Source organism: Cryptomeria japonica, chromosome 11 (assembly GCF_030272615.1).
Source record: "Cryptomeria japonica chromosome 11, Sugi_1.0, whole genome shotgun sequence".
Taxonomy (NCBI): Eukaryota; Viridiplantae; Streptophyta; class Pinopsida; order Cupressales; family Cupressaceae; genus Cryptomeria; species Cryptomeria japonica.
This window is the reverse complement of record NC_081415.1, coordinates 408,400,114-408,544,292: the sequence shown is the minus strand read 5'-3', so window position 1 is coordinate 408,544,292 and position 144,179 is coordinate 408,400,114.

The following is a 144,179-nucleotide window of genomic DNA, read 5'->3' as shown; positions in this document are numbered from 1 at the left end:
ACTCGTGGAACTTCATGTGCGACTGATCTATTGCGCTATTTGGGAAATGCATTCCAAATAGATATAGTTGCATACCATTTATCTGTCTTGATTAAAGCCTTTTATTTTGATGTCATTAAATTAAAGTACTTTCTCTTCTATTTGGTATTGGTGGAGAAGAGGTTGCATTGCATCGACCTAAAATACATATTTCCACAGATACAACACAAGTTAATTGTATCCCAGGTCGATGCAAAGCAGCCTATGCTCCAGAGATCACCAAAAAATAGAGAAAGAAGTTTAATTTAATTCCATCAAGATAAAAGGCTTTAATCAAGATAGATAAATCATATGCAACTGTATCTATTTGGAATGCATTACTCAAATAGTGCAATCAATCAGTCCCACACGAAGTTCCAGGAGTGTGATCTTTTTCAAATCCTAATATGATTTCTATCTCGTCAACCTTTAGAGGATCCACCTGACCTAGCCCCACCCAAACCAAGATCCATTCTTTCCACTTTTCAAGATTGTATTTCTATTCACTATTTGGTAGTTTCCCTCATGAATTTTCAATTATAGTGCAGAGTTCTTCACAAAGGACACCACCACATAGTCTAGAGTCTATGCTTCAATTTTTTTCTTTGATCCCATGGAGGCCAATAGTCCTTTGTCTAAGGAAGTTCTTCCTGAATAGTCATGGGGGGAAGAGGTAATTCTTGAAATCGCCCTTCTATTGGGAGATTGTGTACATAACCTCTTGGTCTTCTGAAAGCTGAAAATTACTTCGAGTCCGCCAAGTCTAGTTCCACACTATAGAAATTTTTGGATATTGCCTTCCAAATATCCTTCGATGCAAAAGCATCATTCTCATAATAGAAAAATGGTTCTCCTTGCATGAACACATTGATTTCCTCCAAGCGTAGCCCAATAGGTTTCGCAGGAACTCCAAAACCAGTTAGTCCCTCCGGACATAAATTAGAGACGTCACATCACACACTCCAGACATTGTTTGTTTGTATTGCATACTCTCTATGTATTTATCACCCTTTAACACTTTCCTCTGCTTCTCTCCAATTTCTCTCTTCTAGGCAGCTGATGAGCTTGTTTCCATGTCATTCAAGATAATGCCTGCTTGCTTTCTTTTACAAAATTTACTTGCACATGAGTCTTTAGCTTGTATGTTCTGCTTCCATACAAATATAAATTTTAATTCACTCTTAGATGATAATTAAATAAAATAAGCATTTGTAAAGAAAATATTTAGTCATTAGATGTTACATTTTATTTGACAGAAAGATCCTAGATAATTCTTGGAGAAAGGAAACATCATTGATAATCCATTTTTGCAAATAACACTAAATCAAATAAATAATAAATGTTCTATGCAATTTTTAAAAGTAGAACTCATTCAATGCTTTCATGAACTGACGGCAAAGCCATTTGACCCACATCATCTGACACTGTCAAAATTCTGATGACAACTAAAGAAACATCCGACAAGGATGATGTATATCTGATGTCACTTCCTTGTCAGAAAGTCATCGAGGAGAAAACATAGCATCCGTTGGAATTACAATGGTAATCCATCAAAATTTTTGGTCAGGGGAGAAAATATAGCCTCTGTCAAAAGAGTTCATAATGTCGTCAGATGTCTGACGCAAATGGAATCGTCGGGAAGACCGATGATGAGTTTTCGATGGTTAAATTTGTCAGAAGTCCGACGTGGTGTCGTCGGACTTTCGACAAATAGCCGTCGGAAATTAGGCCCAAATGTACTAGTGATATGTGATCATCTAATGATCTTTCAACTTCACAATATTCACCACAGCCTATGACATGATCTAGGATGGACACAATGCCATACAATGTCATCATCACACCATAAATTAAACTGGTTAGCCCTAAACATGCATGCCTGCATGATCAGTCAATCTGTCCATCATATGTCTTTCAGGTCTTTATCAACACCACCTAAAACATAACTTCCCATTCCATGTTATTGGGGCTAATGCAATGATCTCCAACCTCATTGTCCTACATAACCTACATGTACATGTTAGCATTCATGCCAGTAACATCATGCACATACGAGTTTCTTGTATCAGTCCATCATCACTACTAGAGAAACTTCCTGTGACTCCTAACAATATGTGTCACTTTGCATCTGATTCTAATTGTTAATCTCCATCCATTAACACATGCAATAGTGATCCAACATTGATCTTTAGGTGTGTAGCCAAGGCAACCACTACACACACTTATCACCTTATTTTCTTCCTTCATACCGATAACCTCTTGTTCTTCCATGTGTTCTCTTCCACTGAGAGGGTGAATGATAAATTTAGTGTACTACTCCCCCTAAGGTCCTGCATCTCCTTTAATATAGAAGATATCACCTGTGCATTGAATGCATAGTGCCAGTCCATGGTCTTCTTCCTCCATACCTACTTGGTCACATTCTTCTTCCCATTTTCAGTCTTGAGAGAAGGTGTTTCCTTCTTCTACTAATAAGCCCTTGTATTTTTGGATTCTGCATCATGACCAAAAGTAGCGCTAAAGTATCACACGACATCCATCACAACTTCATGATTGGGGAATCTCTTAACATACTGATTTGACCACATTCTTTTGGTCATGTTGCTATAACTGGCAACCGAAATCAGTGGACCTCTAGATCTTTCAAGGACATTTCTCCTTTGATTCAATGTAGGTCTCTAACTTTCATATGGTCTACATCCATTACTATGTTGATCATAGCTTCTATACCAACCTCCATGTGTCTGCAAGTTCCTCTTCCTACATTCAGACACTCTATGGCCAATTCCATTGCAGTTATAACAAACATTATTTTTACATAACCGGGAGAGGGGATATGCATGTATCTACTCTTGGATACATTTTTCTCATATGCATGAAATCTATGAGATCCTACACAATTCCTTCTAGATCCCTTTCTACATTCTTCTTCCCTATGGCCATGATCATTACATGCAAAGAAATAACCAGAGAAGGAAGATTTATAACTTTCAAATCTATTCTACCATGCATGGGGAGATCTTACCGGTTTAGCATCTGCATTTCTACTTCTTTGAGGATGGATTCTAGGTTGTCCATTCTATGCAACCCTTCCATCTAGTCTCTTCTTTTCCCGCACTTGTTTTGTCCTATGGGCGGTAGCATTCCTTTGTCCTCTACCGGTAGGAGGTCTTATTTGCTATCTTCTCATGGTCTTGCTTTTGATAAAGCTATTTTTGTTGGTATTTGCATGATGATTGCATTAATGAAATGTTATGTTGTTATTGATGTCAATTATAACCGGTAATAATGTTGTAATAATGTTTTTTTTTAAGTGAGCTTGTGAAGGAAACCAATATTACTAGAGAAGAAGTAAGATCAACCGGTAAACCCTACTTGTTGATATGATAAACCCTAACTGATGGAGTTTGGTGAATTGGTTGTACTGGTTTATGATCAAATGATGAGTGGTAATTATTATGACATGTATGTTTGTTGTATGAGAAGAGTTTCAAATGGTTTTTGGCATGTAGAGATAACAGTTTTTGTCTTGAGAATGAGCAAGTTGATTGCATGTAACTGAAACTACGTGATGAGTTATAGAGTTCGATGAAGTGGTGATCAAGTTGCAGTCAAGGATATCTTGAATTTTGTGCAATGATTATTATGTAATCCAATGATCATACTTGAACCGATTTGTTTGTAATGTCTATGAGATGTTTAGGTTTGTGATGTGTTACTAGCCTATTGTTTTATTTATAAGGTCGATGAGTTGTTTTATTGTAGAGTTGGCAATTTTTAATTGAGAGTAAGAGAGTGTGGTTGCTAAACTAGATAATGTATCTACAGTATGTGTAAAGGTATATAGGAGCATGAAAAGGATTTGAACAAGCAAGTGTAGTTCTATTCAAATAGATCAGCAAACCCCTGTTGTTTTCTAACAATTGCAACAGTTAAATCCCCTAACTGGGTAAGCTCTAACAAGACTAGTGTTATCTAAATCCTCTAACCAGGTGATCCATTATCTTGGATTTAAAATCCTCTACCGAGGTTACTTCTAATAGGGTATTGCTTCCAAAAGGGCATTATAGTCAATCCCTTAACCGAGTGGTCCCTAATAAGACCTAATCTTAACAAGACTTTTTATAAAGCTTTAACAGGCTAGGCTCCTAATAGGGAAAACTTCAGAAGAGTTCAAAATAGTTGTGAGTATTCATCCCCATCATGGTTTTTCCCATTTGGGTTTCCACGTCAAAAATATTGTGTCAAGTGGTGAATATTTTTGTGGTTATGTTTAGTATGGTTGAATTGCTTAACTGCTAAATCCACTTTGATATGTTATGTTAACTAGAAGCAATCTGAAATATGTTTTAACTACTGTCAATAAAGTATTTGAATGATTCAGTTAAAAAGTTTTGAGAGTTTCAAAGTTGTTTTACTATTATTCTGTTATAACAGCCAACCGGTTTAACTTGTCAGTAATATTGCATTTGAAGTTCAGTGTTTAAACCAGCCAGTTTAGAGTTTGCTTTGAGAGGTTGATTTTGAGATTTGTGAAAGTCTATTAAGTTTTAAATCTACTGATTCACCCCCCCTCTTAGTAGTTCACTGGATCCTTATTCTTTCATCATACCATCAATTGGTATCAGAGCATTTCAGGTCCTCTAAAGTCTAAGCTTAACAACTTGAGGTAAAGATCTTGTAGAATATAATGAAGAGAGAAGGACTGAAGTTTAATAGAGAAAACTACATAATATGGAGTGATAGAATGAAAATCTATATCAAGAGTCTAGGAAGTCAATATTGGGAACATGTTGGTACTCAATATGTTGCACCTAGTGGGATTATGACTGATGATCAGAAGAAAGAGAAACAAGAAAACAATCAAGCATTGGAGGCTATTATCAATTCTTTGTTTGATGTAGAGTATGTTAATGTCCATGGTTTGGAGAATTCTTATGAGGTATGGAAGAAACTTGAGGATATCTACAATGGTGATGAGCATGTGAATATTTCCAAAGAAGAGAGTCTAAGAAGAAAATTTAATGACATGTGGATGGTTGAAGGTGAAAATATCCAACAGTATGGTTAGAGGATAAAGGAGATAGTCGGTGAGATCAAGAGTGCTAGTGGTAAAGTGGAGGATGCCACAATAATTTGTAAGGTGTTGAGAACCCTTCTACCGATCTACACTATCCGAGTTGCAGCCATTTAGGAGCTAAGGTCAATTGATAAAACTAAGGCAAATCTTGATTCCATCATTGGTAAGCTTACTGCTTTTGAATTAAATGGTTATGATGGTAGTGTTTAGAAATCCGAATCTGCATTTAGAGCTTCAGTTTCTAACCCATCTATGAGGAAAAGTAGAGATGTCAGTCACAGCTATGAATCTAGATCTAGCAAAGAAGTTGATGACGAAGATAGTTTGGTTGAGCTTGAAGCATTGTTGGCCAAGCGGTTTCCTAGAGGTACTGGTAAGTATAGAGGTAAATTACCTTTGAAATTCTTTGCATGTAACAAGATTGGACACATTACAGCTAACTGCCCTAATGGTGACAATGAGCACAAGCATGAGAAGTTCAAGAAGTACAAAGGAAAAGGAAAAATAGATTCTCTCATTACAGTTGATGGTGGTATCACTGATGAGGAATCTGAGGGTGATGCTAATGAAGACAATGTCTTTGTAGCCATTAAAGAGGAGACATCTGATCCAAAAGAATTAGTTTCTCACATGGATAATTATGATGATTGAATAATTGATAGTGGTAATTCACACCAGATGACTAGTGACTGGAGTAAATTTCTTACTTTGAAGGAATTTGATGGAGGTGTTGTGAGATTTGGTAATGACTCACCCTGCATGGTAAAAGGTAAGGGAACCATTTCTCTTAATGGAAAGAGCAGTGCAAATGATGTCTACTGGGTTGAAGGATTAAAGAACAATCTTTTGAGTGTTGCACAAATCAATGACAAAGGTTATCCATTGGAATTTAAGAATGCAATGTGAAAAATCTATGGGAGCAAAGGTGAACTGATTGTAACTGGGAAGAAGACTAAAGGTAACCTGTTTCACTTGAATACTAAATTCAGCAACTGCTTAATTGCTAAAGTAGATGATAGTTGGCTTTAGCATAGGATATTTTGTCATTTAAATTTTGATAACATTGTTAAGGTCAATAAGTCCAAGATAGTGAGAGGTTTGTCTCAGTTGGACAAACCAGTTAATGCTTTGTGTAAGGAATGTCAGTTGGGAAAAATGACATCCTCAACTTTTAAGAGAAAATCTTTTTCAGCAGAACATTTGTTAGATTTGGTTCATAGATATCTCTATGGACCCATAAGGACTAAAAGTATTCAAGGTGATAGATATTTTATGATCTTCACTAATGATTTCTCAAGAATGATGTGGGTCACATTCTTGAAGGACAAAACAAAAGTTTTTGGTAAGATAAAGGCATTCAGGACCTTAGTTGAAAAGGAAAGTGGCAAGAAGATAAAGTGTCTGAGGACTGATCAAGGTGGTGAATTTACTTCAGTGGAATTCACTAGATATTGTGAATAAAATGGTATCAAAAGGTAGCTTTCTCCACCAAGGACACCACATCAAAATGGTATTGCAGAGAGGAACAACCGGTCAATTGTTGAAGCTGCTAGAACAATGTTGATACAAGGAGGTGTAGTAAAAAATTTCTGGAGAGAAGCTATCAGCACAATTGTCAACACTATGAATCAAATATTGGTAAAGAGAGGTAAGGATAAAACTCCTTATGAATATTGGTATGGTAGATCACCTAATGTCAGTTATTTTAAGATATTTGGCAATAAATTTTTTATTAAGAGAGGTGACTATGTTAGCAAGTTTGAGGCTAAAAGTGATGAAGGCATATTTCTTGGTTACTCCACCAAGAGTAAGGCCTACAAATGTTACAAAAACCAGACATAGAGAATCATTGAGAGTGGTGATGTTCAAGTGGATGAGTATCCTGAAGTTTTAGGGGAAACTAGTGTGGAGAAAAAGGAAGAAGATCCTTGCATTCTATTTTTGGAACCAGAATCAGTAAAACTTGAAACTAGTAAAGAGAATGCTATTGTACCAGTTCAACTAAAATAGGAAGATTCAGAAAAAGATGATAATGAAGAAGAAGAACCTAAAGATAATATTCATGTTATTCCAAGTTATGTGAGACTCAATCATAATCCTAACCAAATTATTGGAGATAAAGATGCTGGAGTGTTAACCAAAAGAATAATTAGAGTGAATTCTTGCATGATCTCCACTATTGAGCCTAGAAATGCTAAGGAAGCATTTGGAGATGATCACTAGATGAAAGCTATGGAGGAGGAGCTTGATCAAATTGAGAAGAACAACACATGGACCCTGGTACCCAGACTGATGAATAAAAATGTGATAGGTACTAAGTGGGTATTCAGGAACAAACTGAATGAAGATGGAGTGGTAGTCCACAACAAAGCTAGATTGGTATGCAAAGGTTATGCATAGGAAGAAGGAGAAGACTATGGTGAGACTTTTGCACCAGTTGCTAGATAGGAAAGTGTCAGGACTTTACTTGCATTTGCAGCACATAAGGGATTCAAAGTATATCAGATGGATGTAAAGTCAACATATCTGAATGAAATACTAGAAGAAGTATACATTGAGCAACCAGATGGTTATGCTTGGACTGATGCAAAGGATATGGTGTGTAAATTTCATAAGTAACTATATGGTTTGAAGCAAGCACCGAGAGAATGGTATGAGAGGATACATTCACATCTGATGAAGATAGGTTTTCAGAGAACCAGTGAAGACAACAACATATATCTCAAATCTAAAGGAGATAATATATTGGTTAGTGAAGTGTTTGTGGATGATATCATATATGGAGGCAATGATGAAATGAGAAATGACTTTGCAAATGAAATGAAAAGTGAGTTTGAAATGTCTCTAGTGGGAGAGATACAATTTTTCATAGGTTTGCAAATTCAACAAATGAAGAGTGGTATTTTTATCACACGGTCTAAATATGTGAAGGAGGTGTTAAAGAAATTTGGAATGAGTGACTGTAAACCAGTTGGGACACCAATGGTTACAAGTTGTAAATTGTCTAAGGAGGATGAAGCCACATCTGTTTTGAAAAGGAGTATAAGTTAATGATAGGGAAATTGCACTATGTTGTTCACAACAGACCGAATATAGCTCGTGCAGTTGGTCTAGTTGCCAGATTTTAAAAGAATCCAAAGGAGACACATTTGATAGCAACCAAGAGGATATTCATATATTTGAAAGGTACTATTGACTATGGTTTATGGTATCCATATGCAAGTAACCTTGATTTGAAGGTTTATACAGATGCAAACTAGGTAGGTAATGTTGATGATAGGAAGAGCACAACCGGTGTAAAGGAAGACTTATTTCTTGGAGTAGAAAAAAGGAGAGTTGTTTATCTCAGTCTACTATTGAAGCTGAGTATGTTGCAGCATATATGAATTGTAACTAGGATATTTGGATGAAACACATTCTGGAAGGATTCAAGATGAAGTTTTCAAAATCAGTAAAGATCTTATGTGACAACACCAGTGCCATTAATATTTTTAAGAACCCTATTATTCATGCTAGAACCAAGCATATTGAATTGAAATATCATTTCTTGAGAGAAAAAGTGCAGAGTAAAGATGTGATATTGGAGCATGTTTCTACCAAGGAGCAGCTTGCATATATCTTTACTAAACCTCTACCTAAGACTACTTTTGAGTATCTTAGAAGTCAGCTATGGGTTGTACCCCTACATGAGGTCAATTGAGCATGATGTATATTACATCAATCCTAGAGCTACTTGCGGAATTTTACAATAGGATTGGTGTAGAGTGGATCTATTCCATAGGGGGAGCATCAAGTTGCAGGTTGATGTTTCTCAACTGTAAAGTTTGACATTACATGTTTTACTTTCACTTTGACATTGTTGTCAAAGGGGGAGAAGAACTATATGATTGGGGAGATGATTTATATGATTGACAGAGAGAAGATCTATAGCCAGTTACCAGATGAAGACATAGAGACTCAGTTGAAGGAGAGAACATAGTAAAATGTAAACTAGGATTCCTATTCACAATCATAGAGATCAAGGGTATTGATACTTGTATTGCCATCAATGCCAAAGGGGGAGATTTTTGGCATTTGCATGATACTTGCATTAATGAAATGTTATGTTGTCATTGATGTCAATTATAACTGGTAATAATGTTGTAATAATGTTGTTTTGTAAGTAAGTGAGCTTGTGAAGTATTGTTCTCAATTTCTGATTGCTTTGTTTTCTCTACTAGAATTTCAAACCTCTGTCGCTTATGGAGAGAACAACAAGAAATAGAAACAAAAGACAACAATTAAGAAGGTTTATATAGAAGCCTTCTACACTATAAGCTTCCACTTAGCTTAGGCGGGTATACCTTTGGGATCACTCTTTCACAGATGCAATGGAAGACTTACAGAAGACCAGTGCTAACTTCTGCAAACCCTATCACTCTAAACATAATTGAACATAAAACAAATACTTGTATTCATGTTCATTGATCATTAAGAAGGTCATGAACTTCAACAAGCTATACCAGTGCCTTATTCAGGCCTTAAAGTCATTTAGAATTGGATAAGAACTGGCAGAACAAATTTACATACATGTCATTACATTCGTTTAACTAAATCTATATATGTCTGACATATATAAACTCTGTAATACCCTAAAATTGGTCATTTAAACCATGGGTCCCTTATCTTGACAACATCACCAAGGTCCTAACCAAAGGAAATCAAATCCACTTTGAGCATATTATTAATTCTTCAATCATCAAATGTCACATGGTAAAACAATTACTCAATATTAATTAAATATTCATTTAATTAATTGAATCATTCCAAGAAAATCATTTTAATCAATTATCCTATTTAATTTATTAAATATCCTAGTATATTTAATTAATTAATAAATTTGTCATTAATCATGCAAAAAGAATTAATTTATTACAAAAGAGGAATTAATTACAAATCAAGAGTTGAATTGAAAATAAAATAAAAGAATTGAATTGAGAGAAAAATCAAACTTGAGATATTATTTCTTTTTCTAAATTTAGAACTTGAAATCAAAAAAGCACTTAATTGAATTATTGAATTATTCTCTAAAATTGGAACTCAAAGCTTTTTAGAAAAAGAAGTTCAGTTGCATTAAAAAGACTCTTTTCTTGAATAAATCAAAGAATTATCTATTTTTATCACAAGTGCATGGAATTAATTAATTTTTATTTCTAATGCAACTTGAACTTATAATTTGAATGCATTTCAATTAAACTATAATTGGAATCTATCTCAAGGTTAACTGAACATGATTTTTCAATTATTTTCAATTAATCCTAAATTGAGCTTTTCATCATCTCTCTTGTAGTTCTCTATAAATTTAGCCTTCAGCTCTCATCCAATTTACCCTAGAGATTTTTGAGAACATGCGTGGAGATTATTATTACGCTGATTTTGCTCTAGAGTCATTGAATACATTGTGCTTTTTTTAGATTATTTGCATCCATATTTAGTTTACTCATATTGCTTGAATTCGTTATTGCTTGAATCTTTCATCCATCTTGCATCCATTTTAGCTTAATATCATTCTCATATAGATTAAATCCTTCATCTTGGTGTAGTCTAGTCACTGGTATTGCTTATAAAAATCTGAGAGCAATCTTATACTCGCATCTTTTAGAAGGAAATTAGTGACTTTGTTATGGTTTATTATTTATTGATTATTGATTTACTAACCATACATGTAATGACTTAATTGAAGTGTTGTGCCTATAGCTACAAATCCTTATTCCACTTTTCACACACACCATTTCTGGCGCCCACCATGGGGCCGAAGACTACATTTTTCGGCCTCCAAGACTGACTTTTTTATTTTTGTTATTTTTTCAGATTTTGTACTTTTTGGATTTTCATCCGTACAGTCTCTACGTCATCTCGTACGACATTTCCCATAGACTGAAATGAAAAACTGTAGGTATTGTACAAAATGGAATTATGTATCATATGAGAAGGAATCTTGTATTGTATGATCTGGTAAACTCTGTCATACGGTTCTGTATTTTTTTGGTTATAAAGACAAAAAAAGAAAATTTCATGATTTTGGTTTTCTGTTCAAATTGATTATTCTGACAACTGACCCTGGTTGTTTATCTATCTCTCTTAGAATTTTTCATAGCCTAATTATTTTTTTGCAAAACGTTTGTCGAAGAATATTCTTGTCACACAAAGACAATATGACTACTGATTCATTGTCTTTGCAAGTTGCCTGAGGAGAATCAACCAAACATCGTGTATTCTTTCAATTCATTTTTAGGCACCTAAATTGCTATCTGGTTAAAGAATAAATCTATCTTTCATGTTTTTTAGAATTCTAGGAGGTAGGAGAGTATGCTCTTGTCTTTTTCTAGACAATTAGAAATCTAGACCCTTGAGGCTTTTTCTTTGTTTGAGATTTGTACATCTTTAGCAGACATGCCCTCCCGAGAAGCTTAACAACTCTTAAATCCTTTGCAACCAGTGTGAGGGGAATGACCTAAGTGGGAATGACTAAACGACAAGTACTCCAACCCACTATAAAATAAACGTGATTTGATAAAAATCAAGTCAACGATAGTGCTCGGGAATAGCTCTCCTTTGTACCTTCAGGTATATTAAACCTTGGTTTTCAAGACTGGGAGACCTCTTAATTGAGTTTATACCTCGACATGCTGAATGGACCCCTTACAAGATCCAATTAAAATTAGAAGCTACCTGGTTCACCTCCAAAAGGGGGATAATCTTTATGCAAGAGAGATAGTAACTCTCCCAAGATACTTGTCATTTCATGCCCCCATTAGCATTTGGAGTCAGATACTATGGCATTGAGAATCCATTGTGTGAGACTCAATGACTATATTCTGATTAGCTATTGGGTGTGTACCTGAGTCTACAAGCAAAGGTTTTCTTCTCTCACCAAATTCCCTAGGGCTTGCATGCTGTGATTGGAGTTACTATTCATAATACGTTTTTTTTGTGTTTTCATCCCTGAAACAAAAACTGAAATACCAAAAAACTGGAGAAAACAGGAAACAACTCAGTGATAAAAAAAAATCTATCTGTGTCAGAACTAGTCCATCCTAAGTCGCAATTCTATCCAAAACTAGTCTATCCTGGTCAAAAATCACTCCATCTCAAAATTGGTCATACTCAGCTATCGAAAAACTCAGAATTTCAGTCTATGCCCTGTTAACAGCCATATGAATCTGATAATTTATTGTCCTGCACCATATCTAGTGTCGTATGAAATTGATAATTTGTCGTTTGAGCTCAATCCTCTATCGTACAAAACCCAACAGTCTATCATATGAAGCTAAATCCTATTTCATACAAAACAGAACTGCATTGAATCTTTTGTCATTGTGGACATACCCATTTGTCGTACGGTACTAAGCAGCAACTCGTACGAAATAGAACTATTGTCATCCTGAAGCTATTAAATTATCGTCCAGCTCAATAAATCCTGTCATACGAATCTCTGGTTTTGTTAGTATAGAGCAGTTAAACTTGCCTCAAAAAGTCTACAATAAACATAATATTGGCTATCATAATCCTAAGCATAAACAGATCAAGACAGTGTACCTCTACCATTTGTATTGCACGATTTGGTTGATCATCTTTTAGCTAGTTCAATCAACTACTTATCAAACCAAAGTCACTTAGGTAACGTCTTATACATGATAGATCATTCTTGAAACCAGACCGAATCTTAGTCACTACTCTCAAATCAACTTAGATAAACATCTTCTACAAGATAGATCTTTCCTGAAACCAGACTAAATCTTAGTTGCTTCTCTCAAACAATACATTAACCGAACAACTAGCTTTGAAATTGATCTTGACCTCTGCATCACAAACAACTTTAGGTCACACCAGTCAATAAAAATGCCTACTCAAACCAGAAGATCTTCTAAAAATTCTGACAAAAGTAAGAAACCCATGACTACCTTGGCTCAACAAATTCAAGTTCTCAAGAGAGAAATATATGATATTCAAGCTCAATGAAAAGATTCAATGACTCCTCTTGAGATAAAATTTCATGATATCAAGAACACTAGACTTCAAGAAATGCTAAAACAATTACATAAGATAGAACGGAAAGTAATTGGAAATCAAAATCCAAATCTCATACAAGATCACAAGGCATCTTCACCAAGACAAAAATACATCTATTCCCTAGATAGATAGTTTACACCTTTGGGGCAATCTATTGAGTCAGTTTTGGAAGAGCTACTTGAGCATAATCCTATCATATTGCCTAAAAAGACTACATGGGGATGTGAAGTTTTGAGTAAATACTATGCATACCATAGGCATAACAAACATAAGACTTCAATCTGTATGAAATTAAAACATAAGATTCAAGATCTCATTGATAATGATGTCATTAAAATTCAAGATCCCAATGACTCACCTAAAGAAAAAGAAGGAACTATTTCCAAGCATGATCAAAATTATGAATCTGTGTCTAGCAATGGCTTACATGTAGCCTCCATCTTCTAAGGCTTCTCAACAATAGTCCATATCATATCCCTCAAACAATGAACCTAATGATGAAACTTTTCATGTTGACCTTCAGGGTTTATCTCCTATGGAAATTCAAGCTAATGTCAATCTTGATATAAGTTCCTCACATTATTTAAAAATCCCAAATCCTATTCCTTCCTTAGAAGTGGTTCCATGCCAGGAGGATAATTTGAAGAATGAAGAAACAAGTCCTATCATAAATCAAGATCAAGACACCAAAACTCCTCAATCCCATCCAATGGCTGAAAAATATCTTACCTCCCTAGAATTCCATGAGGATCCCATTATACCTTTCCATTTCTTTCAAGATGATCTCCTTCCATCTCAAGAGCCAAGAATACTTCTTAAGAAAGATCATGATGCATCTTCCACATTTTCAAACGATCCTATTCAAAATCAAGAGTCAAATACTCTATCCAATGGTCCTCTTCCATGACAAGATCAAAGTATACCTTCATCTCCTTGTCATCAGCCTCCACATTCACCTCAAGGATCCATCATGCCTACAAATCCCTCTTATTATCCTACAAGTCAACATGTTTATAAACGTAAAGGGGTAGACATTCACAAGCAAGAACCAATCCATGTTAAAGAAACTATTAAGGGTCATGGTCTTAATGACATTCCTCAAAATGTTGGTATCCTTCCTCAACCAAAATCTAGGTACATGCCTTCCCCTTCATCTCTTCCATCTATTTTAGGACCCTATATTCCTCCATCCTTTGTACAGGATCAACAAAGGCGTACATCTTCACATACCTTCTATCCATCTAGAAGGACACAAAGGCCCATTGAGAAAAAGAAATAAAAATCAAAAGCTATATGGGTTCGTAAGGCACTTGTAGAAGCAATGCATTCTAAGAAACTGCAAAAGCATGAAAAGTCAAAAACCATGTGGATCCCTAAGCATCTTCTTGAAGCACAACTATATAAAGAAAAATCCAAATCAACAGGCAAGATTATTGTTCCTCCATCAAAACCTTCCAAATTTATTTCTCCAGCACCTCCTTCCTCTATTTTGGATCATTATGCCCCAAAATATTTGGTTGTTCCTCCATCCAAATCTCAAAATCCGAGATCCACTTTTCCTCCATCAATCCACCAACCCTCAAGATGTGTGCCAATGGTGATACCACAAACGTTTCCATTTGCTTATGCACCAAACTTTCAACATTTGGTCCATTATCCAATACCTCCTTTTCATCCTTCCATACCCCTTATCCAATCCTTTGCATAAGAATTTACCCTAGTTTCATCACAAAATCCAAAAACTAAGGAAATCAACTTTGGAGATGCTGAAGATGTACACTTAGTTGAGTCCTTCTTGGAAAGACCTCTTTATGCTGGACCAATGAACTGCTTACACAAAACTCCCTGACCCTATGAACAACATGCACCTTCAACGATATCATATCTAAGGGCTGGGTTAGTTTAGGTTTTGCTTTTTGCATTCCATATCATTTTATTCAAAGCACTGCATCACATATAGTTTCTTTTTCAAATGCATCTTATTCATACAATTTATGCATTAGCATACAGCAACATCAATAAAACAAGGCAACTATCCAAGTTTATCATTTGTTTGCATTCAAGACAAACAAGGGTCATCTCCTTTCTTAGATATTTAGACATAAAGTCTTTGAGGTCATGAGGTCATTCATTTTTAACATTACCCTGTGACGACGCTTTACTTATGGTTGGGTAGTGATTTCACTATTTGGGACTTGTTAACCCAAAATATATCAATTGCTATATCCCAAACACATTAAAAAATCTCTAATTCATTCTAGACACCTAGTTGATCATATGACTAGTGAAAAATCTAAAATTCTACTTTAGCGTCGCTGTAATTGTCACACCCAAGTAGGTTTCATTACTTACAAGTCAAGGCAAAAAAAAAAAAAAAAAGAAAAGAAAAAAGAAAAGTGCTATGCCAGATATTCATCTCAAGGCAGAAGAGCAATGATATATAACTGAAATATCATGCATGCAAGTGCAACAAAAATCTTGACTATGGGAACATGCAGGTAACTCCATCAGGGCTATGGATGCCTACTGGCAATGGAGCAATATTTGATAAATTATAGTCTATAACCTCATCGGAGCTCTCAAGGCTTGCTAGCAGCGAGGCTCTATTTGGGATGCTTTTGAAGTTAGAATAATCCACGTAGCTAGTCATATAGGATGCTAAGGATCTTTAGTAAACACAAGAGTGGGAATTAACTCATTTGCACTCACATGGGCAAAAGAAGATCAAAGTTTCAAGAATCTATGGGGAAGTTTTCTGCATCTCCATTTGTAAATCCTAGTCACTAAGTGTGTTAATTTGGATGTTCCAAGGGACTTTAAGAATCGATTGACCGCTTATCTATGAAATGTTTTGTACCTCCAATTCAATTGGTGTATTACAAAGTGCTAAACAAACACAATCATCCTTGTTTGAATAGGAAATGCATCTTCATCATGCATATTGCATTAACATAGGTCATATCAAAAAATCATTATCTCCATATGCATTCCACAGATCATCATGTCATATAGGTTTGCATACTGGGGGCATAGCTGAGAAAATCCAAAAAAAAAAAGATAATAAAAGGTCCTGAACAAACTCCTAAAAATCATAAAATGTCTTGGACAAAATCCTAAAAATAAAAAACTCACAAAATCAAAAAAATTGAAAAAAACGAAGCAAGAAAGCAAAGAATATCCTTCAAATCAAATCAACATGAAATGAACTCTCAAGGTCAGCAATCAAACTTATCGCATGTCTTGTTAATCAATCTATCAAACTCTATCAAACATCAACATGTCTTATACAAGGAAGGGTACACTTGAAACCAGACAAATCGGTCTTATACGAGCTACTTACTCTTTGAAACTAGACATTCCTATCAATTATCAAATCAAAACAATGACATTGATTAGTATGGTTGCTGGATTTTATCCAGGTTCATCTTATCTCCTGTACTGAAGTGTTGCATCTACGCTTTTACTTTACATTTATTTCAGTCACTTTTGTGATAGCCTGGTTCGTTGGAACCCTCATGGCTTGAAATTGATCAATGTCCTAGTCTTAGGTTAATCGAAAAAGCACATTACATATCCTAAGAAGTTAGTGAAACCTGGTTGTCCACTCCGAGTCAGTCACCTGTCTCCCAACTACTAAAGGGTTTTGTCATTAAGTAAACAAGCAAAATAACATAATGGAAAACAATCACTAAACAGTTTGAGCTATGCATGAAAATTTTCTTTTTGTGATGTCTTTTATATTGGTTTTCAATTATTATCCCTCTGAGTAACTAGAGGAAGTCTATCGTGACTAAGAGGAGAAAGGATTGGGGGCATAATATTTTCTTTGTTTTCTGCTTGTAGGAATGATCCCAATGATCTGGAAACATAAAATTAGTTGGGTGTCTGTGATAAGAGCCTTCACATTAAGGTGAAATCGCCTCACATACCTTAACTCCGCTTATTTGTATACTACAGGGAGGTCTACATCATTTATTTGTCTATTTTGAGGGAATTTCTTTATGATGCAATTTGGGTCCCTGTGAAATTTGTCCAAGGATATGAACAGAAAAAGGGTCATTGCGGACAAGATAATAATTATTGCACATTGAAAAAGAAAGGAACTCTAATCTGCCTGTTATGTTCGTTACCCTCAGTGATGAATCTTAAGCATTTTAAATCCAGTGACTAGGTTTAGGTTGCATTTTGCATATCATTTTGCATTTCATTATGTATTTTTGAATCTAGAGTGATTTTGGTGTGATAATAATGATCTCTTAATTTTATGAGAGTTGGAAGCATCATCATTTCTTCACTAAGTGGTCTATTTTTCATCATTTCTTCGATCGAGTACTTGTGTTTTTGAGATGTTAGCTGCATACATAAACATTTTATATAGATTCATACATTCATTATTACTCATTTGCATTCATCTTATTGCATAGAAAAATAAAAAATTGCATTACTTATTATTCATTTACATTCATCATTTATTTGCGTATGAAAAGAAACAAAAATAGACATCCATAATCATTTGCATTACATACATCCATATTGAAAGAAATGCATACATATAGAATAAAGCATAAAAAAAGCATCTCGTAAATGAATCAATACAGGTATGATGAAGTCAAATCAATCTCATATATATATCATATAAAGTCTCAGAGTACAAAATGATGTCAAATGACATATACAAACTCCCCTCGGAGCAAGAATCGTATAGGCTACAAAAAATGAGTATGTCTACAAAAAATTATCAGAGCTACAAAAAGAATATCTAGCTCTTAGCTTCTCCCTCATTGCCTGGTCAAGGAGGTGGAGCCTGCTGACCAAGATCCTGATGACGTTCTCGAACTCCCTCCAACTGTGCCATGTACTGCGAGTAGGGGACAACTTGCTGCACAACTGGAACTGCTACGCTGTACGCTGCAACATAGTATGTCGCCCTACTCGTCTGGTGAAGGACCTCCTACTGCAAAACGTCTGTCTCTACTCTCCTCTTTGTTGGGACTGATTAAAATTGAGTCAAGTTTATAGGCCCATTTCAAAATTTTGCTCTGCATGTCAGAAAAGTACCCGAATGAGTTAGTTTGAATGGCCTAGTTGGAGAGAGGTCAAAATGGAGCCGGTTGATTTTCATAGGGTAAGGCTCAGGATTCATGTCTCACACCTTTCATTTGGCCTATTCAGTGATGTGAAACTTTTAGAATTCAATTTGGATAAGTTTTTGAGGTACCCAGTTTGAGGGGTGAGCTGGAAGTGCATTTTAGGCACAAATGCAGATTTTATGGAGTAGCCTTCTTTGAGCGATTACATCTTTTGCCCTGTTGATCATCATGAAAAAATTCAAAGTAGATTCAATTCTATGCATAAATGTGAGTCAGTCTGCAAAATTTCAAGTCTTGACGAATCCATTTGCTCAGTCTTCAAAGCCGAATCCGTTTGCAGTTTGTGTGTTTTGGCAAGTCCCTGTTTCGACAACTAGTCGGAGCCCTGTTTCGCATAAGTGTAAAAGTTGCCTCAGTAAGCATCATGTCAGAATGTTTATTTCGGGCTAATGTTGGGATAAATGATGATGCATTTTCTTTGCTTCAACTTCCATTGCTTTTGTCAAGGTATCCACTTTTTTTGCCAGCATCTGAAATGCACTTAGAGCTTAAATCAGAAGTGCAACATGCAACATCCACCATGTCAATCAAGATGCAAATAAGTTAAAATGATGTGTTTCAAATTTCAAGCCTCCACTAATCCATTTGATCGGTTTTCAAAAGAGCTCATTTTGCCATCAAATTCAGTTATCCGTACTTTCAGTGATATACCAGTTAATGTAGCTATTTTTGTGAGTGTACCGTTTGCATCATGTCGGTCTGGTGATCAAACTGAGAATTCAAAGATTTAATATGTAATTTAATGTACCTATGTTCCAAATTTGAGGACCCACGGAGGTTGTTTGATATTTTTGAGAAAGGCGTCATGTGTTGCCAGGACATTGACTTCATCAGGTGCGCAGTGTCGACAAAGCCAGTTGGGCATTTTCAGAAATTAATATCTCTTCACTCGGGACTCATCTTGAGAAACCGTTTGGTAGAAATCATCCTTGTATATCAGAGTACACGCCTGTCAGATGGCGAGCTCCAGAAAGGTGTTTTGACAGGTTTGAAAATTATGTCTTCGCGATTAAATGTGAAAATTGTGGCGTAATTGCCTGAAAGTTGTAAATTTCAGTCTGATGATCCAAAAACAATGCCGATCATTTCTAGAGGTGTGTTTAAAGTTCCTGAATCATTCCAGAGGTCAGTTGTGTGAAATCAAATTTTTTTTTAGTCGGACCCACTTTGGGGCCCGACCTGGCTCATGCCCTTGCACTGATTTTATTGGCATTTTTTTTGTTTCAATGGGGATTTTCAGAATTTTTCAAGCATAATGTTTTGGTAGGTGTAACAACAGTCCTCCCTCATTGAAATGTGGAACAAGGGGCATGTTCAAGTGAGGGACAAGTTTACTCAAATGAACCAAACATATGTGTAACATTTATTCCAAAATGTGGACCCTCAGAATGATACAACTATGAATGTCAAGGGTGTCACCTGTGGTTTGCCGGCTTGGTCTATCAACATTCTTCCAGATTGCAAGAATTTCTTTTTTTAATGCAACAGAGGATAAATATTGTGATTGAGGATGGAATGTCAATGTTCTCTTTTATTGAGAATGGAGTTTTCATTTTTATTGTGATATGTCAGTGTTCTCTTTATATGAGAATGAAGTTTTCCAACTGTAGTTTTAGTGGTAATAATTACATCTCCTCCCAAGTACCATTTTCTAAAATGGAAATAGCATACCAAGATTCATATCAAACACCAAAGACTTTTTTCTGCATGGTGTTTTGGGGCTGCAGTCAAGAGCCAAGCCTGCTCATGTGGTGAAGAAAGAGACCATGAAGCACTTAGCAAAATGCAATCAGGGATTTGCAAGTCTCCTACATGATGTATGAACTTCCAAGCAAATGCAAAAATTTCAACATATGACAACCCTCCCACATAGCAATTGAAAGAAGCAAATAAAAAACAATCAAACAATGGCGATTGCTGCAGTCTCTCCTCCCCTACGTGAGACACCAACTGTGCACAACAATCTGTTCCTTCTTCTGCGTGGTGAGTGAGGGGTTGCGTGGCATAAAGGAGCCATGGAAAATGGTTCAAAGAAAAATGAACTGCAACATCTTCTTCCTCCCACACGAAGCCTCCAGCAGGTGATTGAAATCATTGCATTTCTGTAAAGTGAGTCTTCCGTCTCGTACATGACTTTAACCAGTGGAAAATGCCCCCTGCATGGATTGTGTGGAAAGGAGAGGGAAATCTGGAAGTCTGCAGAATCCTCCAACAAATACCAACCAGCTCCCCCCTCTGTCTACGTGGAATTGGAAGAAGGTGCGTGGTAATGGAGTTGAATGTGATGGCAATGTTAAGTAAATGGTTTTAATCCTTTAGGTAGCAGTGGAGATTGGGCAACGTGGTGTAGAAGGACCATAGAAAGCTTCCAAGCAATGCAAACAATCTGGAAGTTGCCATTAAAACTCAAGGAAAAGCTCCAAAATTGTAGTCCCAGGCATAATGCATTATCCCACATTGGCTGGGAAGTGGACTATTTTGATGTTTATAAGCAAGAACGCACAGTAATAATATGTCTAAGCCATAAAGGCTTTTGACAGATGGTGCTTGATGGCACCCAATTTGGGCCCACGCGTGAGCACGGATCACGAGGCGATAGAGGAGACGACTAAGCACCGACCAAGTGGCACCACGCACGCACACTTCCCGAGGTAGATAGGCAAAATTTTGCAGAGGAAGGTCGGCTTAATGAGTGAGCAAGTTCGAGATGGATCAATGGTGCGCACTATTTCGCGAAAGGAAGATGCACGCGAGTTACACCCTGCGAAGTTGCAAAATACAGGTGGCGGGTACAGTCAGAAGTCCAGCAGGTGGGTCTCGATGAGGTGGCAGTGACGTGGCACACAGTTGGTGCATAGGTGGTAGTCCAGTGGCGATGACATGGCACTGAGGTGGTGCACACGTGGCAGCCAAGTGGCAGTGATAAAGCAGATGACATGGCAGTGATGAGGTGTCATCCCAAGTGGCGTTCGGTCAACCCCATTGACCAATCGGAGGCCACCACGTGGCAAAGCGTCAGAGCACATATGGAGGCAAAAATCAAAATTAAAATGAGTAAATGATATAGTCTAAACTATATTAAATTTCGAAAAATTTAAATGATTGAGCACATTGGGGAATTAATTCGCCCAGGGTCTAAATTTTGGCCAAAATATAAAGTGTTATATGTTTTTGGAAAGCTCTCGGAGTGAGGAATTCGATTATGGTGTTAAGTTTGACAAATGTGGGATATTTTGGAAGTAGTTTGGCTGAGAGTAAAATTCAGTTAGAGGGAAGATATTTGATTTTTTCAGTTGCAGATTTTATTTTCTTCCCTCCTCTTTTTATTCCCAATTCTTCTTAGTTGTAATGGTTCCAAAAATTTGGAAAATGCTCCAGATTTGTTGGCTTCCACTTTCTGAATGTCATGACCCAAATTTGTAAATGCTGTTGGTTTGTTTCAGGGTATAGAGATTGCAGTGCAGTGTTGTAAATATGGTTTCAATTGCAGGTCTTACTTGTGTCAGGCATGAGTAATTTCCCACAAGATTTTCTCTGTGATATGTTTTTTTCATTATTATGAATTCAATCCTCAAGGAGGATGAAATTTGTCATCTCAAGGAGATTGTATGATTGTTTGTAGGCATTCTTTAATGAAGAGTTTAAATTCTATAGTCAGTCATAAATAATGAAATATGTATCCAGATCTTATGAATTTGTGAATGAATCAAATAGTGCATTAATATAAGGTATTGATGCATAAATATCTTGTTTAAGGAAAATAAGCTTGCATCTATGATTCATATTTGTAGTTTTGTGTGTGACTCTGTTGCCCAATGAACAAGGCACTAGTCTTTGACAAGTTTGGGGATGTCTTACAGATCAAACATTTTAAAAGATAAATCTAATTTCCCTTCATGTTTAGGGGTGTTTGTGTTCCATTCTTTCCAAGGTCTGTTTCATCCTATTGTTTATACAGATCTAGTCAATCTGTAATGTTTCCTAACATGTTGAGCTTGTGAAATGATCTATCTGCTTAGTGTTGATGCAATTATGTGTCTGTAAATGTTGTATTTAGTGCATCAAAAAGGGTGTCCCCCCTAGGTCTAGCAGAACCTGAAGTGCAGGAGGATCAATTAGGGCCCTATGTTATGTTGTCCAAGCTCTGATGTGTTTCATAGACTGAAATTGGCCATTTCATAGAAGGATGCAGGTATGCTTGGGTTATCACTTTTGGTGAACAACAAAAATGGTGACTCTGCTGGGGAATAAATGGATATAAATGCTTGATTGATATGGTTAAAGATTGAATGTATTCGTAGTCCTATCAATTTCATATCCAGACAGTCTATCCATTGTGTATGCACAGAGTATAAATTGATTTTGCGGAGTTAGAAAATGCTCCTTATTCTGGATCTGCAAAATGATATGTGTTTCATATCATATTTTATGAAGGAGTAACAGTGAATGCATGGTTGAAAGTTGTGAGAAGTTCTTTCAGCTGTATTTGAATTTTTCCCAATTCCTTATTTGGGTGGCGACTCTGTGGTTCATACCAGTGTTAAATAGCCTGGAATAGTGTTGATTGCAGTGAGATCAAAGGAGTAACAAAGAATTTAATAAGTGTTGAGTGACGTTCTGCTGTTCAAAATATCCTCTATGCAAGAGGTGGCGACTTTGATGTAAAAGACAGTGCTAAAGTGTGAAGTAAATCTCCAGATCTACAAGTCTTACAGCTGCAAATCTCTAGGTATTTTCAGAGGTTTCAAATGCAAAGATGTTTGTTCTGAAATTTTGAATGTGTAATACAGTTTTCCCATTAAGTGAACAACACTAGTCTAGAGGGAAAGAGAGAATCTCAAAATTGATTTGCATATCTATGCTGCTTAAAATATTCAGTAAATGTTATCCTCTGTAGTATGCAAATGTGGAAGAACTTTATGTCAAGCAATGTTATGAATAGATCAGTATGAGGATATGTGCTTGAAGTTTTTGTCCAAGGTTATATAAATCATTTGTGGGAGTAAAAAAATGAGCAGTGAAGTTTTTCAGTGTTGTGTATTTCCACATAGAGCCATGCATAGTAAATCAGAACAACCATGTAATAGGAAAAGTTTTAGTATGAAGCATTATGCTCCTCTAAAATTTGAAGGTATTCCGGGTTACCCAAATCCCATACCCACAGAAATCAGAAAGTATTTGCCTATATTCTGTGGGAAGAAATCAGAATTAGCATGTCAGCATGTGAAAAGAGTTTCAGATTTGATAGGAGAATTTGAAATTTGTCAGGAAGATATATGCATGAAATTTTTTGTTCAGTCATTGAAAGAAGATGCAAGAGATTGGTTTTCTTTTTTGCCAGTGAATTCTATTACCTCATGGGAAGAATTGATTTCAGATTTCATGGATCAATTCGACGAGAAGGTGAGTGATTATGACTTGTTGAAAGAATTCACTTATATACAAATTAGGGAAGATGAATTGGTACCCACATTTAACATCAGATTTTCACAAGCATTGACTAAAATTTCCAGAAAGTATAAGTTTGATGATATGGTATGTCTGGATATTTATATGAGTGCTTTTGGTAAGAAGATGGGTTTCCTATTGAGGAACAAAGAACCTAAGACTTTGTATGAAGCCTTTAACATAGCTAGGGACATCGAAAATAATTTGAAATTTGGGATAGCCAAGAAATTTGTGTCTGCTATAGTTCCTTATCAAAATGCCTTCGATGGTGAAATACCATGTGAAACTCAACCAATCATTCCTTGTCTAGGTGCATCAAGCTTTGCAGTTCCGAAAAGTTTTGTTGATGCATGTGTTTCAGATTTAAATGAGAGTCAATAACCTCTGTTGTTAATGCCGGTCTCCTCTCACAGTGATGATGGAATGATTAGTGTGCAATGTTGTGATAATGCTGATACAGAGATTGATATATACAAAGGATGTGTACCATTTGATTTGTATGTCGATTATGCTGACTATGTGACTGCGAATTATCAAGTTAATCATGCATCTCCTAAGGTTAACAATGATGAAAATCATGGTAATAATGATCATCTATCTTTAAATGTTGCTGATGTATTTGATGTTCAAATACCAAATACTGAAGGATCACCAAATGTTGTTGATTATGTAAGTGAAGTTGTGCAATATGATGAAAATCAGATTTTGGTTAAGTCTAATAAATCTGAAAATGAAATTGTGAATGATGTTGATAATGTGTTCAGTGAAAGTATACCCAGTGATGAATGTGTTTCAGAATGGAGTGGTGTTGCTGATTATGAGGACAATGAGTTCTATTCCTAGCACCTTGAAGGTATGAAAATGAACAATAAAGATCAATTTCAGAATGAGAACAATCTTGGCACAAGTGTTTCACTTTCTTTTGATCAGCAAATGAATGTCAGTTATGCAGCTGAAAGTGGTTATGAGAATTCTTATTATTCATATTGTGAAGATGATATAATAGAAGATCAAGTTATGTACCTTAGTTATGAATCTGAAAACGAAAGTGTTTTTGAAGATAAGAATGTATGTGATAGTGCTGGTAATATTCTATTTTTAGATTTAAATGAACCCACACTTGAATGCTTTCAAAATTTCAAGTACCATGATGAGGATGTGAATGTTGATAGTATGCTTGAACCGGATTTGGAGTTCTTTGCTTTTGATACAAATATCCATGGTGCTGATTTCATTGATGAGAATGATGAATTTTCCCCTTGTGTGGAACAAATTTGTAATGTTGATGTAGTTCCAAACAGCACTAGCATGGGTTGTAAGAATTTACTTCATGATGAAGACAAGAGGCATGGATTATGTTATGACTTTTTCAGACCACAAATGGAAGTGTTTCAGGTAGACATAAGTCTGGATGAAGAAGATTTAGCTGACGATTTGCTTCAGCCAGAGGTATGCATTCTTTTTCATGAATGGGATGTTGAGAATGTGGAGGTTTTTAGTTTGATAAGCGAGGATAGTATGAGGTGTGATCAGCAAAGTGAAATGTCACATCCAGATTGTAACATGTATATTCCTTGTTTTCATCAGTTGGTTAGTAGTGTCCCTCATTCTATTGATTTAAATGATAATAAGACATGTGCTGATAGGAATTGCAATATTGAAAATGAATGTTTTACTTTTAAAGTTCAGCATGACGATGTCCTTGCAAATGGTAGAATTGATTGGGATAGTGAAGTGTATTGCAGCTTGTGGGAAAACCTCTATGGTGAATTGTCTCATGTTTTTACTTGTGTTGAAGTAGTGTGTGATTATAAAGTTCAGAATCAGACAAGAGGTAAGCACACTAGTTGTTTCAGTAATGAGACAAAAGAGGTGGATTTTAAAAGCTATGTTCAGTTGTTACTAGAAGGTGCCTTTGTTTGGATCATGGTATTAAGTGACGAGAATCAGATTTTTGACAGAGGTAAATGCTAGAATTGTTTGAGAAACTTATGATTCAGTTGTGAGTTGTTTGTTTATATTGTATAGTTGCTTTGCTTCTATTGTGTGGTTTTCAACAAAGTGCCTTGCTGTTTGGGTAGAATAAGGAAGCCCTGTTTTTTGAAATGAGAAGAGAAAGGGAGAGAAGAGAATGATCCATTTTTTGAGTGGTCTGCTTAACCAAAGATATATGGATTCTTGTGTTGATCTTGCAATCAACCATCCCTAGTCAGAGCCACTATTGGGACTGATTAAAATTGAGTCAAGTTTATAGGCCCATTTCAAAATTTTGCTCTGCATGTCAGAAAAGTACCCGAATGAGTTAGTTTGAATGGCCTAGTTGGAGAGAGGTCAAAATGGAGCCAGTTGATTTTCATAGGGTAAGGCTCAGGATTCATGTCTCATAGCTTTCATTTGGCCTATTCAGTGATGTGCAACTTTCAGAATTCAATTTGGATAAGTTTTTGAGGTACCCAGTTTGAGGGGTGAGCTGGAAGTGCATTTTAGGCACAAATGCAGATTTTATGGAGTAGCCTTCTTTGAGCGATTACATCTTTTTCCCTATTGATCATCATGAAAAAATTCAAAGTAGATTCAATTATATGCATAAATGTGAGTCAGTCTGCAAAATTTCAAGTCTTGACGAATCCATTTGCTCAGTCTTCAAAGCCGAATCCGTTTGCAGTTTGTGTGTTTTGGCAAGTCCCTGTTTCGACAGCTAGTCGGAGCCCTGTTTCGCATAAGTGTAAAAGTTGCCTCAGTAAGCATCATGTTAGAATTTTTATTCCGGGCTAATGTTGGTATAAATGATGACGCATTTTCTTTGCTTCACCTTCCATTGCTTTTGTCATGGTATCCACTTTTTTTGCCAGCATCTGAAATGCACTTAGAGCTTAAATCGGAAGTGCAACATGCAACATCCGACATGTCAATCAAGATGCAAATAAGTTAAAATGATGTGTTTCAAATTTCAAGCCTCCACTAATCCGTTTGGTCGGTTTTCAAAAGAGCTCATTTTGCCATCAAATTCAGTTATCCGTACTTTCAGTGATATATCAGTTAATGTAGCTATTTTTGTGAGTGTACCGTTTGCATCATGTCGGTTTGGTGATCGAACTGAGAATTAAAAGATTTAATATGTACTTTAAGGTACCTATGTTCCAAATTTGAGGACCCACGGAGGTTGTTTGATATTTTTGAGAAAGGCGTCATGTGTTGCTAGGACATTGACTTCATCAGGTGCGCAGTGTCAACAAAGCCAGTTGGGCATTTTCGGAAATTAATATCTCTTCACTCGGGACTCGTCTTGAGAAACCGTTTGGTAGAAATCATCCTTGTATATTAGAGTACACGCCTGTCAGATGGCGAGCTCCAGAAAGGTGTTTTGACAGGTTTGAAAATTACGTCTTCGCGATTATATGCAAAAATTTTGGTGTAATTGCCTTAAAGTTGTAAATTTCAGTCTGATGATCCAAAAATGATGTTGATCATTTCCAGAGGTGTGTTTAAAGTTCCTGAATCATTCCAGAGGTCAGTTTTGTGAAATCAAATTTTTTTTTAGTCGGACCCACTTTGGGGCCCGACCTGGCTCATGCCCTTACACTGATTTTATTGGTATTTTTTTTGTTTCAATGGGGGATTTTCAGATTTTTTCAAGCATAATGTTTTGGTAGGTGTAACAACAGTCCTTCCTCATTGAAATGTGGAACAAGGGGCATGTTCAAAGTGAGGCACGAGTTTACTCAAATGAACCAAACATATGTGTAACATTTATTCCAAAATGTGGACCCTCAGAATGATACAACTGTGAATGTCAAGGGTGTCTCTTGTGGTTTGCCGGCTTGGTCTGTCAACATTCTTCCAGATTGCAAGAATTTCTTTTTTTAATGCAACAAAGGATAAATATTGTGATTGAGGATGGAATGTCAATGTTCTCTTTTATTGAGAATGGAGTTTTCATTTTTATTGTGATATGTCAGTGTTCTCTTTATATGAGAATGAAGTTTTCCAACTGCAGTTTTAGTGGTAATAATTACATCTCCTCCCAAGTACCATTTTCTAAAATGGAAATAGCAGACCAAGATTCATATCAAACACCAAAGACTTTCTTCTGCGTGGTGTTTTGGGGCTGCAGTCAAGAGCCAAGCCTGCTCATGTGGTGAAGAAAGAGACCATCAAGCACTCAACAAAATGCATTTAGCGATTTCCAAGTCTCCTACATGGTGTATGAACTTCCAAGCAAATGCAGAAATTTCAACATATGACAACCCTCCCACATAGCAATTGAAAGCAACAAATTAAAAATAATCAAACAATGGCGATTGCTGCAGTCTCTCCTCCCCTACGTGAGACACCAACTGTGCACAACAATCTCTTCCTTCTCCTGCATTGTGAGTGAGGGGTTGCATGGCATAAAGGAGCCATGGAAAATGGTTCAAAGAAAAATGAACTACAACATCTTCTTCCTCCCATGCGAAGCCTCCAATAGGTATTGAAATCATTGCATGTCGGTAAAGTGAGTCTTCCCTCTCTTGCATGACTTTAACCAGTGGAAAATGCCCCCTGCATGGATTGTGTGGAAAGAAGAGGGAAATCTGGAAGTCTGTAGAATCCTCCAACAAATACCAACCAGCTCCCCCCTCTGTCTGTGTGGAACTGGAAGAAGGTGCGTGGTAATGGAGCTGAATGTGATGGCAATGTTAAGTAAATGGTTTTAATCCTCTAGGTAGCAGTGGAGATTGGGCAACGTGGTGTAGAAGGACCATAGAAAACTTCCAAGCAATGCAAACAATCTGGAAGTTGCCATTAAAACTCAGAGAAAAGCTCCAAAATTGTAGTCCCAGGCATAATGCATTATCCCACATTGGCTGGGAAGTGGACTATTTTGATGTTTATAAGCAAGAATGTACAGTAATAATATGTCTAAGCCATAAAGGCATTTGACGGATGGTGCTTGATGGCACCCAAGGTGGGCCCACGTGCGAGCATGGATCCCGAGGCGACGTGCGAGCATGGATCCCGAGGCGACAGAGGAGATGATTGAGCGCCGACTAGGTGGACCCCATGCAGGCATGCTTCCCAAGGCAGATAGGCAAAATTTTGTAGAGGAAGGCCAGCTTAACGAGTGAGCAAGTTCGAGATGGATCAACGGTGCACTCTATTTCGCGAAAGGAAGATGCACGCGAGTTACACCCTACGAAGTTGCAAAATCCAGGTGGCGGGTATAGTCAGATGTCCAACAGGCGGGTCCTGGTGAGGTGGCAGTGATGTGGCACATAGTTGTCGCATAGGTGGTAGTCCAGTGGCGATGACATCGCGCTGAGGTGGTGTACATGTGGCGGTCAATTGGCAGTAACAAAGCAGATGACGTGGTAGTGATGAGGTGTCATCCCAAGTGGCGTTTGGTCAACCCCATCGACCAATTGGAGGCCGCCACGTGGCAAAGCATCAGAGCACATATGGAGGCAAAAATCAAAATTAAAATGAGTAAATGATATAGTCTAAACTATATTAAATTTCGAAAAATTTAAATGATTAAGCACATTGGGGAATTAATTCGCCCAGGGTCTAAAGTTTGGCCAAAATATAAAGTGTTATATGTTTTCGGAAAGCTCTTGGAGTGAGGAATTCGATTATGGGGTTCATTTTGACAGATGTGGGATGTTTTGGAAGCAGGTTGGCCGGGAGTAAAATTCAGTTAGAGGGAAGATATTTGATTTTTTCAGTTGCAGATTTTATTTTCTTCCTTCCTCTTTTTATTCCCAATTCTTCTTAGTTGTAATGGTTCCAGAAATTTGGAAAATGCTCCAGATTTGTTGGCTTCCACTTTCTGAATGTCATGACCCAAATTTGTAAATGTTGTTGGTTTGTTTCAGGGTATAGAGATTACAGTGTAGTGTTGTAAATATGGTTTCAATTGCAGGTCTTACTTGTGTCAGGCATGAGTAATTTCCCACAAGATTGTCTCTGTGATATGTTTTTTTCATTATTATGAATTCAATCCTCAAGGAGGATGAAATTTGTCATCTCAAGGAGATTGTATGATTGTTTGTCGGCATTCTTTAATGAAGAGTTTAAATTCTATAGTCAGTCATAAATAATGAAATATGTATCCAGATCTGATGAATTTGTGAATGAATCAAATAGTGCTTTAATATAAAGTATTGATGCATGAATATCTTGTTTAAGGAAAATAAGCTTGTATCTATGATTCATATTTGTAGTTTTGTGTGTGACTCTGTTGCCCAATGAACAAGGCACTGGTCTTTGACAAGTTTGGGGATGTCTTATAGATCAAACATTTTAAAAGATAAATCTAATTTGCCTTCATGTTTAGGGGTGTTTGTGTTCCATTCTTTCCAAGCTCTGTTTCATCCTATTGTTTATACAGATCTAGCCAATCTGTAATGTTTCCTAACATGTTGAGCTTGTGAAATGATCTATCTGCTTAGTGTTGATGCAATTATGTGTCTGTAAATGTTGTATTTAGTGCATCAAAAAGGGTGTCCCCCCTAGGTCTAGCAGAACCTAAAGTGCAGGAGGATCAATTAGGGCCCTATGTTATGTTGTCCAAGCCCTGATGTGTTTCAAAGACTGAAATTGGCCATTTCATAGAGGGATTGCAGGTATACTTGGGTTATCACTTTTGGTGAACAACACTCTCTACTCTCATCTCTATGATCTGACAATCACACTCAGCCCTAAGCTCTGCTAGATTTCAGTCTCGCTCCACCAGCTGAGTCTGAGCCACTATCAGCTGTGACTGCAGCTCCGCAAGACATGCTCTCATCGACTGTCCCGCATCAGTCCCCTACTCTCTCATAGGTTCTCCACCTCCAACTCCACCTCCACCTCCACCCTGATCAACCTCTGTTAACTTCCACACTAATGTCATGGTAGCAGGATAAACACATCTAAAGAGCACATGAGGCAATCAAACCTACAAAAATAAAACAATGAAGCATCAAAAAATATTCCAAATAAGCCTAGAAGAGAAGTAAAACATCACACAAATCGAACTACGTCCATTGCAAAATCAAAATTTCTAGTTTAGACCTTAAAAAATGCTCACTGTTTCCCAAATGACAAAACATAGAAGGGCAGCAACTCGTACGAGTAGAGATTGGGCCCTGTACGACAAAAGAACCCCATACGATAAAAGATTAGACCCCAGATGACAAAATCGTCTTTTATGCATGTTGTCGTACGATAGAAGGGTGGGGTTAGAACGACAAATATAATGGCCTAAAACAAAAAAACAAACTTCAGCAGTTTGTCATATGAGACAAGATCCTGTCTTGCATGAAAAAATGAGAAGGGTCAACTTCAAACGTGCCAAAACTTGAAAAATGAACAAAAACATTGAAAATTGAGAACATAAAGAGGCTTAAGATTGACCACTTACCGCTGGCTCATAGTGTCAAGGTTGATTATGTCATCTCTGGCACTTGAATCGATGCTCATGAGTAGGGACCACCATTTTCTTCGCATAAGGCTTTTTGAATTTTCAAACTTGGAGGGTTAAAATGAATTGAAAATGACACTTTTATCCCATATATAGCCAAAAACCTAATTTTTCAACTTGCTCTGATGGACATGAAAATTGTACCCTTAGCTAATTCACCCGTTCTGATTCCATTTTCGGGATCAAAATCAAAATTCGAGATCATTTTTCTAGTCAATTTCACAAAATTTGGACCACTTAGCGCTTTTCATCAAATGCTCATTCTTTTTTCAAATTGCACTCAATTTCTCATAAATCAACACTAAATCTCAATTTAATTCTACACAACAACTTTGCACTCAATTTCTTATCAATCAATGCAAAATTTTTAAAAATTCCTCATAATCATTTATGCTCAAACAACTTATCATGACCAAAAATTGCCTATAATCATTATGTACCCTCACTATCTTTCGATTTCGCTCTTGAGGGGGCATACTCGTGACCTCATGACCTCACATTTTCAAAGTCTAGAAAATTTTCAAATCTTCATCAAAAGTCGAGCAAAAAAAAATTCTTTTTAACTAAAGAAAATCAATCAAATTCTTATTGCTAAAGGGGCATCTCATCTTTATCGCTTCATATCAAGTTGAGATCCCTCGATCATCTGAATTAAATCAATCACTAGGGGTATATCAATTCCATCACTTCATATCAAGTTGATATTTATCTTCATCTGAATCAATCTTTAATAATCAGTTTCATCGCTTTTCGAGTTGATTATTCATTTAAACTCAATCAAAAGTTTAAAGAGTATCTTCGATCACACACTCAATCTAAGCAAGTGTTCAGTTTCATCACATCGAATCAAGCTGGACAGTTTATTTTCCGCTCATCGTATCTTGATCAATCAAGTTCAAGATCGATTTTTATCTTCGCTAGCTGTGTCTAGTTCAATCAAGCTCTAGATCAGTAAGATCCGCTTCTTGATCAATCAAGTTCAAGTTCGGTATCTTTGTTCTCTATCATTCCTAAGTTCAATAAAGTTCAGGATCAACATCGCTTTAATCAGACTTCATTCAGCTTCATCGCTTCAAATCAAGCTAAACACCTTGCTCTTTCTCTGGTTCGTGATCAATCAAGTTCAGAATTGATATCTCCTAGACATCAACATATTCTTTGAACCAACGCGCTGCTCATACATTAATTCAAAGAGGGGCAAATGTAATACCCTAAAATTGGTCATCTAAACCATGGGGCCCTAATCTCGACAACATCACCAAGGTCCTAACCAAAGGCAATTAAATCAACTTTGAGCATATTATTAATTCTTCAATCATCAAATGTCACATGGCAAATGAATTACTCAATATTAATTAAATATTCATTTAATTAATTGAATCATTCCAAGAAAATCATTTTAATCAATTATCCTATTTAATTTATTAAATATCCTAGCATATTTAATTAATTAATAAATTTGCCATTAATCATGCAAAAAAAATTAATTTATTACAAAAGAGGAATTAATTACAAAGCAAGAGTTGAATTGAAAATAAAATAAAAGAATTGAATTGAGAGAGAAATCAAACTTGATATATTATTTCTTTTTCTAAATTTAGAACTTGAAATTAGAAAAGCAATTAATTGACTTATTGAATTATTCTCTAAAATTGGAACTCAAAGCTTTTCAAATAAAGAAGTTCAGTTGCATTAAAAAGACTCTTTTCTTGAATAAACCAAAGAATTATCTATTTTTATCACAAGTGCATGGAATTAATTAATTCTTATTTGTAATGCAACTTGAACTTATAATTTGAATGCATTTCAATTAAACTATAATTGGAATCTATCTCAAGGTTAACTGAACATGATTTCTCAATTATTTTTAATTAATCCTAAATTGAGCTTTTTCATCATCTCTCTTGTAGTTCTCTATAAATTCAGCCTTCAGCTCTCATCCAATTTACCCCAGAGATTTTCGAGAACACGCTTGGAGATTATTACTACGCTGATTTTGCTCTCTAGTCATTGAACACATTGTGCTTTTTTTAGATTATTTGCATCCATATTTAGTTTACTCATATTGCTTGAATCCATTATTGCTTGAATTTGTTATTGCTTGAATCTTTCATCCATCTTGCATCCATTTTAGCTTAATATCATTCTCATATAGATTAAATCCTTCATCTTGGTGTAGTCTAGTCACTGGTATTGCTTATAAAAATCTGAGAGGAATATTGTACTCGCATCTTTTAGAAGGCAATTAGTCACTTTGTTATGGTTTATTATTTATTAATTATTGATTTACTAACCATACATGTAATGACTTAATTGAAGTGTTGTGCCTGCAACTACATATCCTTATTCCACTTTTCACATGCACAAACTCTCACCATATGCTAAACCCAACCATCCAATTCAAGTAGAATCACTGATTACCAACAAAAAGGATTTATGTATATTTAATTTCCCTCCTTGAGGGAACAACCTAAAAACATTCTCATAAATTGCTTTGCAAATCATTCAATTAAACAATCCTAGATCATCTAATCAAAATGGTAACCAATCACGCAGACATGAAGACAACAGGAATCAAGACTTAAAATGTTCTGGTCTCTATATTAATATTCTCCATCAAATTCTACATAACTCAGAATGATTTTCCAAAAAGCCAGAAAAACCTAAATACATTTTGCTAGAGCTTTCTTATAGAATTCTTGTGACGATTTTCTAAGTAGTCTTGATATCCATTTATAGAGATATGGATGCAACAAGCTTCAGACTTCCCTAGAAATATTTTGTCCTACCCATAATTTTCCCTCAAAAGGGGTTACATTTTTTAGTAAAGAAAACATGAGCAAAACAAATTAGTTAACTAGTTGGAGAAAGGCCAAATGACTTCTCAATATTCACAGGTCGAGCGTCAGGTGTCCTTAATTCTTCAAAAATCCGATTAGCCCAAAATAATCTGTTATAAGAACTAACCACTTCCAATTTCCTGAGCATTGTCACATGTTGCAGTGTCGATTGACTCTTCCTAAGCCTCTGCTTCTTGCATCACATATTTATCTTCCCATTCTTTGAATATGCCATCACTAGGCTAGGAAAAGTTAACAATTTTCTTCTTCAACTTATTTAATCATTTCCATGTATTCCTTAACTGCTTAACTTCCCCTTCCAAAAACCCAAAATGGGACTTTATTTTTTCAATCTCCTCAATAGTTTGAATGAACAAAGGGGTATTATCTGAATTTATGATGTCATTTCTTCATTGTGAAAATTTATGGCCTAACTCACCAAGCCATTCCTCTTTGTCTTTCAATTTGTCATTATTAACAAAATCTCCAGGGAACAATTCAAGCTTTTGACCTGCATATTCTTTTCTATATAAACTTGCCTTTCTTTCTATATGAACCTTGCCTTCTACTAACCTAGACATATTTTTTACTAGCTCATAAGTGGCTTTAATAGTGGCATCAACATTTGCCTCCTCTTGGGATAAGTATATGAACTCTAAATCAACTTCCCTAGCAATCCATTTATCCAAAATTGGCTCCAAAATAGCCTCATCTTCTTTCAATGAATTCAAAAGGTTCACAATTCTGTTCATATTTATGTACATAATTGAAGCCCCAACTGTACCAACAAATTTCAAAATTGTTCCCTTGATCTTCTCCTCATATTTACTTGCAAAAATGGCCTAAGCTTCCTGCAATCTTTCCATCTCATCTTGGATACTTTCTGTAGATTGAAAACCAAGAATTTGAGGAGAAGGAGGAAATTCAATAATTGGTCTAGTAGGAGGAGGTCTGGTTGGAGAAGAGGCAATCATCATATTAGAGGATTCAACTTTTTGTTGTTGTCCTACCATCTGGCTCTTTAGCTTGGCAATTGTGTTGTCCTTATGAGCTATCTCAAGTTTAGCTTCATTGTAGGCTTTCAGGACTACTTCTAACTTCACCTGGAGATCAACTTTCTCCTTGGCTTCTTTCTCAGCCACTACTATACTGAATTTTGCAGATTCTAAAGTTGTACTAGTAGCCTCTATCACACCCATCTCCTTCACTCTCTTGATAATCATGCCTCCTGAATAAATGGATTCTGAGGAGTCATTCCTCTTTTTTCTTTCTAACTCCATCTTCTGTAATCATTTTCCTCCCTGGCTTAGGGGTAATTATCTAAAATTCTGCTAGCATCTCCTGCTTTACTTTTTCCTGAACAAGAGATGTATCCTTTTGGGGATGTTCAACCTTCCCCTTCTCACATCTCTCCTTGAATTGCTTTATATTCTTTCTCAAAATAAAGTGTAAAAAAGCTCCTACTTTAACAAAATTGTTGTTTGCCAAAATTTCCTCACTGGCCTGCTTAATGACAGGGTCCAATTCCTTACCTTTAAACTCTTCAACATTCAAGTCCATTTTGGCACTTGCTGGCTCTTCTGGCATTCCTTCTTGTAGCTCTCCATATGTTCAGGCAATTTCTTCAAGACTCCTTAATTGCAACAACTGCTCAGCTACTGCATGCTCATCTCCTATGTGTATTGGGGATTGGGAAGGAGAATATAAGCGCTCATTTGTCTACACTTCTTTCCCTACCCTTTTCCTTTTTGGAGAGTCTTGGATTTAAGTGACATCTTCTAGTGGCCTTTTGGCTTTCGAAGTGGAGGTCTCATCCCTTTTGAGCATTACTATATTATACCCTAATTTTTTGTACATCACATATTCACCAGGGGGAACCACCTTGGCATAAGAAGGCTTAGCTAAAACAAGTTTAGCTTTCTCAGGATCAGATCCTATTACAACCTCCCTTTTCTCTTTTAAATTCTGCATTATATCCTCAAAGTAGACCACCAAAAACTTAATTTTTTCTACAAAAAGATTAAAACTAGCCAAAGGATCATAGTTTCTATCAAAATGTTGAATGAAATCTAGATTTTTCTTGAATACTATCCATTTCTCCTTCCTTACTTCTTGTTCATCTAGATTAAATTCATTCCTTATTAGGTCTTCAGGGAAATGAAACTGATGAGCTTTACCCCCACATCTAACTTTCTTCCTAAACATACCATTGAAGAAATCCTCTGGATCAACAAACCTAGCAACTGTAGTAGGTAACCTATATGACTGAAGAAATTTGTGAAAATGTACCCAACCACCCTTGGTGATTACAAATTGATGTGCCACTGTGACTATTGGGAAAATGGTCCCCCTTCCTTTATTTGTCAACTCTACTTCTTGTAGGTCTCCAATTTGCCTCAAGATCTCAGCTATGCCTACCTTCAAAGGGACCTAGTAGGGGAGCAAATATGGAGTTCCCCTAAAACCTTACTTTCTAAAAATAGTAGAAACAGGGTACAAAATTATTTCCCCCTAGTTATGCATAATTTTAATACCTTCAGCAAACTCTTTGGGTCTAATGAATTCCAAGAGAGCCTTAGGAATCCTAGGATTTTCTTGACATAAAAGGATTCTGAGCCTGGATGCGAAGTATCTATCAAATTTCAAATAACTGGCATCCTCTCTATCCCAAGAAAAAATGGTACTTCTTAACTGAATAGGCATTTCCTCTCCATCTTTTCCCTTTAGCAAGTCCATCTCAGTTGCAAAATATTCAGCACCTTTAAATAAGAACATGTGCATAAGCATGGAATACCATCCAAAAGGTCTATCTACTTTAGTATTTTTTTATTCCAATTAAGCCTTCATGAATGGCATCACTAAGGTAGGGTACAAAATCAAAGGTCACTGCTAGAGATGGATTCAAAATTTGTGCCATCATAAGCATGTAGTGGGTTGGCATGGTGCTTTCCGTATCTTCCCCAAGAATCTGACATAAAGCCTAGTATATTCCCTTAGCCCTCAAAGTAAAGAAATTCAAAGGGAAAGTCTCCATTGTGCTTGGGTGTAATAATGTCAATCCTCCTATTTTTGCAAAGAATTCTTTCAATGGCCCACTCCTAAGATGATCCTTTTGTGCATCATAGACCTTCTTAAGCATGTCAAAATCAATAGGATCCAAATAGTTTGAGGCCTCACTTAGCCAAAAAACTTTCCTGAATTCATCATCATTGATTTCAATTAAAACTCCTCCATTTATATTTCTCAGAGTTTTAGTGATGGGGTCATAGTTTTTGGTAATTTGAGTCAACAGGTCAACATCCATGAATACTCCGGGCACCAAAAGTTTTCCAACATCCAACTCCCATGTACTATTAATGTGGGTAGGTGAGTTTCGCTGACTAAATCCTACTCTGAATAGTCCTAAACCTGTCATGCCTATCTGAGCATCCCTCAACCAACAACCTTTATCATATAGCCCATCACCAATTTTTAGATGGGGAGCTTTAGGCACAAGTTCTTTTATTTTGGCTACACTTTTTGTGGATTGAGCCAATTTCTCCAAGAAATCATCATAGATAGCTCATTTTTGGTAATCAACCTTTCCTCTGGGTTCCTTTCGCGGTGCCATCTTACAAACTATCCCTACCACAATAGCTATTTCTGATAATTCCTTACAAATTTTGAGATACAGAGAAGATTCATAGAAAAACTTACTTGTAGCTTGAGAGAGTTCAGATAGTGCACCTATTTTTGCAAAATTTCTTCGAATGCCCTTTTGCTATGTTGAATTTTGAACACTGTCTTATCAATGAATCTTAACAATAACTAGGCATTGATTATCAATTCATAAAGCTGCACACTTCTGCAGTTAAACCTTTTGATATTTGAAAAATGTTGGCTACAACGGCCCAGAAGGTCACCCTCTGCACATGTCTCCTTTGGTTGCCAACCTGCAATAGTGAAAGTTTGGATGTATTTCCACTGTGGTATAGCGACCACCATCAAATCCTACCAAACTAACACACTCATTAATAGTAATAGCTTCCTCAGTGGGCCCATCGGTTGGTCACTTATCCACCCTTTGTCGCTATGTCGCAACGGTTATCAGTCGAGCAACTTTTCTTTGCGGTATAGCGACCATCATCGATCCTTTCTTATCTTACCGGATCTTTAACATGCCTTGGTCACTCTTTTTTCATGGGCCCCACTATTTGTCACTATGTTGCAAAGAATATCCATTGTGCAGCTTTTTGTTGTAGTAGAACGTGAGATGCTCTCAAAACTGCTCGACCTTTATGATTCGTTAGGACTTAACCGCCATCATTTTGCTATTCACCATAATCGCTTGCCTTGACCATTGGTCTTAACAGCTACTGCTAGTGGTTTGTCACCATGTCATAATGGTTATCCATCATGCAACTTTATGTTATGGTATAGCGACAATTGTTCTATCTTCCCTAACCTGCTCACCCGTTAACTTGCCTGAGCTGCTCTCTTGCCGGGCCACACCACTTGGTCGCCAAGTTGTGATGGTTAAATTTCAAGCATTTTTCGCGTTGTGGTATAGCGACAGCCATGAGATCAAACAGGAACTTACCCGATCTTTAAGGACCTGACACATACGTAATCAAAGACATAGGACTTAGGAAAATATGCAAAATATTTCAAGATTAATAGAACCCACCTAAACCTAAAACACCAAGTGGCCCCTTTTTGACGATAGGATGACCCTTCCACTTAAGTGGAAAAAACAATGGGCTGAAATAAAAGATTTGGAGATAAAGCAACACAAAGGTCTATGTTTTGAAAGATTTTGAAATTTAATATAAAACCCTTAAACCTTTTGGTCGTGGACTCGCAAACAAGGACCAAAATATGAATTTTGATAGATTTTTAAAATAAAAGGCAAGACTTCCAACAAATTTAAAATAATGATAACAACGACTCTGACTAGGGATGGTTGGATGCAAGACCAACAGAAGAATTCAGAAACTCTGGAAAGCAGACCAAAACAAAAACCCAAAAGAACAGAAAGCAAACCTAATATATACAACACCTAAAACTACTGTGCATGGACAAGTCAAGAGAAGTAATACTTCAGGAATTGTCCATGCACTAGAAATTCCTATACTTCACCATTCATTCTCTTCAAGAAATATGAATCCTTTCCATTAACATCAATAACAATAAAAGGGCCTATCCACAGTGATTCAAATTTTGTGTTCTTAACCTTATATTGTCCTTTGGCATTCCATTGAAGGACCATGTCATCAACCTGGAACTTCCTATTTGTAGTTCTTTTATCAAACATATACTTTGATTGCAGTTGGATTTTTAAATTCCTCTTATGAGATATAGCTCTCATGTCTTCCAACTTTGCCATCTGAACCATTCTATCCTCCATAGGTTTTGATAACTCTAACTCTTCAGCTTGCAAAAAATTATACATAGGGAGGAAATTGTTTAAAGGTACCCTAGTCTGTGTCCCATAGACCAATTCAAATGGAGATACACCAATATCTTTCTTCATAGTAATCCTATCTACCCACAAAGCCAACTTAAGATTTTGATCCCAAGATCTTTTGTTTTTCTCAAGAATCCTTTTAATAATATTTAGGAGACTCTTGATTCTGCTTGGCCATTGCCTTGTGGGTGATATGGTGAGGAATATGAAATAGTGATTCCATAACTTGCACAAAATTTTGTGAATTCCTCTGACCTAAAACACATGGTATTACCCATTATTATTTTTATAGGCACTCCAAATTTTGTTATTACATTATCCATTAAAAACTCAATAACAATCTTACTAGTTGCCCTTTTAGTAGGTATAGCCTCAATCCACTTTGTGAAGTAATTTGTAGCCACCATGATCCATCTGTGACCTCTTCCTGATTTTTCAGCTATCTTTCCAATAAAGTCAATGCCCCATTGGACAAAAGGGGCTTCCACTGTAACAGGGTTAAGAGGTAAAACTCCTTCATATTTCAATTTAGAGGAAAACTTCTGGCAAGGATCATATCTCTGAACATATTTATGGGCATCCTTGAACAAAGTGGGCCAATAGTATCCTACCCTGATTATTTTGCCAGTTGTAGTCTTGGTTGAATAGTGACCACCACACACTCCATTGTGCATATCTGTCAACATTCTTTTAGCCTGGGAATCATCTAGGCACATCAATAATGCTCCATCTCTATTTCGCCAATATAAGTCTCCTTGAATAAGCACATATTTTTGAGACTTCAATTTCAATGTCCTTTTCTGATTTTGAGTCATTTCTTCTGGAAAAGTTGCATCCCTTAGAAAGTGCAATATTTCTGAATACCAAGGCTGCAGCTCAATACTAGTGATGAGGACTTCCTCAATTTCAACATTATTAACATCAACAATAACCAGATTTGACTCAACCATCAATTTAGCAAGGCCTAGTCCTCTTACCAGTTTGGTGATCTTGATATCTAAGTCAAACTCTTGTATTCTAGTTATCCACCTGCACCTTTTAGCAGTGACTTCAGACTGAGATAGAATATCCTTGACAGCTGCATGTGGAACATAAGCAATTATTCTTGCATTCATAAGATAAGGCCTAAATGCTTTAACAACTTTAACTAAACCATATGCCTGCTTCTCCATAATTTCATATTTCAACTCAACAACCTGTAAAGATTTTCTATAAAAGGTAATTGGATGTTCATACCCCTCATCATCTTGCTGGAGTAAAAATGTTGCTACTATGTGATAGGAAGAAAAATAGAAGAGTGAGAAGGGCTTACTATAATAAGGAGATTTCAACACTGGTGCTTCTTGGATAGCCCTTTTAATCCTATTAAAATCTTGTGCAGCTTCCTCATCCCAAGAGAACTTTGCATCTTTTTTAAGTAACTTGACAATGGACTTAACAACCTCAGCAAAGTTAGGTATAAACCTCCTAACAAAATTTACCTTACCCAAAAAAGACTGAATCCCTTTAACATTTTTTGGCCGAGGCACATTATTAATAGCTTCAATTCTTTCTGGGTCTATTCTAACCCCTTCTTTGGAAACAATATACCCTAACAATTTTCCTTTAGTCACAGCAAAGTGACACATTTTTGGATTCAAAGATATACCAAATTCCAAAGCCTTGCGAAAAAGTTTTTCCAAATGATCACAATGATCATCTTCCTTCTTGGAGAAACATGTTAAATCATCCTAATAAACAACCATTATGATATTGATAAATTCCTTGAAAGCTACATCCATAGCCCTCTGAAAAGTTGCACCAGCATTCTTCAAACCAAATGGCATTCTCACATACACATAAGTTCCCCAAGGGGTAGTAAAAGCAGTTTTAAATTGCTCACTCTTTCACTAATACCTGATTATAACTGGAGAACCCATCCATCATTGACAATAAATCACATCCAGTTACCCTTTGTAACATAGCCTCCATGTTTGGGGAGGAGTAATTGTCTTTAAGAGATGCAACATTCAAGTTCCTTAAATCCACACAAAGTCTTATGTCTCCATTCTTTTTGACAGGAACTAAATTGGATACCCATGAAGAATGCCTTATAGGCTTTATAATCCCCCCTTCTCTCAACTTAGTCAATTCTTACTGCATTTTGGTTTCTAAGAGGGGATAAATAGGTCTTTTCTTTTGTCTGAAAGGCTTAGCATCAAGATGCAGAGGTACTTCATGCTGAAATAAGTCTTGTCTATACACCTTCAAATCCTCATAGGACCAAGCAAAAACATGTTTATACTTTCTTAACAAATGAATGAGGTTAGTCTTGATATGGGGAGACAAATTCTTCCCGATATACACCAACTTAGGGGTTGACTCTATCCCTAAATTTATCTCTTCCAACTCTTCCAATTTAGTGGATGACTTTTGGTGCAAATGACCATCATTATAACTAAAGATACCCTCTAATTCTACCAATACTTTAGGTATCTCATTAGTTTCTAACTGAACCATGTCATTTCCAAAAACTGTTTCTCTACTATCTACTACCTCCACCAATGCATTACAATCAATTTTTTGTCCTTCATACTTATCAATGCATTGTACAAACCTAAGTATATCATCATCATCTTCAAATACCTTCCAATTATACACGTTATCTGGGATAGCAGGTCTAGCTTTTACTTCAACTATTGATACACCAATTAATGTCACCTCCTCATTTTTTAATGCAACATTGGCCAAAAAATCTGCCATGATGTTCTTTGATCTTTCAATCCAATCAATAGAAAACACATTAAAATGCTCAATTACATCCCAAACAACATGTTTATATCTTTTCAACTGATCATTTTTGGATGCACACCTGGACCTTATCTGAGATACTACTAACTCTGAATCCCCAAAGACTCTCAATAACTAAATTCCATGCTTCTTAGAAATTTGTAGCCCCAATAATAAGGCCTCATATTCAGTTGGGTTATTTGTACATTGAAAATCTAGTAGAAAAGAGTATTTGAAAGTAATACCTGATGGGGAAACAAACAATACTCCTGCTCCAGACCCTTCTTTAGAGCAAGCTCCATCAAAGTACATGCACCACAAGCCTTCCTATTGACATTTCAATTCATTAACAATGTGATCAGTATTTTTTAATTGAGGCTAAATGGGTTCCACTCTTAAAATATTAAGGTCTACATCAATCATGCAATTGAGCATGTTAGGATCTACTTTCTCAATAACCCTTGGCGCACGTGGTTCCCTGTACAACTTAACCCAATTTCCATTCACTAGGATGGTTGCATATGAAAGATCTAATTGAACATTTCCCCTAACTGCTGCAGCCCATTGTCTAGATAATAGCATACCATAATGAGGTTTAGTGTCAGTCACTATAACATCCATCTTGTAGGTGGCTGCAGGGAATACTGCTATTTTAACCTCTACATCCTTCATGGTACCCACAACAGGTACTTCCCTATTATCCATAGCATAGCATTTCCCATACAAAGTACTCACTGGCAGTCCCAATTCTTTCATGACACCATATGGCATCACATTTGCAGCAGCTTTTGAATCAATCATGCAATTTTTTATTAACCTACTATTTACTAACAAAGTTACATAAAAAGCATCAACTCGGGAAGGTTCTTGAGTAATTGTAGTTCCCACATAAATTTCTAGAATTTGTTGCTCTTGATCCCTCTTATCCTCCTTAGTACCTTTAATTAAAGATGACGTGCTGTCTAATATATTAGAAAGCAAAGAAAAATCAACTTCTCTATGCTCTTTTATTTTTAGCAATTCGACTAGTGGCACTGTAACTTTCATTTGGGTCAAAGCCTAGGTCATATCAAATATAGAACCTATACTTGACTCAGCATGGGCTTTAACCTTTTCTATTTTTGGCTGACTTGCCTTTTTATCTACAACAGTCCCTAGTAATTCCTTAACTGCTTAACTTCCACTTCCAAAAACCCAAAATGTGACTTTATTTTTTCAATCTCCTCAGTAGTTTGAATGAACAAAGGGGTATTATCTGAATTTATGATGTCATTTCTTCATTGTGACAATTTATGGCCTAACTCACCAAGCCATTCCTCTTTGTCTTTCAATTTGTCATTATTAAAAAACCCTCCAGGGAACAATTCATGCTTTTGACTTGTATATTCTTTTCTATATAAGTTTGCCTTTCTTTCTATACGAACCCTTCCTTCTACTAACCTGGACACATTTTTTACCAGCTCATAAGTGGCTTTAATAGTGGCATCAACATTTTCCTCCTCTTGGGATAATTATATGAGCTCTAAATTAGCTTCCCTAGCAATCCATTTATCCAAAATTGGCTCCAAAATAGCCTCATCTTCTTTTAATGAATCCAAAAGATTCACAATTATGTTCATATTTATGTACACAATTGAAGCCCCAATTGTATCAGCAAATTTCAAAATTGATCCCCTGATCTTCTCCTCATATTTACTTGCAAAAATGGCCTGAGCTTGCTTCAATCTTTCCATCTCATCTAGGATACTTTGAGTAGATTGAAAACCAGGGATCTCCGGAGAAGGAGGAAATTCAATAATTGGGCTAGTACAAGGAGGTCTGGCAGGAGAAGAGGCAATCATCAGATTAGAGGATTCACCTTTGTGTTGTTGTCCTGTGCTTGGAAATTGTGTTTTCCTTATGAGCTGTCTCAAGTTTAGCTTTATTTTAGGCTTTCAGGACTACTTATAACTTCACCTTGAGATTAGCTTTCTCCTTGGCTTCTTTCTTAGCCACTGCCATACTGAATTTTGCAGATTCTAAAGTTGTACTGGCAGCCTCTATCACCCCTATGTCCTTCACACTCTTGACAATCATACCTCTTGAATAACTAGATTCTAAGGAGTCGTTCCTCTTTTTGTTTTCTTCTCTTCTTAATTACCACATAACTAAGGCCGCATGGGCAATGTTGTAAGTTACTCCTTCTAGAGGTTTAGTTTCTTTTCTAACTGCATGAAGAATCAATCCATCAACTATATCCCACTTAGGGAGAATCAAAACTCCAGCTTCTGCAATCATTTTCATCCCCTGGTCAGGGGTAATTGCCCCAAATTCTGCTAGCATCTCCTGCTTTTCTTTTGCCTCAACAAGAGATGTATCCTTTTGGGGATGTTCAACCTTCCCATTCTCACATCTCTCCTTGAATTTCTTTATATTATTTCTCCAAACAAACTATAAAAATGCTCCCGCTTTAACAAAATTGTTGTCTGCCAAAACTTCCTCACTAGCTTGCTTAATGACAGGGTCCAGTTCCTTACCTTTAAACTCTTCAATAGTCAAGTCCATTTTGGCACTTGCTGGCTCTTTTGGCATTCTTATTGTAGCTTTCCATATGTGCAGGCAATTTCTCCAAGACTCCTTAATTGCAACAACTACTCAGCTACTAAATGCTCATCTCCTATGTGTATTGGGGATTGGGGAGGAGAATATAAGGGCTCATCTATTTGCACTTCTTTCCCTACCATTTTCCTTTTTGGAGAGTCTTGGATTTCATTGACATCTTCTACTGGCCTTTTTCCTTTTGAAGTGGAGGGCTCATCCCTTTTGGGCATTATTATATTATACTCTGATTTTTTGTACATCACATATTCACCAGGGGGAACCACCTTGGCATAAGAAGGCTTAGCTAAAACAAGTTTAGCTTTCATAGGATCAGCTCCTATTACAACCTCCCTTTTCACTTTTAAAGTTTGCATTAGATCCTCAAAGTGGACCACCAAAAACTTAATCTTTTCTTCAAAAGCATTAAAACTAGCCAAAGGATCATAGTTTCTATCAAAATGTTCAATGAAATCAAGAGTTTTCTTGAATACTATCCATTTCTCCTTCCTTACTTCTTGCTCATCTAGATTAAATTCATTCCTTATTAGGTCTTTAGGGAAATGAAACTGATGAGCTTTACCCCCACATCTAACTTTCTTCCTAAATATACTATTGAAGAAATCCTCTGGATTAACAAACCTAGCAACTACAGTGGGTAACCTATATGGCTGAAGAAATTTGTCAAAATGTACCCAGCCACTCTTGGTGATTAGAAACTGATCTGCGATTGTGACTATTGGGAAAATGGCCCCCCTTCATTTGTTTGTCAACTCTGCTTCCTGTAGGTCTCCAATTTTCCTCAAGATCTCAGCTATGCCTATCTTCAAAGGCACCTGGTAGAGGAGCAAATATGGAGTTCCCCTAAAACCATACGCTCTGAAAATAGAAGAAATAGGGTACAAAATTATATCCCCCTAGTTATGCACAATTTTAATACCTTCAACAAACTCTTTGGGTCTAATGAATTCCAAGAGATCCTTAGGAATCCTAGGGTTTTCTTGACATAAAAGGATTCTAAGCTTGGATGCAAAGTATCTATCAAATTTCAAATAACTTGCATCCTCTCTGTCCCAAGACAAAATGGTGCTCCATAACTGAACATGCATTTCCTCTCCCTCTTTTTCCTTTAGCAAGTCCATCTCAGTTGCAAAATATTCAACACCTTTAAATAAGAACATGTGCATAAGAATGGAATACCATCCAAAAGGTCTATCTACTTTAGCATTTTTTATTCCAATTAGGCCTTCATGAATGACATTAGTAAGGTAGGATGCAAAATCAAAGGTCACTGCCAAAGATGGATTCAAAATTTGTGCCATCATAAGTATGTAGTGGGTTGGCATGGTGCTTTCTGCATCTTCCCTAAGAATCTGATATAAAGACTAGTATATTCCCTTAGCCCTCAAAGTAAATAAATTCAAAGGGAAAGGATCCATTGTGCTTGGGCCAACTAATATCAATCCTCTTATTTTTGCAAAGAGTTCTTTCAATGGCCCACTCCTAAGATGATCCTTCTATGCATCATAGACCTTCTTAAGCATGTCAAAATCAATAGGCTCCAAATAGTTTGAGGTGTCACTTAGCTGAAAAACTTTCTTGAATTCATCATCATTGATTTCAATTAAAACTCCTCCATTTATATTTCTCACAGTTTTAGTGATGGGGTCATAGTTTTTGGCAATCTGAGTCAGCAGGTCAACATCCATGAATACTCTGGGCACCACAAGTTTTCCAACATCCAACTCCCATATACCGTTAATTGGGGCAGGTGAGTTTCATTGACTAAATCCTACTTTGAATAGTCCTAAACCTACCATGCCTATCTGAGCATCCCTCAACCAACAACCTTTATCATATAGCCCATCACCGATTTTTCAGACGAGGAGCTTTAAGAACAAGTTCTTTTATTTTGGCTATACTATTGGTGGATTGAGCCAATTGCTCCAAGAAATCATCACAAATAGATCATTTCTGGTAATCCACCTTTCCTCTGGGTTCCTTTCGTGGTGCCATCTTAGAAACTATCCCTACCACAATCACTATTTCTGATAATTCCTTGCAAATTTCGAGCACCACAAGAGAAAGATATACAAAGAAGATTCACAGAAAAACTTACTTGTAGCTTCAGAGAACTCAGACAACGCACCTATTTTCCGCAAAATTTGTTCGAGTGCCCTTTTGCTATGTTGAATTTTGAACATTGTCTTATTAATGAGTCTTAACAATAACTAAGCATTGATTACCAATTCATAAAGTCACACACTTCTGCAGTTAAACCTTTTGATATTTCAAAAAATTGGCTCCAACAGCCCAAAAGGGCACCCTCTGCACATTTCTCCTTTGGTTGCCAACCCACAATAGTTAAAGTTTAGATGTATTTCCACTATGGTACAGTGACCACCATTGGAGCCTACCAAACTAACACACTCATTAACAATAGCAGCTTCCTCTGTGGGCCCATCGGTTGGTCACTTGTCTACCCTTTGTCACTATGTTGCAATAGTTATCAGTCGAGCAACTTTTCTTTGCGGTATAGTGACCATCATCGATCCTTTCTTATCTTATCAGATCTTTAACATGCCTTGGCTGCTCTTTTTTCATGAGCCCTACCGTTTGTCGCTATGTCACAAAAAATATCAACCGTGTAACTTTTTGTTGCGGTATAGCGACGAATGTGAGATGCTCTCAAAACTGCTCGACCTTTATGATTCATTATCCCTTAACCGCTATCATTTTGTTGTTCACCATAACCGCTTGCCTTGACCATTGGCCTTAACCGCTGCCGCTAGTGGTTTGTCACCATGTCGCAACGGTTATCCATCGTGCAACTTTATGTTGTGATATAGCGATAATCATTCGATCTTCCTTGACCTACTCACCCATTAACTTGCCTAAGTTGCTCTCTTGTCAGGCCCCACCACTTGGTCACCAAGTCACGATGGTTAACTATCGAGCATTTTCGCGTTGTGGTATAGCGACAACCGTGAGATAAAATAGGAACTTACCCGATATTTAAGGACCCAACACATACATAATCAAAGACATATGACTTAGAAATATATGCAAGATATTTCAAGATTAATAGAACCCGCCTGTTATCACTGTTTTAAAATTGGGTGTTCTTGTCCCTTAGTTGGCTAGAAGTCTGCAAAAAATGTGCTTAGTATGGCCTTGTTACCCCTGAGTTTCTTGTGTCAGATGAGGGTTTAGGGTTTTTGAAATTCCAACCCTTCCTATGTTTGAAAAACCCTTATGTTCTATTTTTGCGTTACTTTTGCCACTTAAAGAAGGGTCGGTTTATCGTTAAAAGTGTCCCCCCATAGGTTTTTCCCTAGGTGGACTTTCTAATATTTTCAAATTTACGCCTTTGCCTATGTCTCGTTCTAATGTTTGTTGGGCTCCTTAAATTGTATGCAACTCATTGTTAATCTTACGGTTGTCATTGTTTTGCTAGGCAAAGATGCTAACCAGTTAATGTTTGCAAAATAGCGAAAAGGCTAAGTGGGCTCAACCAGATGGATTGACTATTAGATTAAAGGACAACATCTTGTTTTAAATCCAATGGCTCATGTTGATTTGCTAGCCCAAAGTGCACGTGATTTAGTCTTTGTGAAATAACAAAAGACTTGGCAGGTCCCAGAGGCAGGTAAGGTAATTGGTTAAAGGATGATCAACTCAGGAAAGATCAATGGCTCACGTTGATTCGCGACCTAAAGATACCCATTGTTTACCTTTCGCGAAGTTGCAAAAAGGTGGAGGGCCCCACAGAGGTGGTCACGGAAAAGGTAACCGACGAGCAAGTTGTTGAGATCCAACAGTTGTCACTGCTTCGCGAAGATAAGTGGTCTGAGGTTTAAGCTTTGCGAAATAGTGAAAGGGTTGGTGGGCCCAAAGGACATGCAGGTCATAAAGTTGTAAAGGCTGATTAAGTAGGATTTAATCAGACGGTTGTTGTGGATTCACAGCCTAAAGTCAAGCAGAGATTAATGTTCACAAAATAGTGAAATGATGTGGTGATCACACGATGGCTGACATGGCAGGATAGATTAGTTTGTTCTATGCAAAGGATTAGTGACTTGTCAGATACACGTGCCTCTGAAGAGAAGTTGAGGGCCCACCTTGTTTCAACTGACCGTTATGTTGAGAATGGTGAAGTAAAACATGTGGCTGTTTCAGAATGGAACCTAGTGGAATTTCCTAAGCAAATAGTCGACTGCCACGTGGCATTTTTTTAACCAGTGATGAGATAAAGCAAGTGGTCTCCGAGTTAAAGGGCCCACTTGGAAGGTCTAAAGTGTGTTAAATGGTGTTCATCTTATGGTTGATCCAATGGTTGTCATTGTTTCGTAGCCCGAAGATGCTTGCAACTTAGTCTTTACGAAATAGTGAAAAGAAGGTAGGGCTCGTCACTAACATAGAAAGACCAGACAGAATAAAAGCAGTGCAAGTTCCCATGATCTAGCGGTTTTCATTGTTTCGCAAAAGAAATGTGTGGAGGTTTTAAGCTTTGCAAATAGAAAAACAATGAAACAGAGGAAATACTCAGAGAATTTATGATCTGTTGGAGCCCGTTTTTTAATTCGATTTGTGAATTCAATTCTGAGGTGATGGCCGAAGCATGCGGGATTAATTTCTAAAATTCAATGCCAACTTGCTGTACTAGAGTCCGCATCAACTTGAATGTTGGCATCATTTCAACGAGTCTATTGTAGAGCAATTGGTACAGAGCAGTTTTCTTCAAGCGAATAACAGGTTTTTTGTGCTTTTTTTTGCTAATTCTGGTCTAAAGTCGGTGATTGCTGTGTAAATTGTTTCATTAGAGGTTTGTGAAAGTCTCAATTGATATAGTTGCATTATCAAGATGGCACCAAGAAGGGAGTTGACAGAAAAAGTGAATTACCAGGATAGGAACATTTGTGATGATTTTTTGGAACAGTTAACTATGTCTACCAATGCCAGAGCTAAAGCTTAAGAATTGGTACCAAAGAACCCTCATCTAAGAATTGGGGATGGCTTATATGATAAAGGTAATTGGTTAAGGAATCCAGAAATAGGGCTATCAGGTTTAGGATTGTTCAAAGTAGGTTTTGGTCAGAGACATTCCCTTGCCCCTTTAAATAGCATATGGGAATTGGATGTGGGGAAGCTTATAGTTCTTGGTGTATTCATGGATATAGATTTGTTGACTCTGATTACCCAAAATTATGACCCTATAGCTAGATGTATTAGGAATGTGAAAGGATCGACCCTGATTGAAATTAAAGATGATGAATTTAGGAATGTGTTCAAGCTCAGTGAAGCTTCAAATTTGTTAGAGCCTATTGATTTTGAATCACTGGCCTAGGTTTACGATGCACAAAGGGATCACCTTAGGAGTGGCCCATTGAAAGAGTTCTTTGTTAAAATAGGAGGGTTAATAGTTGTAGGCCCCAGTACAATGGAACCTTTCTCCTTGAGTCTGTTTACTCTAAGAGCTAAGGGTATGTATTGGGCACTGTGTTAGATTTTTGGAGAAGATGTTGAGAAAAACATGCCAACCCATTACATGCTGATGATTGAACAAATTTTAAACCCCTCTCTGGCAATAACATTTGATTATGCACCATATCTAACTAATGCAATTCATACCGGGCTAGTAGGGATAAAAAATGGTAAGGTGGACAAACCATTTGGATAGTACTCTCTTTTAATGCACACATTTTTTTTCAAGGGTGCTGACTATTTTGCAAAGGAAATGGATTTGGTTAAGGTGAAAGATAAGGAAGAGATGCCTGTTCAACTTTGGAGCACTGTTTTATCCTGGGATAGAGAGGATGCTAGTTATCTAAAGTTTGATAGATGCTTTGCATCTAAAATTAGGATTCTTTTGTGCACAGAAAACCCTAGGATTCCTAAGGATCTCTTGGAATTCCTTAGGCCTAAAGAGTTTGCTGATGGTATTAAGATTGTTCACAATTGGGGAGATATGTATTTGTACCCTATTTCTACTATTTTCAGAGTGTATGGTTTCAAAGGTACTCCCTATCTATTTCCCTATTAGGTCCCATTGAAGATAGGGATTGCAGAAGTCTTGAGGCAAATTGGAGGTGTACAAGAGGTAGAGTTGAAAAATAGGGGTAAAGGGACCATTTTCCTAACCATTACTGTGGCCCATCATTTTGTGATCACTAAAGGTGGCTGGAAATATTTTGAAGAATTATTTAAGCCATATAGGTTGTCAACTGCAATTTCAAGATGTGCAAACCCTGAGGATTTTTTCAATGGCATGTTTAGAAAGAGGGCAGTGTGTAAAGGTAGGTCTCACCAATTTTAGTTTCTTGAAGATTTAATTAGGAATGAATTCAATTTAGATGAGCAGGAACTTAGGAAGGAGAAGTGGGTTGCATATAAAAGGGCTCTTGAATTTATTCATCATTTTGATAGTAGTTATGACCCTCTTTCTAGCTTCAACCCTTTTGAGGAGAAAGTCAAATTCTTGATTCTTTATTTTGAAGACCTCAAGCAAACCTTGAAAGAAAAAAGGGAGGCTATAATGGAAAATGATCCTGACAGGGTTAAATTGGTCCTAGCTAAGCCTACCTTTGCTAAGGCTATCCCACCTTTTGATTATGTGATGCATAAGAAATCAAAGTACAGTGTGATGATGCTAGTGACAGGTGAGCCTTCCGTATCAAGAGGGAAAAGAGCAATTGAAGATGTCATTGACATCTGAGATTCCCCTAAAAGGCAAAGAGTGTGGAAGGAAGTTGAAAGTGGTGAACCTCTCTATTCTCCATCTCAGTCCCCTATCCACATAGGAGATAAGCAAGTGGTGGCCAAACAGTTGTTACAATTAGGGAGTCTTAGGGAGATTGCTTACACATATGAGGAGACACAAGAAGGTATGCCAGAAGAGCCACCTAGTGCTGAAATGAACTTGACAGATGGTGATATCAAGGATAAAGAGTTAGACCTTACTCTCAAGCAAGCCAGTGAGGAATTCCTGGCTGATAGTAATTTTTTTACAACAGGGGCTTTCATGCAATTTGTGTGGAAGCAAAATATGGAACAATTCAAAGCCAAATGTGAGCAAAGGAAGAGTGAATAGCCTTGCAGAGATGTAACTCAGGTGGAAGAAGAGGTGAAGTAATAAATGATTGAAGAGTTTAAGACTATTACTCCTGAGAAGGGAAGAGAGATGGTGTCTAAGGATGGTGTTTTAATCCTCCCTGAATGGGATATAGCTGATGCTCTGGTTCTTGAAGCAGTAAGGAAGGAAACCAAACCCATGGAAGGAATGACCTTCAGCAAAGATAATGTTGCTCTAGTCATGTGGTCACTGAATAAGGATGAGATTAAAAGGAGGAAAGGTGTACTAGATTCTAGTCTCCTAGGAGGCATGATTATAAAAAGAGTCCAAGATACAGGAGTGTTGGAAACTACAAGCATAGTCTTGGAAACTACAAAGTTCAGTGTGGCAATAGCAGAAAAGGAGGCAAAAGAAAAGGCTAATCTCCAATTAAAATTGGAAACCATCTTAAAGGCTTACAATGAGTCCAAAGAAGGAGTAGCCAATAGAGATAGTATTATTGCTAGACTTCAGAGTCATTCGGCAGGTCAGCACCATCTAGGTGAATCCTCTACTCTCATGATAGCCTCCTCCCCAGCAAGACCTCCACCTACCAGTCCCATTATAGAATATCCCCCTTCTCCTATGCCTTCTGGTTTCCAGTTAGCTGAAACTATCCAACATGAGTTGGAAAAGTTGAAACAAGCTCAAACATTGTTTGCAAGCAAGTATGAAGAAAACGTTAAAGCCACAATTTTGAAGTTTGCTGATTCGGTCAAGGCCTCTATTGTACACATTTATATGAAAAGGATCCTCAATATTCTGATTGAATTAGGAGAGGATGAAACCACCTTAGAACCAATTCTTAATAAGTGGATGCCTAGAGGTAAGGAGTTAGAGCTCATGTGTTCATCCCATGCAGATGGAGAGGCAAATGACAATCTTAGGTCCACTGGTGAGTTTATAAAAGAAATGAATATATTCTCAGAGGAAAGGGCAGGAGTAAAAAGAAAAGCCCAACTATATAGAAAAGAATATTCAGATCACAAATATGAATTGTTTCTAGGGGGTTTTGTTGGTCCAATATAGTTGAAAGAGGAGAAGGCATGGCTAGAAGAGCTGGACCACAAATTGTCCCAAAGGGTTAATGAAATCATTAACACTGATGACACATCCTTATTTGTCCAGACAATTGAAGAGGTTGAAAAGATGAAATCACATTATGGTTTCATAGAAATAGAAATTGGGCAGTTAAGGGTCACTTGGAAAAGGCTAGAAGGGATGAAACAGAAGATTATTAGCTTTTCTTGGCCAAGTGATGACATGTTCCAGGAGTGGAAGGACAAATATATTGGGCAAAAAGAAGATACTCTGGAGTGGATAGAAAAGGTTGCAGCAGAACAACAAATGGAAGAGGTTGTTGATATTGAAAAAGACTTGTAACTATTTCTTAGAGAGTATCGCGGTTTGTAACAAACCTTTTCTAGGAATGTCGGAAGCTTGTATGCATCCATAATGTTATAAATGGATACTAGGACTAGTGAAAAAGGGATCACAAGAATTTTGTAAAGAAACTCTGGCAAAATATATTTAGGACCTTTTCCTGGTTTTAAGGAGATTGCTCTGAGTTAATGTAATATTTTTCAGGAATGGATATGAATATGCAGATCAAAGTTTTAGGCCTCAAATTCCTTTGTCTTCTGGTGTGCATTCTTTAGTTTGCTGGTTTCATTTGGATAATTTAGGGTTGTTCAAATGAACATGGATTGTAAGGCAATCTTGTAGATGTTATTTCTGGCTTTTCTCTTCAGGAGAGGGATTAAATATGCATGAAATACTTCTGTCAGCAAGTCTATTGTTTGTTGCTATGAATCTGATGAATTATTTTAGTTGAATGGGAGAGCATATGTATATATGTTAGGCATGTATGGGATTCATAAAAGCCAAAATGATGAGATGTATATGAGTGTTCCATTTTGAGAATTATTGTTTGAATTAGGTGACTCTGTAGCCCGGATAAGGCACTCGTATCAGATTGTAGGATTTCTTTCTATCTTTTCTTGAAGATCAATACTTAAATGAATACAATTTTTTCCTTTAAGTGTTTTAGTTGCATTGAGGTGATGAAGTCCACAGGTTTTTTAGCACTGGTTTACTGTGGATCTCAATTTTAAAGTGTGAAAGTATTCACATAAGGTATACCCACCTAAACTTTGGATAAGTTCAAAGTGTAGACGGTTTCCAAACCTTGTTATATGTTACTCTTGAGTTCCATTTCCTTGATCTTTTCATATGCAGACAGAGTTGATTTATTTTTTACAGGAAGGATAGAAGGGAAATCAAAATTTGACACTAACACCACTTAAGCCTAAAACATCAAGCATCCCCTTTTTGATGATAGGATGACCCTTCCACTTAAGTTGAAAAGCAACGGGCTGAAATAAAAGATTTGGAGATAAAGCAACACAAAGGTTTATGTTTTGAAAGATTTTGAAAATTTAATATAAAACCCTAAAACCTTTTGGCCATGGACTTGTAGACAAGTACCAAAATCTGAATTTTGACAAATTTTCAAAATAAAAGGCAAGACTTCCAACAAATTTAAAACAGTGATAACATGAAGGAAACTAGTATTACTAGAGAAGAAGTGAGATCAATTGGTAAACCCTAACCGATGGAGTTTGGTGAATCGGTTGTATTGGTTTATGATCAAATGGTGAGTGGTAATGATTATGACATGTATGCATGTTGTATGAGAAGAGTTTCAAATGGTTTTTGGCACGTAGAGATAACAATGTTTTTCTTGGGAATGAGAAAGTTGATTGCATGTAATGGAAACCACGTGACGAGTTATAGAGTTCGATGAAGCGGTGATCAAGGAGTGGTCAAGGATATCTTGAATGTTGTGCAATGATTATTATGTAATCCAACAGTCATACTTGAAACTATTTGTTTGTAATCTCTATCAGATGTTTATGTTTGTAATGTGTTACCAACCTATTTTTTTGTTTATAAGGTCGATGAGTTGTCTTGTTGTAGATTTGGAAATTTTTGATTGAGAGTAAAAGAGTGTGGTTGCGAAACTAGATAATGTATCTACAATATGTGTAAAGGAAAATAGGAGCATGAAAAGGATCTGAACAAGCAAGTGTAGTGCTATTCAAACAGATCAGAAAACCCCTGTTGTTTTCTAACAATTACAACAGTTAAATCCCCTAACTAGGTAAGCTCTAACAAGATTAGTGTTATCTAAATCCTCTAACTAGGTGATCCATTAGCTTGGATTTCAAATCCTCTATCGAGGTTACTCCTAATAGGGTATTTCTTTTAATAGGGCATTATAGTCAATCCCTTAACCGGGTGGTCCCTAACAGGATCTATTCTTAATAGGACTTTTTATAAAGCTTTAATAGTCTAGGCTCCTAACAAGGCAAACTTCAGAAGAGTTTAGAATACATGTGGGTATTCATCCCCACCGTGGTTTTTCCCATTTGGGTTTCCATGTCAAAAATATTGTGTCCAGTGGTGAATGTTTTTGTGGTTATGTTTACTATGGTTGAATTGATTAACTACTAAATCCACTTTGATATGTTATGTTAACCGATAACAATCTGAAACATGTTTTAAATATTGTCAATAAAGTATTTGAATGTTTCAGTTAAAAGGTTTTGAGAGTTTCAAATTTGTTTTACTGTTATTCTATTATAACAGTCAACTGGTTTAACTTGTCAATAATATTGCATTTGAATTTCATTGTTTAAACCAGTCAGTTTAGAGTTTGCTTTGAAAGCTTGATTTTGAGATTGGTGAAATTCTATATAGTTTTCTATCTACTGATTCACCCCCCTCTCCGTAGTTGACCAGATCCTTATTCTTTCATCATACCATCAGTTTTCTCCTATTTTCCCTTTTCCTTTGGGATTTGCATTGTTCCTCCTTCTTCCAACATTGGTCTTCATTCTTGTCTACAAGTCTTCACTAGTTGTATTTAGATCAACCTTCTTCTAAGGAGCATTTCTAACTATGAAGGTCCGACCTTTGTTCTCTCCATTTGAGGAGACAAACATAATGTCATTATGGGGGACATTCTTTCTGGTGGAGCATTCATTGTCACCACTTCCTAATCCTCTGGTATCCTTGGAATGCTTTTACTTCTTCAACATCTTGTCCAAGGCATTACTGCTTCCATCAAACCAGATTCTTACCTTGAGCTCATCTTGACACTTCTCAAAGTCATTTCGGAGAACCTCCATTTCTGTAAGAAGCTTATGATATTCATTATCTTTTACTTCTAGCTCAAAGGCTAGATCCCTGCACCGACACTCCTTGGTGTCTTCCTAGCGAGACTTCAACTCTGAGATGCATTTCTCATATTCTTCAAGGCATTTTTTCAACCAGTTATGCTCCACTATAGCAACATTATTGAATATATTTTATTCATTCCTTACTCTTCTGAGTTCTTCAAGTGCATTCACAAGCTCTCCTTCAAGATCAACTTCTGCTTCATCTTCTTATTCAACTTCACTATCACTACCAAACACATCTTGTTGGTAGGAGTGATTTGCATGATCATTCTCAGATGTGTGCCTCTCATCTTTTGATTATTGAGCCATGAAGAGGTGGGTTCCTTCTTAAACAATGATACATCTGCTAGTAGATCTACCTTCATCATCTGCAGATACTTGAGATACATTTCTCATCTTATCACCACAAGCCAGTTCTGCACTAGTGGGCTCATTTCCATAGAGATTCTTCAATCTCTCCCATAATATTTTTGTTGATCTGCATCTATCCACTTGTGAGGAGATATCCCTAGATAGGCCACTGAGTATAGCCTTTAGTGTTGTATCATTGCATTAGTGTCTTCTTTCTGCATCTAAATCGGTGGGAGGACTAACTTTTCTAGGGCATTCATTTACAAGAGACATCCACACATCAAACCCTAGAGAGGATAGGTAGAATTCCCTTCTACAACTCCACATAGAATAGTTTGAACCATCAAAAACTAGAGTAAGGATTGACACTAAACAAACCATTGTTTCCTTAAGCCCAAATTGACCCAAGCTAGAGAAAGCTCATCTGTCTGGGAACCTATTCTTACCAATTGTTAGACATAATGCATCACTGAGAGGGGGGTGAATCAGTGGTTCTCAAACTCTTCCCTTTAACTATCCTATGTGAGTATACCAGTTATCAGATCTAACTGAAAGCAGGCTTACTGGTTAGTAGGGAGACTAATCACAAATGCACTCACACATAAAAGGACATTACATAACACTAGCATATATGAGGAAAACCCAAGATGGGAAAAACCTCGGTGAAAAATGTTGTTCGAGTCTACTGCTCCAACCTTGCCTCATAATGAATCTCTGATTACAATGTTTAGGGCACCAACCCTTGATTTAGGGCACCAACCCAAGGAGCTACAAATCCCATACCGAGCTACAACTCAGTGAATACAAAAATATATTTTGATACCAAAGTTATCTTCTTGTTACAAATGGATTTTGTAAATCTTCTTCAAATCTATCCGCTAGATTTTCTATCTAGTTCACTGTCGGTTCTCTGCTAACCCTCACACTGCTGCAACCTTCCTCTCTGCTACAACTTACACTCTATAGGTTCTACACTCTGTCAGTTCTCTCTTCTCTTTGCTACACTGCTACTCTCCACTGGTACTATACTCTACTGGTTCTATGCTTGCCTCCTTTGCAATTTTCTGCAATTTTCCTCTACCGATATGGTCACTACCAATTTTCTCACTAATGCTGGTTGAACACCTCAACCTTGTTCTTCCACACACTCAATCTCTTCTTCTTCTTGATGATTACTTGATTGATTTCTCCTTGCATGCAACAACACTCTCTCATCCAGCGGCACTCTTCAATGATTTTTGCTTGCATATTTATAATCCAGTTTTCCTACCAAAAGACAATTCAAATTTTAGGTGGTTAGGGTTTTCTCATCAACCTCGAGACAAACCAAATCCAATCAGATCTCATCCAATCTGATCACCTAGATTGATGAACTGTAACTCATCAATCCATCCTGCCATTATCGTGCCTTCCTGATCATGCCTCCTATTTTTGGTAATTTGCTTTGATCTATCAGCTGATTTCTTGGTCAATCACCAAGATTGGTCTTTCAGGTTCCTTCACCTACCGTGATCTCCTCAATCAGTCTGATTTGGATCTTTGTTTTCCTCTTGACCTTGATTCGCAAACCTCTGCAGTGCATCCCATGAATCTTGCAGTTGATATAAATGTTGACCTATCACCATCTACCTTGCCACCTGACACTTCACCAACTCAACACACCAACCTGTGCATGCATGCCACTTCATCTCCACATGGAAACTATGTTGACATCCACCTTTGCGTGATCATATGTGTTGGTATGGATTGGATCACTAACCAACTCCATTACTGGGTTCATCTACCTGCTTGTTAAGCCTGTCGATTAAACCCTCAACTGGTCTGTCATTAGCCTTGCACTCTGCTTCTCTTTTGGTGGAACTCTCAATCGGTCAGCACTCTTCCTAACCTTCCTTATGCATATCTTCATTAGATGAGAATCTTTTGCATCTTCACCTTGTCCATATTACCAGTGGCCGACATACATATGGTAAACACCTTGAAGACACCATGTCATCAACCTTCAACTGAATTCATCTTTAATCTAGCCATCTTTCTCTATCTACTGTTGCTTAGCCTTTCCTTCTTCATCATCAGTCTAGACCATATCTCAACTGGTTTGTCAAAGTGGTAAACCCATCACACTTCATCTATTCTGACAGTTCAACATGCCATTTTTGTCAGTCCAGTGCATATCCCTGATTTCATGCACTTGAGGAATTCCTTTGATTCATTGGTAGATCTGGTGTGAGCCTTCAAACAACTGCCTTTACCTCTTCTTCCTTATCTCATAGAACTATGATGCACACTGTGCATAATAGGAGATAAGCTCCACTTACCGATGGCAGTGGATCCCTGTCATCTACATCCTGTAATGCACTGATGTGGCTTCCCTATTTGTGCAACATGCCTTCAAATAGGTACATGTGATCCAGTGTGGGTGCATTCATTGTCAGTCATCTCTTCACATGATGACTACATCTATATCTGACAAGAGTCTTGTTGTTCTGCATCCACACAGCATACCGGTGACCTGTACATCCTTCTCCTTCTGTGTTGATGTGATTTAGGTAGCATTCTGCCTCTTTGTCAAAAACAATAGCTCAAGCACCTTGCTTATCCTGCCTATAGACTGGTCTTAATCTTGCTGATTGGTAACTACTCACTATCAACACAACACTTACGAATTGACATCCTTTCCTTACTGGTAACCTGCCCATCTCTTCCACACAAGTCAAATACTAACCTGTGTACTGGTGACTATAGTGATCATTCCTTTGAATTACATTCTCTTCCTTACTGGTGACCTGCAACACTAGTTGATAGCAATGACTACACATCAACTATATTTCCATACCAGTTGTCCTTCTATACCGGTTGACATCAAGGACAACACAATGCCAACACAAATAATTCAGCTATCAATACTTTGTCTCCATCGGTCTTAAGATATATGTTACTATCTTCACTAGTATGCTAGAATCCTATCTTAATCATGTGTGCATTCAATCTTTCAAACCATGCTCTCAATGCCTGCTTCAATCCATAAGTTCCTTATGTAGCTTGCAAACCATATCTTTATCCTCGGATAAAGCAAATCCATCTGGTTGTTCTATGTACACTTCTTCCTCAAGGATGCCATTAAGAAAAGTTTATTTAACATCCATTTGGTAGAGCTTAAATCCTTTAAATGTAGCATAAGCAAGTAACATTATTAATCCTTCCAATCTTACCATAGGTGCAAATATTTCTCCATAATGCTCTCCTTCTTCTTGTGCATAGCCTTTGCATACCAACCTTGCTTTATTCCTGAGAACCTTGCCTTCTTCATTCAACTTGTTTCTAAAGACCCATTTAGTTCCAATCACATCCTTGTCTTTCAATCTGGGAACAAGTGTCCATGTCTTATTATTCTCTATTTGATCCAATTCCTCATTCACAGCATTGATCCAATCATCATCTTTCAATGCCTCTCTTACTATTTTACGTTTAATAGTTGAAATCAGACAAGAATTTTCTTTGATTTTCCTTCTTGTTTGTACACCAGCATTATTATCTCCAATAATTTGTTCTTCTGAATGATTCAGTCTGACATACTTTGGTATTACCATTTCTGGTGGTATGCCTTTTGCTTCATGTTCTTCATCTTTTTCATTGCTATCTTCATTTACTGGTCGAGAACCTATTTTTGCATTGTTCTGCTCATCATTCTTTTGTACCTCTGATTCAATGAACATAAGTTTATCTTAATCTTTCTCAGGTTTAGATCTGCTGGTCTCATCAGATTTCTTAGAGAGTTCATCTAGCTTCACATTAGCACTCTCAATGATCTTTTTTGTTATTTGGTTATAACATTTTAAATTCTTACTCTTCGTAGAGTAACCAAGAAAAATACCTTCATCACACTTTGCATCAAGCTTCCCAGTGCAATCATCACATTTAGTGAAACATCTACTCCCAAATTTTTTAAAGTAAATTATAGTAGGAGTCTTTCCATGCCATAATTCATAAGGTGTTTTGTTGTTACCTCTCTTGAAAAGTACCTTGTTCAAAGTGTAAACAACAGTGCTAACTGTTTCTCTCCGAAACATCTTCAGTACTTCACCTTGAATCAACATGGTTCTAGCAGCTTCAACATTTGTACCTCTCATTCTCTCTACTATCTCATTCTGTTGTGGAGTTCTAGGAGCTGACATCTACCTCTTGATTCCCTACTCATCACAGAACTTCACAAATTCATCAGAAGTAAATTCTCCTCCTCGATCGGATCTTAAACATTTCAAATTCTTCCTGGTTCCTTTCTCAACTAAAGCTTTGAATGCCTCTGACTTTTCTCTCAGAAAAGTTACCCACATCATTTTGAAAAAATCATCAGTGAAAATCATAAAATATCTATCACCAAAATAACTCTTCGTCCTCATAGGACCACAAATATCAATATGAACCAAATCAAGAATATTTTCTGAAGAGAAATACTTAGGCTTGAAAGATACAAAAGTCATCTTACCCATCTGACAGTATTTGCATAACACATTATCCGGATTAACAAGCTGGGGCAAATCTCTCACAATGCTAGACTTACTAACCTTTTTCAAATTGTCAAAATTCACATGACAAAATCTCTTGTGCCATAACCAACTGTCTTCAATCTTTTCCACCAAACAACTATTCTTCAATCTTTTCCACCAAACAATTATTCACATTAGTATTCATATGAAAAAGATTACCTCTTTTCTGCTTTCTAGTAGCAATCAATTCTCCATTATTTCCAATAATCCTACATACTCCACTTTTAAATTCTAGAAGATAACCCTTATCATTTAGTTGACCAACACTCAAAAGGTTATTTTTTAATCCATCAACCCAAAAGACATCATCTGGATTGATTTTACCATTTAATGAAATAGTTCCTGTACCTTTAACCATACAGGTTGAGTTGTTGCCACATATTACCACACCGCCATCAAATTTTTCAAGTGATAAGAGCTTGTTTCTATCACCGGCCATGTGGTGTGAGCAACCACTATCTATTATCCATTCATCACTAATATCTATATGAGATACCAATGCCTTTTCATTAGTCAAATCTTCCTTCACAGCAACAAACACTATCTTCATTATCATCTTCTTCAGATTCTTCAACAGTCACACCTTCATCCACTGCAACATAGAAATGTTTCTATGCTTTTCCTTTAAATATTCTGAACTTCTCTTTCTTATCAGTTTTTGGACTGTTAGTAGCAATGTGTCCAATTTTATTGCAAGAGAAACACTTCAAGGGTAATTTACCTTTATACTTACCAATGCCTCTAGAAAACCTCTTAGCCAATAGTGCCTCAAGTTCCATCAGATGATCTTCATTATAATCCCTAGTTCTTCTACCACCATGACTCAACCTATAGTCATGATCATGACAAATATCCTTTCCTTTTCTAACATATGTACCAGTAAGAGAAGCTTTGAAAGTGGATTCAGATGATTTTGAAACACTGTTATCAAAATTGTTTAACTCAAATGCAGTCAACTTTCTAATGAGAGAATCAATAGTGACTTTATCTTTAGAAATATTTCTAAGTTCTTGAATTGCAAAAACTCTAATAGCATACTGTGGTAGAAAAGTTGTAAGCATTTTAATAACAAAAATATCATCATCAATCTTACCTCCAACACTCTTAATACCACCTACAACTTCTTTAATCCTTTGACCATATTGTGCAATGTTCTCACCATCAACCATTTTCATGTCATCAAATTTGCCTCTTAGACTTTCTACCTTTTCTCTTTGAACATGCTCATATCCTCCATTAATCAATTCTAATTTCTCCCATACCTCAACTACAGTTTGTAATCCATGAACATCTATATACTCAGAATCAGATAAAGTACTTACAATTGCTTCGAAGGCTTGAATTTTTTCTTGTTGTTCTTTAAGCTCATACGATGTCAAGGGGTTGGTAGTAGGAGCAACATACTTCTTTACCACATGATTCCAATACCGAGCATCCAATCTTTTAATGTATATCTTTATCCAGTATTTCCATATTTGGTAGTTATCCTTGGTAAACTTGGGACCCTCCTTCTTCATCATCTTTCTACAAAATCTTTCCCTCAAGCTATTAGGCTTTCTACACACAGAGGACGAACACTCTGATACCAATTGTTAATCTTAGAGGATCCAGTTAATACTGAGAGGGGGGTTGAATCAACATTAACAACAATTTCAAACTTAAAACTCAACCTTATAAAACTTCATCAAATCAACCACAAAGCAGTAATAAACTCTTTACCAGTATTGGTAACCACTACAAATCATCTGCTAAAGTGATTTATCATGTTTGCACACCAAGTGTTCATATACCATGCATTAACTGAAAATAAACATAAGAACATTCATCATATGAACACCATATTTTTTCACATTGAAACCCAAATAGGGAAAAACCACGGTGGGAATTGGTACCCACAAATATTTTGCACTCTTTTGGAATGTGCCCTATTAGGAGCATACCCTATTGGGAGTCACCTAGTTAAGGGATTTGGATAATGAGCCCTGTTAGGAGCTATGACCTGTTAGGATCAACTTTGCAAGAGGATTTAACACTCATATGTTGAGCTACTCGATTAAGGGATTTACAATGTAAGGCCTATTAGGACCTACCTGTTTAAGGGATTTTAGTTGCTACAATTTTTAGAGAACAACAATGAATGATATGGGTATAGCACTTAACTTCTTGCTTGATCAGATCCAATTATACTTCAAATCTGCAACACTCTGGAAGATCTCTTGCACCCTGGTTTGGCTTCACACACTTCTCAAAAACACTAACACAACAAACATCAATTGTATTGACTTAAATAACCTCTACAACTTAGTCGGTTACAAAACCCAAAGACTTACACCATAGATCATCACAGATCATCATATGGATCATTACAATCAATTACAATTTGGTATCAACTATTGAGTTATCGTAACTCATCACAACAACTCAATCTGGTACAAAGTCAAACCCTTACCGCATTCGATTAAGCACTTTGCACATTCCCAAGAAATTCCATCTTGATTGTGCCAAAACATAATTCAAAAACTTCATGCGGGTTGTGCCACATCACCACCAACATACGAACTTGATGTAGATCACTGCCAAACCAAAAATCATTACCGGTTAAGATAATTCTTTACCGGTTGTTAAACCCTTCTTAAACCCTAGCAAAAATATCACATAAATCATAAACATGACTTATAGTAACCAAAACATGATGCAGTTATGGTCAAATACACATTATAATGATAAAAACTAATACTCCAAACCGTAACACTTCAATCATTACCAATCATTGAAAATAATTAAAACATCTCCACATTTATCGATTAAGGTCCTAATTCTTAGTTCACTGTCCTCAATACTGGTAAGGCATTTACGAAATAGACTTAGATGAAAAATACAACATAGTAGACTTCAATTTCCATCAATGACAACACAAATAACTAATCAAAGTCATTCAATCATGCAATCTCAATCTCTTCATCACAAAGTCATCACAAACAATCTTTTACCAGTTCAGTCATCATTCTTTATCTGCATTAGCTGTGCCAAACGTGCCAACAAGATCTAAGCATTCATTCAATTTTCAAATTCAAATTTTTATATACAAGTCAAATTTCATAATTAATTTTTTTAAATTAAGTGGTTAATTTCAAAACCCTAATTTTAAAATTTTTTAAATTGGGCTTGTGGATTGTTGAAATTTTGAATTTCCCTCTTCAAATTTGGTTGCTAATTTAAACTTCAAATTTCAAATTGCAACCTTGGATCAAATTTCAATTTCAAATTTAAATTTTAAAATTAAGTGGTTAATTAAACAAACTCTAATTTCTAAATTTAAATTAATCCTGTGCATTTTGTAATTTTTCAAATTCCAAATTCCAACCTTAGATCTATTTTCAAATTTAAATTTTAAATTAAGTGGTTCTTTCTACAAGATCCTAATTTTAAATTTAGTTCTCTTGTGAACAATTTCAAATTCAAATTTCAAATTAAGAGTTTAATTAAAAGAGCCCTAATTTTTAAAATTAATTCTTTCAATTCTCAAATTTCAACATTTCAAATTTTAAAATTAAAGAGGTTATTTAACAAAGCCCTAATTTTAAAATTAATTTTTTATTGGATAATTTTAAATCTTCTAGTGGGTAATTTTAAATTTAAATTAATAGGTTATTTTCAAGGCTCTAAGTATAAATTTAAATTTCTTAGGAGGTTGCATAATTTTTCAAAAATTGAATAATAATTTTTCAAATATTTTGAATTATTCAAATTCCAATTTCCAAATCTCAACTTTCAAAGTCTCATTTTCAAATTTTTATTTCACATTTTTCAAAATTAAAAAAAAAAATCAAATTTGAATCTCATGAATTTAAATAAATTAAGTGGTTTTATTTATAAAATCCTAATTTATTTCAAATAATTTGTTTGGACTTAAATTTCAATACTCATCATGGCAATTAATGGACTTGATCTATTTGCTATTTCACACATGATTACATTGCTTTTTACGTACATTTATAATAATCATGTGTTGAATAATGGCTTCTTTCACTTTATGTTACTTCTTTTCATTCATAACACTTCAACATATTGCATTCTTCAAATTTCCAAGTTGATTATTTTTCATAGATTAGATCTCAAAGATTTCATTTTTCATATATGTTATTGTATGGTGATATTTTTGGGCAAATGCATTTCATACGTAGATCACCCAAAAGATTTTGTACATCCTCATCCTAGAGATGACAATGAGAAACCTAATACTTGTACCTCCCCTAGAGTATCTAATGTGAATGAAGAAAGAGCTAATACTCTTGTCAATGATCTTTGTAATGGAGAGAAAGCATTAAAGAGAAACATGGCCCCATCTTCTTCTCGTACACATACCCTTTTGCAAGAGGGGCAAGGTCAGAATACTGGTGTTCCCATCTCTCTAGATCCTCCTTATTCTCCTCGAGCCTATCTTAAACATCAAAGAATCTATAGAGAAGATGATGTCATTTATTTCATTATTGATCTCTCTTCCCATATAACATTAAGAAAATATGAGGCCTTAGATTCTAAGGATCTTCCTTCCCAATCTACCAAAGAGGATATGCATGATGAAAGAAAGGAAAGTCCTTCTCTACAAGATATTCCTTTTTCATATACTAATCCTTCCAATCCTTCTAAACATCCTTAAACTACAAACGTCAAAGAAATTTATTATAATGTTCCCCCACCTTCTCAATTAAAAGATTCTTATAGGAGTGGATTTAACATATTATCAAACACAAGGTTTTAGAGGACAAGGACTTTAAAACTTTGAACAAGGAATTCGAGTCCCTATAAACCCTCCTACACAAATAACCATAGAAGGCCTAGGGGATGATAACAAATCTCCTATGGATGAACACCTTAGGATTGTTAACCATTTGGAGGAATTTATTATGTTTTTCATTGATGTTTTGTCATTGATGTCAACACTAGCTATTTTGGTTGCTTTACTTGTATCCTTTTGGTCCTGGTAAGTTGTTTGGTTTCTGGCTGGTAAGATCATGATGATCCGATATACTCTGGTATGCTTTGGCTTTTGGAATTGGCTTAGATCTACTATTCATGCTACTCAGATTTGATGTTCAGTTAGTTGGTTTTGATTTGGTGATCGGATGCTATCTTATATGCTAGTAAGCCTGGTTTGTTGATCTGGTGAGGGTTTCACCGGTAGAGATTTTTTGAAGATACTTTGATGTTATGCATAAGTGGTGTTGGTGTAGCTTCTAATAGAGATTCAGGATGCTGATTGTGTTTGTGTTCAAGACTTGGCTGATTGGGATCATTGCTTTAGCATGTGTGGACCTAAATTGGGTCCGGTACTATCTAGGTTATGGATCGGCTTAATGTAATGTGTTGTTTGTTCTCCTCGATGTGTTTTTGGGATGTATTATGGGTTGGATATTACGTGTTTGGTCTCGGACCAATATGTTTTTTAATTATGTAATTGCTTTATTGTCTGGTGGCCGACCTTATTGTTTATGTCGAGGGTTTGTATATATGATATAAGATCTCATTATAGATCATGTAAGGGATAATATAGGATGGTATAAGAGCGAATAATGTAATAATCATTCATGCAGAGGATTTGGTCGATAATTAGTGATTGAGTTGGGTTTATGTAAGAGGATTAAGTTCTTAGGTAGTGAGATTGACCAGAACTGTATTCAGACATAGGAGATGCTACCATTTCCATTCATTATTCCTTCTAGATTGTAGTCTGGATTTTTATGTAGTCAGTGATACTCCTTTGTAATGAGCAATGTGCTCTAGGTTGTTGGCCTTCTTGCAAGTGTAGGCCCCTCAATTTGTAGTCACATACTTACTACATAAGTATTATCTGACTGCGGGTAGGATTCCCACCGTGGTTTTTCCCTTTACCGAGTTTTCCACGTACAAATCTTGGTGTCATGTGGATGGTATCTATTCTCTAATTGTTGCTTGTGATTAATTAGTATATCTTCTATTTTGGTAATTGGTTTATGCATTCTGATATTGATCTTATGTGTTTCGGTATTAAAGTTTTAAGTGCTTAAGGTTCTAGTAATTTGGTGACAACTGATTCACCCCCCCTCTTAGTTGCCTTCCTGTTATTTTAATTGTCTAACAATTGGTATCAGAGCTCTCATCCTCTCTGTAGAAGCTTAACTGCTTGAGGAAGATCCTATGGCAACTAATAGTTCAAGTTCATCTAGTTCATCTGTTGTTGTCTTTTAGAGATAAATTCCTAGGCTTGACAGAACAAATTACAGAGTATGGAAGATTCGGATGGAGACTCATCTGAGATGTCTTGGTAAGGAAATATGGGAGATCATAGAGAATGGTGTAAGTCCTTTCAATCCAACATCTGGAAATCCTCCTCTGACAAACTTGGATAAGGAGCATGAAAATGATTGTAGATCTAGAGAAGCCCTCCCGTGTGCACTTTCTAATTAGCAAACAATGGGATTGACTGACAAATCATTAGCAAAGGTTATATGGGACAAGTTGGAGACTCTTAATGAAGGTGAACCTACTATTAAGATTGCTAAAATTGATGGTTTCTTGGTGAGATATGAAAATTTGAAGATGGAAGAAGATGAAAGGATTACTGCATTCATGGAAAGTGTAAATGAAATTTTCATGGGAATTCAATGTTGTGGTGGATGTTTGAGTGAAGATGAAATAGTTTCTAAAGTTTTGAGAGCTTTACCATCAGGTTATAATATGAAGGCTACTGCAATTAATGAATTGAGAACAATGGCTAATACCTCTGTGAATAGGGATACCTTGGTTGGGAAATTATCTCCTTTTGAGCTTGAAGAATTTGGACCTTCTGGAGTTGTGAAGTCTGAACCTGCTTTTCATGCATTTACATCATCAACTGGAAAACAAGATTGGAAAGCTTTGTATGCAAAGGAATTGGATGATATGAAAAGGGAAGATGAAGAATTTGAGAAACTTGAAGCCCTATTTGCTAGAAGAGTACCTAAAGGACTGGTAGGAAGTAAGTATAAAGGAAAATCATCTTTTAAAAGTTTTGCATGTAATAAGATAGGTCATTTTGCATCTATATGTCCTGAAAGGAATTCAAGATTTGAAGAAAAAGATAGAAGATATTTTAAGCCTAACCCTGGATATCAGAACAAGCATAAGTACAAGAAAAACAAAGATAAATCATGTTACTTTGCGGATAAGGAAGGTGTGACTGATTCTGATGATGAACCGACACAAGACTCTGCTAGTGGTTCTGACAATGGAAAGGAATGGGTGTTCTTGGATATCAAGGAAGATGATCTAGCACTGGAAGAGAATGTACTTGAAGAAAAGGCCCTCATCAAAAAAATTAAAGATAAGGATGAATGGGTAATAGATAGTGGATGTTCACATCATATGACTGGAGATAAAAGGAAGTTTATATCTTTGTAAGAATTTGATGGTGGTCTAGTTAGATTTGGAGATGATAAAGCATGAATGATCAAAGGAAGAGGAACCATATCATTAGATGGTAAGCACAATACTGATAATGTTTATTATGTTGAAGGTTTAAGTCATAATCTTTGGAGTGTAGGACAGTTGATGGATAAGGGATTTCAATTACAATTCAATGATGGAAACTGCAAAATCATTAATAGATCTGGACTGGAGATTGCAATCGGTACTCAGAAAAAAGGTAATATATTTAATTTTAATTCCGGTGAGAAGACATGTTTGATTGCAAAAAAAGATGAGAGTTGGATTTGGAATAAAAGGATATGTTATGTGAATTTTGATTGCATGGTAAAGATCAGTTCAACTAAAGCAGCTAGAGATATACCTAAGATTGTGAAGCCCTATAATCCGGTATGTAAAGAATGTCAAATGGGAAAACATGTCAAAAAATCTTTTAAGATTATACAAGACAAATCTAATGATGTTCTTGATCTTATTCATACTAATTTGTGTGGCCTTGCTAGAATCAAAAGTTTTCAAGGTGATAGATATTTATGCTAATCATTGATGATTATTATAGAATGATGTGGGTTACTTTTCTACGAGAGAAATATGAAGCTTTTGAAAAGTTTAAAATATTTAAAGGTAAGGTTGAAACAGAGACAAAATTGAAGATTAAGTGCTTAAGGTTAGATCATGGTGGATAATTCACATCCGGTGAGTTTAGTAACTTTTGTGAGAAGCATGGCATAAGGAGACAATTTTCTACCCCTTGGACACCTCAGAAAAATGGAGTTATGGAAAGAAAGAAAGAAAATATCTTGGATGCTACTAGAACCATGATGATGGAAGATAATCTACCTCATATCTACTGGAGAGAAGCAGTGAGCACAACACTCTATACATTCAACAAAGTTCATATCAAAGGGGAAACCGGTTAGCACTCCTATGGTTACAAGTGAGAAATTGACAAGGAAAGATGAATCTGCATTGGTAAATCCTACAAGATACAAGTATATGATTAGAGGTCTACTATATTTGACTGGGACTAGATCAGATATAATGAATGTTGTTTGCATTGCATGAAGATATCAAAGTGATCCTAGAGAAAATCATGAGAGTGCGGTGAAAAGGATTTTTAGATACTTATAAGGAACATTTGAATATGGTTTGTGGTACCCTAAAGATGATAAATTTACTTTATGTGCATATATAGATGCAGTTTGGGTAGGTGATGTTGATGACTGAAAAAGTACTTCAGGTGGAGCTTTCTTTCTTGGAAGGAAACTTATTTCATGGATCAACAAGAAACAGTCATGTACTTCCCTATCTAGTGCTAAAGCTGAGTATGTTGTTGCTGCTACTAATTGTACACAAGTTCTATGGATGAAGAAAATGTTGAAGGACATAAAAGTGCATTGCAATGGACCAATAGTTATTCACTTTGATAACTCTGCTGCTATAAAATATCAAAGAATTTGGTATTTCACTCTAAGATAAAGCACATATCTATCAAATATAACTTTTTAAAGGAGAAGGTGGAAGAAAATGAAGTTAGATTAGTTTATGTGAACACTAAAGAGAATATTGAAGACATCTTCACTAAACCTTTTCCTAAAGAATCATTTGAGTACCTTAGAGATAGATTAGGGGTTTTTGCCCCTCCAACAGAAAACCGATTGATGTTATTTGGCATTAGTTCGGTATGCATTATCAGAGATATTATTCATTATGGATTGATGTGGTGATATTACTACTCAAGGGGAGTAGTTACTTTTGTGATTCAATGGTTTATGATTTTTCTTTGATATTTATGTCAAATTTCTGGCATTGATGTCAAAGGGGGAGAGATATTCATGTGAAAAACTTAAGGAGATATATACATTTGGGGGAGAAATTTGCAGAACTTAAATGAGATATCATCTACAGGGAGAGTATCGATCATAACTTCATTTCTATATTCTTGTGTGGGAGATTTGTTTGGCATTTCTTGGCACTTGGATGTTTTTCACATCTAGTGTTGCCATCAATGCCAAAGGGGGAGATTGTTGGCTATTTGGAGGAATTGATTATGTGTCACATTGATATTTTATCATTGATATCAACACTAGCTATTTTGGATGCTTTACCGGTATCCTTTTGGTTCCAGTAAGTTGTTTGGTTTCTGGTTGGTAAGATCATGATGATTTAGTATACTCCAGTATGCTTTGGCTTTTGGAATTGATTTAGATCTACTATTCGTGCTACTCAAATTCATGTTCAATCAGTTGGTTTTGATTTGGTGATCAGATGCTATCTTACATGTTGGTAAGCCTAGTTTGTTGATCTAGTGAGGATTTCATCGACAAAGCTTTGTTGAAGATACTTTGATGTTATGCATAAGTGGTGATGGTGTAAATTATAGTAGAGATTCAAGATGTTGATTGTGACCGTGTTCAAGACTTGGCTGATTGGGATCATTTCTTTAGCGTGTGTGGACCTAAATTGGGTCCGGTACTATCTAGGTAATGGATTGGCTTAATGTAATGTTTTGTTTGGTCTCCTCAATGTGTTTCTAATATGTCTTATGGGTTGGATATTATTTGTTTGGTTTGAGACCAACATGTTTTGTAATTATGTAATTGCTTTATTGTCTAGTGGTTGACCTTATTGTTTATGGTCGAGGGTTTGTATATGTGATGTAAGATCTCATTGTAGATCATGTAAGGGATCATATAGGATGGTATAAGAGTGAATAATGTAATAATCATTCATGCAAAGGATTTGGTCGATCATTGGTGATCAAGTTGGGTTTATGTAAGAGGATTAAGTCCTTTGGTATTGAGCTTAACTGAAATTGTATTTAGGCATAGGAGTGTTGGCATTGCATGAAGATTGCATTAATGAAGTATAGTATTGTAAAGTGGAAAATTGGATCCTAGTGACTCCCCACCTAGGAGAGAGAAAGGAAGCCACTAGGATGATTTTGACTTGGGAAGAAATTTACATTCAAAAGAGGGGTTGAATCCGCTAGATCCAAATCCAAGAGAGACAAGGATCTGAATACTAAGTGGATTGTAAGTGGTTGATGTGTGATTTACCCTCTTTTGTAAATGAGAAAGTTGACTTGTTGACTATGTGGAAGAGAGAGAGGAAATGAGTGAAATGAAGTGCTACTAGTTTGGGATTGCATTGTAACTTTGGATCTGAGCTAATTAAACTTACATGGATCTACCTTACAAAATTAGAGAAAAGTCATTGGGACCATGGCGGGAATGTACATGGTCCACCACAAAATCTGTGAAATGAAAAAGGTTCTTCTATCTTTGCAAATGAATCTCAAACCTATAATTACAGTTGTGCACCTGCAACCTACACACAAAAAAGAGAAGAAAAGGGGGGTTGTGGATAGGGGTTTGCCTTAGTCAAACCCAGGTTGAGGAATCAACCTAGAAATAAAGTAATTGCAAATGCTTGAATGTAAACAATGGAGATGTATACCTTGTAGATCTGGAACTTATTGATGATGATTGCTTTGCTTCTTGAATGTAACCACAAATGTTGTATGAAATGGCATGTAAAATGACAAAGCCCTAACACACACACATTCTTGCAAATTAATGTTGTAATGTTGCTCCAATGCATGAATGAAGAAGACTTGAATTCTTGATGATGACCTTGAAATCTTGCATCTTCTCCTTATGCTCTCTATCTCTTATCCACTGTTATCCATCTATGTGCTATCCATCCATCCTTGAATGAGGGTATTGAACTTTCAATCCACCGAAGGCCAACAAAGAGGAATAACAAACCCTGAAGACAAGAAGTGCATAGGAGATCGGGAAAACCACACATAGGACCACCCTAGGAGGTGGGGATAGGGACACCACACCACTGTCCTAGGGTGACAAGGGTGCCAAGTCCTTGTCTTAGGGGGGACAGGGGCGCCACACCCCTGTCCTACTCTATTTTGGGGCCCAGGTAGGGTCTCAAGAAAATACAATACATGAAGGAGGAAGGGAGAAGGGTTGGAAATGTAGAAATAGGTCCCAGTTAGGGAAGGAGATGTTGTCTCCAAGGTGAGGAACCCAAATATGGTTAAAATTATAGGGGTCACAATTTTATGGCACTACATTTAGCCCCCACTTTAGCGGGAGTATGTCTTATGCCACTACTGTCGGTAAAGTAGAAGAAAGAAGAGATGAAGATGAGAGATGCAGAGCAAAAACCATAAGGAGTATAAGATGTCACTAATATTGAGGAGCAAAAATCCCCCATTCTTAGGGTCTTAACTCATGCCAACACATGCAAGAGAACATAAAAATAAAAAGACACAAGACACACAAAACAAAGACAAAGCACAAAAAGACACACGAAAAGAACAAAACACAAGAAGACAAACTAACTACATGAAGACATCTCAAGCTCAGATGTCTCAACAAATAATCAAGACACAAGGACCAATTCCATCACATAAACATGAGTGATCACATAAAAGAGAAAAGTTGACATCATCCATGAACTATCAATAGTAAAACTATGAGTTCATGAGAGGAGGAAGAGAGAGAACATGAATACACACCTTGGTGATCCATGAGAAGAAAAATAAAGAAGAAAGAAACCATAGATGTCTCACCCCTAAAAATAGGTGATCCATGGAGAGAAGGACATGGAAAATCTTGCCCCTAGAGCTTTCCTAGGTGATCCATGTAAAGAGACAGTAAGAACTCTGTTAGTTCCACTCAACCTCATGCATGTGTGTGCAAGTGAGGTTCAAAGTGCCTCATAGGTGTCTATGCCCAAGTATGCTACTACCTATATAGAATGTATAGTACATGTGTCAAGAAAGGTTTGATAGCCCACTCTAAGAGACCATGCTCTAGTTCTGAGAATAATCACCCTGCATAAGAGAAAAGTGGCATCATCTCACTCTAAGAGACTGTGCTCTGGTTCTGAGAATGACCCACTGTATAGGAGAAAAGTGACATCTTTCTCTAAGAGGTTTCCCCTTGGTTCCAAGAATGACCCACTATACAAGACAATAATAAGTGATTACATCTCGCTCTAAGAGATTGTACTCTAGTCCTGAGAATGACCCACTGTACAAAAAGTGATGACATGTTTCTCTAAGAGGTTTCCCTCTGGTTCCAAGAATGTCCCACTATTAAATGCATGAGAGAAGTATAGTACAAAGGAGAAGTGTGGGTGCCCCCCCTTAATATGTCAACATAGTCTAATGTTGATATCTAAAGGAAATTAGAACAAGGATACCTACCTTCATCACAAAGAAGATATCCTCTATGCAACAATGTCATAAATCCAAGCAAGAGAGGGAGTACTCTTCAAGCAAGGATAAGATAGTTGAAAAGAGATATCTTGTTGTAGGTGTAAAGGTGATCCTTGGAGGAGAATAGATCTTTATTCAAAAATACATCTACCCCCAAGAGGAGTTGTCTTAGACAAATACAATATATTCTAGATCAAGAAAAGGAAAGAACAAGAATGCAATCCTTCCTCCTATTTCTAGGTGAAAGGGATTCTTGATGAGGGATGACTCACTTTTAGCCCCCAGAGGGATGGTTGGATTTATCATAGATGTACATAACCAAGTGTAAAAGAGGTCCTACTCAAGGATTAACACTTCTTATATAAGAGAGAATCATTAAGCCAATAACCAACAATTCTGCACAAGGAATGACATCAAATAATAGAACTTACACCATCCACATAATAGGGCAAAGTGGATCCCTAGATAAAGAGAGAGTGAAAGATAATTTCCCCCCAAGCTAAGGGACAATGAGAAGAGCTTACACAATCTACTAGAAAGAGATTAAACATAAGCAAATGTGCAATGAACTTACGTGAACACATGCAAGAAAATACATTAGTAAATGTAAAATACACATCTCAAGATGTGGTAATCATCGAAAACAAGGGAGAATAAGCATCAAATATTCCCCAAGGGGAATTAGTAATAAAATCATACCATTGTAAGAAATGATAATCACATATGAAACATGAAGCCCCTAAAGGAAATAGTGATTCAAGGGGAAGGAATGAAAATCCTTTCTCCCCAAGTGAGGAGAACAAGGAGAAATATTACACATTTTCTGATGGTGATTAGTTTCAAGTGATATGTCATCCTAGTGGAACACATCCTCTAAAGGAAAGGAGACATACTTCTCAAGAGATCATTCCCTTATAAGGGGCATAACATACTTGCAAATAATAGAAACCATAGAACATTTTGTATGGTCTCCTCGATGTGTTTCCGAGATGTCTTATGGGTTGTACATTATTTATTTGGTTTTAGGCCGACATGTTTTGTAATTATATAATTGCTTTATTGTCTGGTGGATGAATTGTTTATGGTCGAGGGTTTGTATATATGTAATGTAAGATCTCATTGTAGATCATGTAAGGGATCATATAGGATGGTATAAGAGCAAATAATGTAATAATAATTCATGGAGAGGATTTGGTTGATCATTGGTGATTGAGTTGGGTTTATGTAAGAGGATTAAGTCCTTTGATATTGAGCTTAACCGGAACTGTATTCAGGCATAGGATTTTTGGCATTGCATGAAGATTTCATTAATTAAGTATAGTATAGTGGAAAATTGGATCCTAGTGACTCCCCACCTAGGATAGAGAAAGGAAGCCACTAGGATGATTTTGACTTGGGAAGAACTTTACATTCAAAAGAGGAGTTGAATCCACTAGATCCAAATCCAAGAGAGACAAGGATTTGAATACTAGGTGGATTGCAAATGGTTGATGTGTGATTTACCCTCTTTTGTAAATGAGAAAGTTGACTTGTTGACTATGTGGAAGAGAGAGAGGAAATAAGTGAAATGAAGTGCTACCAGTTCAGGATCATGCCATAACTTCAGATTTGAGTTAATTAAACTGATGCGGATCTTCCCTGCAAATTTAGAAAAAAGTCATCGAGACCATGGTGGGAATGTACATGGTCCACCACAAAATCTGCAAAAGGAAAAGGGTTCTTCCATCTCTGCAAATGAAGCCCAAACCTATAATTGCAGTTGTGCACCTACAACCTATACACAGAAAAGAGAAGAAAAGGGAGGTTGTGGATAGGGGTTTGCCTTAGTTAAACCTTAGTTGAGGAATCAACCTAAAAAGAAAGTAATTGCAAATGCTTGAATGTAAACAATGGAGATGTACATCTTGTAGATCTACAACTTTATGATGATGATTGTTTTACTTCTTGAATGTAACCACAAATATTATATGAAATGGCATGTAACATGAAAAAACACTAACACACACACACATGCTTGCAAATGAATGTTGTAATGTTCATCCAATGGATGAACGAATAAGACTTGAATGCATGATGATGACCTTGAAATATTGTATCTTCTCCTTATGCTCTCTATCTCTTATCCTCTGTTATCTGTCTATGCACTATCCATCTGTCCTTGAATGAGGGTATTGAATTCCCTTTTATACATGCCTCAAGGATTAAGTTTTAATCCACTAAAGGCCAAAAAAGAGGAATAACAAACCCCAAAGATAAGAAGTGCATAGGAGATCGGGCAACCCACACATAGAACCACCCTAGGAGGTGGGGACAGGGGTGCCATACCACTATCCTAGGGGGTTAGGGGTACCATGCCCTTTTCCTAGGGTGGATAGGGGAGCCATGTCTCTGTCCTGCCCTATTTTGGGGCTCAAAAATGGTCTAGAGAAAAAACAAGAATGAAGGAGGAAGGGAGAAGGGTTGGAAATGTAGAAATAGGTCCCGATTAGGGAAGGAGATGCCCTCGCCAAGGTGAGGACCTCAAATATGGTTAAAATTATAGGGGTTGCAATTTTATGACACTACAAGTATTATCATTAATGTCAATAGCAACCAGTAATGAATATGCATTGTAACTGGTAGTGATGAAGTTAACCAACTGGTAGAGAAGCAGTGTTGGAAACCAGTATTACTATTAAAGCAGAGTAATCAACCGGGAACCCTAACTAGGTGATATGCCAAACCCTAACTGATGGAGCTTGGTGAATCGGTTATGTTGATTTATGATTGAATAGTGATCAGAGATGAAGACGTCATGTATGCATGATGCACGTGATGAGTTTCAAAGTTGTTTTGGCACATAGAGATAATTGTTTTATCTTGGGAATGAACAAATGCATAGCATGAAGTGAATAATGTGTGATGATCGAGGAGCGGTTCAAGCTGTCTTGAACAATGTGAAACTAATTGCTATGTAATCCAATAGTCATGTTTGAACCAATATGTTTGTAATCTCTATGAGATCTTAGGTTTTGTGATGTGTTACCGACCTATTATATTTATTTTAAAGGTTGATGATCTTTTTGTAAATTGTGTTGGCAATTTGGTTAAGTGTGTTAGTGTGAATGTTTCCGAACTAGAAGGAGTGTCAGAAGAATGTTTTGAAGGCAGATAGGAGCATAAAGGGATCTGATTAAGAAAGATAGTGCTATTACCAGTTCAACAAGACCCTATTGTTCTCTAACCATTACAACACTTAAATCCCTTAACTGGGTAAGCTTTAATAGGCTTGGTGTTGTTTAAATCCGCTAACCAAGTGATCCATTAGTTTGGATTTGAAATCCTCTACCGAGGTTACTTCTAATAGGTTATTGCCTTTAACAGGGCATTGTAGTCAATCCCTTAACCGGGTGATCCCTAATCGGATCTGTTCTTAACAAGACATTATGGGTATTCATCCCCACCGCGGTTTTTCCCATTTAAGTTTCCACATCAAAAATCATTGTGTCAAGTGGTGAATGTTATTGTAGCTATGTTTTGATATGGTTAATAAGTTTAACTGGTAAAGCCACTTAGATATGTCTAGATAACCAGAAGTAATCTGCAATGAGCTATTACTGATGTTAGTAAATTGTTTTAATGTTTTGGTTAAATGGTATGTAAGTTATAGATCTGTTACACTATATCATTGATATTTTAGTCAACTATTAAAGCTTGACAATGTAGTTGCAGTGTGTGGTATAGTATCTAAACGGATTAGTTCAGTGATTGGTTTATGAGTTGAGATTAAGTTTGGTGAAGTTTAATATAGTTTCTATCTACTAATTCACCCCTCCTCTCAGTAGTTGATTGAATCCTTATTATTTTTTATCATTTTATCAATTAGTATCAGAGCATTTCAGGTCCTCTTGTGTTTAAGCCTAATAGCTTGAGGAAAAGATATAGGAGAACATGATGAAGAAAGAAGGTCCGAAATTCAATAGGGAAAACTACAAAATCTAGAGCGATAGGATGGATATCTATATCAAAAGCTTGGGAAGTCAATATTGGAAATATGTTGTCAATAAATATAACTTGCCTAGTGGGATTTTATCAGATGATCAAAAGAAGGAACAACATGAGAATAATCAAGAATTGGAAGCCATTATGAGTTCCTTGTCCAATTTAGAGTAAGTTGATATCCATGGATTGGAGATTGCTTATGAAGTGTGCAAGAAACTTGAGGATATATACAACAGTGATGAGCATGTTAAGATTGCCAAAGAAGAGAGTCTGAGAGGTAAATTTGATGATATGCGGATGGTTGAAGGAGAGAACATTCAATAGTATGGTCAAAGGATCAAGGAGATAGTCGATGAGATCAAAAGTGTTGGTGGTACAGTGGTGGATACCATAGTGGTTAGCAAGGTGTTGAGAACCCTTCTACCATTCTACGCTATTCGAGTTGCAGCCATTCAGGAGCTCAAGTCTATTGATAAAAAAAGGTAGATCGTGATTCCATCATTGGTAAATTAACTACATTTGAATTAAATGGTTTTGATGGAAGTGTTCAGAGATTGGAATCTGCATTTAGAGCTTCAGTTTCAACTCGACCGATAAAGAAAAGTAGAGAAGCTAGTTACAATCATGAGTCTAGATCTAGTAGAGAGGTAGATGATGAAGACAGTTTGATTGAGTTTGAAGCATTGTTGGCCAAGCAGTTACTCAGAGGTACCAGTAAGTACACAGGTAAATTACCTTTGAAATGTTTTTTAGGTAACCAGATTGGACATATTGCATCTAACTGACCTAATGGAGACAATGAGCAAAAATGATAAAAGTATGAGAATTACAAAGGCAAAGGTAAAAGAGATTATCTCATTGCAGTTGATGGAGGAATTACAGATAAGGAGTTTGAAGAAGATGAAAATGAAGACATCGTCTTTGTTTCTATTAAAGAAGAGACATCAGATCATAAGACATTAGTCTCTTTCATGGATAGTTCTAATGATTGGATTATAGACAGTGGTTGCTCACACCACATGATCGGTGATCAGAGTAAGTTTCTTACTTTGAGAGAGTTTAATGGAGGTGTTGTGAGATTTGGAAATGATTCACCATGCATGGTAAAACAAAATGGATCCATCTCTTTAAATGGTAAATGAGTCCAGATGATGTCTTCTAGGTTGAAGGACTAAAACACAATATTTTGAGTGTAGCTCAACTCAATGACAAAGGTTACCCATTGGAATTCAATAATGGAGTCTGCAATATTTATGGAAGCAAAAGTGAACTGATTGCAATTGGTAAGAAGACCAGAGTTAACTTATTTCATTTAAGTTTTAAAGTCAATAATTTTTTAATTGCAAAAGTAGAAGATAGTTGGCTTTGGCATCAGAGATTCTGTCATGTAAAATTTGATAACATTGTAAAAGTTAGTAAATCCAAATCAGTAAGAGGTTTGCCTCAATTGGACAAACCGGTGAATTCTTTGTGCAAGCAGTGTCAGTTAGGGAAGATGTCATCCTCAACATTCAAGAGCAAATCTTTTTCAGCTGAACATTTGCTAGAATTGGTTCATACTGACCTTTGTGGACCAATGAGGACTAGGAGTATTCAAGGTGATCAGTATTTTATGATTTTTACTGATGATTTCTCAAGGATGATGTGGGTCACATTCTTGAAAGACAAGACAAACTTTTAGCAAGTTTAAGGCATTCAGAGCCTTAGTTGAAAATGAAAGTGGTAAGAAGATAAAGTGCTTATGAACTGATCAAGGTGGTGAATTTACTTTAGAGGAATTCACTAGTTACTATGAACACAATGGAATTAAGAGGCAACTTTCAGCACCTAGGAAACCACAGCAAAATGGTATTGTAGAAAGAAACAACCGGTTGGTTGTTGAAGTTGCTAGGACTATGCTAATACAACGAGGTGTAGCTAATACATTGTGGAGAGAAGCTGTTAGCACAATTGTTTACATAATACACCAGATACTAGTTAAAAGAGGTAAGGATAAAACCCCTTATGAATATTGGTATGGTAGACCACCTAATGTCAGTTACTTTAAGATTTTTGGTAGCAGATGTTTTATCAAGAGAGGTGACTATGTTGGTAAGTTTGATGCCAAGAGTGATGAAGGAATATTTCTTGGTTACTCCACCAAGAGAAAAGATTACAAGTGTTACAACAACCAGACCAAGAAGATCATTGAAAGTATAAATATTTGAGTTGATGAGTTTCTTGAGAATTCAAGAGAAACCAGTGAGGAGAAGAAGGAAGAAGAACCTTACACATTGTTTTTGGAACTGGAACCGGTGAAGCCAGAAGTTGGAGAACATAATAGAGAAGCCCCAGTTCAATTGGAACAAGGAGGTCAAGTAGAGGAAGAAGAAAGTGAAGAAGAAGAAGAGTCTAAAAAATAAGATCATGTTATTCCAAGGTATGTTAGACTCAATCATAGTCCCGATCAGATTATTGGTGACATGAATAGAGGTATGGAAACAAGAACAAGGCTTAGAGAGAACTCATGTATGATTTCCACCATTGAACCTAGAACTGCAAAGGAAGCATTTGTAGATGAAGACTGGATCAAGGCAATGGAAGAGGAAGTTGACCATATAGAGAAGAACAATACTTGGCCATTGGTACCCAGACTGAAGAACAAGAATGTTATAGGAACAAAATGGGTATTTAGGAATAAACTGAATTAAGATAGAGTAGTAGTCAGAAATAAAGCCAAAGTGGTATGCAAAGGATATGCACAACAAGAAGGTGAAGACTATGGTGAGACATTTGCACCGGTTGCAAGAATAGGAGTTAGGACTTTAATTGCATTTGTGGCATATAGAGGATTCAAGGTATATCAAATGGATGTGAAGTCAGTATATCTAAATGGAATATTGGAACAGGAAGTCTATATTGAACAACTAGATGGTTGTGCTTTAATTGTAGAAAAGGACATGGTGTGCAAATTAGATAAGGCATTATATGTACTGAAGCAATCACCTAGAGCATGGTATGAAAGATTGCACTCTCACTTGGTGAAGATAGGTTTTTTAGAGAACCAGTGAAGACAATAACATTTATCTTAAGTTAGAAGGAGATAAGATATTGGTAAGTGAGGTATTTGTTGATGATATGTGCCATGACTTTGTTGATGAGATGAATAATGAGTTTGAGATGCCACAGGTAGGTGAAATAAAATTCTTTATAGGTTTGCAATTTCAATAGATGAAGAATGGTATTTTTATCACATAGTCCAAATATGTGAAAGAGTTATTGGAGAGACTTTTGGAATGGGAGACTATAAACCAATTGGAACACCAATGGTTATAGGCTATAAATTGTCTAAGGAGGATGATTATGCATCATTGGATAAAAAGGAGTATAGGTCAATGATAGGTAAACTATATTATGTTGTTCACAACAAACTAAATATTACTCATGCAGTAGGATTAGTTGCCAGATTTCATAAAAGCCCAAAGGATACACACATGGTAGCAAATAAAAGAATATTCAGATATTTGAAAGGTACAATTGATTATGGATTATGGTGTCCATATGTAGGTAACTTTGATTTAAAAGTCTATATAGATGCAGACTGGGCATGAAATGTTGATGATAGGAAGAGTACAACTGGAGGAGTATTTTTTCTTAGAGGCAGACTTGTGTCTTGGAGCAGAAAAGAAACTGAGTTGTATCTCCCAATCAACCACAAAAGATGAATATGTTGCAACATATAAGAATTATACTAAAGCAATCTGGATGAAACACATTTTGGAAGGTTTCAAGTTGAAGATTTTAGAACCAGTAAAGATTTTATGTGATAACACCAGTGCAATAAACATTTCAAAGAACCCAGTATTGCATGCTATAACCAAGAATATTGAGCTGAAGTATCATTTCTTGAGAGAGAAAGTGCAGAGTAAAGACGTGTCACTGGAGCATGTTTCTTCTAAACAATAACTTGCAGATATCTTTACTAGACCTCTACCTAAGGAGATATTTAATTATCTTGGAGGTAAGATAGGGGTTGTACCCCTACATGAAGTTTATTGAGAAGATGTGGAGGATATCAGTCCTAGAGCCTATTGGAAATCTTGAAGAAGGATTGGTGTTGAGTGGAGCTACTCCATAGGGGGAGCAGCTAGTTGTAGAATAGTGAAGTATGACACTATATGTTTTACTTTCACTTTGGCATTGTTGTCAAAGAGGGAGAATAACTGTATGATTGAAAGAAGAGAAGAATTGTATGATTGAAAGGGATAATAATTGTATATGATTGATAGCAAGTTACCAGCTGAAGACATCGAGATATAGTTGAAGGAGAGTACATGAAAAATGTAAACCAAGATTTCTATACCTATGTATGTGCATTAGTCTCAATCATCACAATTAAGTGGTATTGATATTTGTATTGCCATCAATGACAAAGGGGGAAATTATTGGCATTGCATGAAGATTGCATTAATAAAGTATAGTGTTGTCGTTGATGTCAATATCAACCGGTAATGAAGATGCATTGTAATCGGTAGTGATAAAGTAAACCAATCGGTAGAGAAGCAGTGTTGGAATCCGATATTACTATTGAAGTAGAGTGATCAACCGGTAACCCTAACTAGTTGATATGCAAAACCCTAACCAATGGAGCTTGGTGAATTAGTTATGTTGATCTATGATTGAATGGTGATCAGAGATGAAGACACCACATATGCATGATGCACGTGATGAGTTTCAAAATGGTTTTAGTGCATAGAGATAACTGTTTTATCTTGGGAATGAACAAATTCATAGCATGAAGTGAATAACACATGATGATTTACATGATACAATGTGCAATAATCTAGGAGCGATTCAAGTTGTCTTGAAAAATGTGCAACTGGCTGCTATGTAATCCAATAGTCATGTTTGAACCAATATGTTTGTAATCTCTATGAACTCTTAGGTTTTGTGATGTGTTACCGATCTATTGTATTTCTTTTTAAGCTCGATGAGTTGTTTGTAAATTGTGTTGGAAATTTGGTTAAGTGTGGTGGTGTGATTTTTACCAAACCAAAAGGAGTCTCTACAAAAATTTTTGAAGGTAGATAGGAGCATAAAAGGATCTGATTAAGAAAAATAGTGCTATTACCAAATCAACAAGACCATGTTCTCTAACCATTACAACAGTTAAATCCCTTAACCGGGTAAGATTTAATAGGCTTGGTGTTGTTTAAATCCTCTAACCAGGTGATCCATTAGTTTGGATTTTAAATCCTCTACTGAGGTTACTCCTAATAGGGTATTTTAGTCAATCCCTTAACCAAGTGGTCCCTAACCAGATCTGTTCTTAATAGGACATTATTGTATAAGCTTCTAACAAGGCTTGGCTCCTAACAGGGCGAACTTCAAAAGAGTTCAGAATAATTGTGGGTATTCATACCCACTGTGGTTTTTCCTATTTGGGTTTCCATGTCAAAAATCATTGTGTCAAGTGGTGAATGATTTTGTGGTTATGTTTTGGTATGGTTAATAAGTTTAACTGGTAAATCCACTTAGATATGTCTAGATAAGCGGAAGTAATCTGCAATGAGCTATTACTGATGTTAGTAAAGTGTTTTAATGTTTTGGTTAAATGGTATGTAAGTTACAGATTTATTACATTGTATCATTGATATTTTAGTCAACTAGTAAAGCTTGACAGTGCAGTTGCAGTTTATGGTGCAGTATCTAAATCGGTTAGTTCAGTGACTGCTTTATGAGTTGGGATTTAAGTTTGGTGAAGTTTAATATATTTTCTATCTACTAATTCACCCCCCCTCTCATTAGTTGACCAGACCCTTATTGTTTTCATCATATTATCAAGGAGATGCTATCATTGTAGTTCATTCTTCCTTCTGGATTGTAGTCTGGATATTTATGTAGACAGTGAGACTCCTTTTGTAATGATAAGTGTGCTCTAGGCTATTGACCTTCCTACAAGTGTAGGCCCCTTAATTTGTAATAACATATTTACGGCATAAGTATTATCTGACTGTGGGTAGGCTCCCCACCGTGGTTTTTTCTTTTACCAGGTTTTACACATACAAATCTTGGTGTCATGTGGATGGTATCTATTATCTAATTGTTGCTTGTTCTTAATTGGTATATCTACTATTTTAGTAATTGGTTTATGCATTATGGTATTAAAGTTTTAATTGCTTAAGGTTCTGATAATCTGGTGACAACTGATTCACCCCCCCTCCTCTCTGTTGTCTTCTAGTTATTTGAAATGTCTAAAAAGGATTAAAGACTTCAAAAATCATCTTGCAAGACAACAAGCCATGAGTGCTCGCAAAAGAGCTTCTTCTTCAAAAGCTCCTTTTTGTTCATTTAATCAAACCCATGATCACCATGCCGATGATTGTCCTGATTTTTAAAATTCAATAAAAGAACTTATCGATAGTGGTAAAGTTAAAATCATGGATGATAATCCTTCCTTTTCTAATAACAACTCTTGTCCTCAATCTCAAAATAATAAACCTACATCTATTAATGACCAAGAAAGATTAGCAACTAGAATCTTTTGGAGATTGAAGTATGATAAGAATATTTATTTTCCTTTCATTAGACATAATTACAATTATAAGCATAAGAAAGATGATTCACATTTTATTTTTAATAATTTTTATTCTCATTCTCTTGGAAAGTGTGAAGCATTTAAGGAATTTGTTCAATAACAATACGATCGTGCTTGTATATGTGTCTCAATAGATCTTCATCTCTTTCTAGGTGAAAAGGTAGTGGCTTATCACTCCTTTCATCTGCATGTTTCTTGTCAACCTATGACATAAGAAGTTAAATTAATTGGGGGCTCTTTTCATTAGAGGTGATACTTCTTCAAATCAAATATCTTGGGGTTGCAACATGATTTCCCCTTTTTCTCTGCTCTTCCTAAAAGTTTCACTATTTTATTTTTGATTGCATTATTCATAAATTGATATTCATTTGTACATAGAGTTATCCTTCATGTGAGCACATGTTTCTTCCTTGGCTAGGACCTATTCTTTGTTTGAAATGGCACATCTCTTATGAATAACCTCTCTCTAGAAGATGTGTAATTTTCCTCTTTGTCCTCTTGCTTGGGGGTAAGGATGGATTTTTCACCCTCTCTCTTTATATCTAATGTATCACTATTCCCTTTAGTGGTTACATTTTTAATGTGTTGATATGATTTCTTCAAATGGTATTTTTCTTATGAATAATCCCTCCTTAGGGTAATATGTGATCTTTCTTTCTTTCCCTCTCTCTCTCTTTGAAGATTACCACTTCTTTTGAGATGCATTTTACATAAACTAATATCTTTTCTTGCATTGGATATTCATTCATGTGAGTTTATTTTGCATTTCCTTAGGCCTAATCTCTTCTTCAAATATTATGCAATTCTTCTCATTTTCGTTACACTTGGGAGGCAATGATTGATTTATCCTCCTCTCTCTCTCTCCTCTCTACGGACCTACTTTTCCATTGTGGAGTGGTGTTTGTTCATGATTTGGTGAAGTTATTGTTTTCTCAAGGATTATCTCTTATACAAGAGGTGTAAGTCCTTGGCTACAACCTCTTCTTCATTTGGTGATGTACATCTATCATAAACTTACCCCTCGCATTTGGTCAAAAGTGTGTCATCCTTCATCAAGATTCCCTTTCACCTAGAAATAGGAGGAAGGTATGAATTCTTGTTCTCCTTCCTTTATTTTGGTAGAATATGTTATGTTTATTCAAGATATATCCTCTTGGAGGTAGATGTGTTTTGAGAAAAGATCTCTTCTCCTCCATGGATCTCTTTTACATTTGTTGCAAGATATCTCTTTTTCAACTATCATATCCTTTCTTATAAGATAATTCCCTCTTTAGCTTGAATTTATGACATTGTTGCCTAAAGGATATCTCCTTGGTGTTGAAGGTTAGGTATCCTTGTTTCTAGATTTCTTAAGACATCAACATAGTGCTATGTTGAGGTCTTAAGGGGGGGCACCCATATCGCTCCCTTTGTATCATATTATACTATACTTTTTTCATATCATTTTTGCATGTCTTAAATGGGGTATTCATTCTCGGAACCAGAGTAAACAAACTCTTAGAGCAATATGCTTCACACTCGAAACCAGACACAACATTTGATATATGTCTTAGATGAGGTTACACATCACAAAAAATGATAGTCTTAAATGGGATGGCCTCAAAACTAGGCATGTCTTCGCCACTTGGCATTTACACATTTTCACACACACAATCACCCTTTGGCATTTGCATTTACATTACATGTATTAAATAGGTTGAAGAACACTCAAAAATAGGGAAAATACTCTTACACGGGGTTCTATACACTTGAAACCAGACATCATTTTCACACACACGCACGAGGATGGGTGGAACTAGCTAAAAATAGCTAGTCTACTCTTACTCTCTTCCCCACATGGATCACCTAGATAAAAACATCTAGGAGCAAGTAGTCCATGTCGTTTTTCCCACCATGGATAACCTAGATAAAAAAATCTAGGGGAGAGTAGTCCATGCTCTCTTTCATCATTCTTCTCATGGATCACCTAGATAAATGCATCTAGAGTGTATTCACGCTCTCTCTTCTTCCTCTCATGAACTCATAGTTTTTCTATTGATAGTTCATGGATGACACTTTCTTTTCTCTTTTATGTGATCATTTGTGCTCATGAGATGGCATTTTTAAGAATGATATTAGTTGTTGAGACAATTTGATATCGGGGTCTCTTGGGCTAGCTGACTTGAGGTCTTGTTTTTTGGTCTTTAGCTTTTTGGTCTTGTGTACCTTTGTGTCTCTACCTTTGTTTTTCCTTTTGTCTTTATTTATCTTTTTGGTTTTTGTCTTGTTTTGTGTGCCCTTTCATACATTTGAGTGAGTTGAGATCCTGAGATTGTGGGCTTAGTTCCTCAAAATTAGTGATATCTTATACTCTTTGTGATTTTGATCCACATTCCTTATCTCTCTTCTTCTACTTTACCATGAGTATTTGTGTAATATAATACTCTTTCTAAAGTGGGGGCTAAATGTAGCATCCTAAAATTACACTCCTTGTAATTTTTACTGCATTTTGGGCCCTCACCTTACCGGTCTCATCCCCATGCTTGGTCAGGACCTATTTATGCCTCCCTATGCAAACATGTTTTATATTTGCATCTTGTAACTTGCATAGCCCCTTGTTCCTAACCTAAATTAGGGTAGGACCGGGGTGCCACACCCTGGTCGTCCCTAGTCAGGACCTATTTTGGCCCCTAGGCCCTATCTCAAATTTGAGTGGGAAATAAATCCCCCATGTTGGCCTATGTTAGAAAATTATGTTTGATGACATATAGGTATATAAGGAGGTATTCCCCTCTCATTTGGATATACATTCACGAAGGCAAAATTGGATCTCAAGTGTTCAAGCATCAAGAATTCAAGAATTTATCATCTAGAATTCCTTAAGGATACATATTCTTCATCTATCCATTGGAGAAACATTACATAATTCATTTGCAAGCATGTGTGTGTTAGGGATTTGTCATGTTCATGCCATTTAATACAACATATGTGATTAAATTTGGGAAGCAAAGAAACATTATCATCTATTGTAGATTTGAAGGTATACCTTTCCATCATTTATTTCAATCATTTGCAGTATTTCATTCAAGGTTGATTCCAAACTAGTGTTTGACTTAGGCAAACCCCTATTCACAACCCTTTTCTTCTTCATTCTGTGTACAAGAAGCAGGTGTGTAGTTGTACTTCTGGAATTAAGCTTTATTTGCAGAGATGGAAAAACCCTTTTCGACACGTGGAAATTTTGGAGGACCAAGAGGGGGCGGCCTGATTTGGACACACATTCCCTGCTACTTTTGGCAGATTTTGTAAAGCAGCTTCAAATCATCTCAAACTTATTAGATCCAGGTGCATGATGAAATCCAGAATCTGTAGCTCACTGTTTCTGCTTTGTCTTTAATTTTAGCACTTTACTTATTCAACTTACAAAAGAGGTTCAAACACATTCAAAACACAATCAATCTACTTAGTGTTTAGTCCTTGTATCATTTAGGATTAGATCTAGTGGATTCATCCCCTCTTTTGAAAGTAAATTCTTCCAAGTGAATAATCGGCTTAGTGATTTCCCCTTTTCCAAGTGGTGAACTTTCTAAGCTCCGATTTTCCACTTTACACATATCATCTGTTAGGATAACTGGTGAGCAACTAAGAGGGAGGGGGTGAATAAGTTAACAGATTATGTGAATTAAAGCACTTAAAACCTTTTACTAGAATAACTGATAAAGCATTAAAGAATAATTGAAAACTAGAGAATCAATACCATGCAACCATAACACATAACACCATGATTTGTATGTAGAAAACCTAGTAAAGGGAAAAACCATGGTGGGAAACCCTACCCATAGTCAGATGATACTTCTGTAGAAATTCTATGATTACAATAGGGGCCTGCACATGTAGGAAGCCACACTACCTAGAGCGCACTCCTCATCATAATGGAGTCTCACTGACTACAAAAGAGGGCAACCACCTCAAAATATTTGTACAAAAATCCAGAAAGAAGGATTGCCTTTGATTAGTATCAAACATACTAGCTTATAGTTTCGGTTAAGCTCAATACCAGATGTCTACATAAACCCAGCTTGATCACCTATGATCGAAAAAATCCTTTGCACAAATCATTATTGCATTATTCACTCCTTACCCATGATCTATAATGAGATCTTACATATATTTATACCAACCTAGGACCTAACCAATTAGGTCGACCATCGAAATGATAATTCAATAGATCCAATACATAATCCTGAAACAAAATCATAAAACATGTCGGCCTAAGGCCAAACAAAAATCATTCAATCAATAAAACATCCCAAAAGCGCATCAGAGGATCCACCAACATGTTACATGCAAACTGGTCCATAACCTAGATAGCACCATATCTAAATTAGATCCACACATGCCAAAGCAATGACACCAATCAATTGAGGCATGAACATAATCACCATCAACATCCTGAATCCCTTCTAGAAGTTGTAGCAACACCACTTATGCATTTCATCAAAGATCTTCAATAAAGGTCTACCGGTGAAACCCTTACTGGACCTATAAAGAAGGCTTACTAGAACATAAGATAGCATCTGATCATCAAGTTAATACCAAATGACTAAAACATACTTCAAAAGCATATGAATTATTCATACAAATTTATTCCATCATCTAGATTATACTGGTGGCAATCAACTGATAACCATCCCAATCCAATCCTTCTACCAGAAGTCGATAAGCAACCATAACAACTAGTGTTGACATCAATGACAAAACATAAATGCAACACATAATCAATTCCATCATATTGCCAACAATCTCCCCCTTTGGCATTGATGGTAACACTAGATGTGAAAAACATCCAAGTGCCAAGAAATTCCAAACAAGTCTCCCCCAATGGAAGACAACCAACAATCTCCCTAAAATGATATAGAAATGAAGCTCTAAACTAAATCTGAATTAAAAGACCAAATACCGCCAAACTCCTCCTAAGGAGTGCAATCAATCTGAAAAATACATAGCAATAGTTTTTCACATATATTCCTCCCCTTTTGACAACAATGCCAAAGATATGACATAGATATTAAACAGAATATGAAAAATTTAAATCTCAAGGTTGGCTACTCCCCCTGAGTAGTAGAATTATTTCATCAATTCGGAGCAAAATATAGTTCTGATAATGCATACCAGACTGATGCAAATTTGCATCATTTAAGTCTCTATCAGAGGGGTAGAAACCCCCAATCTGTCTCTCAAATACTCAAATGATTCCTAGGATAAATTTTTAGTGAAGATGTTTTCTATTTGTTCTTTAGTGTTAACATAAACCAATCTAACTTCTTTGTATTCCACCTTTTCCTTCAAAAAGTTATACTTGATTGATGTGTGCATAGTCTTTTTGTGAAATACCGGATTCTTGGATATGTCAATAGTTGCAAAATTATCACAATGAATAACAACCAGATCATTACAACTCACTTATACATCCTTCAAAATCTACTTCATCCATAGAAATTGAGTGCAATTAGTTGCAGTTGCAACATATTCAGCTTCAATAGTAGATAAAGAAATGCATGGTTGCTTCTTGTTGATCCATGAAAGCAACTTCTTCCCAAGAAAGAATGCCCCACCAGATGTGATCTTTTGGTCATCAACATCACCTTCCCAATCTACATGTATACATGCATGTAAAGTAAAGTCATCATCTTTCAAGTACCATAAACCATATTCATTTGCTCCTTGCAAATACTAGAATATCCTTTTATTGCACTTTCATGATTTTCTCTTGGATTAATTTGAAATCTTGATACAATACTAATTGCATTCATTATATCTAGTCTAGTCTAAGTTAAATATAGAAAACCACCAATCATGGATTTATATCTTGCATAATTTATTAGAGGGGATACATCTTTAATTGACATTTTTTCACTTGTAACCATAGGAGTACTAACCGGTTTGGAATTTTCCATACCAAATTTCTTCAATAATTCCCTTAGATACTTTGTTTGATAGATAAAGATGTCTTTGTCAGTCTGAGTAATCTAAAAACCTATAAAAAATCTCATTTCTCTAGTCATAGACATTTCAAATTCACTCTGCATATTATCAGAGAATTCCATGCATAATTTTTCTTCACCTCCAAAAATGATATCATCAACAAATAATTCAATAATCAAAATATCATCATTAGTGATCTTATAATATAGGTTATTGTCAGCATTACCTTTTATAAAATCAAGCTTCAAAAGATACTTATCCATCCTTGCATACCAAGCTCTAGGAGCCTGGTTTAATCCATATAGAGCTTTCTATAATCTACAAACCATAGTTTTGTCATTTGTCAATAAAAATCCAAAAGGTTTCTCAATAAAGATTTCCTCTTCAAGTTCCCCATTCATAAATGCACACTTAACATCCATTTGATAGACCTTATAGTTCGTATAGGCTGCATAAGCAAGAAATAGTCTAACGACTTAAATTCCTTTGCAAACCAATCTAGCCTTGTTTCTTACAACTTATCCATCCTCATTCAGTTTGTTTCTAAGAACCCATTTAGTTCCAATAAAATTATTATTTTTAGGATGGGGAACCAAAGTCCAAGTATTGTTCTTTTTAATCTGATCTAATTCATCTTCCATAGCTTTCATCCAACATTCATCTTTGCAAGCTTCAATTACTGATGCTAGTTCAATCTGAGAAATAAAACATACCTCTTGATTTGTCAATCTTCTCCTTGTCATAACTCCCTTGTTTTTTGTCTAAAATGATCTGATTTTTGGAATGATTTAGCCTTACATACCTTGGTGTTTTCTGATTTTCAGGTTCTTTGTGTTGCTCTTCAGTTACAATTGAGTTTTTTGATGATGTTGGGGTAACTGGTTCAGTATTTAGTTCTGGTATAGGCATTACCTGACCAGTTATGATCATTTCTACTGTTGGTTCTCTGTCATAATATTTAAGTTGGTCTTTGTGTTTCTCATTCACTTTCCCATTAGCACTCTCCACAATTCTCTATAATCATTTGTTATCACATCTATATGCTTTTCTTTTAGTTGAATAACCAAAAAATATTCCTTCATCACATCTAGGGTCCAAATTTCCAATTGAATCATCTCTTTCGATATAACACTTACTTACAAAGATTCTGAAATACTTAAGAGTAGGAGAATGACCAAACCATAATTCATAAGGTGTCTTACTGGTATCTCCTTTGATATGAACTCTATTGAATATATAAACCATTGTACTTACTACTTATCTATAGTAGATATGAGGCAAATTAGCTTCCATCATCATGGTTTTGGATACACCCAAAATGGTTTTGTTCTTTCTTTCCACAATGTCATTCTACTAAGGTGTCCAAGGTACGGATAACTATCTCCTAATGCCATTTTTCTCACAATAACTATTGAATTCACTAGATGTGAATTCACCACCTTGATCTAATCTCAAACACTTTTTTTTCATTCCTGTCTTTGTCTCAACCATAGCTTTAAAGATCTTGAATTTCTCAAAAGCTTTAGATTTCTCCCTTAGAAAAGCAACCCACATCATTCTAGAATAGTCATTAATGATTAACATGAAATATCTATCTCCTTGAAAGCTTCTTGTATTAGCAGGACCATATAGTTCAATATGAATCAAATAAAAAATATCATTAGATTTATCAGGTATTCTCTTAAAAGAAGTTATGATTTTTTTACCCATTTGACATTCCTTACATATTGGATTATTAGGCTTCACAATCTTAGGTAAATCTCTAACTACCTTAGTTGAACTGATCTTTACAATGTAATCAAAATTTACATTACACAACCTCTTATGCCATAGCCAACTTTCATCAATATGTACAGTCAAACATATCTTTTCACTGGAGTTCAAATGAAAGATGTTACCTTTTGTCTGTGTATCGGTTGCAATCTCCAATCCCGATTTGTTAATTGTTTTGCACTTTCCATCCTTGAATTGTAAGTGAAATCCTCTATCTACCAACTGTCCTACACTCAAAAGATTATGCTTCAAAACTTCAACATAATAGAAATTATCAATGTTATGCTTAGATCCAATGAAATGGTTCCTCTTCCTTTGATCATGCATGCTTTGTTATTACAAAATCTGACTTGACCACCATCAAATTCTTGCAGGGTTAGAAAATTTATTTTGTCACTATCATATGATGAGAACATCCACTGTCTATTACCCATTCATCATTTTCTTCAAGTTTTGTTGCAAGGTCCTTTTCATCATTTTTGATAAATGGTTTGGGATCATCTTCCTTCATAGCATAAAATACCCAGTCTTTTCCATTGCCGGATCCACTAGCTTAATCTCCTTCTGATTCTTCTTCTAAGTCATTAGTTACTCCTTCCTCATCAACATAGTAGTATGATTTGTTTTTGTTTCTCTTGTACTTATGCTTGATCTGATATTCAGGGTAAGGCTTACAAGATCATCTTGCTCGTTCTTCCAATTTTGAATTCCTTTCAGGACATCTAGATGGAAAATGACCTATCTTATTACATGCAAAACATTTGAAAGGATATTTTCCTTCATACTTACTTCCTGTCAGACCTTTAGGTATCTTTCTAGAAAATAGGGATTCAAGTTGCTCAAGTTCTTCATCTTCTTTCCTAATCTCTTCCAATTCCTTTGCATACAAAACTTTCCAATCTTGCTTTTCAGCTGATGATGTAGATGCCTTAAATGCAATATAAATCTTTGTAGCTCCTAGAGGACCAAATTCTTCAAGCTCAAAAACAAATATCTTCCCAACAAGAGTATCTCTATTGACAGAAGAATTTGACATGGTTCTTAGCTTATTAATTGCAGTTACCTTCATCTTATATGTTGGTGGAAAAACCCTTAATACTTTTGAAACAATCTCCTCTTCACTCAGAGATCCACCACAATACTGAATTCCTAATACAATTTTATTTACCCTTTCCATGAATGCAAAAATTATTTCATCTTCATCCATCTTCAAGCTTTCAGATCTTACCCAGTAACATTCAAGTTTTACAATTTTAATTGTGGGATCACCTTCATTCGAAGTCTCCAACTTGTCCTATATAGCTTTTGCTGATGATTTATCTGATAGTCCCATGATTTTCTGATTTGATAAGGTGCTTAAGAGGTCTTCTCTAGCTCTGTAGTAATTTTCAATGTTCTTTTCCAAGTCCGTCGGTATAGGATTGCTTGATTCCGAATCATGAGGAGTGTAACCTTTCTGAGTTATTTCCCAAATTTCATTTCCAATGCATCTCAAATGAGTCTTCATCCAAATTTTCCATACTCCATAGTTTGTTCCATCAAGCCTAGGTCTGACCTTATGGTAAATAGTAGTTGAACTCTTAGTTGCTGTAGGATCTTCCTCAAGCGGTTAAGCTTCTGTAAAAAGAATACCAGGCTCTGATACCAATTGTTAGGATAACCAGTGAACAACTAAGAGAGGGGGGGGGGGGTGAACCAGTTGTTAATAGATAATGTGAATTAAACCACTTAAAACCTTTTACTAGAATAACTAATAAAGAATTAAAGCATAATTGAAAACTAGAGAATCAATACCATGCAACCATAACACATAACACCATGATTTGTATGTGGAAAAACCATGGTGGGAAACCCTACCCACACTCACATGATACTTCTACAGAAAGTATATGATTACAATATGGGTCTGCACATGCAAGAAGGTGCACTACCTAGAGTGCATTGCTCATCACAATGGAGTGTCACTGACTACAAAAGAGGCCAACTACCTCTAAATATTTGGACAACAATCCAGAAAGAAGAATTTCCTATGATTAGCATCAAACATGCCAAATTATAGTTTTGGTTAAGCTCAATACCAGAGGTCTAAAACCTCTTACATAAACCCAACTTGATCACCTATGATTGACCAAATCCTCTGCAAAAATGATTATTACATTATTCGCTCCTTGCCCATGATCTACAATGAGATCTTACATATATTTATAGCAACCCAGGACCTAACCAATTAGGTTGGCCACCCAAATGATAATTCAATAGATCTATTACATAATCCTGAAATAAAATCATAAAACATGTCAGCCTAAGGCCAAACAAACATCATCCAATCAATAAAACATCCTGAAAGTGCATCAGAGGATCCACCAACACATTACATAACCTAGATAGCACTAGACCTAAATTAGATCCACATAGGCCAAAGCATTGACACCAATCAGTCGAGGCCCAAACATAATCAGCATCAACATCCTAAATACCTTCTAGAAGTTGCACCTATTGGCATTACACACTCAGATGAGAATGGTTGATGTTGTCATTGATAACAACCAACTGGTAACAGGATTCTATTGATTCTACTAGCAATAAACATCGCATACCAACACTGATAGCTACACAAAGTACATTTACACCAGGATCTAGTTTACTATGGCAATGAATCATACCAGCACTTAGGCCGACATGAGATAAAGTTTTATTTATGCAGATTGTAATGTAATTAATTATTTGTAGCCAACATGATGTATTGTAAAGACTCATATATGTATGAGATCTTGTAAGGCATTTTTTTGTAGTATGTATGGTATGTAAGCAAAGAAGAATTTTATGTAATAATTTTGATGAGAAAATAAGAGTAGAGAAGAGCGAAGTTAGGTTTATGGAAGAGGTATTTGATAGAGCTTAAACCAGTACTAAATCCAGCATTGCAGATGCTATTTTGAGTAGTACATGTAATTAAATTTAATCAACAAATTTTGTAGTCAGTGTGACTCCTAATTTGTATTGAGCAGTGAGATCTAGGTTGTTGGCCTTCCTGCATGTATAGGCCCCTATTGTATCAGTAATATTTATTGATATTGGTTAGTAAGTAAATAGTGGGTCACAAATACCACAGAGGGTTTTCTCCTACTAGGTTTCCTCACCAAAATATCTTGTGTTATGGTGTGCATTGATGTTGTCTCTCTTATTTCTCTTTATTGCTTTATTGCTTGTTTACCAGTACATTAATTTGGGTTGTAAAGTTGCAAACAAGTTTAAATATTTCATTTACTGGTTAGACACTAATTCACCCCCCCCCTCTCAATGTCTTTGGGATTGATCAAGTATCTAACAATTGGTATCATAGCCTAGTCCTCTATTTGCAAAAGCCTAATAGCTTGAGGAAGATTCTAAAATAGGTATCAATGGAAAGCTTGCGACAACAGTTGGAAGGAGCTCTTGAATATTTTGATACAGAAAAATTGAAGAATATCAAACTGGAAAATAAACTCAGAACTGCTCGAGAATTTATCAAAGCACTTCAATATAACTTGGTTATAGGAAAGAATAAGAGAAAAGAATTACATGTGCAAAATCAAGATGATGAAGAAAAAGAAACTCTTAGAGATATCGCAAACAAATTGAGACAAGAATACAGTAACATGAAGAATGAGATGCAAGATTGAACCATGAGACTATGCAAGGATATTGAAGATAGAAAGAAGAATGAAGAAGATTTGGCCAGAAGACTTAATGAAAGATCTGATGAATCTCTAAGGCTTAGTTATGAAAATGATACTCTTAAAACTGATTTTATTCACATGCAACATGACAAAGAGGAACTTATGAGACAAGTTAGCACTTTGGAAGGTGATTTGGTCACTCCAAATGAATACAAACCTTGATGATATGCTGAAAAAGTCAGAAACCTGATGGAGATATAGTTTGACTTGGATTTGAACATGGAGAAAGCTCCAGGACTGCAAACAATCATGATCACACTAAACTGGTAAGGCAACCTACTGCTTATAAATTTAATGGAAAATGTTTTAATTGTAACAAATTTGGTCATAGAGAAAATTAGTCCAAATTTAGGAATAATCAGAATACAAACTCACCCACTGGTCAATGTTCCAAATGCAATAAAAATGGTCATAACTCAAACAATTGCAAAATGAATGTGAATGCTATGTTTGTGGTAGATTTGGACACTTATCTAATCAATGCAGAACTAAAACCGGTCAAGGTTATGGAAAGGCTATTCAGAGAAACAATGTAACTTTTTATGCATGTAATAAGATTGGGCATATTGAAAAAAATTGTAGAAGCAAGAATTCACCAGTGAACAACAAAGAATCCAATAACAAAGGCAAAGAAAAGGTGATTGAAATCAAACAAAATTTTTCTAAACAATGGATTAGAAAGAGAGATCAGAGTAGTGGTAAATTTGTCTCTGCACCAGTAGAACAGGGTAGTCTTGCACTGGCAAGAGGTACTTCATCTCATTAAGGAAGAATCCTTAGGGGTAAGGCAACAAATTGAAAATCATGCATTTTACCCTCAGTTGATGCTAAGAAGTTATATTTCTTCTTTACTGACACACATGTTAAGTTTTCACTTAACCAAAAGCATTTAATGCGGTTGTTGGCAAACTTTTTGGTTATAAAGGCATTGTAACCTCTCATTTTGAATCACAAAGCATTCAAATTTACGAAGAGTGCCAAGAGATTGAAGGCATTCAAGAGGCAAAGCAGCTAAGACATTTTCAGGGCATTTCAGAAGATTTCACTTGCAGAAAAGGTATTTATTTCAGTATCAAGGCTACTTCATCTTTTATTCCCAAATTCATTGCAAACCCTACTATGGTAGAGGATTTTAAGCATCCTAGACCTATTTTTAAGATCATTCTTGAGATTGCTAAGTAACATGATTCTATTGGTGCATTTTCTAAAATTTTGAAGGGAGTTGCTTTTGCTGAAGATCCAAGAATGTATATTCATTGCAACATAGAGAATTAAGGGTCTAATGATTTGAAAAACATATACTAGAACGTTAAAGCTGACAAACAAAGTTTAATCAAGCCAGAGCATAAGATTGTTGAGGATTTAGGATTTGTTGATATCTTGAACATTCCTAAATTTCTGGATGAGATAGTTCATCTTATACTTAGCAGGGTTCATAACAAATTTATGTGGTTAGATTCCATTTTCAAAGTTACTAAGGAGGAAACAAGGTGGTCACTAGTTTACCCTCTACCGGTACTAGGCCTGACAAGAAGATGGAGATCCCAAACAAGGTGGTTATGAAGCTAACTGATGCCACATCTGATAGCAGATCTCTTAGGGTTAGTGATATCACTGATGAGAATGTGAAATATGTGAGTATGGTGATTGGCTACAGAGTTGCTCATACAAATAGGTTAAATTATGTTTCTAGTCTGTGTATACATAGTGCATATGAAATGATGAAGAATAGTGCAAAGATTGACATTTGTGAATGCCTAAAGGATGAACTGATAGAGAATTTGGGGAAGATCAAGGGTGATAAGAAAGGAACCTTCAGATTTGGTAACTTACTTGTATGCTTAATGCTTTATTTCACAAAGGAGATCCTCGACATTGGTCCCAAGGACTTTTCTTATGACATCCCTGTTGGAAGATAGATTATGGAAGCAATTACCGACATAAGTGCTGATGGTGACAAACTAATAAAAGTTTATTTCAAGAACTTTCAGACTAGGATGAAGGCAAGGGAAAGGATTCCTCAATGTATTGTGGACAAATATGACAAACATATATGTTTTGTAATAAAGAGAGATGAGACATGGATGGAGGTTGTTACTCCTCAAACCATTTGGATAACAGAGATGGGCTATGAAGTAGATTTGAACATTCTTGAGTCTTATGCAAAGATACTTCTTGATACACCAAGGGAACTGATTGAGAAGATATTTGGCACAACTGAAAAAATTGAGAGTGATATATCTATGATGAAGCAGAGGAAGAAAAGAGATAAATTCATGAGAGATGCTTCTAAAGTAGTTAAAGAAGGTCTAATGAATATTAGTGGTATTGCTGCTGAAGTAAAAAGATAATAAGAGCAGACACCGGTAGCTCATGTTTCCCTGGTTGTTACTTCTTCTGAGATAGAAAGTAATAAAGCAACAGAATTTAAAAGAGTTGAGAGGAAGAAAAAGAAACCTTCACTGACACCTACTCCTTCTCCAAAAAGGACAAGAAGACTAAGGAAGAAACAACAAGCTACGAGAGAGCCCCGCATTTGGAAAAAGAAACTTACACCAAAGAAACTCCTAAGGTATCAGATATTCTATCCCCGCAAGAACTTATAAATGAAATTACCCAGGATAGAAATCTCAACAATGTCAACAAATGTTATCATACTTTCAAGGATTCTGATAAGGAAACAATTGAGGAAAGTATCATTCTACATCTTGATATTTATAAGAAATTTTTAATTGAGGTCATTGATGATTTGCCTAATGATCTTTATCTGAGACTTGAGGCAAAAAGAATGTCTATAATGGAATTGGATAAGAAATTAAAACTCAAAGCATTGTTGGTGGTTCACCCTGTCAATTCCCGACAGGAAATTGATGAATTGATTGTAGAAGTCAACCGATCAATGTTTTCTAGTGGTCACTGGCAGGTTAGCTTAATGGCTGGCAAAGTCAAAGAAATTGATGATGAAGCGGATGACAAATGGGATATATTATTTGTATAAAAAGAGAAGAAGGAAGAGAAGGATAGATAGAAAATAGACAAATCTTTCACCAAAGTATATCAGAAAAGTGATAAGGGTAAGAACAAAGTTGGTGGTATTCCTAACTTGACTATCAAGGATAACCTACCCCCACCGACTGATGACACTCCATCGGTAGTGGCAGAGGAACAAGTTAAAGAACAAGTTGAGGCACAGGTTGAACATGAGGAAGAGAAAATAGAGGAAGTGAACACTGAGAATATTGATCCAGAATCAAACATTCTATTTACCATGAATGTGGACACTCAAGATATAAATGTAATTATAGATAAATCTTCTGAGTATGTTGAAGTAAAGAAAATTGAAGCCACAAATATTGAGATCTCTAAGTCATCGGTCAACACTGTTGACTCTCAGAACATTGAGGAAACAACTAAAGTTAAGATAATAGATGCTACTCTACCTAAAATTGAGAAATTGACAGAAGCACAAGCAAAAGTAGAGGTAAAAGCACAAACTGAAACTATAAATGTTGACACTCGGCAGAAGGTAGAGAAACCAGCAAAGAAAGAACTTGAATAGAGTATACTTGAACCAACAGTCAACAAGATAGAAATTAAGGATGGCAGTAAGGTTTTAAACATAGTTGACACATAGAGTGAGCAAAAGGAAGCAAAAATGGATAAAGAAAAGGTCAATGATGGAAATAAGGAAGAAGTGGTTAAGGCAATTGGACAAGTATCTGAAGAAAAGAAATTTATTGCAGAGCCTAGCCCTTCCACCATGGACTTTAGACCTATAAATGCGACAGATGTTTTATTAGATTCTATCAAGAAGATCACTGAATGCAATGCCTTAGAATTTAAGGCTATTGATGACACCTTACCTATTTTACAACAGATAGCACTGGCATGTAAGGTAGATAATGTTGTAGGCTCTATTGGTAAGTTAGACACATTGTCTAAATTCATTTCACCTAATATTCAGTCGATTGATAAGATTAATGAGGAGACAATTAGAGAAACGATAAATAAGGAGAAGACAAACTTCTTTAATAGATCTATTGAGGACTGTACAGGAAAGTTAGATTCCTTAATAGTGGCACTAAATTCAACAATTGTGGAGTTTAAGGAACTGTATAGAGATGTTTGTAAGCCACACCATTTGACTGTTGATATTGACGATCAGATTAAACAGACATGAAAGGAAATTGATGATATAGCAAATAAACTAATTGGCTCTTCTAAACTCACTTCAGTTTTAGATCAATAAATGGTAGTATATGAGGAGAAAATAGAAAATCTTGAAAAGGAGAAAGCTCGATTAAGATTAAAAACCCATGAATTAAAGAACAAACTTGGTCCAAGATTGGACAATATATTGACACACCGGAATGGAATATCTAAGGCTACTATTCCAAGAGGAAGACCACCGGAGGAACAAATGCATCATCTAACTGACATGATCCGATAGACAGAGGATATGAAATCTAATAGTTCTAAATTTTTGTAAGGACTTAATATGATTGTAGCAGATATCTTTCAGATTGTACATAACACATTATAGGCAATGGGGTAGAATTTTGAATTTTCATTTCTTTTTTACATTCTTTGTCATTGATGTCAAAGGAGGAGTGATAGAGAGAAAAATATACTAAAGGAGATCATTTGCTCAAGGGGAGCACTTTTAGTTTTTGGCAATTTTGGTTTTTGATTTTTCTCATGAGTGTTGCCATCAATGCCAAAGGGGAAGATTGTTGGCATTACACACTCAAATGAGAATGGTTGATGTTGTCATTGATGGAAACCAACTAGTAGCAAGGTTCTACATGATTCTATTGATTCTACCAGCAACAGACTTTGCATACCGGCACTGACAACTACTCAAAGTTCATTTACACCGACATCCATTTTACACTAGCAATGAATCATTCCGACACTCAGACCGACATGAGATAAAGTTTTATTTATGCAAATAATGTTGCAATGTAATTAATTATTTGTAGCCGACATGATGTATTGTAAAGACTCATATATGTAAGAGATCTTGTAAGGTATTTTTTTTGCAGTATGTATGGTAGTAAGAAAAGAAGAAGTTTATGTAATAATTTTGATGAGCAAATAAGAGTAGAGTAGAGTGAAGAAAGGTTTATGCCAGAGGTATTTGGCAAAGCTTAAACCGGTAATAAATCCAGCATTGCAGATGCTATTTTGAGTAGTACATTGTAATTGGATTTAATCATCCAATTTGTTAGGAATCCCACAGATACTGAGAGGGGGGGTGAATCAGTATCTAACTGGTGTATATAATTTCTTAACTTAAAACATGCAGAAGATATTATAACAGTGTACCGATAAGCAAGAAATAATGCAATAAATAGAATCAAGAACATCCACATGAAAAGCACATCATAACACAAGGATTTAATGAGGAAACCCAGTGTGGGAAAAACCTCAGTGGGATTTGTGACCCACAATATTCACTCACTGGCCAATAAGAGAATATTACTTATAATAGGGGCCTGCACATGCAGGAAGGCCAACTGCCTAGAGCTCACTACTCAATGGGAAGTCTCAAGGACTTACAATGAGGATTATACAAATCCAATATCTTGTACTACTTTACAATAGAATCTATAATGTCTGATTCTGTACCGGTTGCTGCTTTGCTTCTTACATAAACCCTTAGCCTATATTTTGCATAATAGGTCTACCTAATATTTTTCCTCAATGGTTCCTCACTAATTACCAAATGTCTACAATGATCTATTTTATATATAAGAGTCATTTTACAATTTGCCAAGTCAGCTTACAAAGTTTTTACAATAATAAACAAAATATAAAATCTTGTCGGCCTCTGTGCTGGTATACTTCTTTTCTTTGTGCCACTACCAGTGTCCTGAGTGTCGGTGTAGAGTGTGATCTACTGATGCCGGTATAATGCCTTTGCCGGTATCATAGGATTGCAAGGTTGCCATCAATGACAAAACCTTCAATCACATACAATGTCTCATTGGAGTGTGCATATGTGGTGCAGGAGCACCCTTCAAAGGGCTCCCACCATTTTCTTTTGATTGTGTTCTTGCTTCTTAATGAAGCCAATGTATATAAAATAAGAGCCATGTGCTCATTGGTCCTAGTTAGGGTCCTAGTTGAGGTCTTAGGGTCATAAGTCAAGATTGAGATTTTCTTGAAAATACAGGGTATGTGTGCCTTTGTGGTGTTTAGGGGTCCTTATTAGAATGGTGGTGTCCTTAGGTTAGCCCAATGTGGGCCTAGGAGTCAAGGAAAGCAACATTGAGAAAGTTGCTCAAAAGTTGCAAAAGTTGCATGACAACTTTTCAAAGTTGTCAAGCAACTTTTCCACCATGAGGTCAAAATATTTTGTTTAGTATGGACAACCCTAATATGGGCACACAGACCAAGGAAAGGGTAGTATAAGTAGTTTCAAACCCTAAGATAATGGGTTGGATGTCAGATGTTGTACGGCCCAAGCAAAGTGACTTGACTATGACTCCAATTTTGTTGCCAGTCGGCACAAAAGGAGTAAAAGAAGATTGTTAATGGATTGATTTTTGAGAAAAAATATGTGGAGTGTCTTGTATGGTGTATTTAATTTCATTGTGAGCACTTAGATTAGGTTTTTTTTTGCAGGTTGTGTGTGTTTGTAAATAGTTTGTAACCTTGCTTTTCACTGTCCAGTTTTGGACTGGTTTGTGTCAATGGGCTCATAACTCCATTCCCCATTGTGGAATTACCATGAAACTATGGGGAATGAGAGTACAGAACCTATACTATAATTCAATGCAAGCAGGGCCCTTGAAAATTCAAGGAGGCCATCTAAAGACCCACTCCTAGGTGAGACTCAATAGTGCCCCATTAGGAAGGGTTAAGTTGTAGAGGTCTTGGAGAGCAAGGAAGGTCAGAGGAGGAGGCTCCCTTTGGAGGAGTTGTAGAGGGGTGAGTGGAGCACCATTGGTGTGAAGGAGGAGCTTCCAGCAATCTAGAAAAGGTGACAAGAGTACCAAACTTACACTATGACCCTGGCAGGCCTAAAAAACCCTCTTTAAAAACCCTTAAAAACCTTGAAATCCACCTAGGGCAGTGTACGGACACTTGGAGGCCTAAAACCTAAAAAATCCTTGAGTCCTTTCCAAATTAATAGCAGGTCTTTTAGGATGTTTCACAAGCAAACGCATCGTTTGCAAGAGGGAGTCCTAAAGGACAGGGTAGGAGGCCTAATTGGTCACAATCCTTGTAGCCCTATTTTGTAGGCAAAACACAAAATAGTGAAATCGGTAAGGGGTTGAAAGCTTGAAACCTCTTGGGGGAACATAAATGGGTGGAAGAACCATGTATTAGACCTGACCTATCCTTGCTAAGACCTAGGAAGGTGTGGAACAAGCCAAACCCTTATTAGCGTAAGTAAGGGTTCCTTGGAACTCATGAGTAGGTGAGACCTTAGGAGTATTTTTTCAAGTTGTTGGTGGGTGGATTGGGCAAGGTCAGGGGATTCCACAAGCAGAGGAAGTCCTAGAGACCCTAGGGATGGTCAGAACACCTAGTGATCCAAGGAAAGGATCCAAGAGCATAGACTAGGCTAGTCTATCCCAAACCCCATCCCATCAAATTGGTATCAGAGCAAGTCAAAGATTTGGTGGACCGTGTATGTCTCTGTATTATTTTGAATCAGTAGGGGAAAGCACAATTGTCACTAATGCAGAGCTGGCTAGGGAGGTAGAAGAGCAGAAGGAGAAGAATAGACTCCTTGAAGAAGCTATGAGCAAGATAAGAGATAAGCTGCAGGAAGTGGTGGATCAGAGGACACAAGGACCTTGGGGTGAGGACACCAAGGATAAAGGAAAGAAAACTATAGACATAGATGACATTATACTTGAACTAGATCCCTTGTTCAATGAAGAACCTTTTGTAAAGGCTAATAAGGCTTTGAACACCAAAGGTTTTGAAGGATTGCCACATTTTAGTGGAAGGATGGACATAGACACTCTCATGGAATGGATTGAGGGAATGGAAAACCACTTTGAGTGTGAGGGAGTGACAGAAGCTCAAAAGGTTAAGGTTTCCAAATCAAGATTAAGGGGAGCAACTTTAACATGGTGGAAGTACCTGCAAGAAGAGAGATTTAGTATGGGGAAGCTACCTATTGCCAATTGGAAGGCCATGGTGAGTAAGATCAAGGAGAACTACTTACCAGAGGATTATGAAGTCTAACTTCATAAGAAGAGATAGGGATTGAAGCACAAAGACCTTGATGTGACCTCCTACACCAAAGAATTTCAAAAGCTTTGTCTTAGATCCAAAGTCCAAGAAGATGAATCTATTAAGGTGGCTAGGTATCTAAGCAGCCTAAAGTGGAACATTCAAGAGGAGATAAGCCTATGGACTCTTCAAGCAGCAAGACACCTCAGGTGGACCATATTGAATCAAAGATTGGAGAAAATCTAATGTTCAATAGGGTCTTGATAAGACAGCCGGTTAAGAATGAACCTAAGCATAGGAGAGCATTGTTTAGGGTGAGATACAAGATCCTTGGTAAAGTTTGCAAGGTGATAGTTGATTCAGGGTCAACTGATAAAATAATATCAGAGGAGGCAACCAAGAAGTTGAAACTCATAAGGATACCCCACACTAACCCATATAAGGTGACATGGTTGAATCATGAGCAGAGTGTGCTTGTCAATGAACAGACTTGGGTAGAGTTCTCTATTGGAGGATACCAGGATAAGATCCTTTATGATGTGTTACCCATGGATGTCTATCACCTATTACTAGGTAGACCCTAGAAATTTGATAGGAAGGTGATCTATGATGGAGAGGAGAACTCCATTTCCTTCAAGAAGGATAGCAAGACCTTTAAGATTCAGTCTTTGACAGAGAATGAAGAGGGAACCTCAAGAACACCTAGTGTCTTATTGGCTACTAGTAAAGAGTTCTTACACTTGCTACATGAGAAGGAGATAGTGAAGTGTGCCATCTTTGTGAAGCCAAAGGGGGAATAAGACAAGTTGCAGGCAGAGGTACCCAAGGAGGTGAAGCAAATGTTGCAAGAGTATAAGGACATAGTGAGTGATGGAGCACCTGCAACACTCCCACCAAGAAGGTCTATAAGACATCAAATAGACTTTGTTCCTGGTGCATCCCTACCTAACAAAGCTGCATATAAGCTCACACTTGACCAAAACAAGGAGGTGGCAAGGCAAGTGCAGGAGTTATTGGAACAAGGACTGATTAAGAAGAGCATCAGCCCATGTGCAGTCTCAGTAGTGCTAGCATCAAAGAAGGGAGGCAAGTGGAGACTTTGCACTAACTCAAGGGAAATCAATAGGATCACCATAAGGTATAGGTTTCCTATTCCTAGAATAGAGGATTTGATGGATTGTTTAGGAGGTGCTATGTATTTCACTAAATTGGACCTTAAAAGTGCTTATCACTAGGTTAGAATTAAGGAGGGACATGAGTGGAAGACTACTTTCAAGACCATAGAAGGATTGTATGAATGGCTTGTGATGCCATTTGGACTCACCAATGCCCCAAGCACCTTCATGAGGTTGATGAATGAGGTGTTAAAAGACTTCAAAGGTAGGTTTGTGGTGGTTTGCCTAGATGACATTCTCATCTATAGCAGAACCAAAGAGGAGCACCTTGAGAATTTGAGGTTAGTCTTAGAGAGGTTGCATGAGGAGAAGTTATCAATCAACCTAGAGAAGTGTGACTTCTTGAAGCAAGAGCTGGTCTACTTAGGATTTGTGGTTTGCAAGGGAACCTTGAAGATGGATCTAAGCAAAGTGGAGGCAATCTTGAATTGGCCTGCACCTAGAATAGGGACTGAAGTTAGGAGTTTCCATGGTTTAGCTCAATTTTATAGGAAGTTGGTGAGGAACTTCAGTGGCATATGTGCACTAGTCCTTGACACCATAAAAGGAGGTCTTAAAACTAAGTTCAAATGGACTGATCAGGCTGACAAAGCATTTCAATTATTGAAGCAAGAAGTAGCCACAAAACCTATCCTACTCCTACCTACTTTTGACAAGCTATTCAGATTGGAGTGTGATGCAAGTGGAATTGTAGTAGGGGGTGTATTGAGTCAAGAGGGAAGACCTGTGGCATTTTTTAGTGAGAAGCTTAATGAAGCAAAGAAGAAGTACTCAGCCTATGACCTAGAGTTGTATGCATTAGTGTAGTCTCTTAAAAAATGGAGGCATTACCTACTCACAAAGGAATTTGTGGTGTTCACAGACAACTAGGCTTTGAGTTACATTAACAGTCAAGAGAAGCTTAGCAATAGACATCTGAAGTGGATGGAATACCTCCAATCCTTAACCTTCACCATCAAGCATAAGAAGGGGCAACTCAACAAGGTGGTAGATGCTTTAAGTAGGAAGTTGTTGACAGTTCAAGAGTTACAATTGCAGAGCATAGGAATAGAAGGTTTCAGGGACCTCTATGAAGGAGATGAAGACTTCTCATCAGATTACAAGGTTTGCAAGGAGTTTGAGAACCATTTCCATGGTAAGTATGCAGATTACACTCTCCAAAATGGTCTCTTGTTCAAAGGTAATCAGTTGTGTGTGCCAAGAGGGTCCATGAGGGAAAACCTCATCCAAGAGAAACACAATGGTAGTTTAAGTGGACACTTTGGAGTAAACAAAACCTTGGATCTAGTACAAAGGTACTACTATTGGCCAAAGTTGCCAAAATATGTAAAAAGGTATGTGGAGCAATGTGGTGTGTGTCAAAGAGCAAAAGGAGGATCAAGTAATGTTGGTCTCTATCAACCATTACCGGTCCCAAATAGGCCTTGGGAATGTATAAGCATGGACTTTGTAGTAGGACTCCCCAAGACAAAGACAGGTGTGGATAGCATCTATGTGGTTGTAGATAGATTTTCCAAGATGAGTCATTTCATTCCATGTAGGACTACACATGATGCTAGCTATATTGCACATCTTTTCTTTAAGGAGATTGTTAGGATTCATGGACTTCCATTAAGCATTGTTTCAGATAGGGACAGTAAGTTCATGGGCCATTTTTGGCAAACATTATGGAGGAGACTTGGAACTAATCTCTCATTTAGCTCAGCTTACCATCCACAAACTGATGGTCAAACTATAGTCATCAATAGGGTGTTAGGCAACTTGTTGAGGTGTCTAACCAAGGAGTATGGGCAGACATGGGATCTAATCATTCCTCAAGTAGAGTATGCATATAATGACAGTGTAAATAGGACCACTGGAAGAAGTCCTTTTGAGGTTGTCTATGGTAGACATCCAAGAGGAGTGTGTGAACTCAGGGAACTTGGTTCCATGGAGATGAAGAGTGGCCAAGTAGAGGACTTAACTCAAACCATCAAGGAAGTCCAAGAGAAAGTCAAGAAAGCCATCCTTGAATCCACTCAAAAATTGAAGGCGAAAATGGATTAGAAATGGATTAGAAAAAGTTGAAGATGGGTAACTTTGTGATGGTCCATTTGAGCAAAGCTAGGATGAAAAGTGGTAAGCCTACTAAACTACAAATGAAGAGGGTAGGACCTTGTAGAATTCTGGCAAAATATGGTGAGAATGCCTATAAGGTTGAACTTCCTTTAAACTTAGCCATTTCACCAGTCTTCAATGTTGCTGATCTGATCATGTACAAGGGTGAAATAGAAGGGCAGACTGAGAACCAAGCCAAGGTACTACAAGACTTGGATGTGAATGCCTTACCTCAAGTGAAGCAGCCTATAGCAGGGGAGATTTTGGAGTCAAGGGTGAAGAAGTCTACTAGACACCAGGTCTACATGGAGCACTTGGTGAAATGGGCAGGTCAACCTGTGTCTGAAGCTACTTGGGTTGAAGAAAGAAAGTTCAAGAAGCTTGGCATTGATCTGGCTCTTCTCACTCCCCTAATTCCTTAGTTTGTTGCAAAGGGGGAGTATGGTGTAGGAGCATCCTTCAAAGGGCTCCCACCATTTTCTTTTGATTGTGTTCTTTCTTCTTTATGAAGCCAATGTATATAAAATAAGAGCCATGTGCTCATTGGTCCTAGTTGAGGTCTTAGGGTCATAAGTCAAGATTGAGATTTTCTTGAAAATAGAGGGTATGTGTGCCTTTGTGGTGTTTAGGGGTCCTTCTTAGCATGGTGGTGTCCTTAGGTTAGCCCAATGTGGGCCTAGGAGTCAAGGAAAGCAACATTGAGAAAGTTGCTCAAAAGTTGCATGACAACTTTTCAAAGTTGTCAAGCAACTTTTCCACCATGAGGTCAAAATCTTTTGTTTAGCATGGACAAACCTAATATGGGCACATAGACTAAGGAAAGGGTAGTATAAGTAGCTGCAAACCCTAAGATAATGGGTTGGATGTCAGATGTTGTATGACCCAAGCAAAGTGACTTGACTGTGATTGCAATTTTGTTGTTAGTCGGCACAAAAGGAGTAAAAGAAGATTGTTAATGGATTGATTTTCAAGCAAACCTATGTGGAGTGTCTTGTATGGTGTATTTACTTTCATTGTGAGCATTTAGATTAGGTTTTTTTTGCAGGTTGTGTGTGTTTGTAAATAGTTTGTAACCTTGCTTCTCACTGTCTAGTTTTGGACTAGTTTGTGTCAATGGGCTCATAACTCCATTCCCCATTGTGGAATCACCATGAAACCATGGGGAATGAGAGTACAGACCCTGTACTATAATTCAATGCAAGCAGAGCCCTTGAAAATGCAAGGAGGCCATCTAAAGACCCACTCCTAGGTGAGACTGAATAGTGCCCGACTAGGAATGGTTAAGTTGCAGAGGTCTTGGAGAGAAAGGAAGGTCAGAGGAGGGGGAACCCTTTGGAGGAGTTGTAGAGGGGTGAGTGGAGCACCATTGGTTTTAAGGAGGAGCTTCAAACAATCTAGACAAGGTGACAAGAGCACCAAACCTACACTCTGACCCTGGCAGGCCTAAAAAACCCTCTTTAAAAACCCTTAAAAACCTTGAAATCCACCTAGGGCAGTGTACGGACACTTGGAGGCCTAAAACCTAAAAAATCCTTGAGTCAAAGAATTTCTGTTTTCAATTTCTACTTTATCCTTAAATGACTCTTCCTTTATTTTCTCAATGTTTTCTGTGATATATTTACACGGTGTATCAAGTTGTCCTAAAGAATCTTTATTGTCTATATTACAGTTAGGAGCAATTACCTTCAAAATTGGTATGGTATCATCAATTGCCTTGTAAGCTTGTGAGTTGCAGTTTGTTATCTTTTTGATTGAATCTAATAGTACCTCAATCACATTAGTTGATTTGAAGCCTAATGATGAACCAACTTTCTAAGTACTGGTGGAAATAACCAAGCATGTATTGACCTCTGGTAGGTTTGTTTGTGTCTGCATTTCTTTAAGCAATGGTTTTTCTATTTCTCCAGTTGCCGGTGGCACTATTTCCTTATGTTCCTATTCTTGTTGTTGTTGTTCCTGTTCCTTTTTTTGCATTGTCTCAGTCTGAGTCTCTACCTTTTGCTCTTTGTCTTCTACCGGTGAAGCATCACTCTGTCCTTCCGATGAAGCATTGGTTTGTTCTACCGGTGGAGGAGTATTCCCAATATTTAGATTAGCTTTTCTAATTCATTGTTTTGAGAATTCTTGCTTAACCTCTTCAACCTTCTCTTTACCTTTCAAGCTAGAACTTTTGTTGTCTACTAGTGTTCCTTTACTTCTACAGAATTTTGCAATATGCCCAATCTTGTTACATGCATAACAAGTTACATTATTCTTCTGAATAGCTTTCCCATAACCTATGCCGGTTTGTGTTCTGCATTGATTAGATAAATGTCCAAATCTTCCACAAACATAACATCTCACATTCATTCTGCAATTTTCAGAGTTGTGACCAACTTTGTTGCATTTTGAACATTGACCGGTGGGTGTGTTGATATTCTGATAATTTCTAGATCTACATTCATTTTCTCTATGACCATACTTATTATAGTTAAAGCATTTTCCATTGAATTTACAAGCATTAGGTTGTCTTACCGGTTTGCTGTGATCCTGAGTATTTGCAGTACCGGAGCTTTCACCAACTTCAAAGTCAATTCTAGAAGTGTCACCTTTAGGTTTTTGATTCTTCAGCAAGGTGCCAAGTTCCTCTGAGATTTTCTTGAATTTTTCTTTATGTTGATTGGCAGTTTCTAGTTCTCTTTCTAAGACTTCTTTTTGTATCATCAGTTCATTTGAGTCATTTTGAGTATGCATCAGATCTGTTTTCAACATGTCATTTTCATAGCTAAGTCTTGTGTTCTCATTTTCTGCATCACTTAGTCTTCTGGTCAATTCTTCTTCATTCTTCTTCCTATCCTCAATCTCTTTGCAAAATCTCATAGTCATATCCTGCATCTCATTCTTTGTTTTCATGTTCTCTTGTTTCAACTTTCTTATCATATCATTAAGTGATTCCTTTTCATCATTCTCATTTTGCAATTTTTCACAAAGTTCTCTTCTCTTATTTCTTGCAACAGTAAAATTTTCTTGAAGTGCCTGAATGATATCCTGAGCTACCCTTAAATCATCTTCTAGTTTGATATTTTTCAATTTCTCTGCATCATAGTCTGTAAGAGCTCCTTCAAGATGCTTCATCAGATTTTCCATGTTTACCGGTGTCATGATCTTCCTCAAGCTGTTAGGCTTCTGAAAAGAGAGGACCAAGCTCTGATACCAATTGTTAGGAATCCCACAGATACTGAGAGGGGGGGTGAATCAGTATCTAACTGGTGTATATAATTTCTTAACTTAAAACATGCACAACATATTATAACAGTGTATCGGTAAGAAAGAAATAATGCAATAAATAGAATCAAGAACATCCACATGAAAAGCACACCATAACACAAGGATTTAACGAGGAAACCCAGTGTGGAAAAAACCTTGGTGGGATTTATGACCCACAATTTTCATTCACTGGCCAATAAGAGAATATTACTTACAATAGGGGCCTGCACATGCAGGAAGGCCGACTGCCTAGAGCTCACTGCTCAATGGGAAGTCTCACTGACTTACAATGAGGATTATACAAATCCAATATCTTGTACTACTTTACAATAGCATCTATAATGTCTGATCTAGTACCGGTTACTGCTCTACTTCTTACATAAACCCTTAGCCTATATTTCGCATAATAGGTCTGCCTAATATTTTTCCTCAATGGTTCCTCACTAATTACCAAATGTCTACAATGATCTCTTTTATATATAAGAGTCATTTTACAATTTGCCAAGTCGGCTTACAAAGTTGTTAGAATAATAAACAAAATATAAAATCTTGTCATCTTTTGTGCTGGTATACTTCTTTTCTTTGTGTCAGTGTCAGTGTCCTAAGTACTAGTATATAGTGTGATCTGCTGATGTCGGTATAATGCCTTTGCCAGTATCATAGGATTGCAAGGTTGCCATCAATGACAAAACCTTCAATCACATACAATGTCTCATTGGAGTGTGCATATGCCAACACAATTTTGTAGTCAGTGTGACTCCTAATTTGTATTGAGCAGTGAGCTCTAGGCTGTTGGCCTTCTTGCATGTGCAAGCCCCTATTATATCAATAATATTTATTCATATTGGCTGGTGAGTAAATATTGTGGGTCACAAATCCCACTGAGGTTTTTCCCCTACCGGGTTTCCTCACCAAAATATCTTGTGTTATGTTGTGCATTGATGTTGTCTCTCTTATTTCTCTTTATTGCTTTATTTCTTGTTTACCGGTACATTAATTTGGGTTGTAAAGTTGCAAACAAGTTTAAATATTTCATTTACCGGTTAGACACTGATTCACCCCCCTCTCAGTGTCTTTAGGATTGATCAAGTATCTAACAACACCAACACCAATTATGCATTCCATCAAAGATCTTCAATAAAGCTCTATCGGTGAAACCCTTACCGGACCTATAAAGTAGGCTTACTAGAACATAAGATAAAATTCTATCATCATGTCAATACCAACTGACTGAAACATACTTCAAAATCATATGAACCATTCATACAAAATTATTCCATCATCCAGATCATACCGGTGACAATCAACTGATAACCTTCCCAATCCAATCCTTCTACCGAAAGTCGGTAAACAACCATAATAGCTAGTGTTGACATCAATGACAAAACATCAATGTAATACATAATCAATTCCATCATATTGCCAACAATCTCCCCCTTTGGCATTGATGGCCATAGTAGATGTGAAAAACATCCAAGTGCCAAGAAATGCCAAATAAGTCTCCCCCAATGGAGGACAACCAAAAATCTCCCATAAAATGATATAGCAATGAAGCTCTAAACCAAATCTGAATAAAAAAACCAAATACCACCAAACTACCCCTAAGGAGTGCAATCAATCTGAAAAAATAGATATCAATATGTTTTCACATATATTCCTCCCCCTTTGACAACAATGCCAAAGATATGACATAGATATTAAATAGAATATGAAAACTTTAAATCTCAAGGCTTACTACTCCCCCTGAGTTGTAGCAATATTTCATCAATCCGGAGCAAAAGATAGTTTTGATAATGCATATCAAACTGATGCTCATCTGCATCATTTAAGCCTCTTCTAGAAGGGTAGAAACCCCCAATCTGTCTCTCAAATAAAAATGATTCTCAAGACAAAGGTTTAGTGAAGATGTCATCTATCTATTCTTTAGTGTTCAAATAAACCAATCTGACTTCTTTTGCTTTCACCTTTTCCTTAAAAAAGTTATACTTGATTGATTGTGCCTAGTCTTGGAGTAAAATACCAAATTCTTGTATATGTCAATAGCTACAGAGTTATCACAATGAATAACAACAAGATCATTACAATTCACTTGTATATCCTTCAACATCTGCTTCATCCATAGAACTTAAGTGTAATTAGTTGAGGCTGCAACATATTTAGCTTCAACAGTAGATAAAGAAATTCATGATTGCTTCTTGATGATCCATGAAACCAACTTCTTCCCAAGAAAGAATGCTCCACCAAATGTGCTCTTTTGGTCATCAACATCACTTGCCCAATTTGCATCTATATATGCACATAAAGTAAAGTCATAATCTTTAGGGTACCATAAACCATATTCAATTGTTCCTTGCAGATACTAGAATATCCTTTTTATTGAACTTTCATGATTTTCTCTTGGATTACTTTGAAATCTTGATACAATACTGACTGCATTCATTATATCTGGTCTAGTTTGAGTTAAATATAGAAAATCACCAATCACGGATCTATATCTTGTAGAATTTATTGGAGGGGATACATCTTTAATTGACAATTTTTCACTTCTAACCATAGGAGTACTAACTGGTTTGGAATTTTTCATACCTAATTTCTTCAATAATTCCCTTGGATACTTAGTTTGACATATAAATATGCCTTTTTTAGTTTGAGTAATTTGCAAACCTAGAAAAAATCTTATTTCTCCAGTCATAAACATTTCAAATTCACTATATATACTATCAGAGAATTCCATGCATAATTTTTCTTCACCTCCAAAAATGATATCATCAACAAATACTTCAATAATTGGAATGCCATTATTAGTGATCTTATAATATAGGTTACTGTCAGCATTACCTTTTATAAAATCAAGAATCAAAAGATACTTATCCAACCTTTCATACCAAGCTCTAGGAGCCTGTTTTAATCCATATAGAGCTTACCTTAATTTGCAAACCATATTTTTGTCATCTGTCATTAAAAATCCATCAAGTTGCTCAATAAAGACTTCATCTTCAAGTTTTCCATTTAGGAATGCACACTTAGCATCTATTTGATAGATCTTATAGTTCTTATAGGCTGCATATGCAAGAAATAGTCTAACAACTTCAATTATTGCTACTGGTGCAAAATTTTCACCATAATCAATTCCTTCCTTTTGAGAATATCCTTTGCAAACCAATCTAGCCTTGTTTCTTACAACTTGTCCATCCTCATTCAATTTGTTTCTACAAACCCATTTAGTTCCAATAACATTCTTATTTTTAGGTTGGGGAACCAAAGTCCAAGCATTGTTCTTTTCTATCTGATCTAATTCATCTTCCATAGCTTTCATCCAACATTCATCTTTACAAGCTTTAGTTACTAATTTCGGTTCAATCTGAGAAATGAAACATACCTCTTGATTTGCCTATCTTCTCCTTGTCATAAATCCCTTGTTTTTTCATCCAATGATCTGATTTTTAGAATGATTTAGCCTTACATACCTTGGTGTTTTCTGATTTTCAGGTTCTATGTGCTTCTCTTCAGTTAAAGTTAATTTTTATGATGATGTCAGCGTAACTAGTTCAGTATTATGTTTCAGTACAGGCATTACCAGATCACTTATGATCATTTCCACTATCGAGTCTCTATCATAAGATTTAAATTGGTCTTTGTGCTGCTCATCCACTTTCACATTAGCACTCTCCCCAATTCTCTGCAATCGTTTGTTATATCTGTTGGCATTACAATAGAAAGGAGATTGTTGATATTTCATAAGGATATTGAGAAGGTTGTTGGAGATTATTGATATAACAGAAGAAGGATGATAACTATCTTTATAACATTATTTTGTCATTGATGTCAAGAAATTGATTTTTTGATTCAGTATGATGTTGCCATATCTTGAGAAGAATGATTTCAAGAGAATTAAGATGTCGGTAAAAGACATAAAAAGAATGTGATGAATAAGGGGAGAAATAAGTTATTCAATGGGAAACTATTACCGAGTTAGACAATGATGAGATCATGATGTTTAGATTGTTTTGATATCCTACATATGTTGTTGATTGTAAGGTTAATACTATACTATGTCACCGAGCAAAGAACCTAGTCGGTAAACCCTAAGGTTATCGATATCGGTTAATGAAGGCAGAAACTCTACCAAGTAAAGTTTAGTATTTACCATGTTGCAACCGAGTTATGACAGATCGCATTAGATGGATAAAAACATTATTTAATGAAGAATGCTGATGAGCTGGAGATGAATAAATGATTGGTATGCTGCACATGAAGTTTGTTAATAATCTACGGCAATGGAAAATCAGGAGGAAGATCTACAACACAGATTGAACCGCAATAACCTAGCACAAGTTCCTAGGAAGGTACACAAGTTCCAAGGAGAAGTAAAACATTTTCAGATTGAAGGATACATTGAACCTAGTCAAGATTGAAGATCTGGCGGCTAAGATTGATCATGGGAAATGTGATCAAGGAGATTCAGCGGTTAGCAAATTGTTTATAAATAAGGAATTGTTGATGAACAATATATGCGGGCAAGTGTAAGCACAGGGATGCTACATAGTGATTACCGAGCACAGAAGCTTGAAGACTTGTTTGAATAACAAAGTAGGGAGCCCAGTAGAGGGACAAGATAAGTCCTATGACAAGACTATTTTCAGCATAATAGAACCTACTTTAGCATTTTAGATGTGAAGTTATAGATATATTTTATTACTGTTATTTTGTAAGTGACAAAAAATCTCTTCACCGAGTGGACTTAACAGTCTTATTTGTAAACCCTCTATCAAGATAACATTCTAAATGAATGTTTGAAATCCTTTGACAAGGTCACTTCTAACAAAGTGAAGATCCTAACAGATCTGAGGGAAATCCCTTAACTGGGTCACATCTAGCAATGTGTTTGTAATTTTTAATAGGATTTGCTTTTAACTGAGTATACTCTAGAAGAGTATATTTCTTAGTGGGTCTGAAATCCCACAGTGGTTTTTCCCTATTTGGGTTTCCACGTTAAATCTGGTGTTATATGTGTTATGATGATTATGTGTTTATGAGTTAGCATGTTTAGCAGTTTTTGGTTATATTGTTGAAGTATAAGTTACCGAGGTTGAATTTGTTGATTTTATGGAAGATTAAGTTTGTATGATTCACCCCCCCCCTCTCATCTTGTTAGCTATTGGCATCTAAACTTTACAATTGGTATCAGAGCTTTGGACTCTGAAAGAAAAGTTTAAAGGTACTTGAGGCAAAGATCTAAAGATTTATAAAAGGGATGCACCAAAGCTGAACAAGTCAAGTTTCTCCACATGGCAGAAAATGATGAAGCTGCATTTATCAGGAATCGGAGAATATGCAATGTATTATTTGGAGAATGATTACATACCACCAAGCACCAACCTGATGACCTTGGAGGAGATAAGGGCAAAGAAAGAACACATTCAAGCTATGATTGAAATAACATCAGCATTGACCGACTCAGAGTTTAATGATCTAGAAGGTTGTAATGATGCAAAAGCAACGTGGACCAGGCTCATATCTCTGTATGGCAGTGATGAACATGTTCAAAGAGAAAAAGTAGATAGTTTAAGAGGACAACTTGAATCCATGAGAATGAATGAAGGTGAGAACATAACCCAATACAGTACAAGGTTAAAGGAGACTGTCAATCCAATTAAAGGAGCAGGAGGAACTATTGAAGAAAAGGATGTAACAAGTAAGTTGTTGCGAAGCCTTCTACCTTCTTATGCCATTCGAGTATCTGCAATCAATGAATTGAGGTCTGTACCAAATATGCCAATTTCTTTGGATGTTACTATTGGTAAGCTACATGCATTTGAGTTAAGTAATTTTGATAATAGTGGGTCTTCGGTAAATAAAGTAGAATTTGCATTCAGTTCTTTTCATATTGGTGAATCTGATGATTATAATGATAGAATGAGTAAGTACTCTGAAGGGAATCACAGTGGAGCAAGTGAAAGATTTTGTAAAACCATGGAAGAAGTGCACAAACTTGTTGGAAATATGGATGGAGTAACTGAGAGGGGAGGGGTGAATCAGTTACCACAAAAATAAATCCACAAGTCCCTTGGATGTCTTAAATATAAAGTGCTGTAACTCAGTAAATTAGCTTATCATTGTTCATCAAACATTAATATGCATGAAACAAATAAAATGAACACAAGTAACACTAGATATAACGTGGAAACCCAATTTTGGGAAAACCACCAATGTAACTAGTTACTGATTTTCACTCTTCTGAAGTGAGCCCTGTTAGGAGCCAACCCTGTTAAAGGTTACAAAACACACTGTTAGGTGTGACCCTGTTAGAGGATTTGATCACCCTGCTAGGAGTGGCCTTGTGAAAGGTCTTAAGAACAATTCAACCGAATTGTCACCTTGTCAGAGGATTTACAAAATGGTTGTTAGACCAACTTTGTTAAGAGATTTCGGTATCACTGCTACAATGGTTAGAAAGCAACAATGAAGTGACCTGAATTAAACACAACTTATCTTGCTGATACAGATCTCTGTTCTACGCCAATAGATCCTTACTGATCACATATATCTTTTCTGCACCTCAAGGATATCACTGATCCTTCATCAGAATTCGCATATTTCTGCTCCTTCACATTTCCATACTTTTCATACTTCACCATACTTCGAAATCGCAACTTGATCTCTCATATATACCATTCAGGTTACCAAGTCGGCTCAATTATAAGTTACAATAAATATTACATAGGTCGGCTACATATACAAGTTTCAATAAATTAAATATTGCTTCAGTCAGCTACATAAACATTTCACTGATGCTCGGTGAACACTGCTGATTCTTCGATAACCGACTGAACTCGGTAAGTACTGCGAGCTCGGTAAAGACTGACTTTCCTTCATATTCTTCGAAGACCGACTTAACTCGGTAAAGACTGTGAACTCGGTATAGACTGACTTTCCTTCACATATTCTTCGAAGACCGACTTAACTTGCTTCTCTTACCGTCTGAACTTGGTAGACTCTGTCTGACGGCTTTGCCGAACATTCTGAACTCGGTAGACTGATATGACATTTGTGTAACATCAAAGACAACACACAATTAAACAATTGTATCCAACAATCTCCCTCTTTGGCATTGATGGCAACACAACATGTCATAGCAGAATGAAATTTGAAAACAGGTCTTTTCTTTTATGACAGCAACATGCCAACATAACTTTCCCTTTGGATAGAGAACACTCCTTCTTTCAATAATCTCCCTCTGTGAAGTAACTTCATCTTTGGACGGTAAAACTCTCCCTCTTTATCAAACAACTCTCCCTCTTTATCTTAATGAACTTTCTTTCAAATTTTAGTAGGATATGACAGTAACTCTCCCTCTTTGACAACACATGCCAAAGACAATAAGACTTTATCTGAGTTATAATGTACCTTTTGTACTGATTCATATGCAATTTTTTTGATTATATTGTTTCAACTAGTAGATTTTTCACTTAGGATGAGTTGATGCATCACTAAAACTTTTCTTTAGTGAATTTCAGATAGGGGAGTGACCCCTAACTTACTTCTTAGATACAAGAATGCATCCTTAGCCAATGGTTTTGTGAATATGTCAGCAATTTGTTCCTTTGTGTGAATATATTCCAATCTGATCTCCTTGTCCTGCACCAGTTTTCGGACAAAATGATATTTTATTGCAATGTGCTTGGTTTTGGGATGCATCACTGGATTCTTGGACATGTCAATTGCACTTGTATTATCACAGAACATAACAATTGGTTCTTTGATTTCCATTTTCATGCTTGCCAATAGCTGTTTAAACCAAACAACATTTGAACAATTTACTGCTGCAGCAACATATTCTGCTTCTGCTGTAGATTGGGATATACAGTTCTGCTTTTTGCTTGTCCAGGAGACCAATCTCTTTCCTAGAAAGAATGCTCCTCTGCTTGTACTTTTTCTGTCATCAATGTTTCCTGCCCAGTCAGCATCAATAAATACTTTCAAATCAAAATTTCCTCCAAATTTGTACCATAATCCATACTCTTCAGTTCCTTTCAAATATCTCATTATTCTTTTGATTGCTGTCATGTGACTTTCTCTTGGCTTTGCTGAGAATCTTGCAACAATACCAACTGCAAGAGCAATATCTGGCCTAGTATGAACAACATACTACAGCTTTCCAATCATAGATCTATACAGTGTTTGATCTACTTCTTGTGATTCATCTTCCTTGGTAAGCTTTAATCCAGTACACATAGGAGTTCCAACTAGTTTACAATCTTCCATACCAAACTTTTTCAGTATCTCTTTGATGTATTTTGATTGTGTAATGTAGATACCATTTTTGTTCTGTTGAATTTGAAGACCAACAAAGAATTTGATCTCACCAAACATAGACATTTCAAATTCCTTATTCATTTGTACTGAAAATTCTTTGCAAAGATCATCATTTCCTGTGAAAATAGTATCATCTACAAATATTTCTGCTAAGACAATTTTGTTATCTGATCCTTCCTTGATATACAAGCTACTGTTATCATTTGTTCTTTGAAATCCAATCTGAATAAGATAGTTATGCAATCTTTCATACCATGCTCTAGGGGCATGTTTCAGACCATACAATGCTTTATGTAATTTGCAGACCATGTCCTTCTTTTGTGGATCAACAAAACCTTCAGGTTGTTCAATATAAACCTCTTCATCCAATATACCATTAAGAAATGCAGATTTAACATCCATCTGATAAACTTTGAATCCTTTGTAGGCGGCATATGCAAGTAAGGTTCTGACTCCTTCCAATCTTGCAACAGGAGCAAAAGTTTCTCCATAGTCTATTCCTTCTTGTTGAGCATATCCTTTACATACTAGTCTTGCTTTGTTTCTTGAAACTTTGCCATCTTCATTCAGTTTATTTCTGAATACCCACTTAGTTCCAATGACATTTTTATCCTTAGGTCTGGGTACAAGAGTCCATGTCTTGTTTTTCTCTATCTGTTCTATCTCTTCTTTCATAGCCTCTGTCCAACTATCATTTCCCAATGCATCTTTGACATTTCTAGGTTCAAAATCAGCAAGTAAACAAGTACTTTTCAACTTACCTCTTGTCATGGTTCCTTCAGATTTGTCTCCAATGATCTGATCTGCTGAGTGATGTCGTCTGACATACTCGGCTAATACAGGTTTCTTGCCTTTAGAATGAATTTCATCATTGTCCTCTTGTTCTTCAACTGGCTCGGTAAATATTTGCTCGGTTTCTTCAGACTCGGTAGACACTGGCTCGGTTTTCTCTTTCTATAACTCGGTTACTGATGACTTGGGAGTAGAAGATTCCTGATTTGCAGATGTATCTGGTATTGTATCAGGTTCAATAGACACAAATCTTCTATAATCTTCTGGTTCTCTTTTGCTTTCTTCTTCAGATCTTTCTGCAAACTCATCAACTTTCACATGTGCACTTTCTATAACTTTTTGAGTAGACAAGTTCAAACATCTATATGCTTTACTCTTGCAAGAATATCCGAGGAATATACCTTCATCACCTTTCACATCAAATTTTCCTTTTCTAGATTCTTTCAAAATGTAACATTTACTTCCAAATACTTTTAGGTAACTTACATTAGGTTTGTAGCCATACCATAATTCATAGGGGGTTTGAAATGAGTCCTTCTTCAGCTGTACTCGGTTCAAGGTATGAACAGCAGTACTGATAGCTTCCTTCCAGTATTTGATAGAAATGTTCTTTTCAATCATTAAGGTTCTTGCACAATCCATGATAGATCTGTTCCTTCTTTCAGCTATTCCATTTTGCTCAGGAGTTCTAGGGGCTGATACTTGTCTTTTGATTCCTCTTTCAATGCAAAAGTTATTGAATTCATGAGAGATAAATTCACCACCTCTGTCTGACCTTAGACATTTAAGTCTTTTACCTGTTTCTTTTTCTACTCTAGCCAAATACCATTTGAACTTTTCAAATGCTTCTGATTTGTTCCTTAAATACATGGCAGTCATCATTCTTGAGTAATCATCAACAAAAAGAATGAAGAACTTTTCTCCTGTATAACTTTCAGTTCCTATGGGTCCACATAAATCAGTATGCACAATTTCTAATATATCTTCAGATTGATAGTTTTTGCTTTTGAAACTAGTCTTTCCCATCTTTCCAATTTGACAATTCTTACATAGACCGACCTCAGGTTTCTTTATATCTGGAATACCTCTTACTTTTCTGAATTTACTTATTTTCACTAGGTTATCAAAATTTACATGACATAACCTTTTGTGCCATAACCAACTTTCTTCAACTTGAGCAATAAAACATGAATTTTCACTTGTTTCAAGTCAGAACAAATTACCTTTTGTTTGAGTGCCTGATCCAATCAGCTTTCCTTGATTATTTAGTAGTCTGGCCTTCCCATGCATGAATTCCACCTTGAGTCCACTATTAAGTAGTTGTGCCACACTCATCAAGTTGTGATTGAGACCTTCAACCCAGTAGGCATCATCAAATACAAGTTCTTTGGTTATAGGAATTCTACCTCTTCCTTTTATGTAGCGAGGTTCATTATTACCAAACCTTACACTACCTCCATCATAGTCTATAAAATGTTCAAACTTGGTTTTATCACCAGTCATATGATGAGAGCAACCACTGTCTATGATCCAAGTATCATTTTTGCTTATATGAGAAATAAGTGCCATCTTATCTTCCTCATCATTATCAGAATCATCTCTTATAGCAATATAAACAATTTCATCTTCACTATTATCAGAATCCTTAGCCATAAAGCATGTTTTCTTACCTTTGAATGATTTGTAGTCCTTTTTGCCATTCCATTTGTGATCTTTCTTCTCATCTTTGCTCTGCTTGTTTGGGCATCTAGCAGCAATATGACCAACTTCATCACATGAAAAACAGATTAGAGGAACTTTGCCTCTGCCTTTGGAATATTTCTTTGCTAGAATAGCTTCAATTATTTCAAGATCACTGTCTGAACTTGGTTCTGATTCATCTTCACTTTCTGACCGAGATTCCTTTTTCTTTTTGCCTTTCTCCTTGAGTGAAACCTTAGCTTCAAATGCTGATTCCATGTTTTTGGAAGCTGGAACATAGTTGTCATAGTTGTCTAACTCAAATGCAGTTAATCTTCCAACTATGGCCTCTAAATTTATCTTGTGATTTGCTTCACATCTTCTTTCCTGAATTGCAGAAACTCTGATTGTATAAATGGGTAGTAATGTTCTGAGAACTTTGCTTATGACTGTTTCCTCTGAGATATCACCTCCAGACGCTTTGATTGCACTGACACTGGCTTTGACTCTTTCAACATATTTTGCAATATTTTCATCCTCACTCATTTTTAATTGATCAAACTGTCCTCTCAAGCTTTCTGCTTTGGCTCTTCTCACATTGTCATCACCACCATAGATATCTTTCAGCTTGTTCCACATTTCAAATGCAGTTTTGCAATCTTTGACATCATCAAACTCTTCATAGCTTAGGGCAGATGCAATGTCTATCATCATGGTGTTATGAGTCTTCTTTGCAGCAATATCAGCAACAGTTAGTGTACCAGTGGGTGTCACATATTCTGTGTCAAGATGTGTCAATCCTGTATCTCCAATGGAAGCCAAATGGAGTCTCATGAGACCTTGCCATGCTGAAAAGTTATTTCTGTTTAACCTTGGAATTTCCCTTTTGTAAGACATCTTGATCTTTAGCTTAGATCCTTGAAATCCTTCCTATAAGCACCGAAAGCTCTGATACCAATTGTTGGAAATATGGATGGAGTAACTGAGAGGGGAGGGGTGAATCAGTTACCACAAAAATAAATCCACAAGTCCCTTGGATGTCTTAAATATAAACTGCTGTAACTCGGTAAATTAGCTTATCATTGTTCATCAAACATTAATATGCATGAAAAAAATAACATGAACACAAGTAACATCAGATATAACGTGGAAACCCAATTTTGGGAAAACCACCAATGTAACTAGTTACTGATTTTCACTCTTCTGAAGTGAGCCCTGTTAGGAGCCAACCCTGTTAAAGGTTACAAAACACACTGTTAGGTGTGACCCTGTTAGAGGATTTGATCACCCTGCTAGGAGTGGCCTTGTGAAAGGTCTTAAGAACAATTCAACCGAATTGTCACCTTGTCAAAGGATTTACAAAATGGTTGTTAGACCAACTCTGTTAAGAGATTTCGGTATCACTGCTACAATGGTTAGAAAGCAACAATGAAGTGACCTGAATTAAACACAACTTATCTTGCTGATACAGATCTCTGTTCTGCGCCAATAGATCCTTACTGATCACATATATCTTTTCTCCACCTCAAGGATATCACTGATCCTTCATCAGAATTCGCATATTTCTGCTCCTTCACATTTCCATACTTTTCATACTTCACCATACTTCGAAATCGCAACTTGATCTCTCATATATACCATTTAGGTTACCAAGTCGGCTCAATTATAAGTTACAATAAATATTACATAGGTCGGCTACATATACAAGTTTCAATAAATTAAATATTGCTTCGGTTGGCTGCATAAACATTTCACTAATGCTCGGTGAACACTGCTGATTCTTCGATAACCGACTGAACTCGGTAAGTACTGCGAGCTCGGTAAAGACTGACTTTCCTTCATATTCTTCGAAGACCGACTTAACTCGGTAAAGACTGTGAACTCGGTATAGACTGACTTTCCTTCACATATTCTTCGAAGACCGACTTAACTTGCTTCTCTTACCGTCTGAACTCGGTAGACTCTGTCTGACTGCTTTGCCGAACATTCTGAACTCGGTAGACTGATATGACATTTGTGTAACATCAAAGACAACACACAATTAAACAATTGTATCCAACACAAACTATATGAGGAAATCAAGAAGCAAGAAGAGCTTGAAGCATTATTAGCTAGAAGGTTACTGAGAGGAAAAGGTAAGTATAAAGGAAAGCTACCTTTAAAATGTTTAATTGTGATAAAATAGGACATATGGCTTGTAACTACCCTGACAAAGAATCTAGTGAAAAGAGAGAATACTGAGATAACAGATAGAAAGACAACCAATACAGAGGACACCGAGACTTCAAAAGGAGAGATAGAAAGACATGCCTAGTAGCTCATGAGGAATCCAATGATGATAAAAGATGGATCAAATGAAGAAAGGTATGAAGAAAAAGCCCTAATATCTCACATAAATAATAATGACTCTTAGATCATAGATAGTGGATGCTCACATCACATGACAGGTGATAAACACAAATTTGTTAAATTAGAAAACTATGATGGAGGTTATGTAAGATTTGGTAATGATATACCATGTCTGGTGAAAGGTAAAGGCTCTATCACACTTCTTGACAATGCTAAATGTGATGATGTATACTGGGTTGAAGGTTTGAAATACAATTTGGTGAGTGTAGCATAGCTAAACAATACAGGATACCAAATAGAATTTCAGAAAGGAATTGTCAAAGTTCATGACAAACATGGAAAGTTAGCTGCTACCGGGACACAAACAAAAGGTAATACATTTCATCTTGACTCAACTCGGAACAAGTGTCTTTATGCAAAGATAGATGATACCTAGTTATGGCATAAAAGGTTTTGTCATGTAAATTTTGATAATCTGATCAAAAAATTTAAGAAGCACTGAGTAAGAGGTCTACCGAGCTTAGAAAAACCTAAGAATGCTATGTGTCATGGATGCCAGATGGGTAAGATGACAAGATCAAGCTTTACAAGTAAGTCCTACACTTCTAAAGAAATTTTAGATCTTGTGCACACTGATCTTTGTGGTCCCATGAAAGTTCAAAGTTATTATGGTGATAAATATTTCATATTATTTGTGGATGATTACTCAAGGATGATGTCAGTTATGTTTTTAAAAGAAAAATCAGAAGCTTTTCAAATGTTTAAATGATACAAGGCAAGAGTTAAAAATGAAATAGGAAGACAACTAAAATGTCTTAGATCTGATAGAGGAGGAGAGTTCACTTCTAATGAATTTAACTTATTCTACAATGAGCATGGTATAAAAAGGAAAGTGTCTGCACCAAGAACACCTGAGCAAAATGGGATAGCCGAGAGAAGAAGTAGATAAATTGTAGATTGTGTCATAACCCTGATGATAGAAAAGAAGGTACCTCAAACATTTTAGAGAGAAGCAATCAGCACTACAGTTTACACCCTGAACCAAGTACAATTGAAGAAAGAAACTATGAAGACACCATATGAGATCTGGTATGACAAGAAACCTAATGTAAGTTATTTTAAAATCTTTGGAAGTAGATGCTATGTACACAAAGATGACAGAAATGGAAAGTTTGATCAGAAAAGAGAGGAAGGAACATTTATTGGTTATTCTTCTAGCAGTAAAGCATATAAATGTCTGATCAAATCATCTAACAAAATAGTAGAAAGTGCAAATGTGAAAATTGATGAATTTGTAGAAAGAAATGATGAAGGAAATTCCAAAGAACCAAAAAATTATGAAGAATTTGTTTATGTTCAACCGAGAAGTCCTACCAAAAAAGCTGCTGAAGAAAATGAAGATAATGTCCAGTTACCGAGTGATGAAGAAGATCATATAGAACCTAGTGAGCCTATATTAGCCAAATATGTCAGAAGACATCATGCATCAAGTTAGATTATAGGAGATAAAGATGATCCAGTGATGACAAGGAACAAATTGAGACAGAACACATGTCTAATATCTAAATTTGAACCGAGAATAGTAAAAGAGGCATTTAACAGTGAAGATTGGGTAAATGCTATGACAGAAGAGATTGATCAAATCAAGAAGAATGAAACATGGATACTGGTCCCAAGACCGAAGGACAAAAATGTAATTGGTACAAAGTGGATTTTTAGAAACAAGCTAAATGAAAACTGTGAGGTCATTCAAAATAAAGCAAGACTAGTTTGTAAAGGTTATGCTCAAGAAGAAGGAATAGATTATGGTGAGACTTTTGCACCCATGGCTAGACTTGAGGGAGTAAGAACATTGTTGGCATATGCTGCTTTCAAAACTTTCAAGGTATATCAAATGGATGTTAAATCTGCATTTTTGAATGGTATACTAGAAGAAGAGGTTTATATTGAATAGCCTGAAGGATTTGTTGAAGACAAGAGTAAAGATCAGGTATGTAAACTAAACAAAGCTTTATATGGTCTGAAACAAGCACCTAGAGCATGGTATGAAAGACTGCATTCTTATTTGATCAAGATTGGATTTATAAGGACAAGTGAAAACAACAATATGTACATGAAGAATGATGAGGACAATGGAATACTGATGTCAACCATATTTGTTGATGATATTATTTTTTGTGGAAATGATTCTCTATCCAAGAACTTTGGAAATGAAATGTGCAAATAATTTGAGATGTCATTAATCAGTGAGATAAAGTATTTTATAGGTTTATAGGTATTGCAAATGAAAGATGAGAATTTCATTACTCAATCCAAGTACATAAAGGAAATCTTGAAGAAGTTTGCAATGGAGGATTCTAAACCTATAAGTACTCCTATGACTACCAACTATAAACTATCAAAGAATGATGAATCTGCATCTGTTGATGAGACACTTTATCGATCCATGATTGGAAAGTTGCAATATGTTGTGCATAGTAGACCGGATATAGCACATGTAGTAGGTATTGTTGCAATATTTCTTGCAGATCCCAAAGAAACCCATATGACAGCAATCAAGAGAATTTTCAGATACTTGAGAGGCACTGAAGACTATGGCTTAGTATATGAAAAGAGGAATGATTTTGATTTGAATGTTTATACTGATGTTGATTGGGCAGGAAACATTGATGATAGGAAAAGCACAAGTGGTGGAGCTTTCTTCTTGGGAGATAGAGTAGTAAGTTGGTTTAGCAAGAAACAAGGATGTATTTCACAATCAACAGCTGAAGCTGAATATGTTGTTGTGGCATTGAATTGTACCAATATTGCATGGATCAAGCAATTGTTGGAAGGTATAAATGAGAAAGTTACTGAGCCAGTAACTATATTCTATGATAATACTAGTGCCATTATCATTTCAAAGAATCTGGTAATGCACTCTAAGACAAAACATATTTCTATCAAGTATCATTATCTCAGAGAAGAAGTTCAAGAGAAGAAAGTTGTGCTGGAATATATCATTTCAAAGGAGTAAATAGCAGACATCTTCACAAAGCCACTGCCAAGGGACACTTTTGAGTATCTCAGAAGCAAGCTAGGGGTCCTACCCCTATCTTCTATTCACTGATAGAGTTTGGTGAAAGCATCAATTTGATGAATCTATAGAATATTATGTGTGGGTTGATGTTGATTTATGCACTTTAGGAGGTTTCCTAAAGGTGTGCAGGAAAGTGATCAGGGAACAGAATACAAGAAATAGTGAATAGAGACAAGTTGCTCTGACCAAGAATGAGATGATACATAGCAAGGCAAATCACTTCACAAGGGAAGAAATCATGAATTAGTTTTTACTTTTTGGCATTGTTGTCAAAGGGGGAGAAGACTAAATGGTAGACTAAATAGGTAAAGCCCTAAATTAAGAAGATAATAGAAGACTAATGATAGGGGGAGAAGATTATTGGATAACAGGAGAAGTCTAACAACAATCTGAATCCGAATCAATTTGAATATCTTGTTGGTATTACCATTTAATTGATGGTTTTGGCATCAATGCCAAAGGGGGAGATTGTTGGCATTACAATAGAAAGGAGATTGTTGATATTTCATAAGGATATTGAGAAGGTTGTTGGAGATTATTGATATAACTGAAGAAGGATGATAACTATCTTTATAACATTATTTTGTCATTGATGTCAAGAAATTGATTTTCTGATTCAATATGATGTTGCCATATCTTGAGAAGATTGATTTGAAGAGAATTAAGATGTCGGTAAAAGACATAAAAAGAATGTGATGAATAAGGGGAGAAATAAGTTATTCAATGGGAAACTATTACCAAGTTAGACAATGATGAGATCATGATGTTTAGATTGTTTTGATATCCTACATATGTTGTTGATTGTAAGGTGAATAGTATACTATGTCACCGAGCAAAGAACCTAGTCGGTAAACCCTAAGGAACCTAGTCGGTAAACCCTAAGGTTATCGATATCAATTAATGAAGGTGGAATGTCTACCGAGTAAAGTTTAGTATTTATTAAGTTGCAACCGAGTTATGACAGATCGCATTGGATGGATAAAAGAATTATTTAATGAAGAATGCTGATGAGCTGGAGATGAATAAATGATTGGTATGCCATGCACGAAGTTTGTTAAGAATCTACGGCAATGGAAAATCAGGAGGAAGATCTACAACACAGATTGAACCGCAATAACCTAGCACAAGTTCCTAGGAAGGTACACAAGTTCTAGGGCAAGGTAAAACATTTTCAGATTGAAGGATACATTGAACCTAGTCAAGATTGAAGATTTGACAGCTAAGATTGATCATGGGAAATGTGATCAAGGAGATTCAGTGGTTAGCAAATTGTTTATATATAAGGAATTGTTGATGAACAATGTATGCGGCCAAGTGTAAGCACAGGGATGATACATAGTGATTACCGAGCATAGAAGCTTGAAGACTTGTTTGAATAACAGAGTAGGGAGCCCAGCAGAGGGACAAGATAAGTCCTACGAAAAGATTGTTTTGAGGAAAATAGAATCTGCTTTAGCATTTTAGATGTGAAGTTGCAGATATATTTTATTACTATTATTTTGTAAGTGATAGAAAATCTCTTAATGGAGTGGACTTAACAGTTTTATTTGTAAACCCTCTATCAAGGTAACATTCTAAATGAGTGTTTGAAATCCTTTGACAAGGTCACTTCTAACAAAGTGAAGATCCTAACAGATCTGAGGGAAATCCCTTAACTGGGTCACATCTAGAAATGTGTTTGTAATCTTTAACAAGATTTGCTTTTAACTGAGCATACTCTAGAAGAGTATATTTCTTAGTGGGTCCAAAATCACACAATGGTTTTTCCCTATTTGGGTTTCCATGTTAAATCTGGTGTTATATGTGTTATGATGATTATGTGTTTATGAGTTAGCATGTTTAGCAATTTTTGGTTATATTGTTGAAGTATAAGTTACCGAGGTTGAATCTATTGATTTTATGGAAGATTAAGTTTGTATGATTCACCCCCCCTATTTCATCTTGTTAGCTATTGGGATCAAAACTATACAATAACATCAATATGATTTTATTTTATTTAAATAACCAAGAAATATTCCTGCATCACATCAAGGGTCACACTTTCCAATGAAATCATCTCTTTTGATATTACACTTACTTCCAAAGATTTTGAAATACTTAAGAGTAGGAGAATGACCAAACCATAATTTATAACATCTCTTACTGGTATCTCCTTTGATATGAACTCTATTGAATATATAAACCATTGTACTTACTACTTCTCTATAGTAGATATGAGGAAAATTAGCTTCCATCATCATGGTTTGGATACACCCAAAATGGTTCTGTTCTTTCTTTCCACAATGTCATTCTGCTGAGGTGTCCAAGGTATGGATAAATATCTCCTAATGCCATTTTTCTCACAATGACTATTGAATTCACTAGATGTGAATTCACCACCTTCATCTGATCTCAAACACTTTTTTTTCATTCCTATCTCTGTCTCAACCATAGCTTTAAAGATCTTGAATTTCTCAAAAGCTTCAAATTTCTCCCTTAGAAAAGCAACCCACATCATTCTAGAATAGTCATTAATGATTAAAATGAAATATCTATCTCCTTGAAAGCTTCTTGTATTAGCAGGACCACATAGTTCAATATGAATCAAATCAAAAATATCAATAGATTTATCAGGTATGCTCTTAAATAAGTTATGATTTTCTTACCCATTTGACATTCCTTACATACCAGATTATGAGGCTTCACAATCTTAGGTAAATCTCTAACTACCTTAGCTAAACTGATCTTTACAATGTAATCAAAATTTACATGACACAACCTCTTATGCCATAGCCAGCTTTCATCAATATGTACAGTCAAACATATCTTTTCATCGGAGTTCAAATGAAAGATGTTACCTTTTGTCTGTGTATCGGTTGCAATCTCCAATCCTGATTTGCTAATAGTTTTGCACTTTCTATCCTTGAATTGTAATTGAAATCCTCTATCTACCAACTGTCCTACACTCAAAAGATTATGTTTCAAAACTTCAACATAATAGAAATTATCAGTGTTATGCTTAGATCCAATGAAATGGTTCCTCTTCCTTTGATCATGCATGCTTTGTTATTACGAAATCTGACTTGACCACCATCAAATTCTTCCAGGGTTAGAAAATTTATTTTGTCACCTATCATATGATGAGAACATCCATTGTCTATTACCCATTCATCATTTTCTTCAAGTTTTGCTGCAAGGTCCTTTTCCTCATTTTTGATAAATGGTTTCGGATCATCTTCCTTCATAGCATAAAATACCCAATCTTTTCTATTGCCAGATCCACTAGCTGAATTTCCTTCTGGTTCTTCTTCTGAGTTATCAATTACTCCTTCCTCATTAGCATAGTAGCATGATTTGTTTTTGTTTCTCTTGTACTTATGCTTGATCTAATATTCAGGGTCAGGCTTAAAAGATCTTCTTACTCTTTCTTCCAATTTTGAATTTCTTTCAGGACATCTAGATGCAAAGTGACCTACTTATTACATGCAAAACATTTGAAAGGAGATTTTCTTTCATACTTACTTCTCGTCAAACCTTTAGGTATCCTTCTAGCAAATCTGGCTTCAAGTTTCTCAAGCTTTTCATCTTCTTTCCTAATCTCTTCCAATTCCTTTGTATACAAAACTTTCCAATCTTGCTTGTCGGTTGATGATGTAGATACCTTAAATATAGTATCAATATTTGTAGCTCCTAAAGGACCAAATTGTTTAAGCTCAAAAGAAGATATCTTTCCAATAAGAGTACCTCTATCGACAAAAGAATTAGGAATGGTTGTTATCCTATTAATTGCAGTTACCTGCATCTTATATGCCAGTGGAAAAAACCTAAATACTTTTGAAACAATCTCTTCTTCACTCAAAGATCCACTACAACACTGAATTCCTAATACAATTTCATTTACCCTTTCTGTGAATGCAAAAATTCTTTCATCTTACCTGGTAATATTCAAGTTTTGTAATTTTAACAGTGGGATCACCTTCATTCAGAGTCTCCAAATTGTCCTATATAGATTTTTCTGATGATTTATCTGATAGTCCCATGATTTTCTGATCTGATAAGGCACTTAAGAGGGCTTCTCTAGCTCTACAATCATTTTCAATGTTCTTTTCCAAGTCTTCTAGTGCAAGATTAACATATGTCAGATCATGAGGGGTGTAACCTTTTTGAGTTATTTCCCAAATTTCCTTTCCAATGCATCTCAAATGAGTATCCATATGAATTTTCCATACTCCATAGTTTGCTCCATCAAGCCTAGGGTTGTCCTTCTGATAAATAGTAGTTGAACTATTAGGTTGCCATAGGATCTTACTCAGGTGGTTAAGCTTCTACAAAAAGAGGACTAGGCTCTGATACCAATTCTTAGGATAACTGGTGAACAACTAAGGGGGGGGTGAATCAGTTGTTAACAAATAATGTGAATTAAAACACTTAAAACCTTTTATCAGAATAACTGATAAAACATTAAAGAATAATTGAAAACCAGAGAATCAATACCATGAAAGAATAACACATAACATCATGATTTATATGTGGAAAACCTTGTAAAGGGAAAAACCATGGTGGGAAACCCTACCCACACTTACATGGTACTTCTATAGAAAGTATATGATTACAATAGGGGCCTGCACATGTAGGAAGGTACACTACCTAGAGCGCATTGCTCATCACAATATAGTCTAACTGGCTATAGAAGAGACCAACCACCTCAAAATATTTGGACAACAATCCAAAAAGAAGAACTGCTTGTGATTAGCATCAGACATGCTGGATTACAGTTTTGGTTAAGCTCAATACCGGAGGTCTAAGACCTCTTACATAAACCCCACTTGATCACCTATGATGGACCAAATCCTATGCACAAATAATTATTACATTATTCTCTATTTTCCCATGATCTACAATGAGATCTTACATATATTTATACCAACCCAGGACATAACCAATTAGATCGGCCACCAAAATGATAATTCAATAGATCCATTACATAATCCTGAAATAAAATCATAAAAAATGTCATCCTAAGGCCAAACAAACATCATCCAATCAATAAAACATCCCAGAAGTGCATCAAAGGATCCACCAACACGTTACATGAAAACTGGTCCATAACCTAGATAGCACCAAACCTAAATTAGATCCACACATGCCAAAGAAATGCCACCAATCAGTCGAGGAGCAAATGCAATCACCATCAACATCTATAATCCCTTCTAGAAGTTGCAACAACACCACTTATGCATTTCATCAAATATTTTCAATAAAGGTCTGCCAGTGAAACCCTTACCAGACCTATAAAGCAGGCTTACTAGAACATAAGACAACATCCGATCATCAATTCAATACCAACTGACTAAAATGTACTTTAGAAGTGTATGAACCATTCATACAAACTTATTCCATCATCCAAATCATACCAGTGACAATCAACTGATATTCTTCCCAATCCAATCCTTCTATCGGAAGTCAGTAAACAACCATGAAAGCTAGTGTTGACATCAATGAAAAAACATCAATGCAACACATAATCAATTCCATCATATTGTCAACATCATAAACTTACATTTCAAGGTTGGATCAACACACATCACAAATTACAAAGCTATAGCCATACACGCTAGAACATTACATGCAGACCAAAACAATGTTGGCTAGGGAATAGTATGGACCTAAATAAACACCTTGAACATGAAACATCTCCAAGAGTTATGCCTTGAACATCTACAACATGCTCCAATCATCATGTTGTCTAAGAAAATGAATAACACCACTCGATCAAGGAAAATTATCAATAATAAGTACAATGATCAATGCATATCATCAACAAGGATATGAAATGATTTAGAAACATCCACAAGCATCATGAATTACCACAACAACAACTGCACCAACACCACTTAGTATAATCTCTATCATCATTATACCGAACCTCAAGAACATTAACTGAACTAACTGTCAAACTAATTAATTCACTTGTAGACGTCCAAATCATGAACCATCTGAATTGAGGACACACTAGAAGGTCCCAAACACTCTGCCAAATCTGCAAACCAAGATATTGCAACATAGAGCAATGTGGAGAAAAATCCAAAACACTAATCAAAATTGAACAATTGAAAAAACAACTGCAATACCAGATCTCATAACTCGATCAAATATCCATGCAAACCTCTAAAACTATAGCTAAATCAAATAGAGATACTTATCTCAAAAACCCTTTAATCTGCAACAACTCATCTACAATACACTGGCCAAACCAACTCATGTAATCAAACTGTAACATTGGAACACACAAAAATATGTCGACATCAATGACAAAACATCATTCTAGGAAACTTCTCAACAACATCCAACAATGTCTCATCTACCCATTTGTAACCAATATGTTTTAATCTCTTAGTAAAATTAACTAGATCTTAGGTCTCATCTATCTAAGGTATCCATCTCTATTATGTATGAAAATTGACCCTAGACTAACATGTGTATTAACCTAGGTCAAATTACTCTCCCATTAAACATTAGAGATATGAGTTGGATTGGCTTGACATTTGCAAGGAAGAACCATGTTCTCCCTGACTCACACTCTTATTGATTGTATGTGATTTGGATTGATTGTGCACATGCACACAATAAACTAGGTAAAAGAAGGATAAATTAAATAAGATTAACAATATGAAAAAAACACAACACAAAAGTACACAAGTTCATTATAGATATAAAAATGAGATACATAGAGGAACTTGGTATTGAAATATAGTGTTAATTATTTTGGACACAAGTGTTATACACCCCTATCTTGTAGGTGGTTTCATCACGGGCCAATGTCAAAAATAGGTTTTAGGAGCCTATTGGGTTGTTATCCTCAAATTTTTGAGGAAAAGTGGTAGGAAAGGGGTGTTGGGTGCCCTATCCTTGGGGTTTTCATTTGTTTGAAGTTTGAAACTATTAGTCAGTATCTACTTTGTTTGATTGTATAATTTTCTGAAATTTAATCTTTAGATTGGATCCTACGCACATGAAAAAAGATAAAAGGTTGTAATAGATAGGATATTTCCTAATTTAAGCCCTATGTTGGTGTTACCACCTAAAAAACAACAATGAATGATTGAAAAAGAGTGTTTTCCCTCAAGGAAGTAGAGAAAAATAACTTTTAAACAAAATTGAAATGATTACCTTATGCATGAAATCCTTGCTTGAATATCATGTAAGGTGTTATTGATTTTCTTTCATGAAGTCCTACAAAAGGAATGGTAGAACATAATATAAATGATAAATCATAAACAATTAATAATACTTGATAGTAGATGTAGTATCATAAATTATATCCTCGTACAATTTCATGCTCACTTGGGCCTCACTCTAGTGTTTCTACCTTTTATGTCTTGATTATGCTTGATTATGCTCAAAACAACACTAGATCTATGTGATAGTTCTGATACTAATTGTTAAGTACAGATGCCAAGCTAACAAGATGAGAGGGGGGGGGGGGTGAATCATACAAACTTAATCTTGCATAAAAACAACAGATTCAACCTCGGTAACATATACTTCAGCAATATAATCAAAACTGCTAAACATGCAAACTCATAAGCATATAAACATTGTAACACTCATAACCCCAGATTTAATGTGGAAACCCAAATAGGGAAAAACCACTATGGGATTTTGGACCCACTAAGAAATATACTCTTCTAGAGTATGCTCGGTAAAAAGCAAATCCTGTTAAAGATTACAAACACATTGCTAGATGTGACCTGGTTAAGGGATTTCCCTCAGATCTATTAGGATCTTCACCTTGTTAGAGGTGACCTTGTTAAAGGGTTTCAAACACTCAATCAGAATGTCACCTTGCTAGAGGGTTTTACAAATAAAACTGTTAAGTCCACTCGGTTAAGAGATTTTCTGTCACTTTACAAAATAACAATAATAAAATATATCTGCAACTTCACATCAAAAATGCTAAAGCAGATTCTTATTTGCTTAATACAATTTAGTCATAGGACTTATCTTGTCCCTCTGCTAGGCTCTATACTCTGTTAATCAAATAGGTCTTCAAGCTTTTGTGCTTAGTAATCACTATGTAGCATCCCTATGCTTACACTTGCCCGCATGCATTGTTTATCAATAGTTCCTTATTTATAAACAATTTGCTAACCACTTAATCTCCTTGATCACATATCCCATGATCAATCATAGCCATCAAATCTTTAAACTCTTCCAGGTTCAATGTATCCTTCAATCTGAAAATGTTTTACCTCACCTTGGAACTTGCATACATTTCTTGGAACTTGTGCTAAGGTATCGTGGTTCAATCCGAGTTATAGATCTTCCTATCGATATTCCTTTACCATAGATCCTTAACAAACCTCATGCACGACATACCACTAATTTAATCAATTCCAACTCATCAGCTTCCTTCATTAAATAACACTTTTAATCATTTAATGCATTCTGTTACAGCTTGGTTGCAACTTGGTAAATACTAAACTTCACTCGGTAGACATTTCGCCTTCATTAACCGATAGCGATAACCTTAGGGTTTACCAACTAGGTTCTTTTCTCGGTAACATAGTATAGTATTAACCTTACAATAAACAACATATGTAGGATATCAAAACAATCTAAACATCATGATCTCATCATTGTCTAACTCAGTAATAGTTCTCCATTGAATAACTTATTTCTCCCCTTATTCATCACAATCTTTTTGTGTCTTTTACCGACATCTTTATACTCATCAAATCATACTTCTTAAGATATGGCAACATCATACTAAATTAGAAAATCAATTTCTTGACATCAACGACAAAATAATAATATTAAGACAGTAAACATCCAACAACCTTCTCAATATCCTTATTGAAATGCCAACAATCTCCCTCTTTGGCATTGATGGCAAAACCAATTGATTTGACCTACTGATTTGGATTTAGATTGCTATGAGATTCTGAAATGCTCTTCCCCTATCATCAGACTTCTCCCCCATACAATAGTCTTCTCCCCCTTTGACAACAATGCCAAAAAGTAAAGAACTAAAACATGATTTCTTCTGCTGAGAAGTGAATTCCTCGCTGTTATGTGTCAACTCAATCTCGGTCAAAGCATTATGTCTTCAATTCCTATTCCTTGTAATTGTTCCCTGCACACCTTTAGAAAACATCCTAAAGTGTGTAAATAGGCATCAATCCACACATAATATTCTATAGATTCATCGAATCGATGCTTTCACCGAACTCTTCCAGTGAGTAGAAGATAGGGGTAGGACCCCTAACTTACTTATGAGATACTCAAAAGTGTCCCTTGGCAGTGGCTTTGTGAAGATATCTGCTATTTGTTCCTTTGTGCTAACATACTCCAACACCACTTTCTTCTCTTGAACTTATTCTCTAAGATAATGATATTTGATAGAGATGTGCTTTGTCTTAGAGTGCATAACAGGATTCTTTGAAATGTTAATGGCACTAGTATTGTCACAGAATTTAGTTACTGGCTCAGTAACTTTCTCATTTATACCTTAAAACAATTGTTTGATCCATGCTATATTAGTACAATTCAATGTTGTAGCAACATATTCAGCTTCTGCTGTTGACTGTGAAACACATCCTTGTTTCTTGCTAAGCCAACTCACTAGTCTTTCTCCTACAAAGAAAGCTCCTCCACTTGTGCTTTTTATGTCATCAATGTTGCTTGCCCAATCAGCATCAGTATAAAATTTTAAATCAAAGTCATTTCCTTTCTGATATACTAAGCCATAATCCTCAGTACCTTTCAAGTATCTAAAAATTCTCTTGATTGCTATCATGTGTGTTTCCTTGGGATCTATAGAAATTCTTGCAACTATACCTACTGCATGTGCTATGTCTGGTTTGTTGTGAACAACATATGGTAGCTTTCCAATCATGGATCAGTAAAGTGTCTCATCAACAGATGTAGATTCATCATTCTTTGATAATTTGCAGTTGGTAGTCATAGGAGTACTTACTGGTTTTGAGTCCTCCATTCCAAATTTCTTCAAGATTTCCTTTATGTACTTGCATTGAGTAATGAAAATCTCATTTTTCATTTGTAGTATTTGTAAACCTATAAAATACTTTATCTCATTGATTAATGACATCTCAAATTCTTTGCTCATTTTATTTCCAAAGTTCTTGCATAAAGAGTCATTTCCACAAAAGATAATATCATTAACAAATATGGCTAGGATCAGTATTCCATTTTCATCATTCTTCATGTACATATTGTTGTTTTCACTTGTCCTTATAAAACCAATCTTCATTAAATAAGAGTGCAATCTCTCATACCATGCTCTAGGTGCTTGTTTCAAACCATATAAAGCTTTGTTCAATTTACATACCTGATCTTTATTCTCTCCTTCAACAAATCCTTCAGGTTGTTCAATAAAAACTTCTTCTTCTAATATACTATTCAGAAATGCAGATTTGACATCCATTTGATATACCTTGAAATTTTTGAAAGTAGCATATGCCAACAATGTTCTTACTCCTTCAAGTCTTGCCACAGGTGAAAAAGTCTCACCATAATCAATTCCCTCTTCTTGAGCATAACCTTTGCAAACTAGTCTTGCTTTATTTCAAATGACCTCATCTTTTTCATTCAGCTTGTTTTTGAAAATCCACTTTGTACCGATTACATTTTTGTCCTTCGATCTTGGGACCAGTGTCCATGTGTCATTCTTTTTGATTTGATCAATCTCTTCTGTCATAGCAATTATCCAATCTTCATTGTTAAATGCCTCTTTCACTATTCTCAGTTCAAATTCAGATATCAGACATGTGTTCCGTCTCAATTTGTTCCTTGTCATCACTGGATCATCCTTATCTAGTATAATCTAACTTGATGCATGATTCCTTATGACATACTTGGCTAATACAGGCTCGGTAGGTTCTATATGATCTTCTTCATCACTCAGTAACTGGACATTATCTTCATTTTCTTCAGCAGCTTTCTCGGTAGGACTTCTCGGTTGAACATATACAAATCCTTCATAATCTTTTGGTTCTTTAGAGTTTCCTTCATCATTTCTTTCTGCAAATTCATCAATTTTCACATTTGCACTTTCTACTATTTTGTTAGATGATTTGATTAGACATTTAAATGCTTTAGTTTTAGAAGAATAACCAAGAAACGTTCCTTCTTCACTTTTCTGATCAAACTTTCCATTTCTATCATCTTTGTGTACATAGCATCTACTTCCAAAGATTTTGAAGTAGCTTACATTAGGTTTCTTGTCATACCAGATTTTATATGGTGTCTTCAAAGTTCCTTTCTTCAGTTGTATTCGGTTTAGGGTGTAAACTGCTGTGCTTATTGCTTCTCTCCAAAATGTTTGTGGCACTTTCTTTTCAATCATCAGGGTTCTGGCACAATCCACAATAGATCTGTTTCTTCTCTCAGCTATCCCATTTTGTTGTGGAGTTCTCAATGCAAAGACTTGTCTTTTTATACCATGATAATTGTAGAATAAGATGAATTCATCAGAAGTGAATTCTCCTCCTCTATCAAATCTAAGATATTTTAGTTGTCTTCCTGTTTCATTTTAAACTCTTGCCTTGTACCATTTAAACATTTGAAAAGCTTCTGATTTTTCTTTTAAAAACATTACTTACATCATCCTTGAGTAATCATCCACAAATAATATGAAATATTTATCACCATAATAACTTTGAACTTTCATAGGACCACAAGGATCATGTGCACAAGATCTAAAATTCCCTTAGAAGTGTAGGACTTACTTGTAAAGCTTGATCTTTTCATCTTACCCATCTAGCATCCTCGTCACATAGCATTCTTAGGTTTTTTCAAACTCGGTAGACCTCTTACTCGGTGCTTCTTACTTATTTTGATCAGATTATCAAAATTTACATGACAAAACCTTTTATGCCATAACCAGGTATCATCTATCTTTGTATACAAGCACTTGTTCCTAGTTGAGTCAAGATGAAATGTATTACCTTTTTTTTGAGTCTCAGTAGCAACTAACTTTCCATGCTTGTCATGAACTTTGAAAATTCCTTTATGAAATTCTATTTGGTAACTTGTGTTGTTTAGCTGTGCTACACTCAACAAATTATATTTCAAACCTTCAACCCAATAAACATCACTACATTTAGCATTGTCAAGAAGTGTTATGGATCCTTTACCTTTTACCGGACATGGTGCATCATTACCAAATCTTCTAATTTAACAAACTTGAGTTTATCACCTATCATGTGATGTGAGCATCCACTATCTATGATCCAAGAATCATTAATATTTATGTGATATATTAGGGCTTTTTCTTTGTACCTTTCTTCATTTGATCCATCTTTAATAGCCACATAAACTACTTCCTTTGTATCAGTTTCATCTAATTTATCATCATTTGATTCCTCATCGGCTATTAGGCATGACTTTCTATCTCTTCTTCTGAAGTCTCGGTATCCTCTGTAATGATTATTTTTCTGTCTGTCATCTCGGTAATCTCTCTTTTTAGTAGAATCTTTGTCAAGATAGTTAGAAGCCATATGTCCTATCTGATCACAATTGAAACATTTCAAAGGTAGTTTTCCTTTATACTTACCTTTGCCTCTCAGCAACCTTCTGGCTAATAGTGCTTCAAACTCTTCTTGCTTTCTGATTTCCTCATACAATTTGTATACTTCTTCCATGTTCTTACAAAAAATTTCACTTGCTCCATTGTGATTCCCTTTAGAATACTTACTCATTCTATCATTGTAATCATTAGATTCACCAAGAAGAAAAGAACTGAATGCAGATTCAACTTTATTTACCGAAGACCCATTGTTATCAAAATTACTTAATTCAAATGCATGTAGCTTACCAATAGTAGCATCCAAAGAAACTAACATATTGGGTACAGACCTCAATTCATTGATTGTAGAGACTCGGATTGCATAAGCAGGTAGAAGGGTTCTCAATAACTTACTTGTGACATCCTCTTCTTCAATGGTTCCTCCTACTCCTTTGATTTGATTGACAATCTCCTTTAGTCTTGTACTGTACTGGGTTATGTTCTCACCTTCATTCATCCTCATAGATTCAAGTTGTCCTCTTAGACTATCCACTTTTTCTCTTTGAACATGTTCATCACCTCCATACATAGATATGATCTTGTCCCACTTTGCCTTGGCATCATTTTAGCCTTCTAGATCATTAAACTCTAAGTCGGTCAATGCAGATGTTATTTCAATCATTGCTTGAATATGTTCTTGCTTTGCCTTTATCTCTTCCATTGTCAATGGATAGGTGCTAGGTGTAATGAAATCATTCTCCAGATAATATACAACATATTCTCCAACTCCTGATAGGTGCAACTTCATCCTTTTCTACCATGTAGAGAAACTAGACTTGTTCAGCTTCGGTGCATCCCTCTTATACATCTCTGGATCTTTTCCTCAAGTACCTTTAAACTTTTTCTTCCGGAGTCCAAAGCTCTGATACCAATTGATAGTTATGATACTAATTGTTAAGTACAGATGCCAAGCTAACAAGATGAGCGGGGGGGGTGAATCATACAAACTTAATCTTCCATAAAAACAACAGATTCAACCTCGGTAACATATACTTCAGCAATATAATCAAAACTGCTAAACATGCAAACTCATAAGCATATAAACATCATAACACTCATAACACTAGATTTAACATGGAAACCCAAATAGGGAAAAACAACTTGGGATTTCGGACCCACTAAGAAATATACTCTTCTAGAGTATGCTCGGTAAAAAGCAAATCCTGTTAAAGATTACAAACACATTGCTAGATGTGACCCGGTTAAGGGATTTCCCTCAGATTTGTTAGGATCTTCACCTTGTTAGAGGTGACCTTGTTAAAGGGTTTCAAACACTCAATCAGAATGTCACCTTGCTAGAGGGTTTTACAAATAAGACTATTAAGTCCACTCGGTTAAGATATTTTCTGTCACTTTACAAAATAACAGTAATAAAATATATCTGCAACTTCACATCAAAAATGCTAAAGTAGATTCTTATGTGCTCAATACAATTTAGTCATAGGACTTATCTTGTCCCTCTGCTGGGCTCTATACTCTGTTAATCAAATAGGTCTTCAAGATTCTGTGCTCGGTAATCACTATGTAGCATCCCTGTGCTTACACTTGCCTGCATACATTGTTTATCAATATTTCCTTATTTATAAAAAATTTGCTAATCGCTTAATCTCCTTGATCACATATCCCATGGTAAATCATAGCCATTAGATCTTTAAACTTGACAAGGTTCAATGTATTCTTTGATCTGAAAACGTTTTACCTCACCTTGGAACTTGCATACATTTCTTGGAACTTGTGCTAAGGTATCGCTGTTCAATCTGAGCTGTAGATCTTCCTGTTGATCTTGCTTTACCATAGATCCTTAAAAAACTTCACGCACGACATACCAATCATTTAATCAATTCCAACTCATGAGCTCCCTTCATTAAATAACACTTTTAATCATTTAATGCATTCTGTTACAGCTCAGTAGACATTCCGCCTTCATTAACCGATAGCAATAACCTTAGGGTTTACCGACTAGGTTATTTTCTCGGTAATATAGTATAGTATTAACCTTACAATCAACAACATATGTAGGATATCAAAATAATCTAAACATCATGATCTCATTATTGTCTAACTCGGTAATAGCTGCCCATTGAATAACTTATTTCTCCCCTTATTCATCACAATCTTTCTGTTTCTTTTACTGACATCTTTATACTCATCAAATCATACTTCGTAAGATATGGCAACATCATACTGAATTAGAAAATCAGTTTCTTTACATCAATGACAAAATAATAATATTAAGATAGTAAACATCCAACAACCTTCTCAATATCCTTATTGAAATGCCAACACTATGGTTTTTACTCTTTGTTTTGACTTCTTGACCTTTTCCCAATTTAAAATTACTAGAATAGAGTACTAGGTACCATAATCAAAATTGAACAATTCAAAAAACAACTGCAATACCAGATCTCATAACTCGATCAAATCTCCATGCAAACCTCTAAAACTATAGCTAAATCAAATAGAGATACTTATCTCAAAACCCTTTAATCCGCAACAACTCATCTGCAATACACTGTCCAAACCAACTCATGTAATCAAACTGTAACATTGGAACACACAAAAATATGTTGACATCAATGACAACACATCATTCTAGGAAACTTCTCAACAACATCCAACAATGTCTCATCTACCCATTTGTAACCAATATGTTTTAATCTCTTAGGAAAATTAACTAGATCTTAGGTCTCATATATCTAAGGTATCCATCTCTATTATGTATGAAAATTGACCCTAAACTAACATGTGTATTAACCTAGGTCAAATTACTCTCCCATTAAACATTAGAGATATGAGTTGGATTGGCTTGACATTTGCAAGGAAGAACCATGTTCTCCCTGACTCACACTCTTATTGATTGTATGTTATTTGGATTGATTGTGCACATGCACACAACAATCTAGGTAAAAGAAGGATAAATTGAATAAGATTAACAATATGAAAAAAACAAAACACAAAAGTACACAAGTTCATTATAGATATAAAAATGAGATACATAGAGGAACTTGGTATTGAAATCTAGTGTTAATTATTTTGGACACAAGTGTTATAAACCCCTATCTTGTAGGTGGTTTCATCACGAGCCAATGTCAAAAATAGGTTTTAGGAGCCTATTGGGTTGTTATCCTCAAATTTTTGAGGAAAAGTGGTAGGAAAGGGGTGTTGGGTGCCCTATCCTTGGGGTTTTCATTTGTTTGAAGTTTGAAACGGTTATTCACTATCTACTTTGTTTGACTGTATAATTTTCTGAAATTCAATCTTTAGATTAGATCCTACGCACATGAAAAAAGATAAAAGGTTGTAATAGATAGGATATTTCCTAATTTAAGCCCTACGTTGGTGTTACCACCTCAAAAACAACAATGAATGATTGAAAAAGAGTGTTTTCCCTCAAGGAAGTAGAGAAAATAACTTTTAAACAAAATTGAAATGATTACCTTATGCATGAAATCCTTGCTTGAATATCATGTAAGGTGTTATTGATTTTCTTTCATGAAGTCCTACAAAAGGAATAGTAGAACATAATATAAATGATAAATCGTAAACAATTAATAGTACTTGATATTAGATGTAGTGTCATAAATTATATCCTCATACAATTTCATGCTCACTTGGGCCTCACTTTAGTGTTTCTACCTTTTATGTCTTGATTATGCTTGATTATGCTCAAATAGCACTAGATCTATGGTTTTTACTCTTTGTTTTGACTTCTTGACCTTTTCTCGATTTAAAATTACTAGAATAGAGTACTAGGTACCATAGTCTAGGCCAAATGGGCCCAATTTGAAACTCTCTAATAGTTATAAAAAAATGACTTTTCACATTGTGAAAGACATGTCTTAGCATTGAGGTTAACTGCTTAATTGAATTCTCTAGCTTTATATAGCTACAAGTGTGTGTTTTAATCCATTTATTCTATACAAGGTCCCTATTTCATATTGAATAAATATAGATAGTATTTAGACAATTAGTTAATCTAATTTGAATTCAACTAGTGTTTAGATTTTTTTATAATTGTAATAAATGAATCTTTTAAAAATGAATGTGTTATGGATAAAGTATTTAGTTTAGAGAATTATGATAAATTATAAGTTAATCTTGATGTTAAATAGTATATCATAAGTATCTAGACTTAATGAATAAGGAAATTAATTTTGACAATTTCAAAATTTCTATGGTAAATGGTTTATAATTAATCTATAACAATCATTTTCATATTATCTCTCGTAAATATCATTTTCAAGAATAAAGTAAATCAATAATAATAAATTATCTCTTAATGATATTTACTCGTAAAAAACCTATTTTTAATGCAAACACATCAATCTTGTAATACTAGGTGTGTGAGTGACTATTTTCAACTATATAATGACCATTTTTGTTGGAATTGTTGGTTCCAAAAACCACAGATTGGAAAACTTAAGGGTTCACCAAATCCTCAACTACTCCAATTAGCTTTGGCCAATGAACAGGGATGGTTGAAGACCAAATCCCTCTACACTTAAGGCTCCACTGAACCTAGGTGTGTATACCTTTCTCTCTCAAGCACTAAGAGGTTAGTTAGAGTGGATTTAAACTTTATGGTTAGCAAATGCAAAATTGGCAAATGATTATTCTGCAATTATGCTTTATTATGTGCTTTAAGTGAATACCTTTTGAAAAGAAATGAAAATGATTATGATTGTATTTTGAGAATAAAATGCTTTCAGGGTTTAAAAGAAATATGCAAAGATCGGTCCATATAGGCCTTAGGAAGAATGTTTCTCTATTAAGGGCCTTAAATGCATAACGAACTAAGACCTTAAAAAATAAATAATAGACCAGTGCCTCTATCCAGAGATATTTATGATACTTTGTGGACAATAAATCCTATCAACTCTAGAGACAATAATAATCATCAAC